The 137,960-nt window shown below is 51.0% G+C and overlaps 12 protein-coding genes and 2 pseudogenes across 14 annotated transcripts; 11 read left to right on the forward strand and 3 right to left on the reverse strand.

The window, feature by feature from the left end:
• The first annotated feature begins 1,815 nt into the window (after window positions 1-1,815).
• On the forward strand, window positions 1,816-4,174 carry LOC138925256 (proline-rich protein 23D1-like). Its single transcript, XM_070275020.1, has 4 exons — window positions 1,816-1,892; window positions 2,883-2,950; window positions 3,192-3,259; window positions 3,521-4,174. The coding sequence occupies exons 1-4, from the start codon at window positions 1,816-1,818 to the stop codon at window positions 4,172-4,174; spliced, it is 867 nt and encodes a 288-aa protein (XP_070131121.1).
• Window positions 4,175-6,500: 2,326 nt separating this feature from the next.
• On the forward strand, window positions 6,501-8,856 carry LOC138925257 (proline-rich protein 23D1-like). The gene is made up of 4 exons (XM_070275021.1): window positions 6,501-6,577; window positions 7,565-7,632; window positions 7,874-7,941; window positions 8,203-8,856. Exons 1-4 carry the CDS (start codon window positions 6,501-6,503, stop codon window positions 8,854-8,856), a joined length of 867 nt encoding a protein of 288 aa, XP_070131122.1.
• Window positions 8,857-11,182: 2,326 nt separating this feature from the next.
• On the forward strand, window positions 11,183-13,538 carry LOC138925258 (proline-rich protein 23D1-like). Its single transcript, XM_070275022.1, has 4 exons — window positions 11,183-11,259; window positions 12,247-12,314; window positions 12,556-12,623; window positions 12,885-13,538. Exons 1-4 carry the CDS (start codon window positions 11,183-11,185, stop codon window positions 13,536-13,538), a joined length of 867 nt encoding a protein of 288 aa, XP_070131123.1.
• Window positions 13,539-15,864: 2,326 nt separating this feature from the next.
• LOC138925259 (proline-rich protein 23D1-like) lies at window positions 15,865-18,223 on the forward strand. Its single transcript, XM_070275023.1, has 4 exons — window positions 15,865-15,941; window positions 16,932-16,999; window positions 17,241-17,308; window positions 17,570-18,223. Exons 1-4 carry the CDS (start codon window positions 15,865-15,867, stop codon window positions 18,221-18,223), a joined length of 867 nt encoding a protein of 288 aa, XP_070131124.1.
• A 2,328-nt stretch (window positions 18,224-20,551) lies between these two features.
• Window positions 20,552-22,904, forward strand: LOC138925260 (proline-rich protein 23D1-like). The gene is made up of 4 exons (XM_070275025.1): window positions 20,552-20,628; window positions 21,613-21,680; window positions 21,922-21,989; window positions 22,251-22,904. Exons 1-4 carry the CDS (start codon window positions 20,552-20,554, stop codon window positions 22,902-22,904), a joined length of 867 nt encoding a protein of 288 aa, XP_070131126.1.
• A 2,326-nt stretch (window positions 22,905-25,230) lies between these two features.
• LOC138925261 (proline-rich protein 23D1-like) lies at window positions 25,231-27,587 on the forward strand. The gene is made up of 4 exons (XM_070275026.1): window positions 25,231-25,307; window positions 26,296-26,363; window positions 26,605-26,672; window positions 26,934-27,587. Exons 1-4 carry the CDS (start codon window positions 25,231-25,233, stop codon window positions 27,585-27,587), a joined length of 867 nt encoding a protein of 288 aa, XP_070131127.1.
• Window positions 27,588-29,913: 2,326 nt separating this feature from the next.
• Window positions 29,914-32,270, forward strand: LOC138925262 (proline-rich protein 23D1-like). The gene is made up of 4 exons (XM_070275027.1): window positions 29,914-29,990; window positions 30,979-31,046; window positions 31,288-31,355; window positions 31,617-32,270. Exons 1-4 carry the CDS (start codon window positions 29,914-29,916, stop codon window positions 32,268-32,270), a joined length of 867 nt encoding a protein of 288 aa, XP_070131128.1.
• Window positions 32,271-34,596: 2,326 nt separating this feature from the next.
• LOC138925263 (proline-rich protein 23D1-like) lies at window positions 34,597-36,949 on the forward strand. Its single transcript, XM_070275028.1, has 4 exons — window positions 34,597-34,673; window positions 35,658-35,725; window positions 35,967-36,034; window positions 36,296-36,949. Exons 1-4 carry the CDS (start codon window positions 34,597-34,599, stop codon window positions 36,947-36,949), a joined length of 867 nt encoding a protein of 288 aa, XP_070131129.1.
• On the reverse strand, window positions 42,404-43,342 carry OR7D28P (olfactory receptor family 7 subfamily D member 28, pseudogene; annotated as a pseudogene).
• On the reverse strand, window positions 47,806-53,668 carry OR2Z14P (olfactory receptor family 2 subfamily Z member 14, pseudogene; annotated as a pseudogene).
• A 10,730-nt stretch (window positions 53,669-64,398) lies between these two features.
• Window positions 64,399-65,845, forward strand: LOC111774307 (actin-like protein 9). Its single transcript, XM_023645533.2, has one exon. The coding sequence runs from the start codon at window positions 64,543-64,545 to the stop codon at window positions 65,791-65,793; it is 1,251 nt and encodes a 416-aa protein (XP_023501301.2). The 5' UTR covers window positions 64,399-64,542; the 3' UTR covers window positions 65,794-65,845.
• A 20,156-nt stretch (window positions 65,846-86,001) lies between these two features.
• On the forward strand, window positions 86,002-88,382 carry LOC138925264 (proline-rich protein 23D1-like). Its single transcript, XM_070275029.1, has 4 exons — window positions 86,002-86,078; window positions 87,091-87,158; window positions 87,400-87,467; window positions 87,729-88,382. Exons 1-4 carry the CDS (start codon window positions 86,002-86,004, stop codon window positions 88,380-88,382), a joined length of 867 nt encoding a protein of 288 aa, XP_070131130.1.
• A 9,227-nt stretch (window positions 88,383-97,609) lies between these two features.
• On the reverse strand, window positions 97,610-102,101 carry OR2Z1 (olfactory receptor family 2 subfamily Z member 1). Of its 3 annotated transcripts, none has more exons than XM_070272069.1 (2): window positions 101,162-102,101; window positions 97,610-97,863 (listed from the first exon to the last, which is right to left on the reverse strand). In XM_070272069.1, the coding sequence occupies exons 1-2, from the start codon at window positions 102,091-102,093 to the stop codon at window positions 97,803-97,805; spliced, it is 993 nt and encodes a 330-aa protein (XP_070128170.1). In that variant the 5' UTR covers window positions 102,094-102,101; the 3' UTR covers window positions 97,610-97,802.
• Window positions 102,102-117,942: 15,841 nt separating this feature from the next.
• Window positions 117,943-119,370, forward strand: LOC100064595 (actin-like protein 9). The gene is given in 6 exon segments (XM_005614734.3): window positions 117,943-118,294; window positions 118,296-118,429; window positions 118,432-118,455; window positions 118,458-118,626; window positions 118,628-119,055; window positions 119,058-119,370. Coding segments are annotated over 6 exon segments (1,236 nt in total). The 5' UTR covers window positions 117,943-118,073; the 3' UTR covers window positions 119,318-119,370.
• Window positions 119,371-137,960: the final 18,590 nt, after the last annotated feature.

Below are 137,960 nucleotides of genomic sequence, written 5' to 3' on the forward strand. Positions count from 1 at the left end.
ACAGCACGATGGACCTGTCCGAAGGCTGGGCAGGACGCGGAGCCGCTGGAACTCTCCCCCGCCCCCCCCACCCCCCGTTGCTGGCGGGGAGCCCAGAATGGGGCAACTTGCTGAAATGGAGTGTAGTTCCTCGACTCCTTCATCCTAGGCTTCCCGTTCATCCCACCCGGCTCTCCCACTCTGAGAGATCTGCTTGAGAGCCACGAACGGGTCTGTTCAGGGAGACGCCGAAGGCCGGGGTGGCCAGCAGCTGTCTCCACAATACAGCCAAGGGTGGGGTGTGACCTCCCCCGTGCCCTTCGGGGTTGCGTGGAGACTGAGAAGGGGACCCACCCCGGCCAGGGCACTGCCCCTCAGCGATCAAGAGGATGGGCTTTTTCCGCTCGATTCCATGGCCCACCCCGGTCAGTCGCCTCTGAATGCTTCTAGTCCCTCCAGGTGTGGGATGATTTTCAGGGCGGTTTGGGCGACCGGGGCTGTGGGAACCTTACGAGAGGCGATCGAGGACATCTCCCTACAGACCAAGGGTCTCGCATCCAATGGCACTTTCAGACGGGATGCGCCGAAACCGTGAAACCCACACTGGCTTTCCAAGCCTGCCACGAAGAGAAAGGTGACCGTGACTCTTCATTCTGGGGGGAAACGGCAGTGCCCATGATCCTATTGGAACTTGAGTGTAATAAATCGATCTCGAAACGTGCTTGATTTTGGGGTGTGATCATTTCTCACGTCTGTTGGCTCGACAACTTGGAAGCACGTGGGGGCGCTGTTCTGTTTCCATCAGATTTGGCAGAACACACACGAGGAGAGGAAAGCCGGCAAGAGGGGAGGGGGTGGATTTCCAAAGGAGAAGGAAGCTGCGCCAACCCCGCAAAAGGCACACAGATGCGAGCTCCCCGCGCACGCCCTCACGCACGCCTCCCCCCCGCCAACACACACAAACACACACACACACAAACTCCTATGTAACACAGACATTCGCAGAGGCACGTTCACAAATCCCCGTAAAGTCTGCCTGAGCTCAGCCCCAAATTCCCCTCCGAAGTTCTCAAAGGGCAAGCGATTGCCTAGTGAAAGGACTCCTCCCTCGAGGCTCCGGCTCCCAGGAAAGGAACTCAGAGCCCCGCCTGGTCGGCAAGCGGGCTGGGACTCAAGCCAGAGAGTCCCCCCGGGTCCGGCGTGCATGTGGCTCCCCTTTCTTCTTCTCTTCCAAGCTCCCTAGTTTGGCAGAACTCTCGCTGGGACGGCCTTCCCAGAAATCCATTGATTGGTCCCCCGGAAGAATACCCTTCCGGTTGACCCTGAGAAGACCCCAGAAACAGGTCAGGTGAAGCACTTCCTGGCTGCAAGGAAGGGAGAGGGTCGAGCGGACAGGGAAGACGGCTGCCAGGCGACGGCTGGACGATGGGGGCGGAGTCAGGGAGAGGGGCCAGTGGACGGATCTGGAAGGGATTGGGCGGACTCTGAAGCCAGCCCTCCTCGGGAGTCCTCCTCACACGTCCCCCCTGGCCGGCCCCTCCTCTTCTGGAGCCCAGGGCCAACCAATCCCATCCGACCTGGACGACGACGAGCCCCCTGGCTCCGCCCCCGCTGACCCCAGCTGCGGGCATTTCCCCCGGATCTCCAGCAGTCCCTGCCCTCCTCCAACCGCCTCAGGCCACGGGAACGCTTCCTCCAGAACTGAGTGCCCAGCTTTGGGACGGACACTGCTCGCGCAGGAGAGAGAGGGGATCCGTGAGCCGCCAGCTCCGATTTCCAGGTCGTAGCACCGGGACGAGGGTTTGCTTGGACAAAGGAGGCAGGAGCACCTTCCCGATGGATGGTTCCCGGCGCCCGAGGAGACCGCGGGAGTCCCGGACAGAATCGAAGGGCCGCAGAGTTGGAGACACCTGGTACGTTGGGGCGTGTGTGAGGGAGGACGAGGCGGGCTCCTCTGTGTGCCTAGGGGTGTGTGTGTGTGTGTGTGTGTGTGTGTGTGTGTGTGTGTCCGTGTGTGTGTTTGTGTGTGTTTGTGTGTGTGTGTGTGCGCGTGCGTGTTTCAGTGGATGGCACCAGGGGAGAGGAGAAGGGAGAAGCCGGGCCTCCCAGGAGGCTGGGCATTTGGAAGCTGAGGAAAGGGAGAATCGCTATGTCCAGAGGAATCCCTTCGGGGTGGGGAGGTTGGGAGGAGCCCTCAGGAGACGCGTCTCGGGTTTGCTCCCTCCTTGCTCTCTTCCTGTGCTCCGGCCTTACAATTCCCCATGCCGACACACTCTCTGTGGGGTCGTCTCCCTCCTCTGCGGGAAGGGAGAGGGGAGCAGAGGATCCGAGGGTTCCACCACCGTCTCACCCGGACGGGGGAGGGTTCCCTCCGTGTCCGCTGTTTTTCTTCTGGCCCTCAGCACCGCGCGTGGAATCCGGGGGCAGACAGGACTGTCCCCTGTGGAGCGCGGGCACCTCTTTCTGCAAAGTGCTCAGGCCCGAGGAGATGTCTCTCCTTCTCCTGTGGAGGAGCCCCGTCCAGAGGGCACTCTTTCCCGTGGGCACCGTCCCTGGTTCCCTCCCTATCGGCGGTGCAGGGGGGCTGGCGGTGGTGGGGGGGGTGAGGAGTGGGGGGGGTTGGGGCTGGGGGTGGTTGGGGGGGTGGGGCCTGGGGGTTTGGGGGGGGTGGGGTGGGGCTTTCCCCAGCGAGGGGGTGAGGGAGGACGCGGAGAGGCGGGTGTCGGGAGGCAAGCAGCACCCGGGGAGGAGCAGCTCTCCTTGGAAGGGAAGGACGCGTGCCTTGGCCCTGGGGCTCAGGGTGGGCGCGTGAGCGGGATGAGAAGGCGGGCTTTCAGGCGTGTGGGAAGTGGACCCCGGGTTCCTGCGTGCGAGGTCTGACCGTGTCCCTCCCTGTCCTGCAGCTCGGCCACCCCCGCCCCGCGGAAGGCGGCGAAACGGAGGCGGCAGGCGGAGCAGGATCCCCGCACAGGTAAGGCGCTTTCCTGCTTTCTCGAAGGAGTGGGCTGCTGGGGAGAAGGCGTGCCAGGGCTTCCGGAAAGGAACAGCTGCCTCCTCTGGAATGTCCCGGGCGGCTTCCTCGGTTCTTCCGGCCACCCGTCCCGCGGCCGGTCTGGGCCGAGTCCCGGGGCTCTCCGGGCTCACGCCCTCTGCTCTCAAGAACACCCTGCGGGAGCAGAGCATTCACCTCGCACCCTCCGCTCTCTCCGCAGGGGCAGAGCCAGCCGCAGTGCCAGGAGCTCCCTGCCCGGCTCCAGCGCGGGCCCCGGAAGCAGCCCAGGTGAGTGGGCGGGAGGGACTCTGGAGGCTGGCCAGAGGGCCGCTGCTGCCCGGGCTCCAGGCCCCCAGCCAAGCCCCGCAGATGACCCTCCAGCTGGCGCTCAGCCTGAGCAGGACCTCCACCGCCTGGGGGGTGGGGGGAGGTGGCCAGGCAGAGTTTCCCTCGGGGACGGGGCGGGGGCTGGCGGCTGGCAGCTCCCTCCCCAAGAGGCCTCTCGGAGGGCCCCTGGGTGCTGGAGAACTCAGAGCTTTCCTCCCGCAGGGGCCGCGGACGCCCAGCACGCAGAGGATGCAGATGGTCGTGGTGGTCCTGGAGCCGGGAACAGCCCTTGAGCTGCGCCTGGGTGCGGAAGTCCTGGTCCTGGCCCCCCACGCAGCCCTGCAGCTCACGCTCGGCAACCTGGCGCTCGTCGTCGTCCCTGCGCGCGTCCTGAGCTCTTCCGAGGCTCTGTGGTTCCCTGCCCACGCGCGCTGGCTCTGGCCCGGCCCGACCCAGGCCGCCTGGGCCATCAACGTGCAAGACGGATCCCTTTGCGCCCAGAGAGCGGAGCCCAGCGGAGCGCCCCCCGCGCCAGAGGACGGGGAGGCTAGGCGAGGCTGCCGGCCCCCCGCGGGACCCTGGGCCGGCGGAGTCCCGGGCCTCAGCCCCTCCTCCCCGCACACCCTCCTCCTCCAAGCTCTCCGCGGGGCCCCTGCCCGCCAGGGCTGCGGGCTCCCGCCCGAGCCCAGGGCCGGGCTGCGCCCTCTGCCGGCCGAGTTCAGCCTGGACCTCCGCGGCCTGGGGCCCCCGCCCAGCTCGGAGCTCAGACCTCTGCCTCCCTCCCCGAGTCCCAGTCCGCCGCCCAGAAGCTGCCGCGCGCCGCCCCGTCGCAGGCCCCCCGCCAAGGCCCGCAGGCGTCTCTTCCGAGGGGATTGACCGGCCGCGAGCGCCCACCCCACGCGCAAGAATTGGCGCCCGCCGTTCGGGAGCCGCGGACGCCTGCTCCTTCTAGGGTGTCTCCCTGAGGCGGGATCACTCTCTGCCGGGAACACCGCGCGGGCGGCTGGCGCTCCAGGCGGGAGCGGAGGCCGCCAGGGACCTCTCCCCCAGACCCGGGCTCTGCCACAGGGGCTCCGGACAGGCGGAAGAGAGCACCGGGAGGGTGGGGAGAAAAGAGCTGCCAATCCCTCCTGCCGCGAAGGACTCCGACATCCAGAAGAGGGCACATCTGGTCAGGGTCCTCTGCGAGGAACCACACCCAAGACCCTAGAAGAAAGCACGCCAAAGCCTGGAGCGCGCGCCTCCCCAGAGAGGGTCTCCCAAAGCACCTGAAAGCGTGCTCCGCCCGCATCACGCCCTGGAGCGGGAGCGGAAGGCGCAGGAGCTCTCCGGGTAGGGGGAGGGGGGCGTTAGCACACCTTGCCGCCATGAGAACGGCTCCAGGAGAACAGCACGATGGACCTGTCCGAAGGCTGGGCAGGACGCGGAGCCGCTGGAACTCTCCCCCGCCCCCCCCACCCCCCGTTGCTGGCGGGGAGCCCAGAATGGGGCAACTTGCTGAAATGGAGTGTAGTTCCTCGACTCCTTCATCCTAGGCTTCCCGTTCATCCCACCCGGCTCTCCCACTCTGAGAGATCTGCTTGAGAGCCACGAACGGGTCTGTTCAGGGAGACGCCGAAGGCCGGAGTGGCCAGCAGCTGTCTCCACAATACAGCCAAGGGTGGGGTGTGACCTCCCCCGTGCCCTTCGGGGTTGCGTGGAGACTGAGAAGGGGACCCACCCCGGCCAGGGCACTGCCCCTCAGCGATCAAGAGGATGGGCTTTTTCCGCTCGATTCCATGGCCCACCCCGGTCAGTCGCCTCTGAATGCTTCTAGTCCCTCCAGGTGTGGGATGATTTTCAGGGCGGTTTGGGCGACCGGGGCTGTGGGAACCTTACGAGAGGCGATCGAGGACATCTCCCTACAGACCAAGGGTCTCGCATCCAATGGCACTTTCAGACGGGATGCGCCGAAACCGTGAAACCCACACTGGCTTTCCAAGCCTGCCACGAAGAGAAAGGTGACCGTGACTCTTCATTCTGGGGGGAAACGGCAGTGCCCATGATCCTATTGGAACTTGAGTGTAATAAATCGATCTCGAAACGTGCTTGATTTTGGGGTGTGATCATTTCTCACGTCTGTTGGCTCGACAACTTGGAAGCACGTGGGGGCGCTGTTCTGTTTCCATCAGATTTGGCAGAACACACACGAGGAGAGGAAAGCCGGCAAGAGGGGAGGGGGTGGATTTCCAAAGGAGAAGGAAGCTGCGCCAACCCCGCAAAAGGCACACAGATGCGAGCTCCCCGCGCACGCCCTCACGCACGCCTCCCCCCCGCCAACACACACAAACACACACACACACAAACTCCTATGTAACACAGACATTCGCAGAGGCACGTTCACAAATCCCCGTAAAGTCTGCCTGAGCTCAGCCCCAAATTCCCCTCCGAAGTTCTCAAAGGGCAAGCGATTGCCTAGTGAAAGGACTCCTCCCTCGAGGCTCCGGCTCCCAGGAAAGGAACTCAGAGCCCCGCCTGGTCGGCAAGCGGGCTGGGACTCAAGCCAGAGAGTCCCCCCGGGTCCGGCGTGCATGTGGCTCCCCTTTCTTCTTCTCTTCCAAGCTCCCTAGTTTGGCAGAACTCTCGCTGGGACGGCCTTCCCAGAAATCCATTGATTGGTCCCCCGGAAGAATACCCTTCCGGTTGACCCTGAGAAGACCCCAGAAACAGGTCAGGTGAAGCACTTCCTGGCTGCAAGGAAGGGAGAGGGTCGAGCGGACAGGGAAGACGGCTGCCAGGCGAAGGCTGGACGATGGGGGCGGAGTCAGGGAGAGGGGCCAGTGGACGGATCTGGAAGGGATTGGGCGGACTCTGAAGCCAGCCCTCCTCGGGAGTCCTCCTCACACGTCCCCCCTGGCCGGCCCCTCCTCTTCTGGAGCCCAGGGCCAACCAATCCCATCCGACCTGGACGACGACGAGCCCCCTGGCTCCGCCCCCGCTGACCCCAGCTGCGGGCATTTCCCCCGGATCTCCAGCAGTCCCTGCCCTCCTCCAACCGCCTCAGGCCACGGGAACGCTTCCTCCAGAACTGAGTGCCCAGCTTTGGGACGGACACTGCTCGCGCAGGAGAGAGAGGGGATCCGTGAGCCGCCAGCTCCGATTTCCAGGTCGTAGCACCGGGACGAGGGTTTGCTTGGACAAAGGAGGCAGGAGCACCTTCCCGATGGATGGTTCCCGGCGCCCGAGGAGACCGCGGGAGTCCCGGACAGAATCGAAGGGCCGCAGAGTTGGAGACACCTGGTACGTTGGGGCGTGTGTGAGGGAGGACGAGGCGGGCTCCTCTGTGTGCCTAGGGGTGTGTGTGTGTGTGTGTGTGTGTGTGTGTGTGTGTGTCCGTGTGTGTGTTTGTGTGTGTTTGTGTGTGTGTGTGTGCGCGTGCGTGTTTCAGTGGATGGCACCAGGGGAGAGGAGAAGGGAGAAGCCGGGCCTCCCAGGAGGCTGGGCATTTGGAAGCTGAGGAAAGGGAGAATCGCTATGTCCAGAGGAATCCCTTCGGGGTGGGGAGGTTGGGAGGAGCCCTCAGGAGACGCGTCTCGGGTTTGCTCCCTCCTTGCTCTCTTCCTGTGCTCCGGCCTTACAATTCCCCATGCCGACACACTCTCTGTGGGGTCGTCTCCCTCCTCTGCGGGAAGGGAGAGGGGAGCAGAGGATCCGAGGGTTCCACCACCGTCTCACCCGGACGGGGGAGGGTTCCCTCCGTGTCCGCTGTTTTTCTTCTGGCCCTCAGCACCGCGCGTGGAATCCGGGGGCAGACAGGACTGTCCCCTGTGGAGCGCGGGCACCTCTTTCTGCAAAGTGCTCAGGCCCGAGGAGATGTCTCTCCTTCTCCTGTGGAGGAGCCCCGTCCAGAGGGCACTCTTTCCCGTGGGCACCGTCCCTGGTTCCCTCCCTATCGGCGGTGCAGGGGGGCTGGCGGTGGTGGGGGGGGTGAGGAGTGGGGGGGGTTGGGGCTGGGGGTGGTTGGGGGGGTGGGGCCTGGGGGTTTGGGGGGGTGGGGTGGGGCTTTCCCCAGCGAGGGGGTGAGGGAGGACGCGGAGAGGCGGGTGTCGGGAGGCAAGCAGCACCCGGGGAGGAGCAGCTCTCCTTGGAAGGGAAGGACGCGTGCCTTGGCCCTGGGGCTCAGGGTGGGCGCGTGAGCGGGATGAGAAGGCGGGCTTTCAGGCGTGTGGGAAGTGGACCCCGGGTTCCTGCGTGCGAGGTCTGACCGTGTCCCTCCCTGTCCTGCAGCTCGGCCACCCCCGCCCCGCGGAAGGCGGCGAAACGGAGGCGGCAGGCGGAGCAGGATCCCCGCACAGGTAAGGCGCTTTCCTGCTTTCTCGAAGGAGTGGGCTGCTGGGGAGAAGGCGTGCCAGGGCTTCCGGAAAGGAACAGCTGCCTCCTCTGGAATGTCCCGGGCGGCTTCCTCGGTTCTTCCGGCCACCCGTCCCGCGGCCGGTCTGGGCCGAGTCCCGGGGCTCTCCGGGCTCACGCCCTCTGCTCTCAAGAACACCCTGCGGGAGCAGAGCATTCACCTCGCACCCTCCGCTCTCTCCGCAGGGGCAGAGCCAGCCGCAGTGCCAGGAGCTCCCTGCCCGGCTCCAGCGCGGGCCCCGGAAGCAGCCCAGGTGAGTGGGCGGGAGGGACTCTGGAGGCTGGCCAGAGGGCCGCTGCTGCCCGGGCTCCAGGCCCCCAGCCAAGCCCCGCAGATGACCCTCCAGCTGGCGCTCAGCCTGAGCAGGACCTCCACCGCCTGGGGGGTGGGGGGAGGTGGCCAGGCAGAGTTTCCCTCGGGGACGGGGCGGGGGCTGGCGGCTGGCAGCTCCCTCCCCAAGAGGCCTCTCGGAGGGCCCCTGGGTGCTGGAGAACTCAGAGCTTTCCTCCCGCAGGGGCCGCGGACGCCCAGCACGCAGAGGATGCAGATGGTCGTGGTGGTCCTGGAGCCGGGAACAGCCCTTGAGCTGCGCCTGGGTGCGGAAGTCCTGGTCCTGGCCCCCCACGCAGCCCTGCAGCTCACGCTCGGCAACCTGGCGCTCGTCGTCGTCCCTGCGCGCGTCCTGAGCTCTTCCGAGGCTCTGTGGTTCCCTGCCCACGCGCGCTGGCTCTGGCCCGGCCCGACCCAGGCCGCCTGGGCCATCAACGTGCAAGACGGATCCCTTTGCGCCCAGAGAGCGGAGCCCAGCGGAGCGCCCCCCGCGCCAGAGGACGGGGAGGCTAGGCGAGGCTGCCGGCCCCCCGCGGGACCCTGGGCCGGCGGAGTCCCGGGCCTCAGCCCCTCCTCCCCGCACACCCTCCTCCTCCAAGCTCTCCGCGGGGCCCCTGCCCGCCAGGGCTGCGGGCTCCCGCCCGAGCCCAGGGCCGGGCTGCGCCCTCTGCCGGCCGAGTTCAGCCTGGACCTCCGCGGCCTGGGGCCCCCGCCCAGCTCGGAGCTCAGACCTCTGCCTCCCTCCCCGAGTCCCAGTCCGCCGCCCAGAAGCTGCCGCGCGCCGCCCCGTCGCAGGCCCCCCGCCAAGGCCCGCAGGCGTCTCTTCCGAGGGGATTGACCGGCCGCGAGCGCCCACCCCACGCGCAAGAATTGGCGCCCGCCGTTCGGGAGCCGCGGACGCCTGCTCCTTCTAGGGTGTCTCCCTGAGGCGGGATCACTCTCTGCCGGGAACACCGCGCGGGCGGCTGGCGCTCCAGGCGGGAGCGGAGGCCGCCAGGGACCTCTCCCCCAGACCCGGGCTCTGCCACAGGGGCTCCGGACAGGCGGAAGAGAGCACCGGGAGGGTGGGGAGAAAAGAGCTGCCAATCCCTCCTGCCGCGAAGGACTCCGACATCCAGAAGAGGGCACATCTGGTCAGGGTCCTCTGCGAGGAACCACACCCAAGACCCTAGAAGAAAGCACGCCAAAGCCTGGAGCGCGCGCCTCCCCAGAGAGGGTCTCCCAAAGCACCTGAAAGCGTGCTCCGCCCGCATCACGCCCTGGAGCGGGAGCGGAAGGCGCAGGAGCTCTCCGGGTAGGGGGAGGGGGGCGTTAGCACACCTTGCCGCCATGAGAACGGCTCCAGGAGAACAGCACGATGGACCTGTCCGAAGGCTGGGCAGGACGCGGAGCCGCTGGAACTCTCCCCCGCCCCCCCCACCCCCCGTTGCTGGCGGGGAGCCCAGAATGGGGCAACTTGCTGAAATGGAGTGTAGTTCCTCGACTCCTTCATCCTAGGCTTCCCGTTCATCCCACCCGGCTCTCCCACTCTGAGAGATCTGCTTGAGAGCCACGAACGGGTCTGTTCAGGGAGACGCCGAAGGCCGGGGTGGCCAGCAGCTGTCTCCACAATACAGCCAAGGGTGGGGTGTGACCTCCCCCGTGCCCTTCGGGGTTGCGTGGAGACTGAGAAGGGGACCCACCCCGGCCAGGGCACTGCCCCTCAGCGATCAAGAGGATGGGCTTTTTCCGCTCGATTCCATGGCCCACCCCGGTCAGTCGCCTCTGAATGCTTCTAGTCCCTCCAGGTGTGGGATGATTTTCAGGGCGGTTTGGGCGACCGGGGCTGTGGGAACCTTACGAGAGGCGATCGAGGACATCTCCCTACAGACCAAGGGTCTCGCATCCAATGGCACTTTCAGACGGGATGCGCCGAAACCGTGAAACCCACACTGGCTTTCCAAGCCTGCCACGAAGAGAAAGGTGACCGTGACTCTTCATTCTGGGGGGAAACGGCAGTGCCCATGATCCTATTGGAACTTGAGTGTAATAAATCGATCTCGAAACGTGCTTGATTTTGGGGTGTGATCATTTCTCACGTCTGTTGGCTCGACAACTTGGAAGCACGTGGGGGCGCTGTTCTGTTTCCATCAGATTTGGCAGAACACACACGAGGAGAGGAAAGCCGGCAAGAGGGGAGGGGGTGGATTTCCAAAGGAGAAGGAAGCTGCGCCAACCCCGCAAAAGGCACACAGATGCGAGCTCCCCGCGCACGCCCTCACGCACGCCTCCCCCCCGCCAACACACACAAACACACACACACACAAACTCCTATGTAACACAGACATTCGCAGAGGCACGTTCACAAATCCCCGTAAAGTCTGCCTGAGCTCAGCCCCAAATTCCCCTCCGAAGTTCTCAAAGGGCAAGCGATTGCCTAGTGAAAGGACTCCTCCCTCGAGGCTCCGGCTCCCAGGAAAGGAACTCAGAGCCCCGCCTGGTCGGCAAGCGGGCTGGGACTCAAGCCAGAGAGTCCCCCCGGGTCCGGCGTGCATGTGGCTCCCCTTTCTTCTTCTCTTCCAAGCTCCCTAGTTTGGCAGAACTCTCGCTGGGACGGCCTTCCCAGAAATCCATTGATTGGTCCCCCGGAAGAATACCCTTCCGGTTGACCCTGAGAAGACCCCAGAAACAGGTCAGGTGAAGCACTTCCTGGCTGCAAGGAAGGGAGAGGGTCGAGCGGACAGGGAAGACGGCTGCCAGGCGAAGGCTGGACGATGGGGGCGGAGTCAGGGAGAGGGGCCAGTGGACGGATCTGGAAGGGATTGGGCGGACTCTGAAGCCAGCCCTCCTCGGGAGTCCTCCTCACACGTCCCCCCTGGCCGGCCCCTCCTCTTCTGGAGCCCAGGGCCAACCAATCCCATCCGACCTGGACGACGACGAGCCCCCTGGCTCCGCCCCCGCTGACCCCAGCTGCGGGCATTTCCCCCGGATCTCCAGCAGTCCCTGCCCTCCTCCAACCGCCTCAGGCCACGGGAACGCTTCCTCCAGAACTGAGTGCCCAGCTTTGGGACGGACACTGCTCGCGCAGGAGAGAGAGGGGATCCGTGAGCCGCCAGCTCCGATTTCCAGGTCGTAGCACCGGGACGAGGGTTTGCTTGGACAAAGGAGGCAGGAGCACCTTCCCGATGGATGGTTCCCGGCGCCCGAGGAGACCGCGGGAGTCCCGGACAGAATCGAAGGGCCGCAGAGTTGGAGACACCTGGTACGTTGGGGCGTGTGTGAGGGAGGACGAGGCGGGCTCCTCTGTGTGCCTAGGGGTGTGTGTGTGTGTGTGTGTGTGTGTGTGTGTGTGTGTCCGTGTGTGTGTTTGTGTGTGTTTGTGTGTGTGTGTGTGCGCGTGCGTGTTTCAGTGGATGGCACCAGGGGAGAGGAGAAGGGAGAAGCCGGGCCTCCCAGGAGGCTGGGCATTTGGAAGCTGAGGAAAGGGAGAATCGCTATGTCCAGAGGAATCCCTTCGGGGTGGGGAGGTTGGGAGGAGCCCTCAGGAGACGCGTCTCGGGTTTGCTCCCTCCTTGCTCTCTTCCTGTGCTCCGGCCTTACAATTCCCCATGCCGACACACTCTCTGTGGGGTCGTCTCCCTCCTCTGCGGGAAGGGAGAGGGGAGCAGAGGATCCGAGGGTTCCACCACCGTCTCACCCGGACGGGGGAGGGTTCCCTCCGTGTCCGCTGTTTTTCTTCTGGCCCTCAGCACCGCGCGTGGAATCCGGGGGCAGACAGGACTGTCCCCTGTGGAGCGCGGGCACCTCTTTCTGCAAAGTGCTCAGGCCCGAGGAGATGTCTCTCCTTCTCCTGTGGAGGAGCCCCGTCCAGAGGGCACTCTTTCCCGTGGGCACCGTCCCTGGTTCCCTCCCTATCGGCGGTGCAGGGGGGCTGGCGGTGGTGGGGGGGGTGAGGAGTGGGGGGGGTTGGGGCTGGGGGTGGTTGGGGGGGTGGGGCCTGGGGGTTTGGGGGGGTGGGGTGGGGCTTTCCCCAGCGAGGGGGTGAGGGAGGACGCGGAGAGGCGGGTGTCGGGAGGCAAGCAGCACCCGGGGAGGAGCAGCTCTCCTTGGAAGGGAAGGACGCGTGCCTTGGCCCTGGGGCTCAGGGTGGGCGCGTGAGCGGGATGAGAAGGCGGGCTTTCAGGCGTGTGGGAAGTGGACCCCGGGTTCCTGCGTGCGAGGTCTGACCGTGTCCCTCCCTGTCCTGCAGCTCGGCCACCCCCGCCCCGCGGAAGGCGGCGAAACGGAGGCGGCAGGCGGAGCAGGATCCCCGCACAGGTAAGGCGCTTTCCTGCTTTCTCGAAGGAGTGGGCTGCTGGGGAGAAGGCGTGCCAGGGCTTCCGGAAAGGAACAGCTGCCTCCTCTGGAATGTCCCGGGCGGCTTCCTCGGTTCTTCCGGCCACCCGTCCCGCGGCCGGTCTGGGCCGAGTCCCGGGGCTCTCCGGGCTCACGCCCTCTGCTCTCAAGAACACCCTGCGGGAGCAGAGCATTCACCTCGCACCCTCCGCTCTCTCCGCAGGGGCAGAGCCAGCCGCAGTGCCAGGAGCTCCCTGCCCGGCTCCAGCGCGGGCCCCGGAAGCAGCCCAGGTGAGTGGGCGGGAGGGACTCTGGAGGCTGGCCAGAGGGCCGCTGCTGCCCGGGCTCCAGGCCCCCAGCCAAGCCCCGCAGATGACCCTCCAGCTGGCGCTCAGCCTGAGCAGGACCTCCACCGCCTGGGGGGTGGGGGGAGGTGGCCAGGCAGAGTTTCCCTCGGGGACGGGGCGGGGGCTGGCGGCTGGCAGCTCCCTCCCCAAGAGGCCTCTCGGAGGGCCCCTGGGTGCTGGAGAACTCAGAGCTTTCCTCCCGCAGGGGCCGCGGACGCCCAGCACGCAGAGGATGCAGATGGTCGTGGTGGTCCTGGAGCCGGGAACAGCCCTTGAGCTGCGCCTGGGTGCGGAAGTCCTGGTCCTGGCCCCCCACGCAGCCCTGCAGCTCACGCTCGGCAACCTGGCGCTCGTCGTCGTCCCTGCGCGCGTCCTGAGCTCTTCCGAGGCTCTGTGGTTCCCTGCCCACGCGCGCTGGCTCTGGCCCGGCCCGACCCAGGCCGCCTGGGCCATCAACGTGCAAGACGGATCCCTTTGCGCCCAGAGAGCGGAGCCCAGCGGAGCGCCCCCCGCGCCAGAGGACGGGGAGGCTAGGCGAGGCTGCCGGCCCCCCGCGGGACCCTGGGCCGGCGGAGTCCCGGGCCTCAGCCCCTCCTCCCCGCACACCCTCCTCCTCCAAGCTCTCCGCGGGGCCCCTGCCCGCCAGGGCTGCGGGCTCCCGCCCGAGCCCAGGGCCGGGCTGCGCCCTCTGCCGGCCGAGTTCAGCCTGGACCTCCGCGGCCTGGGGCCCCCGCCCAGCTCGGAGCTCAGACCTCTGCCTCCCTCCCCGAGTCCCAGTCCGCCGCCCAGAAGCTGCCGCGCGCCGCCCCGTCGCAGGCCCCCCGCCAAGGCCCGCAGGCGTCTCTTCCGAGGGGATTGACCGGCCGCGAGCGCCCACCCCACGCGCAAGAATTGGCGCCCGCCGTTCGGGAGCCGCGGACGCCTGCTCCTTCTAGGGTGTCTCCCTGAGGCGGGATCACTCTCTGCCGGGAACACCGCGCGGGCGGCTGGCGCTCCAGGCGGGAGCGGAGGCCGCCAGGGACCTCTCCCCCAGACCCGGGCTCTGCCACAGGGGCTCCGGACAGGCGGAAGAGAGCACCGGGAGGGTGGGGAGAAAAGAGCTGCCAATCCCTCCTGCCGCGAAGGACTCCGACATCCAGAAGAGGGCACATCTGGTCAGGGTCCTCTGCGAGGAACCACACCCAAGACCCTAGAAGAAAGCACGCCAAAGCCTGGAGCGCGCGCCTCCCCAGAGAGGGTCTCCCAAAGCACCTGAAAGCGTGCTCCGCCCGCATCACGCCCTGGAGCGGGAGCGGAAGGCGCAGGAGCTCTCCGGGTAGGGGGAGGGGGGCGTTAGCACACCTTGCCGCCATGAGAACGGCTCCAGGAGAACAGCACGATGGACCTGTCCGAAGGCTGGGCAGGACGCGGAGCCGCTGGAACTCTCCCCCGCCCCCCCCACCCCCCGTTGCTGGCGGGGAGCCCAGAATGGGGCAACTTGCTGAAATGGAGTGTAGTTCCTCGACTCCTTCATCCTAGGCTTCCCGTTCATCCCACCCGGCTCTCCCACTCTGAGAGATCTGCTTGAGAGCCACGAACGGGTCTGTTCAGGGAGACGCCGAAGGCCGGGGTGGCCAGCAGCTGTCTCCACAATACAGCCAAGGGTGGGGTGTGACCTCCCCCGTGCCCTTCGGGGTTGCGTGGAGACTGAGAAGGGGACCCACCCCGGCCAGGGCACTGCCCCTCAGCGATCAAGAGGATGGGCTTTTTCCGCTCGATTCCATGGCCCACCCCGGTCAGTCGCCTCTGAATGCTTCTAGTCCCTCCAGGTGTGGGATGATTTTCAGGGCGGTTTGGGCGACCGGGGCTGTGGGAACCTTACGAGAGGCGATCGAGGACATCTCCCTACAGACCAAGGGTCTCGCATCCAATGGCACTTTCAGACGGGATGCGCCGAAACCGTGAAACCCACACTGGCTTTCCAAGCCTGCCACGAAGAGAAAGGTGACCGTGACTCTTCATTCTGGGGGGAAACGGCAGTGCCCATGATCCTATTGGAACTTGAGTGTAATAAATCGATCTCGAAACGTGCTTGATTTTGGGGTGTGATCATTTCTCACGTCTGTTGGCTCGACAACTTGGAAGCACGTGGGGGCGCTGTTCTGTTTCCATCAGATTTGGCAGAACACACACGAGGAGAGGAAAGCCGGCAAGAGGGGAGGGGGTGGATTTCCAAAGGAGAAGGAAGCTGCGCCAACCCCGCAAAAGGCACACAGATGCGAGCTCCCCGCGCACGCCCTCACGCACGCCTCCCCCCCGCCAACACACACAAACACACACACACACAAACTCCTATGTAACACAGACATTCGCAGAGGCACGTTCACAAATCCCCGTAAAGTCTGCCTGAGCTCAGCCCCAAATTCCCCTCCGAAGTTCTCAAAGGGCAAGCGATTGCCTAGTGAAAGGACTCCTCCCTCGAGGCTCCGGCTCCCAGGAAAGGAACTCAGAGCCCCGCCTGGTCGGCAAGCGGGCTGGGACTCAAGCCAGAGAGTCCCCCCGGGTCCGGCGTGCATGTGGCTCCCCTTTCTTCTTCTCTTCCAAGCTCCCTAGTTTGGCAGAACTCTCGCTGGGACGGCCTTCCCAGAAATCCATTGATTGGTCCCCCGGAAGAATACCCTTCCGGTTGACCCTGAGAAGACCCCAGAAACAGGTCAGGTGAAGCACTTCCTGGCTGCAAGGAAGGGAGAGGGTCGAGCGGACAGGGAAGACGGCTGCCAGGCGACGGCTGGACGATGGGGGCGGAGTCAGGGAGAGGGGCCGGTGGACGGATCTGGAAGGGATTGGGCGGACTCTGAAGCAAGCCCTCCTCGGGAGTCCTCCTCACACGTCCCCCCTGGCCGGCCCCTCCTCTTCTGGAGCCCAGGGCCAACCAATCCCATCCGACCTGGACGACGACGAGCCCCCTGGCTCCGCCCCCGCTGACCCCAGCTGCGGGCATTTCCCCCGGATCTCCAGCAGTCCCTGCCCTCCTCCAACCGCCTCAGGCCACGGGAACGCTTCCTCCAGAACTGAGTGCCCAGCTTTGGGACAGACACTGCTCGCGCAGGAGAGAGAGGGGATCCGTGAGCCGCCAGCTCCGATTTCCAGGTCGTAGCACCGGGACGAGGGTTTGCTTGGACAAAGGAGGCAGGAGCACCTTCCCGATGGATGGTTCCCGGCGCCCGAGGAGACCGCGGGAGTCCCGGACAGAATCGAAGGGCCGCAGAGTTGGAGACACCTGGTACGTTGGGGCGTGTGTGAGGGAGGACGAGGCGGGCTCCTCTGTGTGCCTAGGGGTGTGTGTGTGTGTGTGTGTGTGTGTGTGTGTGTGTGTCCGTGTGTGTGTGTGTGTGTGTGTTTGTGTGTGTGTGTGTGCGCGTGCGTGTTTCAGTGGATGGCACCAGGGGAGAGGAGAAGGGAGAAGCCGGGCCTCCCAGGAGGCTGGGCATTTGGAAGCTGAGGAAAGGGAGAATCGCTATGTCCAGAGGAATCCCTTCGGGGTGGGGAGGTTGGGAGGAGCCCTCAGGAGACGCGTCTCGGGTTTGCTCCCTCCTTGCTCTCTTCCTGTGCTCCGGCCTTACAATTCCCCATGCCGACACACTCTCTGTGGGGTCGTCTCCCTCCTCTGCGGGAAGGGAGAGGGGAGCAGAGGATCCGAGGGTTCCACCACCGTCTCACCCGGACGGGGGAGGGTTCCCTCCGTGTCCGCTGTTTTTCTTCTGGCCCTCAGCACCGCGCGTGGAATCCGGGGGCAGACAGGACTGTCCCCTGTGGAGCGCGGGCACCTCTTTCTGCAAAGTGCTCAGGCCCGAGGAGATGTCTCTCCTTCTCCTGTGGAGGAGCCCCGTCCAGAGGGCACTCTTTCCCGTGGGCACCGTCCCTGGTTCCCTCCCTATCGGCGGTGCAGGGGGGCTGGCGGTGGTGGGGGGGGTGAGGAGTGGGGGGGGTTGGGGCTGGGGGTGGTTGGGGGGGTGGGGCCTGGGGGTTTGGGGGGGGTGGGGTGGGGCTTTCCCCAGCGAGGGGGTGAGGGAGGACGCGGAGAGGCGGGTGTCGGGAGGCAAGCAGCACCCGGGGAGGAGCAGCTCTCCTTGGAAGGGAAGGACGCGTGCCTTGGCCCTGGGGCTCAGGGTGGGCGCGTGAGCGGGATGAGAAGGCGGGCTTTCAGGCGTGTGGGAAGTGGACCCCGGGTTCCTGCGTGCGAGGTCTGACCGTGTCCCTCCCTGTCCTGCAGCTCGGCCACCCCCGCCCCGCGGAAGGCGGCGAAACGGAGGCGGCAGGCGGAGCAGGATCCCCGCACAGGTAAGGCGCTTTCCTGCTTTCTCGAAGGAGTGGGCTGCTGGGGAGAAGGCGTGCCAGGGCTTCCGGAAAGGAACAGCTGCCTCCTCTGGAATGTCCCGGGCGGCTTCCTCGGTTCTTCCGGCCACCCGTCCCGCGGCCGGTCTGGGCCGAGTCCCGGGGCTCTCCGGGCTCACGCCCTCTGCTCTCAAGAACACCCTGCGGGAGCAGAGCATTCACCTCGCACCCTCCGCTCTCTCCGCAGGGGCAGAGCCAGCCGCAGTGCCAGGAGCTCCCTGCCCGGCTCCAGCGCGGGCCCCGGAAGCAGCCCAGGTGAGTGGGCGGGAGGGACTCTGGAGGCTGGCCAGAGGGCCGCTGCTGCCCGGGCTCCAGGCCCCCAGCCAAGCCCCGCAGATGACCCTCCAGCTGGCGCTCAGCCTGAGCAGGACCTCCACCGCCTGGGGGGTGGGGGGAGGTGGCCAGGCAGAGTTTCCCTCGGGGACGGGGCGGGGGCTGGCGGCTGGCAGCTCCCTCCCCAAGAGGCCTCTCGGAGGGCCCCTGGGTGCTGGAGAACTCAGAGCTTTCCTCCCGCAGGGGCCGCGGACGCCCAGCACGCAGAGGATGCAGATGGTCGTGGTGGTCCTGGAGCCGGGAACAGCCCTTGAGCTGCGCCTGGGTGCGGAAGTCCTGGTCCTGGCCCCCCACGCAGCCCTGCAGCTCACGCTCGGCAACCTGGCGCTCGTCGTCGTCCCTGCGCGCGTCCTGAGCTCTTCCGAGGCTCTGTGGTTCCCTGCCCACGCGCGCTGGCTCTGGCCCGGCCCGACCCAGGCCGCCTGGGCCATCAACGTGCAAGACGGATCCCTTTGCGCCCAGAGAGCGGAGCCCAGCGGAGCGCCCCCCGCGCCAGAGGACGGGGAGGCTAGGCGAGGCTGCCGGCCCCCCGCGGGACCCTGGGCCGGCGGAGTCCCGGGCCTCAGCCCCTCCTCCCCGCACACCCTCCTCCTCCAAGCTCTCCGCGGGGCCCCTGCCCGCCAGGGCTGCGGGCTCCCGCCCGAGCCCAGGGCCGGGCTGCGCCCTCTGCCGGCCGAGTTCAGCCTGGACCTCCGCGGCCTGGGGCCCCCGCCCAGCTCGGAGCTCAGACCTCTGCCTCCCTCCCCGAGTCCCAGTCCGCCGCCCAGAAGCTGCCGCGCGCCGCCCCGTCGCAGGCCCCCCGCCAAGGCCCGCAGGCGTCTCTTCCGAGGGGATTGACCGGCCGCGAGCGCCCACCCCACGCGCAAGAATTGGCGCCCGCCGTTCGGGAGCCGCGGACGCCTGCTCCTTCTAGGGTGTCTCCCTGAGGCGGGATCACTCTCTGCCGGGAACACCGCGCGGGCGGCTGGCGCTCCAGGCGGGAGCGGAGGCCGCCAGGGACCTCTCCCCCAGACCCGGGCTCTGCCACAGGGGCTCCGGACAGGCGGAAGAGAGCACCGGGAGGGTGGGGAGAAAAGAGCTGCCAATCCCTCCTGCCGCGAAGGACTCCGACATCCAGAAGAGGGCACATCTGGTCAGGGTCCTCTGCGAGGAACCACACCCAAGACCCTAGAAGAAAGCACGCCAAAGCCTGGAGCGCGCGCCTCCCCAGAGAGGGTCTCCCAAAGCACCTGAAAGCGTGCTCCGCCCGCATCACGCCCTGGAGCGGGAGCGGAAGGCGCAGGAGCTCTCCGGGTAGGGGGAGGGGGGCGTTAGCACACCTTGCCGCCATGAGAACGGCTCCAGGAGAACAGCACGATGGACCTGTCCGAAGGCTGGGCAGGACGCGGAGCCGCTGGAACTCTCCCCCGCCCCCCCCACCCCCCGTTGCTGGCGGGGAGCCCAGAATGGGGCAACTTGCTGAAATGGAGTGTAGTTCCTCGACTCCTTCATCCTAGGCTTCCCGTTCATCCCACCCGGCTCTCCCACTCTGAGAGATCTGCTTGAGAGCCACGAACGGGTCTGTTCAGGGAGACGCCGAAGGCCGGAGTGGCCAGCAGCTGTCTCCACAATACAGCCAAGGGTGGGGTGTGACCTCCCCCGTGCCCTTCGGGGTTGCGTGGAGACTGAGAAGGGGACCCACCCCGGCCAGGGCACTGCCCCTCAGCGATCAAGAGGATGGGCTTTTTCCGCTCGATTCCATGGCCCACCCCGGTCAGTCGCCTCTGAATGCTTCTAGTCCCTCCAGGTGTGGGATGATTTTCAGGGCGGTTTGGGCGACCGGGGCTGTGGGAACCTTACGAGAGGCGATCGAGGACATCTCCCTACAGACCAAGGGTCTCGCATCCAATGGCACTTTCAGACGGGATGCGCCGAAACCGTGAAACCCACACTGGCTTTCCAAGCCTGCCACGAAGAGAAAGGTGACCGTGACTCTTCATTCTGGGGGGAAACGGCAGTGCCCATGATCCTATTGGAACTTGAGTGTAATAAATCGATCTCGAAACGTGCTTGATTTTGGGGTGTGATCATTTCTCACGTCTGTTGGCTCGACAACTTGGAAGCACGTGGGGGCGCTGTTCTGTTTCCATCAGATTTGGCAGAACACACACGAGGAGAGGAAAGCCGGCAAGAGGGGAGGGGGTGGATTTCCAAAGGAGAAGGAAGCTGCGCCAACCCCGCAAAAGGCACACAGATGCGAGCTCCCCGCGCACGCCCTCACGCACGCCTCCCCCCCGCCAACACACACAAACACACACACACACAAACTCCTATGTAACACAGACATTCGCAGAGGCACGTTCACAAATCCCCGTAAAGTCTGCCTGAGCTCAGCCCCAAATTCCCCTCCGAAGTTCTCAAAGGGCAAGCGATTGCCTAGTGAAAGGACTCCTCCCTCGAGGCTCCGGCTCCCAGGAAAGGAACTCAGAGCCCCGCCTGGTCGGCAAGCGGGCTGGGACTCAAGCCAGAGAGTCCCCCCGGGTCCGGCGTGCATGTGGCTCCCCTTTCTTCTTCTCTTCCAAGCTCCCTAGTTTGGCAGAACTCTCGCTGGGACGGCCTTCCCAGAAATCCATTGATTGGTCCCCCGGAAGAATACCCTTCCGGTTGACCCTGAGAAGACCCCAGAAACAGGTCAGGTGAAGCACTTCCTGGGGCTGCAAGGAAGGGAGAGGGTCGAGCGGACAGGGAAGACGGCTGCCAGGCGACGGCTGGACGATGGGGGCGGAGTCAGGGAGAGGGGCCGGTGGACGGATCTGGAAGGGATTGGGCGGACTCTGAAGCAAGCCCTCCTCGGGAGTCCTCCTCACACGTCCCCCCTGGCCGGCCCCTCCTCTTCTGGAGCCCAGGGCCAACCAATCCCATCCGACCTGGACGACGACGAGCCCCCTGGCTCCGCCCCCGCTGACCCCAGCTGCGGGCATTTCCCCCGGATCTCCAGCAGTCCCTGCCCTCCTCCAACCGCCTCAGGCCACGGGAACGCTTCCTCCAGAACTGAGTGCCCAGCTTTGGGACAGACACTGCTCGCGCAGGAGAGAGAGGGGATCCGTGAGCCGCCAGCTCCGATTTCCAGGTCGTAGCACCGGGACGAGGGTTTGCTTGGACAAAGGAGGCAGGAGCACCTTCCCGATGGATGGTTCCCGGCGCCCGAGGAGACCGCGGGAGTCCCGGACAGAATCGAAGGGCCGCAGAGTTGGAGACACCTGGTACGTTGGGGCGTGTGTGAGGGAGGACGAGGCGGGCTCCTCTGTGTGCCTAGGGGTGTGTGTGTGTGTGTGTGTGTGTGTGTGTGTGTCCGTGTGTGTGTGTGTGTGTGTTTGTGTGTGTGTGTGTGCGCGTGCGTGTTTCAGTGGATGGCACCAGGGGAGAGGAGAAGGGAGAAGCCGGGCCTCCCAGGAGGCTGGGCATTTGGAAGCTGAGGAAAGGGAGAATCGCTATGTCCAGAGGAATCCCTTCGGGGTGGGGAGGTTGGGAGGAGCCCTCAGGAGACGCGTCTCGGGTTTGCTCCCTCCTTGCTCTCTTCCTGTGCTCCGGCCTTACAATTCCCCATGCCGACACACTCTCTGTGGGGTCGTCTCCCTCCTCTGCGGGAAGGGAGAGGGGAGCAGAGGATCCGAGGGTTCCACCACCGTCTCACCCGGACGGGGGAGGGTTCCCTCCGTGTCCGCTGTTTTTCTTCTGGCCCTCAGCACCGCGCGTGGAATCCGGGGGCAGACAGGACTGTCCCCTGTGGAGCGCGGGCACCTCTTTCTGCAAAGTGCTCAGGCCCGAGGAGATGTCTCTCCTTCTCCTGTGGAGGAGCCCCGTCCAGAGGGCACTCTTTCCCGTGGGCACCGTCCCTGGTTCCCTCCCTATCGGCGGTGCAGGGGGGCTGGCGGTGGTGGGGGGGGTGAGGAGTGGGGGGGGTTGGGGCTGGGGGTGGTTGGGGGGGTGGGGCCTGGGGGTTTGGGGGGGGTGGGGTGGGGCTTTCCCCAGCGAGGGGGTGAGGGAGGACGCGGAGAGGCGGGTGTCGGGAGGCAAGCAGCACCCGGGGAGGAGCAGCTCTCCTTGGAAGGGAAGGACGCGTGCCTTGGCCCTGGGGCTCAGGGTGGGCGCGTGAGCGGGATGAGAAGGCGGGCTTTCAGGCGTGTGGGAAGTGGACCCCGGGTTCCTGCGTGCGAGGTCTGACCGTGTCCCTCCCTGTCCTGCAGCTCGGCCACCCCCGCCCCGCGGAAGGCGGCGAAACGGAGGCGGCAGGCGGAGCAGGATCCCCGCACAGGTAAGGCGCTTTCCTGCTTTCTCGAAGGAGTGGGCTGCTGGGGAGAAGGCGTGCCAGGGCTTCCGGAAAGGAACAGCTGCCTCCTCTGGAATGTCCCGGGCGGCTTCCTCGGTTCTTCCGGCCACCCGTCCCGCGGCCGGTCTGGGCCGAGTCCCGGGGCTCTCCCGGCTCACGCCCTCTGCTCTCAAGAACACCCTGCGGGAGCAGAGCATTCACCTCGCACCCTCCGCTCTCTCCGCAGGGGCAGAGCCAGCCGCAGTGCCAGGAGCTCCCTGCCCGGCTCCAGCGCGGGCCCCGGAAGCAGCCCAGGTGAGTGGGCGGGAGGGACTCTGGAGGCTGGCCAGAGGGCCGCTGCTGCCCGGGCTCCAGGCCCCCAGCCAAGCCCCGCAGATGACCCTCCAGCTGGCGCTCAGCCTGAGCAGGACCTCCACCGCCTGGGGGGTGGGGGGAGGTGGCCAGGCAGAGTTTCCCTCGGGGACGGGGCGGGGGCTGGCGGCTGGCAGCTCCCTCCCCAAGAGGCCTCTCGGAGGGCCCCTGGGTGCTGGAGAACTCAGAGCTTTCCTCCCGCAGGGGCCGCGGACGCCCAGCACGCAGAGGATGCAGATGGTCGTGGTGGTCCTGGAGCCGGGAACAGCCCTTGAGCTGCGCCTGGGTGCGGAAGTCCTGGTCCTGGCCCCCCACGCAGCCCTGCAGCTCACGCTCGGCAACCTGGCGCTCGTCGTCGTCCCTGCGCGCGTCCTGAGCTCTTCCGAGGCTCTGTGGTTCCCTGCCCACGCGCGCTGGCTCTGGCCCGGCCCGACCCAGGCCGCCTGGGCCATCAACGTGCAAGACGGATCCCTTTGCGCCCAGAGAGCGGAGCCCAGCGGAGCGCCCCCCGCGCCAGAGGACGGGGAGGCTAGGCGAGGCTGCCGGCCCCCCGCGGGACCCTGGGCCGGCGGAGTCCCGGGCCTCAGCCCCTCCTCCCCGCACACCCTCCTCCTCCAAGCTCTCCGCGGGGCCCCTGCCCGCCAGGGCTGCGGGCTCCCGCCCGAGCCCAGGGCCGGGCTGCGCCCTCTGCCGGCCGAGTTCAGCCTGGACCTCCGCGGCCTGGGGCCCCCGCCCAGCTCGGAGCTCAGACCTCTGCCTCCCTCCCCGAGTCCCAGTCCGCCGCCCAGAAGCTGCCGCGCGCCGCCCCGTCGCAGGCCCCCCGCCAAGGCCCGCAGGCGTCTCTTCCGAGGGGATTGACCGGCCGCGAGCGCCCACCCCACGCGCAAGAATTGGCGCCCGCCGTTCGGGAGCCGCGGACGCCTGCTCCTTCTAGGGTGTCTCCCTGAGGCGGGATCACTCTCTGCCGGGAACACCGCGCGGGCGGCTGGCGCTCCAGGCGGGAGCGGAGGCCGCCAGGGACCTCTCCCCCAGACCCGGGCTCTGCCACAGGGGCTCCGGACAGGCGGAAGAGAGCACCGGGAGGGTGGGGAGAAAAGAGCTGCCAATCCCTCCTGCCGCGAAGGACTCCGACATCCAGAAGAGGGCACATCTGGTCAGGGTCCTCTGCGAGGAACCACACCCAAGACCCTAGAAGAAAGCACGCCAAAGCCTGGAGCGCGCGCCTCCCCAGAGAGGGTCTCCCAAAGCACCTGAAAGCGTGCTCCGCCCGCATCACGCCCTGGAGCGGGAGCGGAAGGCGCAGGAGCTCTCCGGGTAGGGGGAGGGGGGCGTTAGCACACCTTGCCGCCATGAGAACGGCTCCAGGAGAACAGCACGATGGACCTGTCCGAAGGCTGGGCAGGACGCGGAGCCGCTGGAACTCTCCCCCGCCCCCCCCACCCCCCGTTGCTGGCGGGGAGCCCAGAATGGGGCAACTTGCTGAAATGGAGTGTAGTTCCTCGACTCCTTCATCCTAGGCTTCCCGTTCATCCCACCCGGCTCTCCCACTCTGAGAGATCTGCTTGAGAGCCACGAACGGGTCTGTTCAGGGAGACGCCGAAGGCCGGAGTGGCCAGCAGCTGTCTCCACAATACAGCCAAGGGTGGGGTGTGACCTCCCCCGTGCCCTTCGGGGTTGCGTGGAGACTGAGAAGGGGACCCACCCCGGCCAGGGCACTGCCCCTCAGCGATCAAGAGGATGGGCTTTTTCCGCTCGATTCCATGGCCCACCCCGGTCAGTCGCCTCTGAATGCTTCTAGTCCCTCCAGGTGTGGGATGATTTTCAGGGCGGTTTGGGCGACCGGGGCTGTGGGAACCTTACGAGAGGCGATCGAGGACATCTCCCTACAGACCAAGGGTCTCGCATCCAATGGCACTTTCAGACGGGATGCGCCGAAACCGTGAAACCCACACTGGCTTTCCAAGCCTGCCACGAAGAGAAAGGTGACCGTGACTCTTCATTCTGGGGGGAAACGGCAGTGCCCATGATCCTATTGGAACTTGAGTGTAATAAATCGATCTCGAAACGTGCTTGATTTTGGGGTGTGATCATTTCTCACGTCTGTTGGCTCGACAACTTGGAAGCACGTGGGGGCGCTGTTCTGTTTCCATCAGATTTGGCAGAACACACACGAGGAGAGGAAAGCCGGCAAGAGGGGAGGGGGTGGATTTCCAAAGGAGAAGGAAGCTGCGCCAACCCCGCAAAAGGCACACAGATGCGAGCTCCCCGCGCACGCCCTCACGCACGCCTCCCCCCCGCCAACACACACAAACACACACACACACAAACTCCTATGTAACACAGACATTCGCAGAGGCACGTTCACAAATCCCCGTAAAGTCTGCCTGAGCTCAGCCCCAAATTCCCCTCCGAAGTTCTCAAAGGGCAAGCGATTGCCTAGTGAAAGGACTCCTCCCTCGAGGCTCCGGCTCCCAGGAAAGGAACTCAGAGCCCCGCCTGGTCGGCAAGCGGGCTGGGACTCAAGCCAGAGAGTCCCCCCGGGTCCGGCGTGCATGTGGCTCCCCTTTCTTCTTCTCTTCCAAGCTCCCTAGTTTGGCAGAACTCTCGCTGGGACGGCCTTCCCAGAAATCCATTGATTGGTCCCCCGGAAGAATACCCTTCCGGTTGACCCTGAGAAGACCCCAGAAACAGGTCAGGTGAAGCACTTCCTGGCTGCAAGGAAGGGAGAGGGTCGAGCGGACAGGGAAGACGGCTGCCAGGCGAAGGCTGGACGATGGGGGCGGAGTCAGGGAGAGGGGCCAGTGGACGGATCTGGAAGGGATTGGGCGGACTCTGAAGCCAGCCCTCCTCGGGAGTCCTCCTCACACGTCCCCCCTGGCCGGCCCCTCCTCTTCTGGAGCCCAGGGCCAACCAATCCCATCCGACCTGGACGACGACGAGCCCCCTGGCTCCGCCCCCGCTGACCCCAGCTGCGGGCATTTCCCCCGGATCTCCAGCAGTCCCTGCCCTCCTCCAACCGCCTCAGGCCACGGGAACGCTTCCTCCAGAACTGAGTGCCCAGCTTTGGGACGGACACTGCTCGCGCAGGAGAGAGAGGGGATCCGTGAGCCGCCAGCTCCGATTTCCAGGTCGTAGCACCGGGACGAGGGTTTGCTTGGACAAAGGAGGCAGGAGCACCTTCCCGATGGATGGTTCCCGGCGCCCGAGGAGACCGCGGGAGTCCCGGACAGAATCGAAGGGCCGCAGAGTTGGAGACACCTGGTACGTTGGGGCGTGTGTGAGGGAGGACGAGGCGGGCTCCTCTGTGTGCCTAGGGGTGTGTGTGTGTGTGTGTGTGTGTGTGTGTGTGTGTGTCCGTGTGTGTGTTTGTGTGTGTTTGTGTGTGTGTGTGTGCGCGTGCGTGTTTCAGTGGATGGCACCAGGGGAGAGGAGAAGGGAGAAGCCGGGCCTCCCAGGAGGCTGGGCATTTGGAAGCTGAGGAAAGGGAGAATCGCTATGTCCAGAGGAATCCCTTCGGGGTGGGGAGGTTGGGAGGAGCCCTCAGGAGACGCGTCTCGGGTTTGCTCCCTCCTTGCTCTCTTCCTGTGCTCCGGCCTTACAATTCCCCATGCCGACACACTCTCTGTGGGGTCGTCTCCCTCCTCTGCGGGAAGGGAGAGGGGAGCAGAGGATCCGAGGGTTCCACCACCGTCTCACCCGGACGGGGGAGGGTTCCCTCCGTGTCCGCTGTTTTTCTTCTGGCCCTCAGCACCGCGCGTGGAATCCGGGGGCAGACAGGACTGTCCCCTGTGGAGCGCGGGCACCTCTTTCTGCAAAGTGCTCAGGCCCGAGGAGATGTCTCTCCTTCTCCTGTGGAGGAGCCCCGTCCAGAGGGCACTCTTTCCCGTGGGCACCGTCCCTGGTTCCCTCCCTATCGGCGGTGCAGGGGGGCTGGCGGTGGTGGGGGGGGTGAGGAGTGGGGGGGGTTGGGGCTGGGGGTGGTTGGGGGGGTGGGGCCTGGGGGTTTGGGGGGGGTGGGGTGGGGCTTTCCCCAGCGAGGGGGTGAGGGAGGACGCGGAGAGGCGGGTGTCGGGAGGCAAGCAGCACCCGGGGAGGAGCAGCTCTCCTTGGAAGGGAAGGACGCGTGCCTTGGCCCTGGGGCTCAGGGTGGGCGCGTGAGCGGGATGAGAAGGCGGGCTTTCAGGCGTGTGGGAAGTGGACCCCGGGTTCCTGCGTGCGAGGTCTGACCGTGTCCCTCCCTGTCCTGCAGCTCGGCCACCCCCGCCCCGCGGAAGGCGGCGAAACGGAGGCGGCAGGCGGAGCAGGATCCCCGCACAGGTAAGGCGCTTTCCTGCTTTCTCGAAGGAGTGGGCTGCTGGGGAGAAGGCGTGCCAGGGCTTCCGGAAAGGAACAGCTGCCTCCTCTGGAATGTCCCGGGCGGCTTCCTCGGTTCTTCCGGCCACCCGTCCCGCGGCCGGTCTGGGCCGAGTCCCGGGGCTCTCCCGGCTCACGCCCTCTGCTCTCAAGAACACCCTGCGGGAGCAGAGCATTCACCTCGCACCCTCCGCTCTCTCCGCAGGGGCAGAGCCAGCCGCAGTGCCAGGAGCTCCCTGCCCGGCTCCAGCGCGGGCCCCGGAAGCAGCCCAGGTGAGTGGGCGGGAGGGACTCTGGAGGCTGGCCAGAGGGCCGCTGCTGCCCGGGCTCCAGGCCCCCAGCCAAGCCCCGCAGATGACCCTCCAGCTGGCGCTCAGCCTGAGCAGGACCTCCACCGCCTGGGGGGTGGGGGGAGGTGGCCAGGCAGAGTTTCCCTCGGGGACGGGGCGGGGGCTGGCGGCTGGCAGCTCCCTCCCCAAGAGGCCTCTCGGAGGGCCCCTGGGTGCTGGAGAACTCAGAGCTTTCCTCCCGCAGGGGCCGCGGACGCCCAGCACGCAGAGGATGCAGATGGTCGTGGTGGTCCTGGAGCCGGGAACAGCCCTTGAGCTGCGCCTGGGTGCGGAAGTCCTGGTCCTGGCCCCCCACGCAGCCCTGCAGCTCACGCTCGGCAACCTGGCGCTCGTCGTCGTCCCTGCGCGCGTCCTGAGCTCTTCCGAGGCTCTGTGGTTCCCTGCCCACGCGCGCTGGCTCTGGCCCGGCCCGACCCAGGCCGCCTGGGCCATCAACGTGCAAGACGGATCCCTTTGCGCCCAGAGAGCGGAGCCCAGCGGAGCGCCCCCCGCGCCAGAGGACGGGGAGGCTAGGCGAGGCTGCCGGCCCCCCGCGGGACCCTGGGCCGGCGGAGTCCCGGGCCTCAGCCCCTCCTCCCCGCACACCCTCCTCCTCCAAGCTCTCCGCGGGGCCCCTGCCCGCCAGGGCTGCGGGCTCCCGCCCGAGCCCAGGGCCGGGCTGCGCCCTCTGCCGGCCGAGTTCAGCCTGGACCTCCGCGGCCTGGGGCCCCCGCCCAGCTCGGAGCTCAGACCTCTGCCTCCCTCCCCGAGTCCCAGTCCGCCGCCCAGAAGCTGCCGCGCGCCGCCCCGTCGCAGGCCCCCCGCCAAGGCCCGCAGGCGTCTCTTCCGAGGGGATTGACCGGCCGCGAGCGCCCACCCCACGCGCAAGAATTGGCGCCCGCCGTTCGGGAGCCGCGGACGCCTGCTCCTTCTAGGGTGTCTCCCTGAGGCGGGATCACTCTCTGCCGGGAACACCGCGCGGGCGGCTGGCGCTCCAGGCGGGAGCGGAGGCCGCCAGGGACCTCTCCCCCAGACCCGGGCTCTGCCACAGGGGCTCCGGACAGGCGGAAGAGAGCACCGGGAGGGTGGGGAGAAAAGAGCTGCCAATCCCTCCTGCCGCGAAGGACTCCGACATCCAGAAGAGGGCACATCTGGTCAGGGTCCTCTGCGAGGAACCACACCCAAGACCCTAGAAGAAAGCACGCCAAAGCCTGGAGCGCGCGCCTCCCCAGAGAGGGTCTCCCAAAGCACCTGAAAGCGTGCTCCGCCCGCATCACGCCCTGGAGCGGGAGCGGAAGGCGCAGGAGCTCTCCGGGTAGGGGGAGGGGGGCGTTAGCACACCTTGCCGCCATGAGAACGGCTCCAGGAGAACAGCACGATGGACCTGTCCGAAGGCTGGGCAGGACGCGGAGCCGCTGGAACTCTCCCCCGCCCCCCCCACCCCCCGTTGCTGGCGGGGAGCCCAGAATGGGGCAACTTGCTGAAATGGAGTGTAGTTCCTCGACTCCTTCATCCTAGGCTTCCCGTTCATCCCACCCGGCTCTCCCACTCTGAGAGATCTGCTTGAGAGCCACGAACGGGTCTGTTCAGGGAGACGCCGAAGGCCGGAGTGGCCAGCAGCTGTCTCCACAATACAGCCAAGGGTGGGGTGTGACCTCCCCCGTGCCCTTCGGGGTTGCGTGGAGACTGAGAAGGGGACCCACCCCGGCCAGGGCACTGCCCCTCAGCGATCAAGAGGATGGGCTTTTTCCGCTCGATTCCATGGCCCACCCCGGTCAGTCGCCTCTGAATGCTTCTAGTCCCTCCAGGTGTGGGATGATTTTCAGGGCGGTTTGGGCGACCGGGGCTGTGGGAACCTTACGAGAGGCGATCGAGGACATCTCCCTACAGACCAAGGGTCTCGCATCCAATGGCACTTTCAGACGGGATGCGCCGAAACCGTGAAACCCACACTGGCTTTCCAAGCCTGCCACGAAGAGAAAGGTGACCGTGACTCTTCATTCTGGGGGGAAACGGCAGTGCCCATGATCCTATTGGAACTTGAGTGTAATAAATCGATCTCGAAACGTGCTTGATTTTGGGGTGTGATCATTTCTCACGTCTGTTGGCTCGACAACTTGGAAGCACGTGGGGGCGCTGTTCTGTTTCCATCAGATTTGGCAGAACACACACGAGGAGAGGAAAGCCGGCAAGAGGGGAGGGGGTGGATTTCCAAAGGAGAAGGAAGCTGCGCCAACCCCGCAAAAGGCACACAGATGCGAGCTCCCCGCGCACGCCCTCACGCACGCCTCCCCCCCGCCAACACACACAAACACACACACACACAAACTCCTATGTAACACAGACATTCGCAGAGGCACGTTCACAAATCCCCGTAAAGTCTGCCTGAGCTCAGCCCCAAATTCCCCTCCGAAGTTCTCAAAGGGCAAGCGATTGCCTAGTGAAAGGACTCCTCCCTCGAGGCTCCGGCTCCCAGGAAAGGAACTCAGAGCCCCGCCTGGTCGGCAAGCGGGCTGGGACTCAAGCCAGAGAGTCCCCCCGGGTCCGGCGTGCATGTGGCTCCCCTTTCTTCTTCTCTTCCAAGCTCCCTAGTTTGGCAGAACTCTCGCTGGGACGGCCTTCCCAGAAATCCATTGATTGGTCCCCCGGAAGAATACCCTTCCGGTTGACCCTGAGAAGACCCCAGAAACAGGTCAGGTGAAGCACTTCCTGGCTGCAAGGAAGGGAGAGGGTCGAGCGGACAGGGAAGACGGCTGCCAGGCGAAGGCTGGACGATGGGGGCGGAGTCAGGGAGAGGGGCCAGTGGACGGATCTGGAAGGGATTGGGCGGACTCTGAAGCCAGCCCTCCTCGGGAGTCCTCCTCACACGTCCCCCCTGGCCGGCCCCTCCTCTTCTGGAGCCCAGGGCCAACCAATCCCATCCGACCTGGACGACGACGAGCCCCCTGGCTCCGCCCCCGCTGACCCCAGCTGCGGGCATTTCCCCCGGATCTCCAGCAGTCCCTGCCCTCCTCCAACCGCCTCAGGCCACGGGAACGCTTCCTCCAGAACTGAGTGCCCAGCTTTGGGACGGACACTGCTCGCGCAGGAGAGAGAGGGGATCCGTGAGCCGCCAGCTCCGATTTCCAGGTCGTAGCACCGGGACGAGGGTTTGCTTGGACAAAGGAGGCAGGAGCACCTTCCCGATGGATGGTTCCCGGCGCCCGAGGAGACCGCGGGAGTCCCGGACAGAATCGAAGGGCCGCAGAGTTGGAGACACCTGGTACGTTGGGGCGTGTGTGAGGGAGGACGAGGCGGGCTCCTCTGTGTGCCTAGGGGTGTGTGTGTGTGTGTGTGTGTGTGTGTGTGTGTGTGTCCGTGTGTGTGTTTGTGTGTGTTTGTGTGTGTGTGTGTGCGCGTGCGTGTTTCAGTGGATGGCACCAGGGGAGAGGAGAAGGGAGAAGCCGGGCCTCCCAGGAGGCTGGGCATTTGGAAGCTGAGGAAAGGGAGAATCGCTATGTCCAGAGGAATCCCTTCGGGGTGGGGAGGTTGGGAGGAGCCCTCAGGAGACGCGTCTCGGGTTTGCTCCCTCCTTGCTCTCTTCCTGTGCTCCGGCCTTACAATTCCCCATGCCGACACACTCTCTGTGGGGTCGTCTCCCTCCTCTGCGGGAAGGGAGAGGGGAGCAGAGGATCCGAGGGTTCCACCACCGTCTCACCCGGACGGGGGAGGGTTCCCTCCGTGTCCGCTGTTTTTCTTCTGGCCCTCAGCACCGCGCGTGGAATCCGGGGGCAGACAGGACTGTCCCCTGTGGAGCGCGGGCACCTCTTTCTGCAAAGTGCTCAGGCCCGAGGAGATGTCTCTCCTTCTCCTGTGGAGGAGCCCCGTCCAGAGGGCACTCTTTCCCGTGGGCACCGTCCCTGGTTCCCTCCCTATCGGCGGTGCAGGGGGGCTGGCGGTGGTGGGGGGGGTGAGGAGTGGGGGGGGTTGGGGCTGGGGGTGGTTGGGGGGGTGGGGCCTGGGGGTTTGGGGGGGGTGGGGTGGGGCTTTCCCCAGCGAGGGGGTGAGGGAGGACGCGGAGAGGCGGGTGTCGGGAGGCAAGCAGCACCCGGGGAGGAGCAGCTCTCCTTGGAAGGGAAGGACGCGTGCCTTGGCCCTGGGGCTCAGGGTGGGCGCGTGAGCGGGATGAGAAGGCGGGCTTTCAGGCGTGTGGGAAGTGGACCCCGGGTTCCTGCGTGCGAGGTCTGACCGTGTCCCTCCCTGTCCTGCAGCTCGGCCACCCCCGCCCCGCGGAAGGCGGCGAAACGGAGGCGGCAGGCGGAGCAGGATCCCCGCACAGGTAAGGCGCTTTCCTGCTTTCTCGAAGGAGTGGGCTGCTGGGGAGAAGGCGTGCCAGGGCTTCCGGAAAGGAACAGCTGCCTCCTCTGGAATGTCCCGGGCGGCTTCCTCGGTTCTTCCGGCCACCCGTCCCGCGGCCGGTCTGGGCCGAGTCCCGGGGCTCTCCCGGCTCACGCCCTCTGCTCTCAAGAACACCCTGCGGGAGCAGAGCATTCACCTCGCACCCTCCGCTCTCTCCGCAGGGGCAGAGCCAGCCGCAGTGCCAGGAGCTCCCTGCCCGGCTCCAGCGCGGGCCCCGGAAGCAGCCCAGGTGAGTGGGCGGGAGGGACTCTGGAGGCTGGCCAGAGGGCCGCTGCTGCCCGGGCTCCAGGCCCCCAGCCAAGCCCCGCAGATGACCCTCCAGCTGGCGCTCAGCCTGAGCAGGACCTCCACCGCCTGGGGGGTGGGGGGAGGTGGCCAGGCAGAGTTTCCCTCGGGGACGGGGCGGGGGCTGGCGGCTGGCAGCTCCCTCCCCAAGAGGCCTCTCGGAGGGCCCCTGGGTGCTGGAGAACTCAGAGCTTTCCTCCCGCAGGGGCCGCGGACGCCCAGCACGCAGAGGATGCAGATGGTCGTGGTGGTCCTGGAGCCGGGAACAGCCCTTGAGCTGCGCCTGGGTGCGGAAGTCCTGGTCCTGGCCCCCCACGCAGCCCTGCAGCTCACGCTCGGCAACCTGGCGCTCGTCGTCGTCCCTGCGCGCGTCCTGAGCTCTTCCGAGGCTCTGTGGTTCCCTGCCCACGCGCGCTGGCTCTGGCCCGGCCCGACCCAGGCCGCCTGGGCCATCAACGTGCAAGACGGATCCCTTTGCGCCCAGAGAGCGGAGCCCAGCGGAGCGCCCCCCGCGCCAGAGGACGGGGAGGCTAGGCGAGGCTGCCGGCCCCCCGCGGGACCCTGGGCCGGCGGAGTCCCGGGCCTCAGCCCCTCCTCCCCGCACACCCTCCTCCTCCAAGCTCTCCGCGGGGCCCCTGCCCGCCAGGGCTGCGGGCTCCCGCCCGAGCCCAGGGCCGGGCTGCGCCCTCTGCCGGCCGAGTTCAGCCTGGACCTCCGCGGCCTGGGGCCCCCGCCCAGCTCGGAGCTCAGACCTCTGCCTCCCTCCCCGAGTCCCAGTCCGCCGCCCAGAAGCTGCCGCGCGCCGCCCCGTCGCAGGCCCCCCGCCAAGGCCCGCAGGCGTCTCTTCCGAGGGGATTGACCGGCCGCGAGCGCCCACCCCACGCGCAAGAATTGGCGCCCGCCGTTCGGGAGCCGCGGACGCCTGCTCCTTCTAGGGTGTCTCCCTGAGGCGGGATCACTCTCTGCCGGGAACACCGCGCGGGCGGCTGGCGCTCCAGGCGGGAGCGGAGGCCGCCAGGGACCTCTCCCCCAGACCCGGGCTCTGCCACAGGGGCTCCGGACAGGCGGAAGAGAGCACCGGGAGGGTGGGGAGAAAAGAGCTGCCAATCCCTCCTGCCGCGAAGGACTCCGACATCCAGAAGAGGGCACATCTGGTCAGGGTCCTCTGCGAGGAACCACACCCAAGACCCTAGAAGAAAGCACGCCAAAGCCTGGAGCGCGCGCCTCCCCAGAGAGGGTCTCCCAAAGCACCTGAAAGCGTGCTCCGCCCGCATCACGCCCTGGAGCGGGAGCGGAAGGCGCAGGAGCTCTCCGGGTAGGGGGAGGGGGGCGTTAGCACACCTTGCCGCCATGAGAACGGCTCCAGGAGAACAGCACGATGGACCTGTCCGAAGGCTGGGCAGGACGCGGAGCCGCTGGAACTCTCCCCCGCCCCCCCCACCCCCCGTTGCTGGCGGGGAGCCCAGAATGGGGCAACTTGCTGAAATGGAGTGTAGTTCCTCGACTCCTTCATCCTAGGCTTCCCGTTCATCCCACCCGGCTCTCCCACTCTGAGAGATCTGCTTGAGAGCCACGAACGGGTCTGTTCAGGGAGACGCCGAAGGCCGGAGTGGCCAGCAGCTGTCTCCACAATACAGCCAAGGGTGGGGTGTGACCTCCCCCGTGCCCTTCGGGGTTGCGTGGAGACTGAGAAGGGGACCCACCCCGGCCAGGGCACTGCCCCTCAGCGATCAAGAGGATGGGCTTTTTCCGCTCGATTCCATGGCCCACCCCGGTCAGTCGCCTCTGAATGCTTCTAGTCCCTCCAGGTGTGGGATGATTTTCAGGGCGGTTTGGGCGACCGGGGCTGTGGGAACCTTACGAGAGGCGATCGAGGACATCTCCCTACAGACCAAGGGTCTCGCATCCAATGGCACTTTCAGACGGGATGCGCCGAAACCGTGAAACCCACACTGGCTTTCCAAGCCTGCCACGAAGAGAAAGGTGACCGTGACTCTTCATTCTGGGGGGAAACGGCAGTGCCCATGATCCTATTGGAACTTGAGTGTAATAAATCGATCTCGAAACGTGCTTGATTTTGGGGTGTGATCATTTCTCACGTCTGTTGGCTCGACAACTTGGAAGCACGTGGGGGCGCTGTTCTGTTTCCATCAGATTTGGCAGAACACACACGAGGAGAGGAAAGCCGGCAAGAGGGGAGGGGGTGGATTTCCAAAGGAGAAGGAAGCTGCGCCAACCCCGCAAAAGGCACACAGATGCGAGCTCCCCGCGCACGCCCTCACGCACGCCTCCCCCCCGCCAACACACACAAACACACACACACACAAACTCCTATGTAACACAGACATTCGCAGAGGCACGTTCACAAATCCCCGTAAAGTCTGCCTGAGCTCAGCCCCAAATTCCCCTCCGAAGTTCTCAAAGGGCAAGCGATTGCCTAGTGAAAGGACTCCTCCCTCGAGGCTCCGGCTCCCAGGAAAGGAACTCAGAGCCCCGCCTGGTCGGCAAGCGGGCTGGGACTCAAGCCAGAGAGTCCCCCCGGGTCCGGCGTGCATGTGGCTCCCCTTTCTTCTTCTCTTCCAAGCTCCCTAGTTTGGCAGAACTCTCGCTGGGACGGCCTTCCCAGAAATCCATTGATTGGTCCCCCGGAAGAATACCCTTCCGGTTGACCCTGAGAAGACCCCAGAAACAGGTCAGGTGAAGCACTTCCTGGCTGCAAGGAAGGGAGAGGGTCGAGCGGACAGGGAAGACGGCTGCCAGGCGACGGCTGGACGATGGGGGCGGAGTCAGGGAGAGGGGCCGGTGGACGGATCTGGAAGGGATTGGGCGGACTCTGAAGCAAGCCCTCCTCGGGAGTCCTCCTCACACGTCCCCCCTGGCCGGCCCCTCCTCTTCTGGAGCCCAGGGCCAACCAATCCCATCCGACCTGGACGACGACGAGCCCCCTGGCTCCGCCCCCGCTGACCCCAGCTGCGGGCATTTCCCCCGGATCTCCAGCAGTCCCTGCCCTCCTCCAACCGCCTCAGGCCACGGGAACGCTTCCTCCAGAACTGAGTGCCCAGCTTTGGGACGGACACTGCTCGCGCAGGAGAGAGAGGGGATCCGTGAGCCGCCAGCTCCGATTTCCAGGTCGTAGCACCGGGACGAGGGTTTGCTTGGACAAAGGAGGCAGGAGCACCTTCCCGATGGATGGTTCCCGGCGCCCGAGGAGACCGCGGGAGTCCCGGACAGAATCGAAGGGCCGCAGAGTTGGAGACACCTGGTACGTTGGGGCGTGTGTGAGGGAGGACGAGGCGGGCTCCTCTGTGTGCCTAGGGGTGTGTGTGTGTGTGTGTGTGTGTGTGTGTGTGTCCGTGTGTGTGTGTGTGTGTGTTTGTGTGTGTGTGTGTGCGCGTGCGTGTTTCAGTGGATGGCACCAGGGGAGAGGAGAAGGGAGAAGCCGGGCCTCCCAGGAGGCTGGGCATTTGGAAGCTGAGGAAAGGGAGAATCGCTATGTCCAGAGGAATCCCTTCGGGGTGGGGAGGTTGGGAGGAGCCCTCAGGAGACGCGTCTCGGGTTTGCTCCCTCCTTGCTCTCTTCCTGTGCTCCGGCCTTACAATTCCCCATGCCGACACACTCTCTGTGGGGTCGTCTCCCTCCTCTGCGGGAAGGGAGAGGGGAGCAGAGGATCCGAGGGTTCCACCACCGTCTCACCCGGACGGGGGAGGGTTCCCTCCGTGTCCGCTGTTTTTCTTCTGGCCCTCAGCACCGCGCGTGGAATCCGGGGGCAGACAGGACTGTCCCCTGTGGAGCGCGGGCACCTCTTTCTGCAAAGTGCTCAGGCCCGAGGAGATGTCTCTCCTTCTCCTGTGGAGGAGCCCCGTCCAGAGGGCACTCTTTCCCGTGGGCACCGTCCCTGGTTCCCTCCCTATCGGCGGTGCAGGGGGGCTGGCGGTGGTGGGGGGGGTGAGGAGTGGGGGGGGTTGGGGCTGGGGGTGGTTGGGGGGGTGGGGCCTGGGGGTTTGGGGGGGGTGGGGTGGGGCTTTCCCCAGCGAGGGGGTGAGGGAGGACGCGGAGAGGCGGGTGTCGGGAGGCAAGCAGCACCCGGGGAGGAGCAGCTCTCCTTGGAAGGGAAGGACGCGTGCCTTGGCCCTGGGGCTCAGGGTGGGCGCGTGAGCGGGATGAGAAGGCGGGCTTTCAGGCGTGTGGGAAGTGGACCCCGGGTTCCTGCGTGCGAGGTCTGACCGTGTCCCTCCCTGTCCTGCAGCTCGGCCACCCCCGCCCCGCGGAAGGCGGCGAAACGGAGGCGGCAGGCGGAGCAGGATCCCCGCACAGGTAAGGCGCTTTCCTGCTTTCTCGAAGGAGTGGGCTGCTGGGGAGAAGGCGTGCCAGGGCTTCCGGAAAGGAACAGCTGCCTCCTCTGGAATGTCCCGGGCGGCTTCCTCGGTTCTTCCGGCCACCCGTCCCGCGGCCGGTCTGGGCCGAGTCCCGGGGCTCTCCGGGCTCACGCCCTCTGCTCTCAAGAACACCCTGCGGGAGCAGAGCATTCACCTCGCACCCTCCGCTCTCTCCGCAGGGGCAGAGCCAGCCGCAGTGCCAGGAGCTCCCTGCCCGGCTCCAGCGCGGGCCCCGGAAGCAGCCCAGGTGAGTGGGCGGGAGGGACTCTGGAGGCTGGCCAGAGGGCCGCTGCTGCCCGGGCTCCAGGCCCCCAGCCAAGCCCCGCAGATGACCCTCCAGCTGGCGCTCAGCCTGAGCAGGACCTCCACCGCCTGGGGGGTGGGGGGAGGTGGCCAGGCAGAGTTTCCCTCGGGGACGGGGCGGGGGCTGGCGGCTGGCAGCTCCCTCCCCAAGAGGCCTCTCGGAGGGCCCCTGGGTGCTGGAGAACTCAGAGCTTTCCTCCCGCAGGGGCCGCGGACGCCCAGCACGCAGAGGATGCAGATGGTCGTGGTGGTCCTGGAGCCGGGAACAGCCCTTGAGCTGCGCCTGGGTGCGGAAGTCCTGGTCCTGGCCCCCCACGCAGCCCTGCAGCTCACGCTCGGCAACCTGGCGCTCGTCGTCGTCCCTGCGCGCGTCCTGAGCTCTTCCGAGGCTCTGTGGTTCCCTGCCCACGCGCGCTGGCTCTGGCCCGGCCCGACCCAGGCCGCCTGGGCCATCAACGTGCAAGACGGATCCCTTTGCGCCCAGAGAGCGGAGCCCAGCGGAGCGCCCCCCGCGCCAGAGGACGGGGAGGCTAGGCGAGGCTGCCGGCCCCCCGCGGGACCCTGGGCCGGCGGAGTCCCGGGCCTCAGCCCCTCCTCCCCGCACACCCTCCTCCTCCAAGCTCTCCGCGGGGCCCCTGCCCGCCAGGGCTGCGGGCTCCCGCCCGAGCCCAGGGCCGGGCTGCGCCCTCTGCCGGCCGAGTTCAGCCTGGACCTCCGCGGCCTGGGGCCCCCGCCCAGCTCGGAGCTCAGACCTCTGCCTCCCTCCCCGAGTCCCAGTCCGCCGCCCAGAAGCTGCCGCGCGCCGCCCCGTCGCAGGCCCCCCGCCAAGGCCCGCAGGCGTCTCTTCCGAGGGGATTGACCGGCCGCGAGCGCCCACCCCACGCGCAAGAATTGGCGCCCGCCGTTCGGGAGCCGCGGACGCCTGCTCCTTCTAGGGTGTCTCCCTGAGGCGGGATCACTCTCTGCCGGGAACACCGCGCGGGCGGCTGGCGCTCCAGGCGGGAGCGGAGGCCGCCAGGGACCTCTCCCCCAGACCCGGGCTCTGCCACAGGGGCTCCGGACAGGCGGAAGAGAGCACCGGGAGGGTGGGGAGAAAAGAGCTGCCAATCCCTCCTGCCGCGAAGGACTCCGACATCCAGAAGAGGGCACATCTGGTCAGGGTCCTCTGCGAGGAACCACACCCAAGACCCTAGAAGAAAGCACGCCAAAGCCTGGAGCGCGCGCCTCCCCAGAGAGGGTCTCCCAAAGCACCTGAAAGCGTGCTCCGCCCGCATCACGCCCTGGAGCGGGAGCGGAAGGCGCAGGAGCTCTCCGGGTAGGGGGAGGGGGGCGTTAGCACACCTTGCCGCCATGAGAACGGCTCCAGGAGAACAGCACGATGGACCTGTCCGAAGGCTGGGCAGGACGCGGAGCCGCTGGAACTCTCCCCCGCCCCCCCCACCCCCCGTTGCTGGCGGGGAGCCCAGAATGGGGCAACTTGCTGAAATGGAGTGTAGTTCCTCGACTCCTTCATCCTAGGCTTCCCGTTCATCCCACCCGGCTCTCCCACTCTGAGAGATCTGCTTGAGAGCCACGAACGGGTCTGTTCAGGGAGACGCCGAAGGCCGGAGTGGCCAGCAGCTGTCTCCACAATACAGCCAAGGGTGGGGTGTGACCTCCCCCGTGCCCTTCGGGGTTGCGTGGAGACTGAGAAGGGGACCCACCCCGGCCAGGGCACTGCCCCTCAGCGATCAAGAGGATGGGCTTTTTCCGCTCGATTCCATGGCCCACCCCGGTCAGTCGCCTCTGAATGCTTCTAGTCCCTCCAGGTGTGGGATGATTTTCAGGGCGGTTTGGGCGACCGGGGCTGTGGGACTCGCTCTCTATGCTGCAACCATATTCCCCCCAGGCCACCTCCCACCTCAAGGTGTTTGTATTAGCCTTGCCCTCTGCCTGGGGCACTCTTTCCCAGGATGTGCACTCACCTGAGTCATTCACTGTCTTCACAAATGCAATGAGGTTTATTAAGACCAGACTTTGTATAATGACAACCTTTCCTCTCCACACTCCTGATGCTCTTTGCCCTGTGGCATTGAACCTAAAATAATGACTGGCACATAGTAAATACTCAGTAAAAATAGGTTTGATAAATTGAGTAAACAAATGTGGCTCTGAAGGGGGTTCCAGTATAGTGTCCCCTGACCACAGTTGATTGGTTCAAGGTGGAAAGAGCACACAATTGTGTCAAACATCATCCTTTTCTGAGATCTTTTTTTCACATGAGAAGCTAAAACAAATCCAGTTTCCTTCTAGTAGTGAAGCTACTAAAGAAGTGCTTCACACTAACATGAGGTGTGAGTTGTGAGAGCTGCTGGTTTCTGCATCTCTTTCCATTTGCAAGTAGTCAGGCTGAGAAAATAAAGCTGACAATCTGAAAGGAAATCCTTGCAGTACTTGAACCCCTGTGTCCAGCTGTGCCGGCATCCACCTCAGCCTCGGTTCAGCTATGATCAGATGAATCGGGAAATTCTTTGCTATCACTTGCCAGCAAAACAAACCTGAATAGTGCAGCCCTATATCTACATGAGCCAGGGCCATGAGAAGATCACACCCCATGAAAATCAGCAAGCAGTGCCATGACAAAGGCTCCAGCTTCTCAGCTCAAGGCCTTACTGATCACTTGGCAAATTCTAACTCATACACATCTCCTATGGAAAGCTGAACAATAGCTTCCCAAAGACGTCCATGTACCAATCTCCAGAATTTGTGAATGTGTTACCTTAGATAATGAAAGATACTTTGAAGATGTAATTAAGTTAAACATCTTGAGATGGGAAATTTATCCTGAATTATCTAGGTGTCTTCAGTGTAATCACAGGGGCCCTTATTATAGGAAGCCAGGAGTACTAGAGACAGATTTGAAGATGCTATATTGTTGACTTTGAAGATAGAGGAAGAAACCATGAGCGAAAGAATGGAGGGGGGCCTCTAGATTTTGGAAAAGGCTAATAAACAGATGTTCCTCTCGAGCCTCCAGAAGGAGAGTACCCTGCTGATACATTGTAGACTTCTGATTTCCAAAACTGTAAGATGATAAATTTTTGTTGTTTTAAGCCATTCAACATAGAGTAATTTGTTATAGCAGAATAGGAAAACTAATACAACTCTCTTCCAAAATCTGCTTCTCTTGTCACCACTGGCTTAGATTTCTCCCCATTATCCCTCCCCTGGACAACTTCCACAGTCTCCTAACAGTTCCTTCTGCTTCCAGTTTCTCCCACTCAGAGCAATACTAAATTCCTCACATTATATGCATGATTACAGCACGGCCCTGGTGCTCAATTTCCTTTAAAATCCTTAATATGTCAAATTAGAATCTCAATAGTCTGTCCTCTATCTACAGATTTAGGCTTATTTCTAATAATTCAGTCCTAAGTTCTGTATATCTTCCTGAAATGCCTTACTCTTGAATTTCTCCATGCTTATGTGTACGTGCTTCCTTCTCCCTCTAGATCCCACTGTCTTATCCTCTCTCCTTCCAACCCAAACCCATTTTCCAGTTAAATTTCTATTGATTATTTGTTACTCAATGCTCCAGTAAATTCTTCCATTAGATGTTTTCCCTGAATCCCAAGTGTTGTCAAAGATGTGGAAAAACTGGGAGCTTCCTTCAGTGCTGATGAAAATGTAAAATGGCGAAGCCACTTTGAAAAACATTTTGGCATTTTTCTTAAACAATAAACATAAATTTACAATATTGCCCAGTAATTACACTCCACCTTATCTACCCAAGAGAAATAAAAACACTTGTCAACACGGAGACATGATGAAAATGTTCATAAGAACCCAAACTGGAAATATCCAAATAGCTGTCAAGTGATAAGTGGATAAACAAACTGTGGTACATCCATACATTTGAATACTATTCTGCAATTTTAAGGAACAAAACACTGACACGTGACTCACAGGGATTATTCTTAAAATAATTGTGCTAAATGAAAGAAGCCAGATACAAAAATCACATATTGTATGATTCTATTTATATAAAATATCTAGAAAAGCCAAATTTTTAGAGAACGAAAGGAGAGAAGTGGTTGCCTAGGATGGAGGTGGGAGTGGGAATTAACTGCAAATGGGCACAAGGGGACTTTTGGGGATGATACAAATGTTCTAAAGCTGAATTATGGTGTAGGTTGCATAACCACAAATTTATTAAAATTATTCAATTTACCTTTTCAATGGGTGAATTTCATAGTACATAAATTATACATCAATAAATCTGTAAAATCAATTGTTTAAAGTTTTCTCTGGAATAACACAAGGCGATTGAACACTTTTACCTTTGTTTTCAACAGACTCTATTGCACCCCAGTGTTGTTATGTTCACCACTCTGTGTTGTGATCATGTTTGCCTCTTTCATCCCCTCTTCAACTTGTATACAGCAGACAAAAAATACACACTGGATTAAACGTAATGAAATCAAAATAAATTGAAGCCACACCAAATGTGTTTTTCCTCACTAACAAATTATGATTTTTCAGGAATATTAAGATCTTACTAGATACACAATTCTAGGTTTCTTTTCTTTTTTTTGGCCCCAAAAGTCCAAAATTCTATTCAAGATATTGTTTTGATATCCTTCACTGTCTGTATCAATGGTGTTTTTCCCCCTCAGAAGCAGACACTGAGCCAAGGATTCACGTGCAAGCACTTCAGTGGAATGAGTAGAAAACATGGAACATGGGTTAGAGAGAGGGGAAGTGATGTAGGGAGGAAAATATTTCCAATAAAGCTTGCCTTAGGTCAGCTTCCACAACAACTGAGCAGAGTTTTCATCCCATAGGGAAATTGGCACAAAATCCAAACTTCAAAATTATCCCAGCTACAGGGTGAAGGAGTCGGCATATGCCACACCTCTCCATCAAAAACTGTTTCTGGTGGGGCATAATTCCCTGTCGCTTCTGCCTTTATGCATTGGGAAAAGTAGATTCCACCTGTTGTGGACAATTGACAGTCATGCAATCGTGCAATGAGATGGTGAAAGGATCCTAGGGAACATGGGAGAAATGCTGACAGCTTCTAATACCCAACCCTTCACTGCAGACTTGATTCTATCAATGCTCTTCTCAAAAAGTGAACTAAGCCCTGAATGCATTCCACAAGTGTGTAACTACCATTCCTGATGGCACCTCCAGAGAATATCCTCCCTCCAAAATAAACCGTATGAGAATAACTTTATTATACTCAGTATTATGAGTTTTTGGATCTTTAGATGTATTCTAAAACTGCAATAATGGGAAATAAAGGTCTTATAACACAGGAAAGAACAGGAAGAAGGGAAAGAAGGAGGAAGGCAGGCAAAGAGTGAAGCAATTTCTCAGAGTTATCCTACACAATATATTACTATGAATCACCTAGAGAAATTAGCTTTCAAATCTAGATTCCTACTCTTGAAGTTGAAAATCACATCACTGTTTTCATGGAAATTATGATAGCAAAGTTAGGAGTGTAGGTTCAGTGGCAGATGTCCAGATTAGAGAGTCCATCCCTATTTCAATCTCTTTCTCTAAAAAGTGGGGTAAATGAGAAAAAACATCTCAAAGAAATGTTGTCAGGATAACATAAGAGTACATATGTAAAGCAACAAGAAGTGTCTTGAGGGGCTGGCCCCATGGCCGAGTGGTCAAGTTCGTGCGCTCCGCTGCAGGCGGCCCAGTGTTTCATTGGTTTGAATCCTGGGCGAGAACATGGCACTGCTCATCAAACCACGCTGAGGCAGTGCCCCACATGCCACAACTAGAAGGACCCACAATGAAGAATATACAACTATGTATTGGGGGGCTTTGGGGAGAAAAAGGAAAAAATAGAATCTTTAAAAAAAAAAAAAAGAAGAAGTGTCTTGACATGGCAAGCACTTTAGTACTCACTAGTGTATGATTTTCCTTCCATTTCTTCCAGGGGAAAACAAACACACAACCAAATTCAAGTGAAGATATCAACATTTGAGAAGATAATTTTGGGGGGAAATGATGCAATTACTTAATATAAGTGCTTCAGATCTAATGTTGGAAATCTCAGGAATGGCTGTAAGAAAGCTGACCAAAGATAGAGCTTCATGGGCCACAAATAGGGAAGAAAAGTCAAAAAAGATTGACTGAGGAGGTTGTTAGGGACAAACTAATACAAAAATGAATCAAAGCAAAGTCATAGCTGCCTTGGGAATAGAAAAAATGAAGCATGTTCTTTTGGGGAGAAAACGAACCAGGAGATTAAATTCATAATATTTGCTTTTGGAACCCACAATGTCCACTTAGTTCTGAGGCCAGTGACCCATCACAGACAAGAGGCTGCTCGACTGAGGAGCTTTCTCAGGGCCCCCTTCACATCCTTGTTCCTCAGGCTATAGATGAAGGGGTTCAGCATGGGGGTGACCACGGTGTACATCACTGAGGCGATCGAGCTTCTGTGGGAAGAATGGGTCAGAGCAGAACTGAAGTAGACGCCCAGGCCTGTCCCATAGTACAAGGAAACTGCAGAGAGGTGAGAGCCACAGGTGGAAAATGCTCTATATTTTCCTCCTGCAGAGGAAATTCTCATTATAGAGGAGACAATTTGAGAGTAAGAGAAGAGGATTCCAATGAGGGGAAACACGCCCAGTAGGGCAGTAGCCACATACATGCTGATGTTATTAATAAGGGTGTCAGAGCAGGCTACTTTGAGAACCTGAGCCAGTTCACAGAAGAAGTGTGGAATTTTAGTACCTATACAGAAGGTCAGCCACCTTAACAGTAGAATATGAAACAGGGAGACCCAGAAAATGATGAACCAGCACATCAGAACCAGGAGGCCACAGAGGCGTGGGTTCATGATGACCATGTAGTGCAAGGGGTGGCAGATGGCCACAAACCTGTCATACGCCATTACAGTCAGGAGGAATCCATCCAGTAAAGCAAAAATCATAAAAAAATACACCTGTGTGAGGCATCCTATGTAGGAGATGTCTTTTCTCTGTGCCTGAATGTTCACCAGCATCTTCGGGACAGTGGTGGAAGTGAAGCAGATGTCGACAAAGGAAAGGTTGGAGAGGAAGTAATACATGGGAGTGTGGAATTGGGAGTCGGAAATGATGGTCAAGATGATAAGAAGGTTCCCGAGCAAGGTGACCAGGTACATGGACAGCAACAACGCAAACAGAAGGGGTTGCAGTTCAGGATCCTCTGAGAGGCCCAGGAGGAGGAACTCTGATATTTCTGTGTGGTTTCCTGCTTCCATGTAGCTGGTGTCTGCTGGAGAAGGAGGAAAAAGTAATGTTCAGTGACAGCCGACTGGCAGCTCACTTAATCAGCACCTCGTGATTCAACCTTTAGGTGGAGAAACTTCACCCTCTGTTAAGTCTTTCCAAGGACAGTGATTCACTCAGTCAAGTGGTAGCCCATTTCCTTTTTAAATGTAATTATTTAGCCTTTTTAAAATTTACCAGTAATTTCTTTTTATCTCCTACTCACTGGTTCTAATACCATTTGAGGCTATCAACATAAAACCGATTGCTTCTATAATATGACTCTTAAATAGTTCAAGACCTTTAATATATGTTCTTTGATAACGTCCATGCTTTCTTCATTGAAATAGCTCTGATACTTATTAAGATGTGGATTCCCAACTCAGAAAACTTTAATTCTGACTGGATGCTTCCTATCCATGTCCTAGTTAACACTCAAGTGCCTTATTTATTTTATTTCTAAAAACGTGGTTACTGTTATTACCTTCTTTTGGAGGTTTAGAAATGCCTTTATGCACAGTATGATCTCAATAAATGATAACTATTATCATTATTAATACGTTCCTTTTACAATAACTCTATTTGATATGTAACTCTCCTAAAGTACAGGATAGAAATGTGATTTAGAAAATGGGATCTGAAATAAGACTTCCTAGAATCGAATTTTGCTGTACCAACCTACTGTTGATGTGACCTTGACAAAGTTATTTAACATTTCCTAGCTGAAGATACCTCACTTCTACAATGGGAGTAGCAAACATTCCCTACATTGTAAGACTGATGAGTGAATTAAATGAGAAGATGTGTTAATTTTTCTTGTGATCTCTGTGCCATACACTGGACACTTGATAAATGTGAGCTTCTGTTCTTAACATCACAATAACTCAGTCCTCTGTGGTATCATTGTCAAAATTCCTCTTAAACTGTGGCATTCATGAAAGATAGAATTCTGATTGTTATACACACAGCAGATCTGTTACCTCTTTTCACTGACATGCAGCACTTCTAATTAATGAAGATCCCTATGGATCTCTGTTTCAGAAACTGCCTGCCAGTTAGATTCTTCCAAGAGGAGAGAAAAGTATGTGGACTACAAAGATAAGAAAAGGGAACAAAATCACAAAACCATCATAATAAAACACAAAGTGTCTGTGCTCATATATACATCCTCAGAAGTGGAGATATATTGTGTTCAAAACCAGTAGAGTTAATTGCAAAAATAGATGATTGACAGATTTGATTGAAAAATATTCAAAGCTTGGGGGCTGGCCCCCTGACCGAGTGGTTAAGTTCGCACGCTCTGCTATGGCGGCCCAGGGTTTTGCCGGTTTGGATCCTGGGCGCAGACATGGCACCACTCATGAGGCCATGTTGAGGCGGCATCCCACGTGCCACAACTGGAAGGACCCACAACTATAATATTCAACTACATGGGGGGCGGATTTGGGGAGAAAAAGCAGAAAAAAAATTCAAAGCTTGTATAAATCAAATCATCCTAAAATTTCAAAGAAAAATTTAAGATGTGATTATAAATGTCTGCATTCTCCATGATAGAAAAAGGTCCATGTTATTAATGCCTAGAGAATCCTAATTAAATCAAGAGAGAAAAATCATCCAGGACTCATTTAGTTTGGGGAGGTGAGTGGAAAAGGATTTTCTGAAATATGAATATTTGAACTGTGAAAGGAAGGATGGGTAATTGTTAACCAGGGGAAAGAAGGAAAGCACAAGTATTTTGGGGTGAGAGAACAGAATTCATGGTTGCCCTGTGGGTCAGAGAGCTTGAGAATGAAGGAGCTTGAGAGTCCAGTGAGAAGGAGAACAGAGAGTGAGGGTCAGGAGGACAGAGTGGATGAGGCTCGCATGTTCAGCATCCTGTGCAATTCCTTGGTGTGCCTCTCATGTTGGTAATTTTATGTTTGTGATCAGAGAAGGCGATTTCCTTTCCTTACCATTGTCTTTCCAGGAAATTACATGGTGCCTGGCACATAGTAGGTGCTCAAAACATGCAAATGTTAAATGGGTAATAAAGAATTCTCACTCAAAAAAGACATCTTTGGGCTCACATAAGCCTGAATATAGATACAAAATTCAATAAAAAGTTAAATCAAATTTACTCATACCTATTTTTACAGAATAATATGTCATGAATAAGTAACACCTCCTAGAGGTGGGAATGTGGTTTAATACTAGGGGGTTTGATAACATAATTCATCAAAAAATAGGTCAATGAAGAGAAACCATAACCATAATGACAGGAGAAAATGCATTTGAGAAAATGTAACGGTCATTACTATCGTTAGCAGCCAGGACAGAGCTTTTGCTAAATAAGGAAACCAAGGACAATTTCTAAACCCAATAAAGAATGATAGTTTTAAAGCTACAGCAAACAGGGTATTTTACATTAAACACTAACATCTTTGTATTAAATTCGTGAACAGATCAAGGCAGTCTACTCCAATTTCAGTCACTAGATATTCTCCAGAACATTTAAGGGAGATCAGTAAGATGAGAAAAGGAAATCGGGCTGAGTACCGAACATCAGAAATAATTATTGTAGACGATATTGTGAACACTAAAATTAAACAACAACAATCAACACAGGACTCTTAAGTGCTATCAGTAAGGCAAACATGATGCAAAAATTGTTAGGAAATAGAAAAGTCTAGTCACTTTAAGAATAAAGTAGACAACCTCATGCATAATAGATCTCCAGTGAGTAGTTAGTGAATAGATTTTTGGGCACAGGAAATCCAACAGGAGCCTACAATTATGGGAAAGAATAGACAAGAGGTGGAGACTCTCCAGAAAATACCTTTTATCACAGATAGCCCCTAGATTCCAAAAAGAGAGAGAAGGAAACAGAAAATGCACTGGAAAAGACTGCATTCAATAGAAACTAAAGCGCCTTCAAAGTACAGAGACTTCGCCATTACAGACTAAATAAATATGAGACTGTCGCAGTCTCGTTATTCTCGATGTAAACCCCAGTGCTCACTTTCCCTCCTCTTTTTTTCTTACTCCTCCAGCTCTCACTGGATACACTGACCCTCTCTGATGGGTATCACTGAAGCTTTCGGTTCTCTGAGGTCTGCCCCTGGGAAGCCCAGTTGGGTTGCATTTGGCTGGGATCAGAGAATTATTGGCAAGGGGCATAAGAAACATGTTTAAAGTTTCCGGTGTCTCCAGGGTTGAATTCTCAGAGCTCCTCATTACAGAAATTGTTCTATTGACTTACGTCATTCCTAATAATTCAGCTCTCTAGGGGTACAAAGATAAGAGAGTGGGCAATTTTCAGCCAACATTGTGTCTGCAAGCAGTAAAAGTGGGAAATTAATTTTTTTAATTCAAGGAGAAACTCTTCTTTCTTTGATTTCACTTAAAGCTACAAATAGTCCCCTAAGGAAAGTACAATTTCTACAAGAATCAAACCCTGGAACCAACTTTCTGTGAAGTTCCCTTGAAGAATCTTTGGAGATTTTGTGAATCACTTGGTGTCCGCAATGCCATGGGGGCCACAAGATCTTTCTAAAGAAAAGTAGTGCGGCAAATAGTTTTGGTTTTATTGGAAGGACTAACCAAATAAGGATGGAAAATATCCCCTGACATTTGCTGGTGATATGGAGGTCTTCATCGATATTAGAGAGGGCTCCATTTGTTATCTCTAATTAGAAGGGCAGGGGCAGAAATAATCCAGGTAAAGTGGGTTGAAGAGTGAGTATTGAGACAACTTAGGTGAAAATAAAAATCACATATAAAGTTTATTGCAGAAGGGGAGGACATGGTTAAAACGTAGTCTAAAGGGAGTAACTCTCTCTCTGGAGAGAGTCCAGAAATTTTTATAATGGAAAATATGGGAATGTGGGAAGACATTTAATTTCAAAGAGAATGATCATATTTTGTGCAGGCATTTGAATACACAGGAAATGCTGTGTCCTTAATCCACAGTATGCAGTACGTACTCTAAATCAAAGACAATCATAATGTGCTGTATCTCCAATTTAGAGAATCTATTAAGCCATAAACAAAGGGTTGGAAGTAGAAGCAGCCCCGTGTGCCATCACTCCATGAGCCGCTTGGGGAGTTTTTGCTTCAGGCCTCCACAAATCTGGCCTCTGCATGTTTAGAAATTTGACTTCTAAAGGGTAACACTTTCGGAAACATGGCAAAAGTCCCACTAAACTTCAAGCTGTGCTGCTGCCTGGAACTTCAGGTCCTTCTCGACAAGAAGAGGAGTCACCATCCTGGTAGTGTAATTGACCGTGGTCATCAATGTGATTGTGTGACTACGGCAATGGGCATGCGCTGGTTCCATGCTGTGCTCAGTCACTGGCTGGGAGCAGCCCAGGAGCAACCTCAGTGCAAACACAGTGGAGGATGCAGACGACTGTTGGTTCGTTTATGCTCCCACAGCAAGAGATCTGAGTGGTGTTGAGCTTTAGTGAAGCAGCTTCCTTTAGCTGAGGGCAATTCTCAAAGTGGGCTGAGGGCTGAGGACTGTCAGAAGGCTGTACCCCCCATACCTGGAAGAATAAACCCGTAATCCTGAGGTAGGACCTGGGCGATACAGCACAGCATTCACTAGAGTCCATCCCTAGGGACATTTGCGTCAACTTTTTTTAATTGAAACATAATTGATATATAACATTATGTTATTTTCTGTTGTACGACATAATGGTGCAATATTTGTACATGTTGGGAAATTACACCACAGTCAGTCTATTTAACATCCATCACCACATGTAGTCACAAGTTTTTTTCTTGTGATGAGAACTTTTTTATTTTTACTTTTTAAAGATTGGCACCTGAGCTAACATCTGTTGCCAATCTTCCTTTTTCCTTCTGCTTTTTCTCTCCAAATCCCCCCAGTGCATAGCTGTATATTCTAGTTGTGGGTGCTTCCAGTTGTGGCACATGGGACGCTGCCTCAACGTGGCCTGACGAGCGGTGCCGTGTCTGCGCCCAGGATCCGAACCAGCGAAACCCTGGGCTGCCGCAGCAGAGCCCATGAACTCAACCACTCGGCCACAAGGCTGGCCCCAGTGATGCAAACTTTTAAAATCTACTCTCTTCGCAAATTTCAAATAAACAATACAGTATTGTTAACTCTAGTTACTATTCTGTACATTTCGTGACTTATTTTGTAATAGGAATTTGTATCTTTTGCCCACCTTCACCCATTCTCTTCCCCCTTTGTGACCACCAATCTGTTCTCTGTACCCATAAGTTTATTTTTTGCTAGTTTGTTTGCTTGTTTTTAAGGCTGTCTTGATCAGTATGTTAAATAACAATACACCATGGGTTAATACTGCTCATCTCAGGAATTCACATATGCTTCCACATTAGGAAATCTATTTACATTCATGTATTGCATCAATATATCAGTACAAAAGCTGGATTTTTAAAAGAAGTCAAAATGGATTTGATAATTTTAACAGCCATTGCTGCAAATGGTGGGGTACGTGTATGTGTGGAGGAAGGTTCTCAAAAATGGAAAATAAGGATGTATCTTTCAAATGATAAATAATGTGTACTTTTCAATGGGAAATAATGTTCTTTGGAACTTGGACGCATTCAGAAATGACAATTAATGAACAGGAAAAGATTGCTGCTACAAACCATAAGTGTTTAATATTATTTAATAATTTAAATGAATGCATAAGATGAAAAAAGAAAGGGACATAAGCATTGTAAAGTAAAAGACAAATCTATGATTATTCGTAGATAAGATTTTGGAGGTGGAGAGCCCTCAGATCTCTGAACACGCGGGCCCATGTGGGTCCTTCATCATCCCTCAACAAATCTTCTCGGGCAGTTGTTTTCAGATTTTAGCCATACATGAGATCCAATGGATGAATTACTAAACACAAATGGCTGGGCCTGTCCCTGGAGTTTGGTAGATCTGAGATAAAGAACAAGAATTTGCATGCCTGTCAAGCTCCTAAGTGATGTTAATGCTTCCAATCTGGAGACATTTTGAGGCACACTTGTTTGTGTCCCTTGTACTCTGATCTAATAAGAGATTTCCTCCACTGTTTATATCTTCCCTCCTGCACGCCACCCCCAGGCTTGACTAGGATACACTAGCTCTTTCAGATGTCACCATGAAACCCTGGTTGCCCTGGTTCTTTCTGCTACGCTGACTTTTGCCCATAAAGTACAGGGAGTTGTTCCAGGCAGGGAATTTACAACCCATATCTCTAGGAGACCCAAGATGGTTTGCCTCGGGGACAGTGGAAACTTGTTTAAAGTTTTCAGAGCCTTGGGAGATGAATTCTCAGACTTCCTCATTAAATAAATTGTTCTATTTTCATTCACTCTTTAAACAATTTAGCTCCCTTGGTGTGGAAAGAGAGTGATAGGAAGAAAACTTTATGCCACTTCCCTTTCCCTGAAGATAGCTGTGGAGAGAGATGAATTCCTTTATTCCAGTTATTCCTTGTTATCTGGTACATTCAAAACTTTGCAGTCAACAAGACCATTCTTCTGGAGATTAAAAAAGATCCTTCATCTTCCTTCAAAGAAGTCTCCCAGTGTTCCTTAAGACACTACTCCAATTCTGGCCTCCTTTTCAAGAGACTTAATTTCAAAGTTAGGAGTTTCTCCCTGAGGAATGTATTAATGTTACAAGGAGCCCAACAGACATGACCCACAGAATCCCATTATCACGAAAATGAAATAACGTGAGAAAGGTCCCTATATCCAGAAGAAAAACACAACCATTAATGATGTTGCTACTGAAAAATCAAGCATTTTGAAGAATGTAAATATTCCTGAGAATTTATAAGAAATATCACATGAGGTTATCGCAGACCTCAGATAGTGCAAATGTGATGGATGTAGAAAGACTCCAGATGAATTGGTTGAAGGAAGAGTGAGCAGAGTGGAAATGGAAGTAACAAGTAGAAAAAATTCTCCAAAAGTTTGGAGCAATAACCGAAGGGGAGTATGGCTCTATATGTGAGTTTCATTTTAATTGAAAGACATGAGAGTGTGGAACATTCCCATGACATTGGAAAGTATAACGTTGCACACAGACATTGGAAAATACAGGATAAAGAAAGGATAAGGAATAGCATAATTTCCCCCAGAAATTAGGAATCGATGGGATTCAAAGCTCAGATGGAGCTTTGTAAGAAGCAGTCATTGATCAAATCATTATTTATATAATTATTTGATTACAATGGTGGCTAATGTTGGGATGGATGCATTGTGTCCAGTGAGAGCATATACCCAGTGGGTCCCTATAACTGAGAACTGAAGGATCCTGGGTAGGATTCAGCCAAGCATTAGCTTATGTTTCCAGCTCCTGACTCTCTCAACAGGAACTTCTCCCTCTTTCTGTACAATTACTTGATTTATGCTGCCACCCGTGGAGACTGATGATCACCAGACCAACACATTTGACCTCTGAGGTAATAGGACCAATGGGATGTTCTGCTCGCCCCTCACCTCAACCTTTCCAAGATTCAACTGATGTTTTATTCTTCCTAACATATTGCCCTTCCTGTTATTCCCATACTGTGAACACTACCACCATCAACTCTGGCACCCATGGAGTTGTTCTACTCCAGTGGTTCTCAGTCAGGCTGATTTTGTCCCCTACAGGACAGCTGACAATGTCTGGAGACTTTTCTGGTTATCACAACTCAGTGCTGCCATCTAGTGGGTAGATCACAGGGATCTGTTAAAAATCTTACTATTTTCAAGACAGCCAGCCCCTCACAACAAATAATTATGTAGACCAAAATGTCAATATTGTCGTGGGTTAGAAATCTTCGTGAAGACTGTTGAGGACTAATGTTAAAATTTTTATCTAACCAATCCTAGCCACAGCTAATTATTTTATAATGATAGTGAAAATATCATATGAAAGATTTCACAATCTTTTTCCTTTTTTTTTTTTTGTGCTACTTCATCTTTTTTATTGTGGTTAAATTTATATAACATAAAATGTACCATTTCAAACATTTTTAAGTATACAGTTCTGTACACTTGGCCTTAAGCACATTCACATTGATGGGCAATCATTGCCACCATCTGTTTCAACCAATTTTTCATTTTCCAAAGCTGAAAGTCTATCCCCATTAAAAACTAAGTTCCCATTCTCCTACCCCAACTCCTGACACCCATTATTCTACTTTCTCTCTCTATGAATTTGACTACTCTTGGCACTTCATATGAGTGGAATCATATGACATGTATAAATATCCATGTAAAACATTTCCATTTTTACATTTCAAAACATGAACTTCTGATGTCCCCTGTCCTTCGCAAATTTGCTCCACCCACAGTCCACCTGGTACCATGTACATTAACATGGCTGCTCCATAAAAGAGGTCCACTACTGTGATGTATGAGGAGAAGGTGGTGAAGGCCTCTTTTGGGGCCTTCTCTGAGTGTACACGTAGAACAGCCCCCAACATGTCACCATAGGAGGTGGCAATGAGGGAAAGGGGAAGCACAAGGATCAGCACCCCCGAGGTGGACAGCGCCAACTCATAGGCAGAGGTGTCTGTGCAGGAGAGCTTCAGCAGGGCTGGCACCTCACAGAAGAAGTGGTCCACGATGTGGGAGGTACAGTCGGGGAAGTGCAGAGTAATGGAGGTCTGGCTGGAGGCATTGAGCATACCCGCCAGCCAGGAGGAGCCCACCATGAGCAGGCACACCTGGCGCTTCATGAGCAAAGGATACTGCAGGGTATAGAACAGAGCAACATAATGGTTATAGGACATTAGGGCCAACAAGATGCCCTCAGCCACACTCATCAACGTCAGGAAGAATATTTGAGCTGCACAATCCCTGAGGGAGGTGGAACCTTCTCCCTGCAGGAAGTCTGACGCCATCTTGGCGATGGTGACCAGAGGGAAGCCAACATCTAACAGAGAGGGCTGACTGAGCAGAAAGTACATGGGTGTGTGGAGCCAGGAGTCCATGTGGATCAGGAATAGCAGAACGGTGTTGGCTAGAAGGCCCATGATAAACATGGCAGCCACCAGGGAGAACCGAAGCTGAGGTGACCCTGAATGACTACAGAGGCCCACCAGAATGAAGTCACAGGCCACTGATTGATTTCCATCCCCTCTCTTTTACATGATGTACCTTTGCTGCAGGAAGAACAGGAGACCTACATCAAGAATCCTGAGTAGGGCTGGCAAATCCCACCAGGCAATGGCCGTCGATAGGTACTGGCTGCCTAGAGTGCTGTCTTGAGAAGAGTTATGAGGTCACCGCTAGAATCAATAGGAGAAGAGCCACAATAGATTAGTGGTGCCTGTCATGGGCATGGGATGGGAGAGCAGAAACTTGCATCTCTTAATAAGATACTGGGCCACACCTCATGCAAGAGCTACACACTGACTCTGGCAGTCTAAATTTCAAAGTCCAAGTCAAAGAAAGTAGCATAGACCCAGTAGAATGTTTCAGTACCCCTCTTCCTGATGGTCCTGGGGCTAAAACAGAGGTGAGATTCCAAAAAGATTGGGAGGTGAAATAGGTAATGACGGAGCTGAAACAAGAAAACTAAGCAAGAGAACAGAGAGGAGTGGCTGAGTCCAAATGCAAAGATGAGTATCTGGAGCAAAAAGAAATCTATGCTGAGCCAGCACTGGGGCCAATCTGAATTCTAACTGTGAATCTAAGGAGTGTGAGCCATAGAAGCACTTTGGTGACAGCAGGTTGCAGGTCAAATGGACTGGGATTAGGTGGGGGGACAGTTGTCAATGAGCTCAGCTATTATTGGTGACTTTGTGGCATTGGATGGGAGAGTAGTGACGTCTGGGTAGTCTGACTTAATTTCAAGGACTAGGGTAAGACACTAGGTCTAGAGTCTCTGATAAATATTGCCTGAGTGAATGAGGTGGACAAGAAAGATGACCACAGACCAGAAGGAGCTGCACACTTAAATCTGGAATACTCAATTCCCTTGGCAACCTCCAAGCCCCCTGGCAAACACAGATTGCCCTGGAATACCACGCACCACCCACAACTCCAACAATGAACAATGCAGGACAGAAAGGATGTCCATTCCCAACTATGGGTAGTTAGGGAAGCAGCAATACTGGCCATATAAGGGCACGTGGATTCTTTTGAGGGTCTCACTGGAACTCTTTGTCCTAAGGCTGCCATCTTCATTCAGATGGTCTTTAAAGCTGTCTTTAACTATTCACCATCCTGACTTTCCTCTCACATCCAAGCGCCCAACCAACCATTCAGCCATCCATTCAACAAAATTAGTCACGTGCTGGGCTGGGCATAAGACATTCCGGGGTGAATCACCCAGGCAAGGTCCTCACTTCCCTGGACCCCACAGTCTCCATCACGATACCAATGACAAACAAGGACATAAAGAGACGAGATCTATGAGACATAGGGAAGTACCATGAAGGAAGTGAGTAGGACATCATGTAGTAAATTGCTGGGGACACCACAGGACAGGGTCAGGAATGCTTGGGACAGGTGACAGGTGCCCTCAGTACTGAGAGAGATGTGGAAGAACCAACTTCTTCCTCCTACTTGGAGGTGGATGTTAGTGAGGCTGGCTGTGTGGTTCACCCTGACAAAAACTTTCTAACAGTGAAATCAACCCATTGGTGGCATTTTCCAAAGTCAGTCAATGACATAAGGGAGTAAGATAACTGAGGTCTGTGATTACAGAATTTAGAGTTTGAAAGGGAAAACCAGCATTGTTCACATCATTTCAGGATATTCTGATCAGAAACATAAGAGAGACACATGCATGATATTTTGGGTACCCAGGGGATGAAACTCTGCCTGAGTTGGAGTCAGGGAAGGCTTCACAGAGGAGGAGGCATTGGAGTGGAATTCTGAAGATCAGGTAGGCAGCTAGAGGAGGGAAAATTGTTCTAGGAAGAAGTAAGCATATGAGCTATATGGGTTGGTGGTTATGAGAGTGTACACAGGAGCATGGATCCCAGCTTAACTACTTTGTGGCAGCATGACCTTGGGTAGCTACTCAATATCGGTGACTTCATCCAGAAAATGGATGGCAGTAATCTGGATCACAGGCATTGTTGTGAAGATTAAATCAAAGGATAAATGTTAAGAGCTTAGTGCCTGCCACTTGGCAAGTGCTCAACAAATTGTAGATATTACTAATTCCCTAGAGGGAAAAACCATTGAAGATTGCTGTTTAGATGATCTGTGCTTAGCACATTGCCAGGCACATAGGACATTCTCACCAATGTTGACTCCTGTTGTTACAATTATTCAACATTATGACCCCTTCCATGGTCAAGCGTGACCCTGTCCAGCTCATCCTCATTAGTGCTGCTCTGCGATGCCCTTGTCCTTCTTGGGTAAAAACCTACCTGCACCTTCGCTGGCTTCTGAGATCCCTTAGCAGAGTCTTTAAAAATCCATTCATCCCCAAATCCATTGACTTACAACAGGGTTCTCCCACCTTGGCATTATTTGGGGACAGATAATTCTTCGTTGTGGGCAGCTTTCCTGTGCATTGAATGAAGTTTAACAGCATCCCTGGCCTCCACCTACTAGATGCCAGCAGCACTTCCCCCACCCCTAGTCAAAAAAAATGAAAATAGCTCACACATGGCCAAACGTCCCCAGGAGGTAGAATCACTCCTGATCGAGAACCTCTGGCTTAGAGACGGGAGAACTGTAACCTGCATAGACTTTGGTCCACAATTCTGCTTCCAGACATTTACTCCAAAATTGCTTTAAGCTCAGACCCAGCATAAATCCTATGAATAGCTCACTATTTCCGTGTCTCCATATAGAAAAAAACCCCACAAAAACCAATCCTTGCAATGTTTTGCCAACTAATAGCTAATCAATCCCACCAATCACCAAGTATCCCAGCTGGTAAAATAGCTTTTATTGCAGACTCTTGTCCAGGTGTATTTAAGTGTCCAGAAGAACTTGGTCTTGCTCTGCCCACTCACATATCCTCACCCTGAAAGGAGCTGACATCAATTAAGTGCTGACTGTGTAGTAGTCATCTGGCAAAGTGTTTTACATGCATGATGCTTTAATCCTTAATTCCTTGAGATGGATGGTGACAATGGTTGCACAACAATGTGAATATACTCAATGCCATGAATAGTAGAAATGGTTAAAATGGTAAATTTTGTGTATATTTTATCCCATTAAAAAAAACAGTGCCTGTAGGCATTATTATTTACATGCATTTTTTGGATGAGAAGATAGAGGGTCACAGAAGCATGGCGACTTGTCCACCATCACCCAGCAAGGAAGGAATAGAGCCAAGATTTGAACAAAATAAGGATCTGATTCCAAAGTCCCCCTTTTTCTCTTCCTATCCTACACAGTCCCCCAAAACATTGCAATAGATATTCCACTATTTGTTACATAGACACACACACTCAGTCTTGTGTGCCCTCAAATTCACTTTTCCTTCCAAGGTGTCCAGGTGGTCCCGCTGATATTGATGCATCTTTTAAAAATGCAAACCCTGGTGTTTTTGGAATCTCTAACCAGCAGTTCCTCGGTGGCTTGTGTCTTGTGTCTTGAGGTTTTGACAAACTCTTCCCCCCGACAAGACCTCTTTTGAAAAAGATGCTTCTACCCATCCAACCTCCCCATCACCTGCCCTCCCAGTCAGACAGGCAGAACTGGGCAGAGCTAGCCATGACGTACTCGAGTCTAGGCTGATCATCTCACTGTGACTCCTAAATCAATATTTCTCATTTGGGTCGAAGAGGAGCCCCTTCAGCAAGTTTCCAAAGTGGTTTTACCTCTTCCTCTCCCCATTTTCATCAATCATACCAAAATTTGGCCCTGGGGATCCCTTCACTGACACTGAATGGCCAGGGGAAAGACATCAGCATTATTTACCTTCTTGTTTCCAAGAAAACTCTCACATCTCTCCACAATGGCAAGGCATGAGCTGGACTCCTGTTCACCTTAATAATCAAATGACAGTTCGCAGGATACTGTCGTTTATATTGTTTATTTAATCCTCGCAACCAGTTAGCACAGCTCAAGGATCCACTGCAGAGCTCTTTCAATAAATAGTTGTTGAATGAATAAATTCTGTGAGGCAAACAATATTTTAGTTGGTGCTAATGTTATTGACAAATGGGCTGAGATAAGGTGACTTACATAAAGTCACACAGCTACTAAGAGGGCTAGGATTTGAACCCTCATCTGTCTGATTCCAAATCCTAAGCACTCTCAATTCTGGATGATGCTTCTTTCTTGGAGTTAATGCTCAACTCTTCTTCCCAGGAGGTCAGAAAGGAGAACTCTTCCGGGGGATCACTGTTGTGGATGGCCAGTCCTCGGAGGGTGAGCTGGAGGTGCCCCCAACCCATGCCACACAAGTTGTTCTGGTACCAGCCCCATGACCAAGGTCAGGTACCCGTGCCTGGCTGCTTCAACTGCTTTTATGGAAGGTCAGCATGGACTGAACTTTAGTATGGATTGAGTATCAACATAGATGACTTCCTGTTTTCTAGAGGCCTGGCCTTCTTGGGTTCATAGCGATGAAGACAGAGGGAAAGAATAAGCATTCAATCTAACAAGACATCTGCCTTCAGGTTGGCAAATATCAAGGAGGTAGACAAGAATCCTTCCTTCTATCTAAATACCTCTATGGACTCAACCCAATGTGCTCATGGAAAACAATGTCAGCAGTTCCTAGTGTTCTTCCTGACACTAACACCTAGTCTCTAAATCACGCCTGGACCCCCAAGATCCCCACAAGGATGGGTTCCAAGTTCTTGCCCCTACTTTCCAGGGGCTGTGTTTGGAATGAGGGACCTTTCTCAACACCTCACGAGCATGTCAAACCCCCTTATTCCAAGGCAGTCTCAGATAAAACCTCCCTGGATTCCAGCACCCTCGGCTTAACCAGTGTCGCCTCTCTCTATGCACAGATAGATGCCATCATGTGGGAATGGAGGCTCCAAGGAGAGCAGTTGCATCAGAAACCCCTCTGCATCTCCCCTTCTGCTGGAGAAAAAATTGGTTGCAACGGGAGCCTAGAGACCTTGATATTTGGATTGTCCCTGGAGGATTGCGGTATAAAATTTACTCATCTTTCAACCACAGGAAGGATGGGAAGCACTGATATGGATAATTAAACGTGACGGAATCCATGTCTTTTTGTTTGGACCTAATGGGGAAGAGGAGATGAGGGAATCCTTTACTGCAAATGGATACCAAGCTCAAAAACAAAAACAATTCCACAGTCCAGGAGACTTCTTCTGAGTTAAATAATGAGGCAGTGATTGTGGTGGAACCCCTGGGAGGCAGCTTCCCTGGGTTGAGATATTTCTTCCTCTAAATTCCATTCTTGAGTGGCCTCTGAGGCTCAGGATATGCCATGGTCTAGAGACAGATGATTCTAGGGCCCATGAGCTTATTGTGTGCCCATGACCAGAGCCAGGGGAAAGGGCAGAGACCAGAAAGCCAGATTACCCTCAACAGGGATGCCCACTTCAGGGCATCACAGGCAAGGCCAAGGCAGACTGAATTACCAGAAGAGCTCTGCTCAAACCAAAGCTGAGTCAGACAGGCAGCAACAAGGTGTAACCCACATAGAAGAAGGAATAAGTGACATATTCTAAGGACGCGATATATAGTAGTAATCATCAGCAAGTTCTTTGTACCATGCCACCACTCTCTACTCCCAAGCCCAAAGCAGACATTGGTAATTGATCTCACGGCTTTCTACCTCTGAGCCTGGACAGAGCTTCTCAAAAGCACACCATGCAGCCAGACCTTACAAATTGGATTTGACACGCATCATGAAATCTTCCTTCCAATCAGATTCTAGACTAGTCCTCATAGTAGTTGGGACAGATTGCATAGAGATAAGGAGCTTGCACCAGAAAAGTTATATGTAGGGCACCTGACTCCCACTGCAATTAATTTTCTCTTCAGACCTCCATCCCTTGACAATTAGCTCATCACTGCTTGGGTGAAGAAGGCGCTGGTGGGCTAACCAAGGAGGGACACAATCCTGGGAGGTGTTATCTTTTCTTTCATGGATACCATCTTTGTAGTTATATCTCTGAGTTCTACTCAGTCACATCTCTAATATTACTGTGGGATTCTCTTTAACTTCTTCTTCCCTCAGAGTCTGTTTCCTCCAATGTGCTATTATCTTCAAAATGACAGTTTTGGTCTCTGCCCCTTGTATGAGACATTTTTTGGTTAATTGAGTAAAAAGTTGATTGGAAGCTCTGTGCACATGTGTCAGCCTGTTTACTTTGTTTTCTATCTAGGGTGACCTAGATGGGCTCTTTCCTTGAGGATTCCTTAGTGGTACTTTTTTTTGTTTTGTTTTTGGACTGGTAGATTCCCAGAGAAGAATCTCTCATCCAGAAGCCAGTACCAAGGGTAACCCGCTGAAAGGCTGGAATGTTGGACAGATGCTCCAATCCTTACCCTCCTCAAGCAGAAGGCACGAGTTGTGGTTCTTTACTCATTTGCTCTGTGCTTAGATGGAGAAAGGTCTATGGACCACAGAGTGCGCACTAGTCCAAACCATCATCTTTGTTCTCAATCACTCCCCACCTGGGCCACCTTCCCATCAGTGCTCAGAGTCAGGCAAAATAGAAACAATTCCGTCAGGCAGCCCCTCAAAATGCTAGAATATTGGATGTGGTGTCCAGTGCTCTCCTTCCTTCCTCAGGGAGAAGCCAGAAGCTGGGGTCTTACTCTTGATGGTGTGGTGCTGTGGTGGGGGAGGGATTATGGCAAGAGGGTGCCATGTATTTTCCTACTGGGTGCAATACAGCCTGTCTTATGCACTGGAAGAGCATGACAAAACAATTATGGTCAGTTCTTAATTGACTGCAGGAATGGAGGAGGGGGCATTTTCATGGATGACTGAAAAGAGCTGGGCCATTGAAAAGCACAGAGAGTTCAGAGTGAGGAGAATGAGACGAGTCTTTTTTAAAATGTAGGTTTGTTATTATTCAGGGATGGTGAGGCCAACAGGTCAGGAGATGATTGCCATGGAAAAGAGAGTTTGTTTCTCACTGTTTCCAAGAGGAGGGGACACACCACACATCGCACTAGACCATGAAGATGACATGTTTATGGTATCAGAGCTGAAACGAGAAGGCAGAGTATTGCCTGTTTGACATCAGCTGGGAAGGAGCGTGCAGGTAACTAAGATTTTCTTGTTGCTTTGTTCATGCCTGCGAATGACCTAGAAAGTCCCACCAGTATTGATGTTGAGATTGCAAATAAATTTTTTCAAGCGGATGAATTCTCAAATATGGACTCTGTAAGTGAGGATTGATTGTACACACACACACACACACACACACACAGAATCTCAAGTGCCTGTGTGTATCCACCATACAACATAAGCCACAAATACATGATGGACACGTGGGAAACCCTCTGTGGATCCCTGCCCAGAGAGGATCGTGATGCTGCAATTGGGGTGTTTTTACACAGGGACATCCCAGTTTTTCTTGGGCACGGTATCTCATTCTAGCTCTGCTGAAATGAGCAGCTCCATCCATTCTTTTTGTTTTTTTTTTTTAAAGATTGGCCCCTGCACTAACATCCACACACTTTTTGTGCTGTCCGTTATTTCCCTGTTTAACTTGGCCCCCAGGCAAAGTGCTGAAGTGCTTTCTAATGCTCTTAAGCTCAAGGAGGCTGTGATGTGACTTAGGGAGAAAATGTGTGTGTAAGATGTTTCCTTCAGGCATGAGTTGTAGCACTGGAGGCTCTGAGTTCACTGTTAATGGATCAGTACTATATATTAAATGAGGTGTTCTTAAACAGAAACATACATAACACAAAGTTACTTATTGATCAGTTCACAAAAATGTTGTAACTAGAGGCTTGCAGGAACCTAAGCCAGTGTTTCCCCTAGAAGCAATAGTTCGGTGCTCATGGTGACTTTATAGAACACAATTACTGCAGTAAACTAAGAAAATTGAGGGGCCGGCCCGGTGGCATATTGGTTAAGTTCACGCAGTAAACTTAGGCGGCCCTGGTTTCACAGGTTCAGATCCTGGGTGCGGACCTAGCACCACTCTTCAAACCTCACTGTTTTGGCTTCCCACATAAAAAATACAGGAAGACTGGCACAGATGTTAGCTCAGGGCCAATTTGGCTCACAAAAAAAAAAGAAAAAAAAGAAAATCAACCATGGTTACTTGAGCATTCTTGCCTTAAACACTGGAGAACAAATAGAAATGCTGTATTAATCATGTCTTTTTATTTTGTATTTTTCCAGCTTTATTGAGATATAATTGAGATAATGTATTATGTAAATTTAAGGTGTACAACATGTTGATTCGATACCCTTTTATGTTGCAAAATGATTACTACCGTGGTGTCAGCTAACACCTCCTTCACGTCACACATTTCTTTTTTCTGGCGAGAACATTTAAGATTTACTCTCTTAGCAACTTTCAATTACACAATACAGTATTAACTATAATCACCATACTGTGTCTGAGATCCTCAGAACTTACTGATCTTCTAACTGGAAGTTTGTTGACCCTTCGACCAACATCTTCCCATTTCTCCCATCCCCAGCCCCTAGAAACCACCATTCTACTCCCTGTGTCTACAAGTTTGCCTCTTTTAGATTCAACATATAAGTGATACCATACAGTACTTGTCCTTGTCTGACTTATTTCACCTGGCATAATGCCATCAAGGTTCATCTATGTTCTTGCAAATGGCAGGATCTCCTTTTTCATGGCTGAGTAATATTCCATTCCCTGTGTGTGCATCTGTGTGTGTGTGTGTGTGTGTGTGTGTGTGTGTGTCTGTGTATACCACATCTTCTTTATCCATTCATCCATTGACAGACACTTAGGTTGCTTTCATATCTTGGCTATTGTAATTTATACTGCACTTTTGATGCTGTGTGTGTTTGTGTGTGTATAATTTTTGTAAGCCTGAAATCTTTTGAAATTAAAAAATAGTAATTTAGAAATAAAATGGTTCAACCCTGTAGTTCCAGCTTTATTGTGAGTTTTCCTTTCATCTCCCAGAGATCTGCAAGGCCAGAAAGCTTCTCAAAGTGGAGATGCATCAGTATCAGCCTCACCTAAAAGCTTGTTGGAAATGCAGATTCTCAGGCCCCACCTGGACCTGCTGAATCAGAAGATCTGGGTGGGACGAGGACTCTGTGTTTTAACAAGATCTCCTGCAGATTCTCATATGCTTTAAGCACGAGAACCGGCTGGTCAGAGACAAGTGCCTCACAACCCCAGACTCACTCTGCATCTTTCTGATGATCAGAGGGGATTAAGAATTTAAGAATTTTGAAGACCCAGTTCAGTACATCTCCACTTGCTGCATGTTCAGTTCACCTTCGAGCTTTTAAAAGTCATCGATGCTTAGTCTCCATCCACAGGGAGGCTGATTCAATTGGTCTGGGGTGCAGCCAGGACATGGGGGATTTTTTTAAGTTCCCCTGGTGATTCTAATTTGCAACAAAGGTTGAGGACTCCTGACCAAGAGAACAAAGGATTTCGCTGAAGGAAAGGAAAAGAAGCTGGTGGTCCTGGGTGCCCCCTGCTGGCGGGAGCCTGTGCATCTCATCTCCCAGTTACCTCAGATGCCTGTGGAAAGAGATGCTGGCCCACGTGGGCTTTGGATGAGTTCACTGCACATCTCTGAAGTCTGGTTGATTTGTGCATAAGAATTGCCCTTTCAATAGAAATGCCTATTTAAATCCCTAATTCCATTTCAAAGCTGTTGCTTGGATGTTTCGAGTTATCATTTGCACACACACATACCCCCACAGACGGCACAACCTGTAATTTGTGCAACAAACTCCACACAGCACTTACTATGTGCCATATACAGACTTAAAAGCTTCACAAATAACTCATCCATCCTCATAGCTACCCTTTGAAGTCAGTACTATGACTACTTACAATTTGCTAACAGGGAAACTGAGTCACAGAGGGACTGGTAGTTTGTCTTGGCTATTAAGTGGAGGACCTGGGGTTTAAGCCACAGCACCTGGCTCCAGTTCTGTGGTCTTAACGACATCCTTGCATTTCTGCCTCTAATCATGATGGTCTCTGCACTGTTCTCTGTGGTATCCCAGAATCTAGCATCTCTCATGTGCGAGACACAATATCCCCTCTATACCCAAGAGGGAAGTGAGGCTCAGAGAGTCCCAGCCTCCTCTTCCACTGTTTGGGATGGATCTTAGACCTCACAGTTTCCCGAACACAGTCAATAACTGAAGTACTCAGGGATCTGGGTTCAAATCCTGCTCCTGCCCCATTCCAGCTGTGTGACTTTGGATAAGGCACTTCACCTCTCTGAGCCTCTATTTCCCCATTGGAAAAAATGGACACAGTCCCATTTCTAAGTCATAAAAATGACCCATTCCAAGCTGTCATCTAGCACCCCTTTCACTTGGAATGAGGATTCTTTAAAGGGAAAAAGAGAACTTATTATTATCTTAATCTAAATTCATCAAATTATTCCTTCATAGGGTCAAGGGTCCACCCTGCAGATGTGTTCAATAAGGTGGAGTGATGGGAGAACCTCCCCATCCACACACAGCTGTATCACTATCGGCACCAGATGCCAGACCCTGAACACAGTCTCTTCAGTCCTTGATGGAATAGCCCAGCTGAGCTAAACGTGTCCTTTTAACATGCTGAGGCTCAAAGCTCTATCGCAACCTCACACTCATAGGGCAGCTATAACTTTTTCAAAAACCAGAAAATAACAAGGGTTGATGAAGATGTGGAGTAAGCGAAACCCTCTACATGACTAGTGGGAATGTAAAATGATGTTGCCACTATGGAAAGCACTATGATGGTCCCCCCAAAAGTAGAAATAGAACTACCATATGATCCAGCAATCCCGCCTATGGTTATATAGCCAAGAAAACTGAGAGCAGGGTCCCAAAGAGAGATTTTTACACCCATGTTTGCAGCAGCATTATTCACAATAGCCAGGAGGTGGAAACAACACTAGTTTCCATTGATGGATGAATGGATAGACAAAATGTGGTATAAACGTATAGTGGAATATTAATCAGCCTTAAAAAGGAAGGAAATTCTGACGCACACTACAACATGGATGATCCTGGAGGACATCATGCTCAGTGAAATAAGCCAGTCACTAAAAGACAAATACTGTGTGATTCCACTTACGTGAGGCCCCCAGAGGAGTCAAATTCATAGAGACAGAAAGTAGGGTGCTGAGTGCCAGGGCTGGGAGAAGTCCTTGTTTAATAGGTCTGGACTTTCAGTTTTGCGAGACGAAACTTTTCAGAGATTGGGTGCACAGCAACACGAACGTACCAAGGCCACTGGACTGTACACTTAAAAATGGCCAAGATGGTAAATTTTATGTTATGTTTATTTGACCATAATTAAACTTCCCTTTAATTCTTTTTAAAAAGTGTTATTTCAACAAACCCTCTAAAGGATAAAGAAAAAAATTCTGATTGCATCATCACTATGCCTCTTTTCATAAACATGAGGCAGAAACCCTTCCAGCCAAAATGCTTATTCTTGTTCTTTAGGCAAAAGCATTTGAAAACACAAAGGCTGTTCACCAAAGCGTCAGTCAGGTCTCCTCTGAGCGGGGGCATCAGAAGGTCAGAGGCAGAGTCCTTTCTTCTTTGCTTTATGTAAATTTTAAGAGGTGAGATTATGGGTGACTTCACTTCCTCATGTATATTTCAGCCTTTCTAGAATTAAAAAGTAGAATCGAAAACCAAGTTTGAAAATGATGGATAAGATGCTGTTATTTAGTACATTTCTAAAGCTGCACTAACTGATGACCTTCTGATGAATATTCTAAGGATTAATATTTTAACATTGTAAGGAGGCCTGTGGCCAGCTCTCCCATACCACGCTGTAAATAACTTCAAGACAAGGGCTCCTGGGTCTTACTGGGCTCTGGACCAGGCAGCTGGGTCAGAGGTCTCTGCTCAGGAACACTCCATCCTCCTCCTTCTCAAAATTAGGCGCTTTGGGGAAAATCAAGAATAGATGAGTATCCTGGGGGCTTTGTGGACAGGGAGGGGCCCCACCTCTATCCCTGCATTGTGATGTCTTCTAAAGGTGGCAGCGGGGAAAAGTGATGTCATAGGTCACTGGCCGGCCCCCTCTCCCTCTCTGCCTGTGCCGGCCACTGGCCCAGTCTCACCTTTTCTCCTCACAACGCTGCACCCCAGAGGAAAGTAGTCAGCCTTGCCAAGCCACCCACCCAGCCACTTGCAGCCATGGATGCAAATCACTCCAACCCCTTGGAGCCCCAGTCTTCTCCAGAGGCCCCCAGGCCTGGCCTGAACCCTAGCTCAATCCCAGGGCGCAAGAACCTGCAGCAGGACCCGCCCAACATGGTGGGAGACAAGTGGCCACCAAAGACTGGAGCAGTGGTCATCGACATGGGCACAGGCACCTGTAAGATGGGTTTCGCAGGGCAGACTCGGCCCATCTACACTGTGGCCACCATCGTGGGCTGCCAGCCCCAGAAGCTGGCCACCACCGGGCAGCAAGTGCTGGAGACGTTCATCGGCGAGGCCGCCCGCATGCGCCCGGAGCTGACGCTGGTGCAGCCCGTTCGGAACGGCATCTTGGTGGACTGGAACGCAGCTGAGCTCATCTGGCGCCACGTGCTTGAGCACGACCTCCGCGTGGCCACCCAGGACCACCCACTGCTGTTCTCTGACCCGCCCTTCAGCCCCAGCACCAACCGTGAGAAGCTGGTGGAGGTGGTCTTCGAGTCTCTGCGCTCCCCCGCCATGTACGTGGCTTCCCAGTCGGTGCTGTCCGTCTACGCACACGGGCAGGTCAGTGGGCTGGTGGTGGACACGGGCCACGGGGTCACCTACACGGTACCCGTCTTCCAGGGCTACAACCTGCCCCACGCCGCACAGCGCCTGGACCTGGCGGGCACCCACCTGACCGCCTTCCTGGCGGAGATGCTGCTGGGCTCTGGCTTGCCGCTCGGGCAGCAGGACCTGGACACGGTGGAGAACATTAAGCATCGCTACTGCTACGTGGCTGCCGACTTGCTCAAGGAGCAGGCCCGGCCGGAGCAGGAATACCAGCAGACCCTGAAGCTGCCCGATGGGTGGACGGTAACGCTGGGCAAAGAGCTGTTCCAGTGCCCGGAGCTGCTGTTCAGCCCCCCCGCGATCCCAGGGCTGTCGCCTGTGGGGGTCCCTACCATGGCCACACAGAGTCTTCTCAAGGTGCCCCTGGAGGTGCAGGCAGATGTGGCCCAGAACGTGCTGCTCTGCGGGGGCTCCTCACTCTTCCAGGGGTTCGAGGGCCGCTTCCGCGCTGAGCTGTTGCACAGTCTGCCCCGTGAGGCCCACGTGGTGGTGAAGGCCCAGCCCAGCAGGAACTTCTCGGTGTGGATCGGGGGCTCCATCCTGGCCTCATTGCGTGCCTTCCAGTCCTGCTGGGTCCTGCGGGAGGAGTACGAGGAGCAGGGGCCCCACATCGTGTACCGCAAATGCTACTGATGCTGAGCAGCGGTTGGGGCAGTGTTGTGGGCAGTAAAGCTTGCGGTACCCAGCCGGCTCTGTCCTGCCTTCCCTCAGCGCTGGAGTGGTCCACTCCTGGACCCACCCAGACTCACCTTATTCTGACCCCACAGACCCACCCCAAGGAGATCTGCCTCCCAGGGCATCCCTGGTTCTGCCCTAACTCACCTCCTGTGATCCGTCCCCAGAGACACCCCAGTTCTGATTCTCTAAACCCACCTCCTCCATCATCAAGGCCCAACACACCACCACGTCCTCACCCTGTCAAACCATCTCCCATGATGTGTGTCCCCCAGGGCACTCTCAGAATGGGGCTTCACCCATGCCCACCCCCAAGACATCCCCAGATTCTGACCTCTCAGCCTACTTCCATGATCTATTGCTCTTGATACAGCCCCCCCATCCCCTGGGCTCTAAACCCCCCAATTCACCCCCTTGCTATATCCCTCAAGGACCCTCAACCAACTCAATGACCCCCATAACTCATCCCTCTCCAAAGAAACTGCACCGGGCACTCCAACCACCCCCTACCCCTGAGAATCTTTCCATGAGTGTTCCAACACCTAAGTTCACTCTTATAATCTGCCCCAAACAACTAATCCCCCCAAACACACCCCCAAGATCTACTTACCAAGACATCCCTGGTTCTGAGCCCCCAAAATCCACCCCTTCATTGATTTTCCCTCATCTGATTATCCAAAGTTCTCCTGAACCCTGATGTGCTGAGCACTCCAGAATCCTCCCCACAAGTGCCCAACTCCAACATCCACCACAAAGATCCAAGTTCTGACCCTCAAGTGTCTGCCCAAAGGTGGCCTGCTAAAGGACCCCGTAGTGTCCAAAGCCCATGCCCCAAGTTCCTCCCCTCCCCCAAACTCTATTGTCCCCACATAATTTCTCCCCCAGACTCCTTCCTTCCATCCAGGGGCTCCCACAACCCATCCCGCATCTGTACCCCCAAAAAACAATAGGTTCTGAAACCCCAAACCCCATGATGGCCCCCACTACTCTCAGCTCACCGCCTTGCTCTTCATCCCCCCAGAAATACTCCTGCATGGTCTCTCTCACAGTGTACCTCCTGACTCCATTCCTCAGGTCCTGGAGTCCTCCTAGGAAGGCTCTGGGCCCAAGGATGATCCTATGATGACCCCATTGATTCCCTAGGTCCCTCCTCTATGTTCTGATCCCCCAACTCCCTTCCCCAAAGATGCTCTCCGGGGGTCTCCCCATGATGAACCCCCAGGATGCTCTACTTTAGTTTTCAGACTCCCAGGAACCCACCCCCAGGCCCCATCCCTTTAGTTGAGACACCAATGAGCAGTGACGTTCCCAAGGGCTGCCCAGCACATGGTGACCCTGGGGAAGACATCCTAGGTGGGGGCTTCACCTGAACACTGGGTCTCTCCTGCGACCCACCACAAAGGTCCCCAGAGGCCAACTTCTTGGGCTGTCCATCAAATATCCCTCTATTATGCTAGTTGTTCATTGCATCTCCCCAGACCTCTCTCAGCCTATTCCTGCAACGCTACCCCGGGGCTCGCCCTGGGACCTGCCCTGAGGATGCCCTATGAGGTGTCTCCTGCCCCACCCTGTCCCTGCAGGGGCCTGGAATGGGAGCCCAGCCTCTCAACACAGGGAACTTTGTTCTCCTCCCCACAGGCACCCTGGGTCCCCTCTCCTCCCGCTATTGTCATCCTCACCTACCCTGGGTCCTTGATGGAGGCAGGACCTCTGCATTCATGCTGTCATCCAGCCCAATGAACATCAAGACCCCCAGCAATCCTCCCAGGACATGTCCTCCCAGCTTATCAACAAAATAAGCACAAGCTGCCAGAGCTTATCCGTGTGAACGCTGGGTCCTCTCCTCTTTCGGTCCAGGAATCATTCATTCCTTCAATCAGTCTATGTTTATTAAGTATCTCTCACAGGCTCTCTCCATCTCTACCTCTCCCTGAGTCTTTCTGTGTGTCTCTGAGTCACCTGTCAGCATCATTCTTATGCAGGAATTTTCCAGAGTGGAAACTCACTTATTTGCAGAGCATTGAGCCCACCGCAACCATCCCTTCATCTGCCATCAGACAATGAGGGTGAGTGAAGGCCTTGGCTACCCCCACCCACCCTGTCCCACTGCGTCCTGGGGACTGGGCAGTGGCTCCCGCCTCATCCTGGACCAGCCAGTGGTCCTCAGCTGATGGGACAGCCCTTCAGACAGGCCAAGATCCCCAGATCACAAACATGCAGGTTGGATCCCCTTTGCTTCACCACCCTCACTTACCCAACTTGTACAATCAGCAAGACCCCCTCAAGAGATTACCAAGTGGTGAAGGGGAACTCCTTATTTTTCCCACTAGGGGGCAGCAACTCCAAGACCGAGGTGCTGATGGCTGCCTGGAATTTAAACCTTAATGACTGTGTCCCAGACCTCAAGTGAGGCCCACCCTACACTGCAGTGTCAGGGCACTGCCAGTCACACATACACAGAGAAGGGATGTGGGATAGGGTGAGTCTCAGATGCCACAGGAAGCGAGGAGGATGCAGAAACCTCTACCAACCTTGGGTTGCTGGGAAACCCAAAGGGCTTTCACCTTAGACCAGACTAAGCCTTCCCCATCTCCAAACCTTCCCTGGGACAGAAATTTCCTCTACAACCCTCCAAAAATGCACCCCTCCCATTTGCACACTCTCAGGGATGGGGAGTTCACTACCTCCAGTCTGTTATTAGAAATCTCACCTCCTCCCAGGAGTCATAGGTAAACTTCTGTCTACACTCTCTGCCAGCCACCCCCGACGTGGAGCACTGAGAGCAGCAGAGACCCTGATATCCCCAGTCATTTCCGAACACACCCCCGGAGTCTACTATCTCGTAAGCCCACCGCGCCCAATTTCTTCCACTTCTGGTTTTAAGTCATTCATGCATTCATTCCACAAACATTCATTGACCAACCACTATGTGCCTGACACTGTGCTGAAGTCTAAGGAAATCGCAGTGAGTAGCAATTGGGTCTCTGCCTACCAGACCCTCCTTGAAAGCTCTGATGGAGAATGTGGGTTGCTCAGTCCCTTTTCTAGAAACATTTCTTCCATCGACTTCCAAGTGGCTGGTATCTGTTTCACACACTGACCCACAAGTCCTTTCCTTCTAATGCCTCCAAAAACCCATCCAGCTCGCTCCATCCTTCCTACCCCAGCCCAGGCCCCTTCATTGCTCACCTGGAAGATTGTGGGGGCTCTTCCTTGGTGTCTCAGTCACCCATCTTACCCTCCAGAAGACTCCTGCAGAGGATTTTTGCAAAACATAGTTTAGAACACTCTAGTGGCTTTCCCTTGTGTGTAAAAGAAAACCCAAATTCTCACCACAGCCCTGAATCCTCTGCCAATCTCTCCAGACTTCTCCTTGGCTTTCCTGCCCACCCTCTTCACCCCAGCCATACCACTCACCTTTCTGGTCCTCACATGTGTTTTACAGGCTACATTGGGTCCCTCCAAAATTCATGTGTTGGAGTCCTAACCCCCAGGACCTCAGAATGTGACTGTATCTGGAAATCGAGTCTTGACAGATGTGATGAAGTTAAGATGAAGTCATTAGGGTGGGCCTTAATCCAGTATGACTGATTTCCTTATAAAAGGGGCACGTTATGGCAGAGACAACACAGACAGAGGGAAGACTGTGTGAGGACACAATGAGAAGACAGCCGTCTGCAAGCCAAGAAGAGAGGCCTCGGAAGAAACCAACCCTGCCAACACCTTGATCATGGACAACTAGCCTCTAGAATTGTGAGAAAATACTTGTCGGGTGTTTAAGCCACTCAGTCTGTGGTATTTTGTTGTGGCAGCCCTAGCACACGGAGAGAGATTTTGGTGCCAAGTGTGGTTTGGAAGGTAGTTGTAATTACCAGCTATGACCACGTGACCAGTTACAGAAGTGAAGACTGTGATTACCACGAGTATTTCTTCCTTGTTTCATTATGAATACGTTTGTGTCCATGCATACATAGTACATACGTATACATTCATATATGCATGTATGTATATAGAGTAAGCAAATATCTTAGTTTTCTTTCCTGTCTTATACTCATATCTTGCTACATAAGAGGTATTGACAATAGGTCTTAGAATTTAACTTATAAAATGTGAAGAACTGTAAACATCACTCAAGGACTTTATCTCCTCTTCCAGGAAAAAGGTTAGTGCATTCTCAGTTGCATGAAGGATAGCTGTATCACGTTAGGTGGAAATATTATCTTGTTATTGCCTTTATTTGCAAATTAAGTATGTTTTAACATATATGTATGCCAAGGTGACAACGGGTGGACTTGTGATGATTCATTTTGTGTGTCAACTATGGGGCTGTGGCACCCAGATGCTTGTCAAACACTAGTCTAGATGTTACTGTGAAGGTATCTTTTAGATAAGACTAATGTTTAACTCTGTAAGCTTTGAGGAAAACAGATAACACCCCACATCATGGGTGGGCCTCATCTAATCAATCAAAGGCCTTAAGAGACCACAGACTGACCTCTCTCAAGGAAGGAGGAATTCTGCCAGCAGGCTGCCTTCAGACTCGAACTGTAACTCTTCCTGAGTCTCCAGCTGTGGGACCACCCTGCAGATTTTGGGCTTGTCAGGCTCCTCAATTGTGTGAGCCAATTCCTTAAAATAAATCTCTCTTTCTCTCTACATATATGTCCTATAGGTTCTGTTTCTCTGGAGAACCCTGACTAATATACATTCCTAGCCTCCTTCTTACCTCAAGACCTTTGCACCTGCTAGTCCCTCTACTCAGAATGCTCCTTCTCACCTCCCATCGTATCAAAGGTAGCCCCCTTCACAGTATGATGCGAAGCTCAGATGACAGAAAAGAAATGATTAAAACAATTGACTTCACCTAAGTATGAAAAAAAAAATCTGCAAGGTAAAAAAATCACCCTGAACAAAATCAAGACAAATGATACTTTAGAAAATAAATTAAGTAATAAATAATGCTTTTTTCATTGTTTTAAATTGAGGTAACATTGATTTATAACATTATATAAATTTCAGGTGTACATCATTATATTTTGATTTCTGTGTAGACTACATCAAGTTCAACATCCAAAGACTAATTGCCGTCCATCACCAAACACATGTGCCCAGTTACCCCTTTTGCCCTCATCTCTCCCCCATTCCAATGTGGTAACCACCAACCCAATCTCTGTATCTATATGTCGTTTGTTGTTGTTGATGTTTTTATCTTCTATTTATGAGTGAGATCATATGGTATTTGGCTTTCTCTGTCTGACTTATTTCACTTAGCAGAATACCCTTAAGGTCCATCCATGTTGTCACCAGTGGCAAGATTGCATCTTTTTTATAGCTGAGTAGTATTCCATTGCCTACATATACCACCACATCTTTGGTGATTGATCCCTTGATGGGCACTTAGGTTGTTTCCAAGTCTTTATTATTGTGAATAATGTTGTGATGAAGGTAGGAGCGCATATGTCTTTATGCATTAGTTTTTCGCATGTTCTGTGGATAAATACCCAGCAGTGGAATAGCTGGATCATATGGTAGCCCTATTCTTATTTTTTTGTGGAATCTCCATACGATTTTCCATAGTGGCTGCACCAATTTACATTCCCACCAGCAGCATATGAGAGTTCCGTTTTCTACACATTCTCTCTAGTGCTTGTTATTTTTTGTCTTGTTAATTATAGTCATTCTGATTGGCATGAGGTGATATCTCATTGTAGTTTTGATTTGCATTTCCCTAATTAGTGATGTTGAACATCGGTTCATCTGTCTGTTGGCCACCTGTATATATTCTTTGGAAAGATGTCCATTCAGATCCTTTGCCCATTTCTTAATTGAATTGTTTGGTTTTTTGTTGTTGAGATACACAAGTTCTGTACACATTTTAAATGTTAAACCATTATCAGATATATGGTTTGCAAATATCTTCTCCCAATTATTAGGTTGTCTTTTATTCTTGTTAATGGTTTCCTTTGCTGCGCAGGAGCTTTTTAGTTTGATGTAGTCCCATTTGTTTACTTTTTTCTTTTGTTTCCCTTGTCTGGTCAGACATGGCGTTTGAAAATACGCTGCTAAGACTTAATGTCAAGGAGTGTACTGCCTATGTTTTCTTCTAGGAGTTTTATGATTTCAGGTCTTACATTCAAGTCTGTAATCCATTTTGAGTTAATTTTTTGTGTATGGTGTAAGATAATGGTCTACTTTTATTCTTTTGCATGTGGCTGTCTAATTTTCCCAGGAAAATTCATGGAAGAGGCTTTCTTTCCTCCATTGTATGTTCTTGGCTCCCTTGTCGAAAATTACCTGTCCAGAGAATGTGGGTTTATTTCTGGGCTCTTGACTGTGTTCCATTGATCTGTCTGTCTGTTTTGGTGCCAGTACCATACTGTTTTGATTACTATAGCTTTGTAGTATATTTTGAAATCAGGGAGCATAATATCTCCAGCTTTGTTCTTTTTTCTCAGGATTGCTTTGGCTATTTGGGTTCTTTGTTGTCCCATATAAATTTTAGGATTCTTTGCTCTATTTCAATGAAAAATGTCATTGGAACTTTGACATGGATTGCAGTGAATCGATAGATTTCTTTAGGAAGTATAGACATTTTAACTATGTTAATTCTTCCAATTCATGAGCATGGAATGTCTTTCCATTTATTTGTGTCTTCATTTTCTTTCAACAAAGTTTCATAGTTTTCGGTGTACAATTATTTCACCTCTTTGGTTAAGTTTATTCCTAGGTATTTACTTCTTTTTGGTGCAATTGTAAATGGGATTGTATTCTTCATTTCTCCTTCTGATACTTTGTTGTAAGTGTATAGAAATGCAGCTGACGTTGATTTTGCATCCTGCAACTTTATTCTACTCATTTATTATTTCTAATAGTTTTTTTGGTGGATTCTTTAGGATTTTCTATATATAAAATAGTGCCATCTGCAAATAATCACAGTTTTATTTCTTCCTTTCCAATTTGCATCTGATTTTTTCTTTTTTTGCCTGATTGTTCTGACTAGGACTTCCAATACTATGTTAAGTAATAGTGGTGAAAGTGGGCATCCTTGTCTTGTTCCTGTTTTTAAGCAGTAGCTTTCAGGTTTTCTCTGTTGAGTATGAAATTAGCTGTGGGTTTGTCATATATGGCCTTTATTATGTTGAGGTGCTTTCCTTCTATGATCACTTTATTGAGTTTTTATTGTAAATGGATGCTGTATCTTGTCAAATGGTTTCTCTGCATCTATTGAGATGATCGTGTGATTTTTATTCTTCATTTTGTTAATGTGGGTTATCACCTTCATTGATCTGAAGATGGTGAACCATTGCTGCATCACTGAAATATATCGCATTTGATCATGGTGTGTGATTTTTCCTGTATTGTTGCATTTGATTTGCTAGTATTTTGTGGAGGATTTTTGCATTGATGTTCATCAGCAATATTAGCCTGGAATTTTCTTTCCTTGTTGCCCTTGTCTGGTTTTGGTAGCTGGGTAATGTTGGCCTTGTGGAATGAGTTAGGAAGCTTCCCCTCCTCTTCAAATTTTGGAAGACCTTGAGAAGGATAGGTTTTAAGCCTTCTTTGAATGTTTGGTGGAATTCACCAGGGAAGCCATAGGGTCCTGGAGTTTTATTTTTTGGGAGGTTCTTGATTACTGTTTTGATTTCCTTACTGGTGCTTGGCCTCTTCAAATTCTCTATTTCTTCTTGATTCAGTTTTGGAAGTTTGTACGATTCTAAGAACTTATCCATTTCTTCTAGATATCCAATTTGTTGGTGTATAGCTTTTAATAGTATTCTCTTATAATTTTTTCTATTTCTGAAGTTTCTGTTATAAATTCTCCTCTTACATTTCTGATTTTATTATTTGAGCATTCTCTCCTTTTTCTTGGTGAGTCTAGCTAAAGTTTGTCAATTTTTTTTATCTTTCATAGAACTAGCTCTTACTCTCATTGATGTATCCCTTTTTTTCTAGTCTTTCATTTATTTCTGGTCTGATTTTTATTATTTCCTTTCTTCTACTGATTTTGGGCTTTATTTGTTCTTCTTTTTCTAGTTCTTTTAGGTGCACCATTAGCTTCTTTAGTTGAGATTTTTCTTATTTGTTGAGATAAGCCTATATTGCTATAAACTTCCCTCTTGGTACCACTTTTACTGTATCCTATAAAATTTGGCATGTCACATTTTCATTTTCTTTTATGTACAGATTTTCTTATTTCTTCCTTGACTCAGTAGTTGTTTGGTAGCATTTGGTTTAATCTCTGCAAATTTCTGACTTTTCCAGTTTTCTTCTTGTAGTTGATTTCTAATTTATACCTATGTGCTCAGAAGAGATGGTTTGTATTATATTAATCTCCTTAAATTTGTTGAGACTTGCTTTGTGGCCTAATATATGATCTATTTTGGAGAGCACTCCATGTACATTCAAAAAGAATGTGTATTCTGCAATTTGGGGATGGAATGTTCTGTGTTCATATACTAAGTACATCTGGTCTAATGTATCATTTAAGGCCAATGTTTCTTTATTGATCTTCTGCTAAGATGATCTTTCCAATGATGTGAGTAGAGTGTTAAAGTTTCCTACTATTACTGTGCCACTGTGAGTTTCTCCTTTCATGTCTGTTAATAATTACATTATATATTTAGGTGCTCCTATGTTGAGTGCATAGATGTTACAAGTGTTGTGTCCTCTTGTTGGATTGTTCCCTTGATCATTATGTAGTATCGTTCTTTGTCTATTGTTTCAGATTAATTTTAAAGTTTATTTTGTCTGATAGAAGCAAAGGTGCTCCAGCTTTCTTTTCATTTCCATTTGCATGGAGTATCTTTTTCCATCCCTTCACTTCCAGTTTGTGAGTTTTGTTAGGTCTTAATTATGTCTCTTGTGTGCAGTATATATATGGGTCCTGCTTTCTTACCCATTCAGCCACCCTGTGCCTTTTGATTAGAACATTTAGTCCATCGACATTTAAAGTAGCTATTGATAAGTATGCATTTATTGCCATTTTGTTCCTTTTATTCTGGATGTTTTAGTGGTTCTTCTTTGTTCTTTTCTTCTCTTGCTCTCTTCGCTTCTGATTTGATGTTTTTGGTATTTGTTTGGGTTTCTTTCTCTTCACTTTTTGTGTGTGTATTGTAGGTTTCTTATTTGTGATTACCATGAGGTTCATATATAATAACCTATGTAAATAGTAATCTATATTAAGTTGATTATCTAAGTTTGAACTATTACTAAGAGTGTTACCCTTTTACTCCCCTGCCCCCACATTTTATATTTTTGAAATCATGTTTTAAAATCTCTTTTTTGTCTGTATATCACTTAACCTCTTATCATGGAGATAGATACTTTTAGTATTTTTTCTTTTGACCTTCAATACTACCTTTATAGGTTGTCGATCCACTACCTTTCTGTATATTTGCCTTTACCAGTGATTTTTTTTCTTAGATAATTTTCTTATTCCTATTTGTGTTCTTTTCTTTTCCCACTTAAATAAATCCCTTTAACAATTCTTGTAAGGTCAGCTCAGTGGCGATAAACTCCTATAGCTTTTGCTTGTTTGGAAAACATCCATTCTGAATGATAACCTTGCCAGTTAGAGTATTCTTGGCTGTTTTTTTTTTTCTTTTCCTCTCAGCACTTTGAATATATCATGTCACGCCCTTCTGTCCCGCAAAGTTTCTGCTGAGAAGTCAGCTGATAGCCTTATGGGGTTTCCTTTGAATGTAACTTGTCTTTCTCTTGCAGCTTTTAAGATTCTCTCTTTATCTTTAATTCTTGATATTTGACTTATAATATGTCTTGGTGTGGGCATCTTTAGATTCATCTTATTTGGTGCTGTCTGTGCTTTCTTTACCTGAATGCCCGTTTCCCTCCTCAGTTTAGGGAAGTTTTCAGCTATTATTTCCTCAAATATCTTTCTGCCTATTTGTCTCTTCTCTTTCTGGGACACCTATAATAAAGATGTTAGTACACTTCATGTTGTCCCAGAGGTCCCTTAGACTGTCCTCATTAATTTAATTTTTTTCTTTTTTCTGTTCAGCTTGGGTGATTTCCTGTACTCTGTCATCCAGATCACTGATCTGTTCTTTGTGTCATCTACTTTGCTGTTGATTTCCTCTAGTTAATTTTTCATTTCCACTATTGTATTCTTCAGTTCTGATTGGTTCTTTTCTTTGTTTTCCAATTCTTTGTTGAAGGTCTCACTGTTCACATGTATTCTTCTCCCGAGATCAATGAGTATCCTATTAGTTTGTACTCTTTATCAGGTAGGTTGTGTATCTGTGTTTCATTTAGTTGTTTTTCTGAGGATTTCTCCTCTTCCCTTATTTGAAGCATATTCCTTTGTCTCCTCATTTTGCCGACTTCTCTGTGCTTATATCTATGTATTAAGTGGGTCAGCTACATCTCCTGATGTTTGAAATGTGACCTTATGAAAGAGATGCCTTAAGGGACCCAGAAATGTCCTTCCTTCTTATCACCTGTTCCAAATTCTCCAGGGATGTCCCCTGTGTGGGCTGTGTGTTCCCTTCTGTTGTGACAGGTTTGCTCTTGCTGCAGGTGCATGGTTAGTCTATGCTGACCCCCAGGCTGGCTCGTTGTAAAGCTCAGCCATGTGTGACTTAAATGGTCACTTTATTGAGTGGGACAAGCCCCAGCACAGCTGGCTTCAAGGTGTAATACCTTAAAACTAATGCTAAGTGAATCAGGCCCCCAGTGTGGCTGGTTGCTATCCTCAGGGTCTCACAGTTTCTGTAGGCTTCCATTGCTGCTCCTTGCAGCACATCACCATCGTCAGGTCTCTCAGGAGCACAGATGGCGTGTGCTTCCCCCAGGGACAACAGCACACAATCATTTCAGACATTGGATGATGGGGCAGATCCCCTGTATGGCTGTTTGAGATGGCCAGTGGCGTGAGTCTTCTGCAGCTGACACACTCCACTGCCCGTGGTCCCACACACTCTTCCAACACAGGCCCACCCCCTAAACACTCGCCACCAAGGCAGACCCACTTGTTCCACTGCTGAGGTCCCACACACCACACCCATGCAGGGCCACAAGTTCACCACAGGCTTGCAGGTAGGCAGGGCCAGTCTCTTTGGGGGTTATGTGCTCTGGCTGCACTTGACTAAATCTGTGTTTTTGTGGGCAGGGTAAACCTCTGCACTAACAGGCAATAGGAAGTAATAGAATGGCGGCTGCTAGTGTCCAGGTCAGCATGACTGGACTAGATCCCAATAACGGTTGTGGACAGTGTCTCAGGCCCTGGAGGGTTGAGCCAAGCCACCTACTGCCTCTCTGAGATGCACTTAGAGCTTAGTGAGTCTCTTTTACCAATGGACTATGAACTTTTCTTTTTGGTGTTTTTGCATTTTTTTTCCAGAATGGGTCAATCTCTGCATGGCTTCTTTAAGAGCAGGTTTCTCTTTCTCTGAAGTTTGATAGTTTTCCTGAGGGTATCTCCCACTGGTTTTGAAAGCCAGCTAATCTGGCTATTATGGGATCTCATCTCAGTTGTGCTGAATCTAAAGGCTGAGATGCCTACTGTGCCATAGATCCCCCCACTCAGATCACGCCTGCTCCTCTGGGAAGAGCTTCATACCTTTAAGATTGCTCCCAACCATGAAGCACTGTGACTAGGATGTGATTTTCTCCTCAGCAGAGGTTTATTTCTGCCTCTTCCACCCCTGTCAGTGCTGTCCCTTGTTGTGGGGGTTCTTTTTATTGAATTTCCAGATCTATCAGAGGTAATTGTTTCACAGGTAGCTGTGCCTTTGTTGTGTCCTTGGGAGGAGGTGAGTTCAGTCCTTTGACATGACCATCTTCCCATCATCCTTGTGATTACTCTGGAAATAGAAAATGTAGGGAGATTCACATGGTTTCAAAATGCATGCCACCAGAATGATTTTTTATATCATGCAATTTCAAATTTGTTTCAATAAAACTTGCAGAGAATGCAACCTGTTTCAGGAGAACAATTTGGCCCTCACTACCCAAACTTAATATGTACCTCATCCTTTCATTTAAAAATTCCATTGCTAGGAATTTAGCCTAAGGATATTGTAAGTGTAATTTATAAATACAAGATGATATGATACATAAATTCAAAGTGATGTAATATATTGTATCACCCTGAATTATTTGCTGTGATGCGTTGGATGGAGAAAAAAGGAGCACTTAGTGTGTAAACATGTTACCCTAAACCTGTAAATACATTTACAGGTCCAATAGGCTACCACACTCAAAGATATGACAGGCTAACCTGGCTTATCCCTGCCAGCCACCAAACACTGGAAAACTGCAGCATTAATCTCCTTGAGTCTCTGTGGAGTGTGTTGGGCCATTTCATATATGGCACAAGGTCACTGTGAGCCCCTTACACTGCTTAATCTATGACCAAAGCTTTGCCTTGATGCAGCAGCAGGGACAAAACAGTAGCTAAAGGACAAAAAGGACTGATAAAATCCTGGGAATAAGGCAGCACAGGGCTTTCATTATCTCTCATTGTGTTATCAAAAGTTCAGTCTCTGAACTCGGTGCCAATTCAAATAATGAGAACAGAGGTTTGGGTGAAAAGGGAAAAAACAGTTTTCTTAATTTCTTTGGCAGGTGAAGGGAATGCCAGCTAGCTAATGCCTTAGGGACAGCTGGTTCCCTGTTAAGAAGCAGGTAAGGGGTTTTAAAAGTTAGCAAGGAATGTGGCTGCTTGTAGGGAGGGGGTGGCCTGTGACCTTACTGGTCAGCACTTTCCCACTGGCCTGTGTTTGGCCTTGTGAGGCTGTTTGCAAGGAGAGGGGATGGTGAGATAAAGGAATCCACAGATGGCTGTCCTTGGTTGTCGGCTTCCATGGTTGATGGTAGATTACGGTGCCAGGAAGTCGAGGAGTTGGGCTCTGGGAAGCTTCAGTTTCTTGATATACTCTGGACATCAGTTTCCCTGTAATAAACTTCAAGGACTTGTGATTAGAAAAAACTTTAGTGGGAACCAAGCATGAGGCCTTTAACAATTTGGAACTTCTATGTGGTTGTAAAACTCAGGAAGTCAAAGGTTAAAGAAACAGATATTTACATATGAGTGTAACTAAAGAAGCAGGAAAAGGGTTTGGTCTTTCTTTAGGTTTAACCCCATATATGCTGGCTTTAATGTAGGGGAACTGAAATCAGGGCCTGTATTAATTAAAAGTCTATAACAGTTGTCCCTTAATTGATCAATTTGCTGATTGTTTACTAATTTGTTGAATGAGAATAAATGGAAAGAAACAAGTGGATCATGATTTTCTTAGTTGTCTCTTCAGATTGGCATTTTGAACTTGTTCTTTGCTGTAACCAAAGACAACAATCTAAATTAAAGGGCACTCTCACATATGATAATTGGCATTAGATTTGAATAGAACAGACACATTCACAAAAATTCATCAAGTATGTTTACTGCAGCACTGTTTGTAATGAAAACAAGGTTTCAATCAATCAGGACTGTTTACACAATTTCTGATAGGTCCATATAATCTAATAAATAATATGCAGTCATGTTTTTAAAATGACATATTTCCATGTGCTCTTATAAAAAGACCTCCAAGATGTATATGCCGTGAGAGAAAAAGCAGTGTGCAGTACAGTAACTATAGTAGAATTCCTTTCTGTTAAAAAAAAAATAAGTAGACAAATTTTATCAGGTCATTTTCCAACAGAAGGATTGAGTGAATTCAAAGGAAAATCCTCTCTTCACTCCAGAAGGGTACAATGACAGGTAATATATTCTAAATATATTTTAAAAAGACAATTATGTTAAAAACAAAAACTAAAATTAGCATCTCCTTGAACTGGAACTGGAAATATGATGGCTGGGGGCTGAAACCACAGGGTAAGAAATAGCAACTTATGGGAACTAGCTCCTGAAAAGAAAACACAGCCTTCATGGGAAGTTAACAAATCTTTGTGTTTAAGTTCCACTAATGTTTCTGTTATTCTCCGATATGAGACAGTTGCAAAAAGACAGAATAAACAAACCAAATATTCTAAACGCGGCAGACTTGGACCTCTCTATTCAACGCTTTTTCTTCCTCCCAACATGAAGGCTACCTTCTTTCTTTTTTTTTCTGCCTAACTTACACCTTTGCAATCTTCAAGAATCAGCTCCTTCATTTGTCAAGAACCCCCTTTTTATTCGAACCATCAATGCATCCCATCTCCTTTACTGACTTTATCATGGTCTGCATGACATGAGTTATCATACCTTTTGTGTGCTGTTTCACAAATGATGTGTGTGTTTGTAAATCATGCCTCCATGAATTATAAGCTTCTTGAAGGTAAGAATGACAGAAATGATAACTCAAATGTTCCATGCCTCCACCTACAGCCTTATTTCCCAAGCTCTGCAATATCGAACTTTTGAGCTGGATTATTTTTGGTCACTGTCAGGGCATATTTTTCACTGTAGGATGTTGAGTAGTGATCCTGGCCTCTATCCACTAGCTGCCAGTAACATCCCTCCCATCAATCATGACAACCAAAAATGTCTTTAGACATTGCCTCCTGGGAACAAAAATGATCCCAATTGAGGATTACTGTTCTAGGCATTTCTTCACAGTTGATTTCATAGTGGCGGTAATAACTATAGATTGATGAGATGATTTAGAATAATGTAATGGGGAAAATCAATAGCATTGCAATGTGCATTTGACAGCAGGACCAGAGCCAATTCCAATTTTCAGGGATTAAAATGTTATAAGGTAACCATAAGTTGCTAAAATTTAACCATGCCATTCAGTTACAAAGACCCAGGTAGTGACAGAATTCTACCTTCAGTTTTTCTGAACTGCTCTGGGACTAGGCATCCTAAAACATCAGTGGAGGTAAGAAAACCCAATGAAAACAACATAGTAAAGATATAGATAAAACTTGATTGATTAACTAATATTATTGGCTGTTGAATGTTTAATAAATAAAATGTATTCTAAGCAATCTCCATCTTCTGTGTTTCTTTTAATACATTATGCCCAGTGTTACTGAGCAAGGTTCACTGCCTGATGTGGATAGAAGCCAACACTACGGCACTGGCTTTTACTGTTTGTTTTTTTTTAGAAAGATAGGCCCTGAGCTAACGTCTTTTGCCAATCTTCATGTTTCTTTTCTCCCTAAAGTTCCCCAGTACATAGTTGTATATCATGGTCGTAGGTTCTAGTTCTTCTATGTGGGATGCCTCCTCAGCATGGCTTGATGAGCAGTGCTAGGTCCACATGCGGGATCCAAACAGGTGAACCCTGGGCCACTGAAGCAAAGCACGTGAACTTAACCACATGGCCATGGGGCTGGCCCTGGCGTTAGCTTTAGAGAGAAGAAAGAGCATTATTGCTAGGTCGAGTGGCAAGGAGAAGGCAAAGCTCGCAAATCTGACTCTCTGATCCAAGGTTCAGGGTGAAATTTAAGGAGTTAGGGGCGACTAAGCTGCCGCTGGGACCATGTAAGCTGATTGGCTAGTCTCAAACAAGTCCCTATAAGGTAGTCAACCTACTTGGGAGGTTGGAAGACACATTTTCCTTATGGAAGGACTTCTAACTTTGTAAAGGGCCCAATGGTAAGATTTTTGAAGATTCTTTGTTCCAGAGTAGTCTTGGATCTATGGGTTCCCACCTGGCACATGCATGCTCTCATCTCTATTATTGAGCAAAGTTGGATTAATCAGTAACGTGTTTAAAGCTAGCAAAACTAGTTTCTGCTGGAAATGATTTGTGTACTGTTTCAATTGCCTCTTTCCCTTGTACATTCCTTAATCTTGAGGGAACTAGGGTGATGGAAACTCTAGCTACTTCCTGCTGATTAGGGGGAAGATCAAAGTTTCTTTCTGAGTCTTTTGTTCTTAAAAATAATCAAGCCAAAGAGACACATTTTGGGGTGGCACATTCTGATCTCCCAAATTCGTGCCTTTGAAAATTCAAGAAGTTTCACAGTCCAGAAGCTGAGTTGGTAGATTGTTATACCTCAGGAAACACTAGTTTCTTATTCCTGACAATAGGTCAGTCTAGTTAAATTGATTTCAGGAGGTGGTGATGCAGGTAGGCTTCCAAAGTTAAGCCTATAAGCAGGTAAAAATGTATCTAATTAGGGTTATTTGTATTGAAATGACATAAAAGCAAAGTTTAATTGTTGAAACCAGTTTCTGAGCCGAGAGTACAGCCAGTCAAGAAAATTTCCAGGTGTCACAGTCAAAGCATCTTTTGCAGTTTGAAATGTCTCTGATGATGTCATCGGGTGTTGAAGTTCTTTTCAAGAGGCTCATACAGCAACAGGCATGAAGATTGTCTAAACATGGGCTATCATAGAGACTTCTCTTAAGTTTATATCACACTGTTCACTTTCAGTTTACAGAGCTTCAGGAAAGAGAATGATTTCAGTTCTCAATGATTCCAAATGAAAAGGATAGATAAAATTGAAAACATTAACTTGCATATTTGTAGCCAGATATTTGAGGAAACTGACAGAATTAAGGACACAGTCCAGCTTACAGATAGAAAATAAAAACCTCAGAGACAGTTTATAGAACTAGAATGTCTATTACAGTTTCTACTGGAAAATAATTTTTATCTATAAAATCAGCTTCATTTTTACTGAATATAGGCAAATTAAGACTAATTCGTTTGCAAAATAACTCTTTTCAATAAGTATAGCCTACTTATTTACAAAAGTATACTAAGAATAGCAGTAGATTGTACAGGCTCTTTTATTTTATTTAATTTTCTGAGTATTCTCTCCTTTTTTACTTTTTCTTAAAGGTTGGAAGCTGTGTACAGACTATTGTAAATCTTCTTTGCTCGAACCTTGAATAAGAAATCTCAGATTGAACTTTAAAGGGTTCTAGAAGCCAGAAAGGCCAAGCAAATGCCTTGTCATCAGACTCTGCCTGAAATACATATAAATTTTATTGAATTCTTCTTTTCTTGAGGTTTCTCAAAATATCCTGAGGCTCTTGCACCTACCAGGAAGAGACAATACTTACTCACCTGGTAAGGGTGCTAGGAACCCTGTAAACAAGGTATCAGGCCAATTTACAAGGGGCTTTATTTGTTCCATAAAGTTAACATTTGTTTCTTAAAGTTGTATGATAGAATCTGAGTTTATGAAGGTCTATCTCAAACATGATACTAGAGTTAAAGCATTGGTAATATAACCAATATTTCCAATTCTTTCCTGTTATAAGAAAGGACAAATATTTGCAGAACTTATGAAAAGGACAGCATTGCCATCAAACTAAGACTATTCACTCATTCAAAATTATAGAGGGATCAAGTAAGGGGGAAAACATAAATGTATTAATTTTGCACAAATACATAATTTAAATACAGAAAAGAGGTTTCTCAAGTCTGGGGAAAGAAAAGATGAAAAAAATCAGCAATATTTCAAACAAAATTCTCTGGTTACCTGCCAATGTGCAGTGAATCTGGCCCAGCCAAAACAAGACTGCCTGGGCAATCAACGGGGAAGACTGATCCCTTTGCACCAACACAGCGGAGCACACGGGAGCGCCACCACCACCATAGCACCAGGAAAGCCAGGAGGACACCACCCCAATCAGGACCCTGGGGCAATATAGTCCCGGGCTTCAGCACCTACTGAGAGGATCTCCCTTCTCGTCCAAGCTCTCCCCTGGGCCCCTGAACCCAGGGCTGCGGGCTCCCGCCCGAGCCCAGGGCGGGGCTGCGCCCTCTGCCGGCCGAGTTCAGCCTGGACCTCCGCGGCCTGGGGCTCCCGCCCAGCTCGGAGCTCAGACCTCTGCCTCCCTCCCCGAGTCCCAACCCGCGGCCCAGAAGCTGCCGCGCGGCGCCCCGTCGCAGGCCACCCGCCAAGGCCCCCAGGCGTCTCTTCCGAGGGGATTGATCGGCCGCGAGCGCCCACCCCACGCGCAAGAATTGGCGCACGCCGTTCGGGAGCCGCGGACGCCTGCTCCTTCTAGGGTGTCTCCCTGAGGCGGGATCACTCTCTGCGGGGAACATCGCCCTGGCGGCTGGCACTGCAGGCGGGGGCGGAGGCCGCCAGGGACCTCTCCCCCAGACCCGGGCTCTGCCACAGGGGCTCCGGACAGGCGGAAGAGAGCACCGGGAGGGTGGGGAGAAAAGAGCTGCCAATCACCCCTGCCGCGAAGGACTCCGACGTCAAGAACAGGGCACATCTGGTCAGGGTCCTCTGCGAGGAACCACACCCAAGACCCTAGAAGAAAGCACACCAAAGCCTGGAGCGCGCGCCTCCCCAGAGAGGGTCTCCCAAAGCACCTGAAAGCGTGCTCTGCCCGCATCACACCCGGGAGCGGGAGCGGAAGGCGCAGGAGCTCTCCGGGTGGGGGGAGGGGGGCGTTGGCACACCTTGCCGCCATGAGAACGGCTCCGGGAGAACAGCACGATGGACCTGTCCGAAGGCCGGGCAGGACGTGGAGCCGCTGGAACACTCCCCCGTTGCTGGCGGGGAGCCCAGAATGGGACAACTTGCTGAAATGGAGTGTAGTTCCTCCACTCCTTCACCCTAGGCTTCCCATTCATCCGACCCGGCTCTCCCACTCTGAGAGATCTGCTTGAGAGCCACGAACGGGTCTGTTCAGGGAGACGCCGAAGGCCGGAGTGGCCAGCAGCTGTCTCCACAATACAGCCAAGGGTGGGGTGTGACCTCCCCCGTGCCCTTCGGGGTTGCGTGGAGACTGAGAAGGGGACCCACCCCAGCCAGGGCACAGACCCTCAGTGATCCAGAGGATGGGCTTTTTCCGCTCGATTCCATGGCCCAGCCCGGTCAGTCGACTCTGAATGCTTCTAGACCCTCCAGGTGTTGGATGATTTTCAGGGCGGTTTGGGCGACCGGGGCTGTGGGAACCTTACGAGAGGCGATCGAGGACGTCTCCCTACAGACCAAGGGTCTCGCATCCAATGGCGCTTTCAGACGGGATGCGCCGAGTCCGTGAAACCCACACTGGCTTTCCAAACCTGCCACGAAGAGAAAGATGACCGTGACTCTTCATTCCAGGGGGGAAACGGCAGTGCCCATGATCCTATTGGAACTTGAGTGTAATAAATCGATCTCGAAACGTGCTTGATTTTGGGGTGTGATCATTTCTTACGTCTGTTGGCTCGACAACTTGGAAGCATGTGGGGGCGCTGTTCTGTTTCCATCAGGTTTGGCAGAACACACACGAGGAGAGGAAAGCCGGCAAGAGGGGAGGGGGTGGATTTCCAGAGGAGAAGGAAGCTGCGCCAACCCCGCAAAAGGCACACAGATGCGAGCGCCCGCGCACGCCCTCACGCACGCCCCCCCCCCCCGCCGGCCCACACACACAGACACACACACACACAAACTCCTATGTAACACAGACATTCGCAGAGGCACGTTCACAAATCCCCGTAAAGTCTGCCTGAGCTCACCCCCAAACTCCCCTCCGAAGTTCTCAAAGGGCAAGCGATTGCCTAGTGAAAGGACTCCTCCCTCGAGGCTCCGGCTCCGAGGAAAGGAACTCAGAGCCCCGCCTGGTCGGCAAGCGGGCTGGGACTCAAGCCAGAGAGTCCCTCCCGGGTCCGGCGTGCATGTGGCTCCCCTTTCTTCTTCTCTTCCAAGCTCCCTAGTTGGGGAGAACTCTCGCTGGGATGGCCTTCCCAGAAATCCATTGATTGGTCCCCCGGAAGAATACCCTTCCGGTTGACCCTGAGAAGACCCCAGAAACAAGCCAGGTGAAGCACTTCCTGGGGCTGCAAGGAAGGGAGAGGGTCGAGCGGACAGGGAAGACGGCTGCCAGGCGACGGCTGGACGATGGGGGCGGAGTCAGGGAGAGGGGCCGGTGGACGGATCTGGAAGGGATTGGGCAGAATCTGAAGCAAGCCCTCCTCCGGAGTCCTCATCACACGTCCCCCCTGGCCGGACCCTCCTCTTCTGGAGCCCAGGGCCAACCAATCCCATCCGACCTGGACGACGACGAGCCCCCTGGCTCCGCCCCCGCTGACCCCAGCTGCGGGCATTTCCCCCGGATCTCCAGCAGTCCCTGCCCTCCTCCAACCGCCTCAGGCCACGGGAACGCTTCCTCCAGAACTGAGTGCCCAGCTTTGGGACAGACACTGCTGGCGCAGGAGAGAGAGGGGATCCGTGAGCCGCCAGCTCCGATTTCCAGGTCGTAGCACCGGGACGAGGGTTTGCTTGGACAAAGGAGGCAGGAGCACCTTCCCGATGGATGGTTCCCGGCGCCCGAGGAGACCGCGGGAGTCCCGGACAGAATCGAAGGGCCGCAGAGCTGGAGACACCTGGTACGTTGGGGCGTGTGTGACGGAGGACGAGGCGGGCTCCTCTGCGTGCGTAGTGGGGGTGGATGGGTGTGTGTCCGTGTGTGTGTGTGTGTGTGTCCGTGTGTGTGTCCGTGTGTGTGTGTGTGTGTGTGTGTGTGTGTGTGTGTGTGTGCGTGCGTGTTTCAGTGGATGGCACCAGGGCAGAGGAGAAGGGAGAAGCCGGGCCTCCCAGGAGGCTGGGCATTTGGAAGCTGAGGAAAGGGAGAATCGCTAGGCCCAGAGGAATCCCTTCGGGGTGGGGAGGTCGGGAGGAGCCCTCGGGAGACGCGTCTCGGGTTTGCTCCCTCCTTGCTCTCTTCCTGTGCTCCGGCCTTACAATTCCCCCTGCCGACACACTGTCTGTGGGGTCGTCTCCCTCCTCTGCGGGAAGGGAGAGGGGAGCAGAGGATCTGAGGGTTCCACCACCGTCTCACCCAGACGGGGGAGGGTTCCCTCCGTGTCCGCTGTTTTTCTTCTGGCCCTCGGCACCGCGCGTGGAATCCGGGGGCAGACAGGACTGTCCCCTGTGGAGCGCGGGCACCTCTTTCTGCAAAGTGCTCAGGCCCGAGGAGATGTCTCTCCTTCTCCTGTGGAGGAGCCCCGTCCAGAGGGCACTCTTTCCCGTGGGCGCCGTCCCTGGTTCCCTCCCTATCGGCGGTGCAGCGGGGCTGGGGGGGTGGGGGGTGGGGGGGTGAGGAGTCCGGGGTGGGTTGGGGCTGGGGCTGGTTGGGGGGGTGGGGGCTGGGGGTTTGGGGGGGTGGGGGTGGGGCTTTCCCCAGCGAGGGGGTGAGGGAGGACGCGGAGAGGCGGGTGTCGGGACGCAAGCAGCACCCGGGGAGGAGCAGCTCTCCTTGGAAGGGAAGGACGCGTGCCTTGGCCCTGGGGCTCAGGGTGGGCGCGTGAGCGGGGTGAGAAGGCGGGCTTTCAGGCGTGTGGGAAGTGGACCCCGGGTTCCTGCGTGCGAGGTCTGACCGTGTCCCTCCCTGTCCTGCAGCTCGGCCACCCCCGCCCCGCGGAAGGCGGCGAAACGGAGGCGGCAGGCGGAGCAGGATCCCCGCACAGGTAAGGCGCTTTCCTGCTTTCTCGAAGGAGTGGGCTGCTGGGGAGAAGGCGTGCCAGGGCTTCCGGAAAGGAACAGCTGCCTCCTCTGGAATGTCCCGGGCGGCTTCCTCGGTTCTTCCGGCCACCCGTCCCGCGGCCGGTCTGGGCCGAGTCCCGGGGCTCTCCGGGCTCACGCCCTCTGCTCTCAAGAACACCCTGCGGGAGCAGAGCATTCACCTCGCACCCTCCGCTCTCTCCGCAGGGGCAGAGCCAGCCGCAGTGCCAGGAGCTCCCTGCCCGGCTCCAGCGCGGGCCCCGGAAGCAGCCCAGGTGAGTGGGCGGGAGGGACTCTGGAGGCTGGCCAGAGGGCCGCTGCTGCCCGGGCTCCAGGCCCCCAGCCAAGCCCCGCAGATGACCCTCCAGCTGGCGCTCAGCCTGAGCAGGACCTCCACCGCCTGGGGGGTGGGGGGAGGTGGCCAGGCAGAGTTTCCCTCGGGGACGGGGCGGGGGCTGGCGGCTGGCAGCTCCCTCCCCAAGAGGCCTCTCGGAGGGCCCCTGGGTGCTGGAGAACTCAGAGCTTTCCTCCCGCAGGGGCCGCGGACGCCCAGCACGCAATGTATGCAGATGGTCGTGGTGGCCCTGGAGCCGGGAACAGCCCTTGAGCTGCGCCTGGGTGCGGAAGTCCTGGTCCTGGCCCCCCACGCAGCCCTGCAGCTCACGCTCGGCAACCTGGCGCTCGTCGTCGTCCCTGCGCGCGTCCTGAGCTCTTCCGAGGCTCTCTGGTTCCCTGCCCACGCGCGCTGGCTCTGGCCCGGCCCGACCCAGGCCGCCTGGGCCATCAACGTGCAAGACGGATCCCTTTGCGCCCAGAGAGCGGAGCCCAGCGGAGCGCCCCCCGCGCCAGAGGACGGGGAGGCTAGGCGAGGCTGCCGGCCCCCCGCGGGACCCTGGGCCGGCGGAGTCCCGGGCCTCAGCCCCTCCTCCCCGCACACCCTCCTCCTCCAAGCTCTCCGCGGGGCCCCTGCCCGCCAGGGCTGCGGGCTCCCGCCCGAGCCCAGGGCGGGGCTGCGCCCTCTGCCGGCCGAGTTCAGCCTGGACCTCCGCGGCCTGGGGCCCCCGCCCAGCTCGGAGCTCAGACCTCTGCCTCCCTCCCCGAGTCCCAGTCCGCGGCCCAGAAGCTGCCGCGCGCCGCCCCGTCGCAGGCCCCCCGCCAAGGCCCGCAGGCGTCTCTTCCGAGGGGATTGATCGGCCGCGAGCGCCCACCCCACGCGCAAGAATTGGCGCACGCCGTTCGGGAGCCGCGGACGCCTGCTCCTTCTAGGGTGTCTCCCTGAGGCGGGATCACTCTCTGCCGGGAACACCGCGCGGGCGGCTGGCGCTCCAGGCGGGAGCGGAGGCCGCCAGGGACCTCTCCCCCAGGCCCGGGCTCTGCCACAGGGGCTCCGGACAGGCGGAAGAGAGCACCGGGAGGGTGGGGAGAAAAGAGCTGCCGATCCCTCCTGCCGCCAACGACTCCGACGTCAAGAAGAGGGCACATCTGGTCAGGGTCCTCTGCGAGGAACCACACCCAAGACCCTAGAAGAAAGCACGCCAAAGCCTGGAGCGCGCGCCTCCCCAGAGAGGGTCTCCCAAAGCACCTGAAAGCGTGCTCCGCCCGCATCACGCCCGGGAGCGGGAGCGGAAGGCGCAGGAGCTCTCCGGGTGGGGGGAGGGGGGCGTTGGCACACCTTGCCGCCATGAGAACGGCTCCGGGAGAACAGCACGATGGACCTGTCCGAAGGCCGGGCAGGACGTGGAGCCGCTGGAACACTCCCCCGTTGCTGGCGGGGAGCCCAGAATGGGACAACTTGCTGAAATGGAGTGTAGTTCCTCGACTCCTTCATCCTAGGCTTCCCGTTCATCCCACCCGGCTCTCGCACTCTGAGAGATCTGCTTGAGAGCCACGAACGGGTCTGTCCAGGAAGACGCCGAAGGCCAGAGTGGCCAGCAGCTGTCTCCACGATACAGCCAAGGGTGGGGTGTGACCTCCCCCGTGCCCTTCGGGGTTGCGTGGAGACTGAGAGGGGGACCCACCCCGGCCAGGGCACTGCCCCTCAGCGATCAAGAGGATGGGCTTTTTCCGCTCGATTCCATGGCCCAGCCCGGTCAGTCGACTCTGAATGCTTCCAGTCCCTCCAGGTGTTGGATGATTTTCAGGGCGGTTTGGGCGACCGGGGCTGTGGGAACCTTACGAGAGGCGATCGAGGACATCTCCCTACAGACCAAGGGTCTCGCATCCAATGGCACTTTCAGACGGGATGCGCCGAGTCCGTGAAACCCACACTGGCTTTCCAAGCCTGCCACGAAGAGAAAGATGACCGTGACTCTTCATTCCAGGGGGGAAACGGCAGTGCCCATGATCCTATTGGAACTTGAGTGTAATAAATCGATCTCGAAACGTGCTTGATTTTGGGGTGTGATCATTTCTCACGTCTGTTGGCTCCACAACTTGGAAGCACGTGGGGGCGCTGTTCTGTTTCCATCAGATTTGGCAGAACACACACGAGGAGAGGAAAGCCGGCAAGAGGGGAGGGGGTGGATTTCCAAAGGAGAAGGAAGCTGCGCCAACCCCGCAAAAGGCACAGAGATGCGAGCGCCCGCGCACGCCCTCACGCACGCCCTCCCCCCCCCTCCCCCACCCACCGGCCCACACACACAAACACACACACACACAAACTCCTATGTAACACAGACATTCGCAGAGGCACGTTCACAAATCCCCGTAAAGTCTGCCTGAGCTCACCCCCAAACTCCCCTCCGAAGTTCTCAAAGGGCAAGCGATTGCCTAGTGAAAGGACTCCTCCCTCGAGGCTCCGGCTCCGAGGAAAGGAACTCAGAGCCCCGCCTGGTCGGCAAGCGGGCTGGGACTCAAGCCAGAGAGTCCCCCCGGGTCCGGCGTGCATGTGGCTCCCCTTTCTTCTTCTCTTCGAAGCTCCCTAGTTGGGGAGAACTCTCGCTGGGATGGCCTTCCCAGAAATCCATTGATTGGTCCCCCGGAAGAATACCCTTCCGGTTGACCCTGAGAAGACCCCAGAAACAAGCCAGGTGAAGCACTTCCTGGGGCTGCAAGGAAGGGAGAGGGTCGAGCGGACAGGGAAGACGGCTGCCAGGCGACGGCTGGACGATGGGGGCGGAGTCAGGGAGAGGGGCCGGTGGACGGATCTGGAAGGGATTGGGCGGACTCTGAAGCAAGCCCTCCTCGGGAGTCCTCCTCACACGTCCCCCCTGACTGTCCCCTCCTATTATTGAGACTTGAACACACACTTCGCTAAAGAGTAGAAGAGGACTTGAAACCACGCTCAACATCTCTACCCCTCAGTGAGATTCACAGGAACTCTCCTGGGTCAGACACCACACATAGCCATGACAATGGCTACAATGAGCAAGACGAACTCCTGAGGGCTGGGGAGGATGCAGAGCAGCTGGAACTCTCACCCGTTTCTGCCACAAATCCTAAAATGGTTCAAATTGCTTAAATGGTGTGTAATTGTTTGAATCATTCATCATAGATTCATGATTCAACTCAGCTTTCCAACTCTGTTACATTTTCTTGAAAGTAATAAAAATTCATGTCCATTAAAATACAGAGTAAAAAGGGTTATCCAGCTGTATTCACAATGGTCAAAATCTGGACAAGATTCCAACGTCCTTCAATACTCAACTGATAATCAGAATGTCACCCACTCCATTAGGGGATACTCCTCAACAATCAAGAGGATGCAATTTTTTTTTTTTTTTTGAGGACGATCAGCCCTGAGCTAACTACTGCCAATCCTCCTCTTTTTGCTGAGGAAGACTAGCTCTGAGCTAACATCTGTGCCCATCTTCCTCTACTTTATGTGTGGGATGCCTACCACAGCATGGCTTGCTAAGCCATGCCATGTCCACAGCCGGGATCTGAACCAGAGAACCCCGGGCCGCCAAAGCAGAATGTGCAAACTTAACCACTGCACCACTGAGCCAGCCCCAAGGATGTGATTTTTAAATCTCATTTCAAGTTCAACTACGGTAAATTTACTCCCTATCCTAGTATTTAATTTGGTCATTGTGTGATTTTACGGGATGTTTAGGCAGCTTTTGTGAGAACCTTACAATGGTCTATCTACTGACATTTAGATACAGACTAAGTGTATCTCATCCTATTTAACTTTCAAATGGAATGTGCTGTAACTGTGAAACACACACTAGGTTTCAAAGCGCGGAATGGAGAAAAAGATTTATGTTCTCATCGTTCTGGTGTGAATTACAATGCAAATGATAATACAGGATCCTGAATTTAACAACCTTTTAGAAAAATTCACTGATTATTCGGTGATAATTTTTAATGTATTTGATTGAAAATCTGAAATGATGTATGTCGTGTTCTATTTCTATGAGATTTGGCTGGACATGCTCAAAGATACCAAAGCTCACAAGAGTGTATGGGGTGGATTTCCCAAGGGAAAGAAAACTCTGCCACCCTCTAAAATGGAGCAATTCCCCCAACCCTGACAGCACGCGCAGACACACACACACACACACACACACACACTCACAGAGTCCTAACTAATGCACACAGTCTCAAAGGCACATTCACAAATCCAATCAAAATTGGCCTGAGATCTATTCCAAATTCCTTTCAGAATTTCCAAAATGACAAGAGGTTGCATATCTCAAAAGTCCTTCCTTTGGCTCTCAGCAAAGGAGTTGAGAAGCTGGTCTATTTGGATAATTGGATGGGAATAAAAGCCAGAATGTCTATCAAGATGACTTGTGCATTTCTCTCTGCCTCTCTTCTCTCTACTGTTCTTAGATATCAGTTACATTCCCTGAGATATTCTTTTCATAAGTCAACTTCTTTGTCCTCCCTAGAGTTCCATTTATATTTACAGGGGAAACATACAAGAAAAAAGCAAGATTAACTATTTAATGGAATTAGTGAATGTGGTAGATCAGACAGTGAAGATCACTTTCATCCAATATCTAGACAATGGGTGTTGCATCATGGACTCGTTTGTGTGGTTTAATTTTCATGGGATTAAGCGGATTCTGATGCTCCTATGGATTTATCCTCACACTACTCCCTCCTTGTTGGCCTCTCCTATCATTTAGGATCAGGTCCAGTGAATCACATCATATCTCAATGACCAATCCTCTCACTCCACCCCTCTGACAACACCTGCAGGATTTCCCCAAGATCTCCTTCTGTCCCTACCCTCTTCCACCTGCCTCAGGCCATGGGAACATTTTCTCCAAAACTCAACCTCTGTGAGTGTCCAGCTTCAATACTCATGGTGTTTGCATGCTTGGGTCCAAGGGATCTCCAGTGTTGGCTCTCAGCAAGGGTTTGAAGAGAACTTGGGCGTGCAGCCTGGGACATCCACCTGCATGAACTATTGGTCTCTCATGATGCAGGATGGAGACACAGGTAGGAAGAAAAGGATCTGGCTGTGGGTCAAGCCTCCTTGTGCCAGCACATTCTGGGGCAGTTCCTGCAGAACCTACAATTCCACATCCAAACCTTGTCTTGGGGGCCATTATAAAGATATATTTGTCCAGTAGGACAATGGGATACACTTTATTTGGGAATTTGTGAGCTTGAATATTTAGGTATATGAGGGTGGCGTTGTTGCCATTTGTGATTTTGCAAGAACAAGGGATTCTGCTTCTCCTATAAGCCTTGTAGAGTAATATTTTTAAACACTATGTACATGTATACTTTCAAAAAATAAAGGTTGATTTTCTAATATCAAATCAATCCTTCAAAGATCTGAGCCAGAGTCTTCTAAGAAGGAGGACCAGTTAGTGAAATGGACAGCCAAGTTTCTCCTCTTTGCTCTGACTGTTCTGTCTGAGCCTCTTGGCTGTGTCTCCTCTGCTTCTCGTCTTCCAAGTCTTGGGCTCCTGCAGGATTCTGTCCCCAGCTTAGTGCTCCTTGCCTTCCTCTCAAAAAGGCTCAGCTGACCCTGACAACCATCTGCACCTTCACCCCAAGGAGTCCCAACCCTCCCCCAGAAGATTCTACATATACATATACATTATACATATATATATGTATATGTATACTACATATACATTATAGCCTCAAACCACTGAAAAGTTTCCTGCCAATCTAAATTAATTGGTCTAACCCAGCTCCTCATCTCAGAGACGCATGGTTAGTGCAGATTAGCATAATTGCAACGCATTCAACGATGGAGTTCATTCAATTACTTACTGTTGCTATGGAGTCATTTCTACATGTGCACTTAATGTAGAGGGCTAGTCATCATGCTCAGGAACTTCCAATGTAGAAAGGGTATTTTTCAATTTATTCATCATGGATGGATATAAACCTTGTAATATGCCATGCGTCCCAAGCATTTTCAAATATTAACTCCCTTAATACTCTGAATAATCTCACACTCCAGCTACTCCTAACATTACCAATAGACAGATGGAAAAACTGAGGCAAAAACAGGATAAGTAACATACCCAGGGTCCCCTATCTAGTAAGTGATGGAGGTAGAATTTGAACATAAGCCATTTAGTTCTTTATTCCATGCTCTTAACTATGAACTGTTCTCTCCATACACTTCACACTATGAAAAACTTTCATGTTAATCAGTCATATTTCCTCAAGTTATTCATTTTCATGGTATATCCAATAATCTTATGTATAACAAAGAAAAATACCCAGATAGTAAAAATTATCAGACATACACACCTGAGTTTAATTCTATTAAAATCTTCTGTTCCTCGTATGTATTGAACACAGAGATCTTTCCAAAGTATTTCTTTCCAGCCTGAGAAGACCCCAGGAAATCCCACTGGCACCTTCTTATAAGTCAAGGGCAGGGTGGGAATTGGGTCTCAGGGAAAAAGGTGACGTCAGGAGTTACCACTGAATCACAATATTGGTGTGAGGGTCTCAACATAAAGGGGATTTAGGATCTGTGGTGTTTCGACTCTGGTGATAATTTTCTGCATGTGGTTTGGATGCTGGTGTCGAAGTACAGAGAAGGAGGATGAGGCACATGAAAGAGAAAGAGGAAATGATTTCCCTCCATAGTGTTCAGGATGGAGAAATCTAGCCTAGAAGACAAAATATTGTGCCTGGTGCTGCTGCAAGGGGTTCCGCCTCTTTGAACAGGGCATACAGCCCACCTTCCTGGACCAGCTTTACCTAAAAAGGATAAAGGAAGGAGGGAATTTTTTTAATGCTCTCGCCAGATAGTGAGATCTGTGAGGGTAGTGACTGTGCCGAGCTCCTCTTCGCAGCCCCAGGACTAAAGAGAGACTCTGGAACAAAACAGACTTTGCATGGTATTGGCAGATTTAAGTCAAAGGGAAAACGAAGTGGTTGGATTATTAAAGTCTGGAATAAAGTGCAGAAAGTGGAGGAGACCTGCAGGGGACCACTGGTGGTCATTCTCAGGGTCAGCTGTCCCCCTCATGTCCTTATATACTCATCTTGGGTCCATATAGAATCCAAGGTGAACTCTGTCCCTTTGGATAAGGAGAATTTCAGAGTGCCAGGTGCAGGATCCTAGCAAAGCTGGGACATAGTAATAAATACCTTCCGGGGGTGGCACAAGCCATCACCAATGACTTAAAGCATCGGGTAGAATTATTGAATGGAATGAGTGTGGATTCAAAGACTGACCCTTTCTAACCCTGCCAAAGCCCTCAGAGCTGTCTTACGCCACAACAACTCCCAGCTACTTGCAGGGACATGCACAGGATTGTGGACCCACCTATCTCAGGACGGGGTGGTCCCTGGAGCCCTGTTGGGCACAGAACTTGAGGAAGTCATAGATGCCAGGGGAGATGGAGAATCCAAAACATGTTTTTCCAAAGCACTTTCTACCAGGGTGGAAACAGAGAGGCCCCAGGGCAGAGGGATTCCCGGAGCTCCTAGTGGGACTGGAGTGAAGCAGTAGAAACAAGCGGAAGTAGAAAGCTGCTTTGATCACATTGTCCCAGAAGGTGAGGTCTCAGCACTGCGACTCCCACATAAGTACATCCTTTCTACTTACAGCTGCTCCTAACTGTTTCCTTGTCTTAGAGATAAGCCTGGCCCATGGCCCACTGATTCCACAGGCTGGAGGCAGAATGACAGTGTGTATGCTGTGCCCCACATAAAGAGAAATTTTCCCTGCTGAGAACTGAGCCTGCAGTCCCTCTCATCTCCTTTATCTTCTCAGCTCACCATAGACGCAGGAATTAGTTGCTGTTTGGACAGACCCTGCAGTGTTGTTCTGTCTGATTTATGTGACTCTGACCCTATGGCTTTTACCCATTCTGTGCAATATTAAATTTTTTAATTGTTCTAAATTCCCGAAGCCCCAGGTCTACAGGATGGAGATCTGGTACTGACTGGGTTTTTCTCCTTCTATGTCTTGTTCAGGGTACCAGAAATAAACTGGCTATATTTTCTGCTCAACACAAACCAAGAAGCAACACATCATGTATAAGTTCTCTGTTGGGTGTGTGAGTGCATGTGAGTGTGCATCAGTGTGTGGCTGTGTTTGCATCAAATACCCCTGAGAGTTCTCAAAGGTGTGCACCGAAGCTGCAATAACAGACCAATGAATTTGGAACGTTTTGTCCCTTCTTTAGCTTTCTACTATCTTCCATTTTCTTCAAGGGAGAAGAAAGAAGTCAACATCTTTCATGGTCCACTGTCCCTCTCATGCCCTCCCTTTGATCTGATCCCATGGTCATTTCCTACTGGGCTCAGACTGAGTGAGGCAAAGACACCCCTCCAAGCCCTACTGGTGGGACCCCAACCTCCTCTTAGTGCCCAGAGTGTGTGCCATACAAGCATCCTGAGATGCTGATTCTCTTGGCCTGAGGTCAAGTCAGGAGAAAAAAGTTCAGTCTAGGTTCCCACTACTCAGTAGGGCATGATTGAAATGTGCTCCGATGAATATAGATGGGTTTCTGAGACCCACCAACCTAAACAGAATATGATCCATGCATTATCAGTACATGTTTGCTTAACAGCTTTATCAGGGCATAATTGACATAAAGTAAGCTGTGCATAATTAAAGATTGCGATTTACCAGTTTTGATGTCCTTACACAGCCATGAAGCCAAAACCACAATTCAGACAGTGATCATTTCCATCACTCCTAACTGTTTCCTGCGCCCCTTTTGATGGCCTGCCTTACCCACGCAACCACCCCTCAGCTTCCTGACACTATAGATTAGTTTGAACTTCTGGAATCATATAGTGTGTACTCATTTTTGACTGGCTTCCTTCATTTGACACGTTACTCTAAGATATATCCATATTGTTGCGTATCTTAAAAGTTAATATTTTCTTTTGGTGAAGAAGATTGGCCCTGAGCTAACATCTGTTTCCTATCTTCCCCTTTTTGCTTGGGAATGATTGTCACTGAGCTAGAATCTGTGTCAATCTTCCTCTGTTTTGTATGTAGGACGCTACCACAGCATGGCTTGATGAGCAGTGTGTAGGTCCATGACCAAAAGCCAAGGTCGTGGACCCCCAGGCTGCCAACATGGAGCATGTGAAGTTAACTCTATGCCACTGGGCTGGCCCCAAAAGTTAATTCATTTCTTTACTGATCAGTATTCCATTTTATGGATATTCTGCAGTCTGTTTACCCAATTCATCTGTTGATGGATATTCCGATACTTTCCATTTTTTGATTATTACAAATAAAGCTACTATGAAAATTTACCTGTGTATATTTATGTGCTTTCATTCCTCTTGGATAAATACCCAGTAATGCAATGTTTAGATCGTATGGTAGGCGTATATTTAACTTTTAAGAAATTGCCAAAATATTTTCCCTCATGGATGTTCCTTAGCAACGTATAAGAGTTCTAGTTCCCCCATATCTTTGAAAATACCTGACATGACCAGTCTTTTTAAATTTTGTTCATTCTAATAGGTGTGTAGTGGTATTCCACTCTTAAGTTGCCTTTCCATTGTGGAAAGATGTTGAACATCTTTTCATATACTAATTGAAAGCCATATATCTTCTTTGGTGAAGCTTCAGTCCAAATATTTTGCCCATTTTTTAAAATTGGTTGTTGACTTTCTTATTAAGTTTTTGAGTGTTCTTTACGTATTCTAGGGAGGAAGAGTCCTTTATCAGATATATGAGCTGCAAATGTTTACACCCGCTATGTGACTTGTTTTTCATTCTTTTAAGAGTGTCTTTCAAAAAGCAGAAATTCTTAACTTGGGGGAAGTCCAAATTATCACTCTTTTTTTAATTTTTGAATTCCTGAGGCCTGTTAGATATTTTGAGTTAATATTTGTATACACTGCAAGTTATGAATTAAAGTTATTTTTTTACACATCAATATCAAACATCCCAGCCTATTGTTGAAAAGACTTTTCTTTCTCCATAGATTTGCATTTGCACCTTTGTCCAGGTGTGTGTATCTATTTCTGGACTCTAGTCTCTTTCATTGATCTACTTGCTTATCTCTATGAAAATGGTATACTATCTTTATTGCTCTAATTTTATCAAACGACTTGAAATCACTTAAGATTCTTCTGCCAGATTTGTTGTTCTTTTTCAGCAGTTTTCTATTCCAGGTCCTTTGCATTCCTACATGAATTTTTGAATGAGCTATTCAATTTAAACAAAAAAAAAAACCACAAAGAAATGCTTACTGTGACTGTGATTAGAATTGCACTGAATTAATAACATCCTTAGGAAGAAGTGACATCTTAACAATGTTGAACCTGCAAAAACATGAACAAAATATATGTCTCCACTTTTGTCTTCCTTAATTACTCTAAGCATCATTTTGTACTTTTCAGTGTGCAAGAGTTGTTCATCTTTTATCAGTTTATCTCTAAGTATATCATATTTTATTCAATTCTAAGGAGAATAATTTAATTTTCATTTAATAATTTCATAGGTTAAGTAATTAATATGTAATTGTGTAATTGAATAATTAAACTAAATATATAGTTACATTTTAGACTAACAATTTATCATTTAACTTTATTTCATTTACATTTATTTCATATCACAGTGATTATTTCCCAGGATGTAGAAATACCAGTGGTTATTCTATGTGGCTCTTGGATCATGCAACTTTGCTAAACTCACTCATAAGTTTAGCTTTTCTTTTTCTTAATTTTCCACCAGATTTTCTATATAGATGATCTTGTTGTCTGTGAATAAACACAGTTTACTTTTTCTATTCAATCTGAGTTATATTCGCTTATTTTTCCTCTTTTATTTCACTTTATGGAGCTCACAGTACAGGTGGAAGAGAAGTGCCGAGAATGGATATTCTCATTTTGTTTGATCTTAGGGGAAATCATTTCCTCTTTGTCCACAAAGTATGATGCAAGCAGTAGTTTTTTTGCAGATGGACTTTATCAAGTTAAAGAAGTTCCCTTCTGTCTTACTGTGGTAAGAATTTTAACAGTACAGTATTTTGGACTTTCTAAAAAGCTTTTTACACATCTATTGAGATGATCATACAGTTTTTCTTATTTAGTTTGCTAATAGAGTGAGTTACATTGATTGATATTTGAATGTTATGTGAAACTTGAATTCCTTATACTCTCACTGGGTCATAACGGATGATTCTTAGTAGATATCATGGGATCTAATTTACTAAAATGCTGTTAAGAATTATTGTGTCTATGTTTATTAGGGATTTTGCTTTGTAGTTTTCTTTTCTCGTAATGTCTTTATCAGGTACGGCGTTGAGTAATAATGCTAGCTTCACGAAACAAATTGGGAAGTAACAGTTTTTAGGGAACTACTAATTTCTCTAACTTAAACGTTTGGAATAATTCACCCAAGAAGCAATCATAGAATTTCTACTTTTCTTTCAGCATTTGGATCCAGGAATAAATCTTAAAGTTCTTCTTTTTAGTACCCAATTGGATTCCATTAGCTACCATGATACGACAATGATTTCATCTGGACATGTAAGTGGAATGGGACAAAAATCATTTTTTCACTTGTCTTTTCCTAATGGTTGGCAAGATTCTTCTAGCCTTAATGAAATTGGTTAGATAGGCCTCCATTTTATTTATTGGTACAAATTTTATAAATTGCCTTTGCCTCTATCATATAGCTTTATTAAAGACCACTTGAAAAACAATCTTTATCCGGGGCTTTGAGCGGCGTGTGGACACACCTAACTTCTTTGATGTTTGTGATTGCTTCAGGTTTTCTACTAAACCTCTGCTGGATCAGGCAGTTATCATCCAACAGGCCTGGATTCATGATAAAAAGAATTAAACTAGTTAACTTTAAAGATGCCACAAAATGTTGTGAATCTCAGAGGAAAATAAACATTCCTCCTCATAAAAGAAAACCAGTATGAAATAAGGGAAATTTTTAAGTGTAACTAAAAACCTTGATTCACTTTTCACAGACTATAGCAATTCAAGTAGATAAAATTATTCATAAGGATATTCCACATGACATTATGCGTGTAGTGGATCTGTTTGATAGATATCCAATCTATCGTCTGCATAAACTGTGTACATATTTTACAGTTTATGGTCTGTAATAAAATTTGACCATATGTTTAGATGAAGGAAGAAAAACTTAACTCCTAGAAATAAAAATACTCCAAACAAAAATATCTAAGCATGATGAGATAATGTAAATTTTAATTAATTACAAAATGGATCAAAACAGGAAACTTTAGAAATACCTCTTAAATATTTTATTAAAAATAGTATAAACGATACAGGATTACCATACTAGAAACACTGAGAAATACATACTGTATTGATTGGGTAGAAATACTTCATCCAAAATATTTTGTTAATTAATGAAAAAAGTTTAACTTAATCTTGAAATTAAAGAAGTTATAAAAAGAAGAAAAGGATCTCAAGAAAAGCAAGAGGGGATGAAGCAAAAAAGCAGACATTATATTTTGGGAAATATATAATTTTAAATGTCTTTTTAAAAATCTAAGAACTTGTTTTTAGCTGCTGAAGGAAGGACAAAATACAGAAGGCTCAAATATACAGTGGCACATGGTGCAGACAAATGATTGATTTATGTTCGATGCGTACACTTTGGATATTTTGTATCAGATGCTCTGGTTTCAAACTGCTTTCAAAGCTGGACTTAAAAGGAAACATAGAGAATTTTTTTATTTTTTTAAGATTGGCCCTGAGCTAACATCTGTTGCCAATTTTTCCTCGTTTTTTCCTTCTCCCCATAGCCCCCCAGTACATAGTTGTATATTCTAGTTGTAGGTCCTTCTAGTTCTTCTATGCGGGATGCCACCAGCATTGACGAGTGGTGCTAGGTCCATGTCCAGGATCTGAACCGATGAAACCATGGGCCATTGAGGCAGAGCATGTGAACTTTAACCACTCGTCCGTGGGGCCAGCTCCTAGAGCCTTTGTTTTTAATCTTCTAAATGAAGAACTCCATATTTAATTAAAGAAAGAGATATGCGTGATTTTCCATCTTTATACACCACATGCTCTAATCTATGGCAGTCAGCAAGTCTCTGCTTGTCAGTCAAATAGCACGGTGGTTGGGAGACTATCTTTGGCATCATAAGATCATGGATTCAAGGCCCAGCTCTACCACTTTCTGGAAGTATGACTGCTGTTGAGCTGTCTTCCCTTTTTGAGTCATTTTTTTCTTACACATAAAATATGATAGTCCCTACACCTCAAAAGCCATCTTGAGGACGAAATAACTTCATTTAGCAGATTAATTGGTGAACAAATGTTAATCATTACTAGTTTAACTATCAATTCATTAACAGGGAGATCTCAACTTTACAAAGTTGGGCCTTCCATTTATGTAAATTGTACTAAAGAATTTACTAAAAGTGATTGGGACCTCTACAGTTGATTTTTACAAATCCATGGGAGAAAACATGAACCCAACTAGTCATGGGATGGGAAGAGGCTGGGAAGACACCTAGCTTTCAACACAAGGCCTTAGCAGCTGCACCACAAATTGGTGCTTTGGAGAGATGGGTGGGACGGAGGATCACTGGAATCAGCCAGTAGCCCGCTGTGTGGTCATCACTTTTACCTGAGTCCAGCACTGCTGAGCACTTTGACCAAAGCCATCCTCACTTCCCGATTCCTCAGACTGTAGATGAGCGGGTTGAGTGTGGGAGTGACAAGGCTGTAGAAAAGGGAGAGCACATTGTCTTGGTGTGGGTTGTGGTAGGCACCCGGTACCATGTACATGAACACGGCTGCTCCATAAAAGAGTCCCACTACTGTGATGTGTGAGGAGCAGGTAGTGAAGGCCTTGTTTGGGGCCTCCTCTGAGCGCATGCGTAGAACGGCCCCCAACACGTAGCCGTAGGGAGTGGCAATGAGCGAAAGAGGGAGCACAAGGATCAGCACCCCCGAGGTGGACAGCGCCAACTCATAGGCAGAGGTGTCTGCGCAGGAGAGCTTCAGCAGGGCTGGCACCTCACAGAAAAAGTGGTCCACGATGCGGGAGGCACAGTAGGGGCAGTGCAGAGTAATGGAGGTCTGGATGGAGGCATTGAGCAAACCCGCCAGCCAGGAGGAGCCCACCATGAGCAGGCACACCTGGCGCCTCATGGGCAAAGGATACTGCAGGGGGTGGCACACAGCGACATAACGGTCATAGGACATTAGGGTCAACAAGATGCCCTCAGCCACACCCATGAGCGTCAGGAAGAATACTTGAGCTGCACAACCCTCGAAAGAGGTGAAACTTTCTCCCTGCAGGAAGTCTGATGCCATCTTGGGGATGGTGACCAGAGGGAAGCCAATATCAAACAGTGAGAGCTGACTGAGCAGAAAGTACATGGGTGTGTGGAGCCGGTAGTCCACGTGGATGAGGAAGAGCAGAACAGTGTTGCCCAGAAGCCCCATGATAAACATGGCAGCCACCAGGGAGAAGAGAAGCTGATGTGACCCTGAGTGACTGAAGAGGCCCACCAGAATGAAGTCAGAGACTACTGAGTGATTCACATGCCCCATGCTTTACATAACATACCTTCGCTACAGGAAGAACAGGAGATCTATATCAAGAAGTCTTAGTGGGGATGGTAGATAAGTTTCACCCCACATGGCAATGGCCATTGATTGGTACTGGCTGCCTAGAGTGCTGTCTTGGGAAGAATTGTGAGGTCACAGCTAGAATCAGTAGGGAAAAAGCCACAATCAGTTAGCGATGCCTGCCATGGGCATGAGATGGGAGAGCAGAAACTTGCATCTCTGAACAAGATGCTTGGCCACACCCCAGTCAACACATAGCCACTGACTCTTGTAGTCCGAATTTTGAAGTCCAAGTCAAAGACAGGAGCACAGCCCCAGTAGAACGTTTCAATATCTATCATCCCAATGGTCTAGGTCCAAAGCAGAGGTGAGACTCCAAACAGACTGGGAGGAGAAATAGGTGATGACGGAGCTGAAGCAACAAACCAATTAAGGGAAGAGAGAGGAGGGCCTGAGTCCAAATGCCTGGAGGAAAATCTGGAGCAAAGAGAGATTTATGATGTGCCAGAACTGGAGTCAATCTGTCAATTCAGACTGTGAGTCTAGGGAGTGTGAGCCATAGGCACCTGGGTGGCAGCAGGTTTGGAATCAAATGGACTAGAGTTAGTTGGGGGGACAGCTGTCAAAGAGTTCAGCTATTACTGGTGACTTTGTTGCATTGGATGGGAAGGTAGTGGCGTGGGTAGTTTGACTCAGTTTCAAGGACTAAGGTAAGACGCTAGGCCTAGAAGAATGTCTCTGTAAATACTGCCTGAGTGAATGAGGTGGAGAAGAAAGATGGCCACAGTGGTCAGCCCCATGGCTGAGTGGTTAAGCTCACGCGCTCTTCTTCAGTGGCCCAGGGTTTCACCAGTTTGGACCTTGTGCGCGGACCTAGCACCACTCATCAAGCCATGCTGAGGCAGTGTCCCATGTAGCAGAGCCAGAAGGCCCTACAACTAGAATATACAACTATGTACTGGGGGGCTTTGGGGAGAAGAGAAACGAAAGAAGATTACCAACAGATGTTAGCTCAGGTGCCAATCTTCAAAAAAAGAAAGAAAGAAAGATGATCACAGACTAAAGGAGCTGCAAACTTAAATCAGGAATATTTAACTCCCTTGGCAAACTCTAAGCCCCCAGACAAACCCAGATTGCCCTGAAATACCGTGAACCACCCACTACTCCAACAATGGACTACGCAGGACAGAAATAATGTCCATTCCCAACTGTGAGTAGTTAGTGAAGCAGTAAGACTGGACATTTAAAGAAGATTCTATTGAGGGTGTCACTGGAAATTTTTGCCCTAAGACTGCCATTCTCACTCAGATGGCCCTTAAACCTATCTTTAATTATTCACCATCCTGATTTTTCTATCACATTCAAGACCTCAACCAACCACTCACCCACATATTCAACAAAATGAGTCACACACTGGGCTGGGCATAAGACATTCAGAGGAGACTCACCCAGGGAATGTCCCAGCTTCCGTGGACCCCATAGTCTCCATCATGATACCAATGACAAATAAGGAGTTAAAGGGAAAAGCTCTTTGTGTTTAGAGGGAAGAGAGTAGGAAGTTCTATAGGAAATGGCTGGGGACAACACAGGACATGATCAGGGACGCCCCTTGGGACAGGTGACAGGTGTCCTTAGCATCTGAAGAGCTTCTATGAGAGGAAGATGGTAGAACCAACTGCTTCCTCCTCCCAGGAGGTGGATGTTGGTGAGGCCGGCTGTGTGGTTCACCCTAACAAAGAACTTTCTAACAGTGAAATCCAAGCAAAAATGGAATGGGCCGCTTCATTGGCAGCATTTTCCAGTGTCAGTCAATGATGTAAGGGAGTAAGAAAACTTAACTCTGTGATAATAGAATTTAGAGTTTGAGGGGGAAAATGAGCACTGTTCATATCATTTCAGAATAGATTGATGAGCAATGTAGTAAAGACATATGCATGATGCTCTGGGTACCAAGCAGATGAAACTGTCTGGAGTGGGATCAGAGAAGGCTTCACAGAGGAGGAGGCATTGGACCTGAGTTTTGAAGGTCAGGTAGGAGTTTTCCAGGCAGCTAAAGGAGAGAAAGTTGTTCCAGCCAGAAGAAATAGAACAGATGAGTTGTATGGATTGGTGGTTAGAAGAGTATAACCAGGAGCTTGGATCCCAGCTCAAATACACTGTAGCAGCATGGCCTTGGGCATCCACTCAACCATAGTTTCTTCATCCATAAAATGGGTGGCAGTAATCTGGGTCACAGGCATTGCTCTGAAGATTAAATCAAAGGATGAATGTTAAGAGCTTAGTGTCCGCCATGTGGCAAGTTCTCAATAAATTGTAAATATTTCTAATTCTCTAGAGGCGAAAATGACTAAAGATTTCTGGCTGGATAATCTGTGCTTAGCACATTGCCAGGCACCTAGGACATTCTCACCAGTGTTTAACCTTGTTGTTATTATTCTTCACCATTGTGACTCCTTCTATGGTCAAGCCTGGCACATCCGGCCCATCCTCATTAGTGCTGCTCTGTGATGCCCTTGTCCTTATTGGGTAGAAACCCACCCTCCCCTTCTCTGGGCTCTGAGATCCCTTAGCAGAGTCCTTAAAAATCCATTCATCCCCAACTCCATTGACTTACAGCAGGGTTTTTCACCTTGGCATTATTTGGGGACAGATAATTCTTTGTTGTGGGGAGCTGTCCTATATATTGTATGAAGTTTAGCAGCATCCCTGGCCTCTACCTACTATATGCCAGTAGCAATCCCCCATTCCTAGTCATGAAAAGCAAAAATAGCTGCACACATGGCCAAAGGTCCTGACGAGGCAGAATCACCCCTCTCTGAGAACCTCTGGCTTAGAGACAGGATAACTGTGACCTGCATAGACTTTGCCCAGCAATTCCTCTTACAGATGTTTACTCTGAAATTGCTTTAAGCTCAGACCCAGCATAAATTCTACGCATATCTCACTATTTCCACTTTTCCATACAGAAAACAGTGAATATTTACAACTTTCTGCCAACCTATAGGCAAGCAATCCCCCCAATCACCAAGTATCCCAGCTGGTAGAACAGCTTTTACTGCAGATTCCTGTCCAGGGCTATTTAAGGGGCCAAATGAACCCAGTCTTGCTCTGTCCCCTCACATATCCTCACCCTGAAAGGAGCTGACGCCAACTGAGGGCTGACTGTGGAGCAGGCATCTGGCTAAGTGCCTTACATGCTTAACTCTAATCTTCAAGCTCTGGAGCTGGATGGTGGATATCGTTGCACAACAATGTGAATACACTTAATGCCAAGAATAGCATCCTTGGGAAGCTTAAAATGGTAAATTTTATTATGCGTATTTTATCACAATAGAAAAAAACAGTGCCTGTAGGTATTTTATTTCCATGGGTTTTTTTGATGAGAAGACAGAGGTTCAGAGCAGCATAGTGACTTATCCAGCATTACCCAGCAAGGAAATAACAGAGCCAAGATTTGAACAAAATAAGGATGTAAGTCCAAAGTACCTGTTTTGCACTTTGCATTCTACACTTTCCCCTCAAACACTGTAATAGACATTTCAGGGTGTGTTATACACACACACACACACACACACACACACACACACACTCAATCTTGCCCCCAAACTCATCTTTCCTTCCAAGATGCCCTGATGGTCCCACTGTTATTGACATGTCTTTTAAAATATGCAAATCCCTGGGTTTTTGGAATCTCTAACCAGGAGTTCCTTGGTGGCTAGAGATTCTGGTTGTGGTCCCCTTGTATCATGAGCTTTTGACAAACTCTTTACCCCTAAGACCTCTTTTGGAAAAGATATGTCCACCCACCCAAGCTCCCCAGCCCCTGCCCTGCCAGTCAGACAGGCAGAGCTTGGGGGAGCTAGCCATGACTCACTCAAGTATGGGAGACACTGAGTGACCAGGGGAAAGATGCCAGCATTATTTGCCTTTTTGCTTCCAATAAAACTCTATATATCTTCACAATGACCAGGCATGATCTGGACCCTTGTTCGCCTTAATAATCAAATGAGAGTTTGCAGGACACTGTCATTTATATTATTTAATTTTCACAACCAGTTAGCACAGCTCAAGGAGCCAGAACAGAGCTCATTCAATAAATAGTTGTTGAATGAATACATTTTGCAAAGGAAACAATATTTGAGTTGAAACTAATGTTATTGACAAATGGGCTGAGAGAGGGTAAGTGGCTTACCTAAAGTCATACAGCTACAAAGAGGGAAGGCTAGAATTTGAATTCCTATCTTCCTGATTCCAAATCCTAAGAGCTCTCAAAACTGGATGCTCCTTGTTTCTTGAAGTTAATGCTCAGCTCTTCTGCCCAGGAGTTCATAACGGAGAACTCCCCCGTTCACTGTTGTGGATGGCCAGGCCTCAGAAGGTGAGCTGAAGGTGCCCGCAACCCATGCCAGATGGGTTGTTCTGGTACCAGCCCCATGACCAAGGTCAGATGCCCATGCCTGGCTGCTTCCAACAGCTTTTATGGAAGGTCAGTATGGGTTGACCTTCAATATGGATTGAACATCAATATAGTTGACTTCCTGCTGTCTAGAGGCCTAACTTTCTTGGGTTCATAGAAATGAAGGCAAAGGGAAAGAATAAGCATTCAGTCTAACAAGACATCTGCCTGCATGTCAGCAAATATCAAGGAGGTAGACAAGAGTCCATATTTCCATCTAAATACCAGTATAGACTCAACCCAGAGTGTTTGTGGAAAACAAAATCAGCAGTTATTTGGATCCATCCTGCCACTAATGTCTAGTCTCCAAATTATGCGTGGACCCCCAAGATCCATACAAGGCTGGGTTCCAAGTTCTTGACCCCACTTACCAGGCTCTGTGTATAGAATGAGGGACCCTTCTCAACACCCCATGAGCGTGTCAACACACCTGACTCCAAGACAGCCTCCCATAAAACCTCCCTGGATTCCAGCAGCCTGGGCTTAACTGGTACTGCCTCTGTCTATGCAGAGATAGACGTCTTCATCTGGGGATGGAAGCTCCAGGGAGAGCCATTGCCTCAGAAACCCCTCCAGGACTCCCTTTCTGCTGGAGAAAAAATTGGTTGCAGTGAGAGCCCAGATCCCTTGATATTTGGATTGTCCCTAAAGGATTGTGGAACAATATTTACTCATTTCTCAACCACAGGAAGGCAGCATTGATGAGGATAATTGAATGTGACAAATATCCAAGTCTTTTGTTTGAATCTCATTTGGAGGAGGAGATAAAGGAACCCATTACTGAAAATGCACATCCTTGCTCAAAAACAAAAACAGTTCTGATATCCAGGAGATTTCTTCTGAGTTAAATAATGAGGCAATGACGGTGATGGAGCAGCTAGGAGGCAGCTTCCCTGGGTTGAGATGTGTCTTCCTCTAAACTCTATTCTTGAGGGCCCTCTAAGACTCAGGAGATGCAGTGGTCTAGAGACAGATGGTTGTAGTACCCATGAGATTATTGTGTGCCCATGACCAGAGCCAGGGGAAAGAGCAGAGACAAGAAAGCCAAGCTACCCTCAACAGGGATGCCCATGTCAGGAAGCAATAGGCAAGGCCAAGGCAGAGTGAATTACCAAGAGTGCTGCTCAAACCAAAGCTGAGTCAGACAGCTGGCAGCAAGGTGTAACCAAGAGAGAAGCAGGAATAAGTGACGTGTTAAGGACGTGATATATAGTGGTAACTATCAGCAAATTCCTTGTACCATGCTACTACTCTTCACTCCCAAGCCCATGGCGGACATTAGGAATTGATTTCATTGCTTTCTCCCTCTGAGCTTGGATGGAGCTTCGCAGCTCAGCACACCATACAGCCAGACCTGACAAATTGGCATTGAAATTTGTCACAAGATCTTCTTTCCAAGAAGATTCTAGACCAGTACTCAAATCAGCTGTGACAATCTGCATGGAGATAAGGAGCTTGCACCAGAAAGTTATTCCACACATGGCTTCCTTCATTGAGAAAGTCTTGTTCTGGAGGAAATGTCAGTTAAACTAAAGCTTAGTGATGCTGGTGCTTTACAGTCTGTTTCAAGGTCCTTTTCTCATCAATGGCCAATAAGAGTTCATGGACCACATTTTGAGTAAGACTACTATAGACCATGAGTTCCTGGACAGCAACGGTCCTGCTATTATTCATTTCTATAAAACTGGTACCCAAGGCACATGGACACATCGATGTTTATTGAACAGGGAGGGCTGGAACATACAGGAATTTGTAAGGAGAAATCAAGATATTTAGAAGAGGGCAATGAGTCTTGGATCTTCAACACCTAGCATGTTGACTTGTATCACTTGTATCGGGTGGATGTGTGGATGGATGGATGGATGGATGGATGGGTGGGTGGGTGGATGGATGTATGAATGGGTGGGCGAATGGGTAGATGGAAGAGTGTATAAATGCATTGGAACAAGCCATGATTAAAATTATTTGTGGTTGAGCCATGTTGTTCTAAAGAACAGGGGAAGCGAAAAAGATGGCAAAGAAATTGTTAGTAGTCTAGATGAGTTCCTCAACTATTAATCCTTTGCATACAACCTTCATATTTTTGGCCATTTCCATGTGCCATCCACACTAACATTTTCTCAAGATGTATCTCCTGCTGAATGTCAGTTGTCCATTCCCGAAAAGGGGATGCACACAAAACTGTCAGTTGGAGTCCAATATCCCGTTATTTTACATGGGAAGAGTTGTATGTTACATCACCTCTAAACTCTCAACCAGTTTCCTGAAATATAGCTAAAACCAGTGAAAGGCTTATGTATCAGTAACAAACTATCATATTAGGATCTAAATCCTTAAAATATTGCTTCCTGTTAACTGTAAAATGACCAGAATTGTTAACAGTTTGCTTGGTATGAAGTCATATTTCTCTTCCATTGCTTCCTTTTCTAAGATATTCTTCACTCTCTCAACTTTGGGGGGACTCATTGCACAACATTAACCTTTGCTTTTGGCCAAGATGTAGAAAGTTCCTGAGGAAACAAGTTCAGGACCAGCATGCGACAGCAGAGAATGACTCACATCCAGTGTGACGTTGGGATCACTTCTCAGCACCAGCAATATTTGAGACACACTCTCCTTTGTTATCACTTGGGACACTTTGGATAGACTGTTTTGCTTAAAATCTTGTATTTCCCTTGATGTCAATATCAACTTTTCCTGTGTAACCATGGGCCAGAAAACATTGAGAAACACACACATTTATGAAGTTTGGGTATTAATACCAAGAGACTTTGCATTCTACTGGGAAAAGTTTAAACAGGGAGATAGAGATACTCTGTGGAATAAACATGTTTTTCTTTAATCACTCACTTTAAGTTGTTTTTTTTAGAATTGACTTAATTTCCTCTCTTATACTGACAGGTTATCACTTCATGCCTTTGGAAGACACAAGCCTAAAACAATGGAACTGCTGAAAAAAATAACACCAAGTCTTTTCTCAGGTTTTCTAACTTTTTACTTGAAAATTTTTTAACCTGCAGAAAAGTTGAAGGAACAACTGTGTACCCTGAACTAATTGTTATTCTTTTGCCACATGGGCTTTACTGCTTTATGTGCACATACACATGCAAATACACACACTTTCACACAACATCAAATTCACAAATTCTTGTGACACGTGAAATTCACATAACATAAAATTAACCACTGTAAAGTGTACAATTCCATGGCATTTAGTATATTCACAAAGTTGTGCAATTGTCACCTTTATCTAGTTCCAGAACATTTCCATCACCCCAAAGGAGAATTCACACTCATTGAGCAGCAACACCCCCCCCCCCAATTACCCATCCCCCAGCCTCTGGCAGCCACCAATCTGCTGTCTGTATCCACAGATTTACCTATTCTGGATACTTCATATAAATAGAATCATACAATATGTGACCTCTTGTGTCTGGATTCTTTTACTTATCCTAATGTTTTAGAGGTTCACCCATGTTGTAGCATTGTTGTAGACTGAATTACATTCCCTCAAAATTCATATGTTGAAATCCTAAGCCCCCAGCACCTCAGAACATGACTCTATTTAGAGATAGGGTCTTTAAAGAGGTCATTAAGTTAAAATGAGGTCCTTAGAGTGGGTTAATCCAATATGACTTATGACCTTATAGGAAGAGATTAATGTCAACAAAATGGTAGAATGGGAAGCTCTAGACTATTTCCCCACATGGACATAGTGATTCAACAATACATGGATCAACTGCCTTTGTGAAATCCAGAGACCAGTTGAGAGGCTCCTGCAGCCCCATTGAGCATGAGACCAGCTGCATCAAAGCCAGTAGGAAAATACACGGCACCATCTCGCCATAATCCCTCCCCCACCACAGCACCGCACAGTGAGGAGGAAGATCCCAGCTCTCGGCTTCTTCTTGTGGAAGGAAGGAGAGCACTGGACCCCACACCCAATATTCTAGCATTTTGAGGGGCTGCCTGAGGGACTGGCTTCCGTATGAGAGATTCTTCTTTGGGAATCAACTAGTCCAAAAAAAGAAAAAAAATTCTACCACTAAGGAAACCCAAGGAAACAGCCCAGCCAGGTCACCCTAGGTGGAAACCAAAGTAAACAGGCGAACACATGTGCACAGAGTTTACAATCAATTTTTTACCCAATTAACCACAAAATGTCTCATACAAGGGACAGAGACCACAACAGTCATTTTGAAAATAAAAGCATTTTGGAGGAAACAGACTCTGAGTGAAGAAGAAATTTAAAAGAAACTCTTAGTAATATCAGAGATAGAACTGAACAGAACTCAGAGATATAACTACAATGATGAAATCCATGACACAAAACATTTTTTCTTTCATTTAAATCACAAAAAGATATGTTAGACTTTTTTAATGATAGGAGAAATGAAAAACTCACCAGAAGGGTTGAAATATAAATTTTAGGAAAACATCACAAAAGAGCAAAGAGAAAAATAGGAGAGGTGGTAAATAGATCAGAGAATCAACCCAGATGGCCCAACACAAAAACAGTAGGCATTTTGGAAGTATAGAAATAAGAGAGAAAAAAACAGAAAACTTCAAAGAAATAGTGCAAGGAAGTTTTCCAGAATGGAAGCTGTGAATTTCAAGGTTGAATATTGCTCAGCAGAATAAAGAAAAAGAATCCTATAAGCTTCCAGAGAGATAAAAAAGTTTTCCTACAATACTCAAAAATGAGAATGCCCTTGATCTTTTCACCAAGAATGCCAAATACTGGAAGGAATGGAGTGCTCTCTTCAAACTGCTCAGGGAAAATTAATTCCAACCTAGGATTCTACAGCTGGTCAAATAACCATTTAAGTATGAGACTAGAATAAAGACATTTTTAGACCTGATGGAATTTTCAAAAAGTCAGCCTCCGTCAACTCTTTCCCTGGGAGCATGAGTGCCACCTAAATGGGGTGTACACCTAAAGAGAAAATATAGATCCTGGGAAGCACAGGACTCAAACACAAATGGAATCCCTGGGATGATGGCGAAGGGAGATCCTAGGATCATGGCTGTCAGCTCGTTCAGCCGGAAGCAGATCAGAAGGCTCCCATAGAGATTTCCTCAAGAAAACTAAACTGATAGAAAATTTGGTGCATTTGAAAGTTTTGAGAGGAGATTTACATAAATATGGAGAGTCTGGGATTCCAAAAAGAAAAGAGATAGTCTCTCACCAATACACCTGCCCAAAGCTCACCTGCTGATACCATCAACACTTGCATACATGTCTGTGCGAGGACACACGCGGGTGTGGAACTGGTTCCATCATATCTGAAGAGCCTGCCTCACCAAAAACACACACTGCTGTGAACTGAAAGTGGAAAGATGATGCAAAATATCCAGATATCTGCTATGCAGGCTGGAAAAACAGGCCCTAACGTTGCACAGTGCTATGCGTCCTGTTCGCACAAGACAAAGGTGAGAGACACATGTCTTCTGCTGGTTCTTTCCCCACCTCGCTCTGAAGGCCACTGAGCCAGGGCTGTGACCAGACCCATCAGCTCTCCCCATCTCACAGTGACTCCTGATGATGCCTCCCTGGAGTGTGTCATTCTCTGGTGAGCCCACCAGCACTCTTGATCCAAGAATTGATGAGTTAATTGTCAAGAGACAGAGCCTCTTTCAGCTTTCCCTTTCAACTGCAGAGAAAATTAATTGCAGCGGGAATCATGTGCCCTACATCTAAAATTTGTCCCAGCAGAGCAGGAGAAAACAATTATGCTCAGTTCTTCATTAACCACCAGAATGGAGAAGGGAGTATTTGCACGGATGACTGAAAAATGCCAGACCATGGAACAGCACTGAGAGTTCCCACTGAGAAGAATGAGAGGAGAGGTCGGTTTTAAAATATAGGGTCATTATTATCCAGGGATGGTGAGGCCAACAGGTCAGGAGAAGATGGCCATCAAAAAGATAGTTTGTTTCTCACAGTTCCCGAGAGGAGGGGCCACACCATGTCACGGGGGCCACATGAGGACACACCAGGGTCCATCAGAGGCAGAGAGAGAGAGGAGAAAATGTGGGCAACAGCCTTTATTGTGGTCCCCTCAGGAAACAGTGGGAGAGGCAGGGTAAGCAGGCTTAGGATTGCTAGTTTGAACAATTTCCGCAGGCTCTGGGGCACAGGGGCTGTCCCTGGTTGTCTGGTACCCGGCCCGGGGGTGACTGAGGAGGTGGACATTGGCCCTGAGGATAAGAGCTCGGTGAAGGAGATGGTTGGGCTGTGGGCTCTGGATTGGTTGGTTTGCACATGAAAGGCGCACTCACAGGCAAACTGCTTGCTGTCTCTAGGAATTAGCTAGCCCTGGGAGGGGCAGTCTCCCTAAGCAAGTCCCCAAGATGTCAAAGCATCGAAAAGACAGAATAAAAAGACGTGGTTAATACAACATTCCTGTGTGTTCTCCAGGGCTTAGAGCAAGACTGCTCAAGGAATCTGCGGTTCTCAGCATCAAATACACAGTAGACTGACCTGTAAGCTTTTAAACATAGGGTGCTCAAGCCACACCCCAGATCAAGTGGATCAGCATCTCTGGGGAGTGGGAGCCTCCAAACTAAAGAATGGATGGAGCTGCTCATTTCAACAGGGCTTGGAGGTGCCGTGTCCCAGAAAACCTGGCATGGCCCCGTGTAAAAACAGCCCAAACTAAGCGGCACAGTTCTCTCTGGGAGGGATCCACAGAGGGCTCTCAGATGTCCATGATGTTTTTGTCACTCATGTTGGGTTGTGGATACACACAGGCGGTTGAGAGTCCCTCTGTGTGTGTGTGTGTGTCTGTGTATGTGTGTGTGTGTGTGTGTGTGCGTGCGTGTGTACAGTTGATCGTCACTATTCGCAAAGCCTATATGGGAGAATTCATCGTCTTGCTAAAATTTACTTGCAGTCCCAAAACCAATTCTGGTGGGACTTCCTAGGTCATTCACAGACATGCACAGAGCCACAAACAATTTGAATTACCCGCATGCTGCTTCCCGGCTGATGTCACACTAGGCAACTTTCCACCTCCTGGTTTCAGCTCTCACACCATGAACGTGCCATCTTCACGGTCTATTTAGTGCTGTGTGTTTCACACTTTTGTGCTTTCTGTTGGTGGTTTCACTGTTTGAATTGGCTCCCAGGCATAGCGCTCAAATGCCGTCTAATGCTCTTAAGCTCAAGGAGGCTATGATGTGACTTACAGAGAAAATGCACGTGTTAGATAAGCTTCATTCTGGAATGAGCTGTAGGCTCTGATTTCAACGTTAAAGGATCAGTAAAACATATTAAATGAGGTGTTTTTAAGCAGAAACACACATAACACAAAGTTATATATTGATTGGTTGATGAAAACATTGTAACTGAAGGCTTACAGCTTCCTAACCCTGCGTTGCCCCGAGAAGCAATAATTCAGCGCTCATGGTGACATTACAGAACATAACTACCGCAGTAAATTAAGAGAATCGACCCCTGATTACTTGAGTGTTCTTGCCTTAAACCTTCAAGGACGAATAGCAATGCTGTATTACTCATGGCTTTTTATTCTGCGTTTTTCCAGCTTTATTGAGATATAATTGACATAAAATGCTATGTAAGTTTAAGGTGTACAATGTGTTGAACTGATGCACTGATATATTGCAAAATGATGACCACCATAGCGCCAGCCAATGCCTCCTCCATGTCACAGGTTTCTTTTCTGTGGTGAGAAAATTTAAGATTTACCCTCTTAGCAACTTTCAAGTATACAATACAGGAGTGTTAACTATAGTCACCATGCTGTGCCTGAGGTCCCCAGAACTTGTTCACCTTCTAACTGGAAGTTTGTACCCTTTGACCAACATCTCCCCATTTCTCCCACCCCCAATCCCTGGTAACCACCATTCTACTCTCGGTGTCTAGGAGTTCAGCTTTTTTAGATTCCACATATAAGTGAGATACCACAGGATTTGTCTTCTCTGACTTATTTCACTTAGCATAATTCCCTAAAGTTTCATCCATGTTGTTGCAAATGCCCCTTATTTTTCATGGCTGAGTAATATTCCACTGCATACATGCCACATCTTCTTAATCCATCCATCGACAGATGCTTAGGTTGCTTCCATATCTTGTCTGCTGTGATTTATTCTGTATTTTTGATGCTCTGTGTGTGTGTGTAATCTTTGTAAGCCTGAAATACTTTGTCATTTAAAATTTTTGAAGTTAAAAATAGTATTTTAGAAATAAAATAACTCAACCCTGTAGTTCCAGCTTACTGTGAGTTTTCCTTTCATCGCCCAGATTTCTGCAAGGCTGCAAAGCTTCTCAAAGAGGAACAGGATCAGCATCACCTGGAAGCTTGTTAAAAATGCAGATTCTCAGGCCCTACCTGGACCTGCTGAATCAGAATATCTGGGCGGGACCAGAACTCTGTGTTTTAACAAGTCCTCCTGCAGATTCTCATACGCTTTAAGCACAAGAACCTGCTGGTCGGAGACAAGTGCCTCACAACCCCAGACTCACTGTGCATCTTTCTGATGATCAGAGGGGATTAAGAATTTAGGAATTTTGAAGACCCAGATGAGTGTATCTCCATTCACTGCACCCTAAGTTCTCCTGGGAGCTTTTAAAATTCATCGATGCTTGGTCTGCAGCTGCAGAGATTCTGACTCAATCGGTCTGGGGTGCAGCCATGACATGGAGATTTTTTTAAGTTCGCCTGGTGATGCTAATTTGCAGCCAAGGTTGAGGACTCCTGGACCAACAGAATAAAGGATTTAGCAGAAGGAAAGGAAAAGAAGCTGGTGGTCTTGGGTGCCCTCTGCTGGTGGGAAGCTGTACATATGGTCTTCTGGAGACCTCAGAAGTTGGTGGAAATGCCAGCCCACGTGGGCTTCGGACCAGTCCACTGCACATCTCTGAATCCGGTTGATGTGTGCCCAAGAAATACCCTCTCAACAGAAATGCCTATTTAAATCCCTAATTCCAGTTTAAAGCTATTACTTGGATGTTTCCAGTTATCATTAGCTCACACACATACCCCCCACCCCACAACGCACAGACCACACTACTTGTAAGTTATGTAACAAACTCTCATATTACACTTACTATGTGCCATCCATGGACCGACCCCTTCATAAATAACTGCCCTTTGAAGTCAGTACTATTATTATTTACTGTTTGCTAATGGGGAAACTGAGGCACAGAGAAGGTAGTCGTTTGTCTCAACTATTAAGTGGAGGAGCCGGGGTTTAAGCCACAGCAGCTGGCTCCAAGTCTGTGGTCTTAACCACATCGTCACATTGCTGTCTCTAGTCATGATGCTCTCCGCCCTGTGCACTGTGATATCACATAATCTAGCGTCTGTTACATGCCAGACACAATATCCCCTTTCTACCCAAGAGGAAACTGAGGCTCAGGGGGCCCCAGCCTGAACTTCCACTGTTTGGGATGGATCTTAGACCTCACAGTTTCCCAGACTCACAGTCAGGCACTGCAGTATCTCAGAGATCTGGGTTCAAATCCCGCTCCTGCCCCATTCCAGCTGTGTGACTTTGGGCAAGTCACTTCCCCTCTCTGAGCCTCTACTTCCCCATCAGAAAAAATGGACGTGGTACCCATTTCTAAGTCATAAAGATGCCACATTCCACGCTGTCATCTAACACACCTTTCACTTGCCATGAGGATTCTTTAAAGGGGAAAAAAATGTTTATTATTATCTTAAGTGGCTGTAATCTAAATTCACAAAAATACTCCTTTAAGGAGTCAAGGGTCCATCCTGCAGATGTGTTCAGTAAGGCGGAGTGATGGGAGACACTTCCCCACCCACACACAGCTGTATCACTATCGGCACCAGCGGCTGGGAACTGAACTCAGACTATTCAGTTCTTTCTGGAATAGTCCATATGAGCTAAACCTCTCCTTCTGATGTGCTGATGCTCAAAGCTCTATTACAACCTCATAATCACTAGGATAGCTATAACATTTTTAAAAACCAGAAAATAGCAAGGGTTGATGAAGATGTGGAGTAAGTGAAACCCTCTACATGGCTAGTGGGAATGTAAAATGATGTTGCCACTATGGAAAGCAGTATGATGGCCCCCCCAAAAGTAGAAATAGAACTACCGTATGATCCAGCAATCCCGCCTCTGGTTATATAGCTGAGAGAACTAAGAGCAGAGTCCCAAAGAGAGATTTTTACACCCATGTTCGCAGCAGCATTATTCACAATATCCAGGAGGTGGAAACAACACTAGTTTCTATTGATGGATGAATGGATAGACAAAATGTGGTATAAACTTATAGTGGAATATTAATCAGCCTTAAAAAGGAAGGAAATTCTGACGCACACTACAACATGGATGAACCTGGAGGACATCATGCTCAGTGAAATAAGCCAGTCACTAAAAGACAAATACTGTGTGATTCCACTTACGTGAGGCCCCCAGAGGAGTCAAATTCATAGAGACAGAAAGTAGGGAGCTGAGTGCTAGGGCTGGGAGGAATCCTTGTTTAATAGCTTTTTCAGTTTCGTGAAATGAAATGTTTCAGAGCTTGGGTGCACAGCAATGTGAATGTGCTTAACATTACTGGACAGTACACTTATAAGTGGCTAAGATGGTAAATTTCATGTTTATTTTACCACAATTAAGCTTTTCTTTAATTTTTTTTTAAAAGTGTGATTTCAGTAAGCCCTCCAAAAGATAATTTAAAAAAATATCTGATTACATTGTCACCATAGCTATTTTTTTTAAACATGAGGGAGAAAACCATTGCAGGCAAAATGCTTATTCTTGTTCTCTAGGCAAAAATATTGGAAAACAGAAAGGCTGTGCACCAAAGCATTAATCAGGTCTCCTCTGAGCAGGGGCCTCAGAAGGTCAGAGGCAGAGTCCTTACTTCTTTGCTTTATGTAAGTTTTAAGAGGTGAGATTATGGGTGGCTTCACTTTCTCATGTTGTGTATTTCAGCCTTTCTAGAATTAAAAAGGAAAATTGAAAACCGACTTTGAAAGTGATGGATAAGATGCTCTTACTTAGTATATTTCTAAGCCACACCAGCTGATCACCTTCTGATGAATATTCTAAGGATTAATATTTTAATGTTCTAAGGAGGCCTGTAGCCAGCTCTCCCATCCCACACTGTACATAACTTTAAGACAAGGCACCAAGACAAGGACTCCTGGGTCTTACTGGGCTCTGGACCAGGCAGCTGGGTCAGAGGTCCCTCCTCGGGAACATGTTATCCTCCTCCTTCCCCAACTTTGGCACTTGGGGGCGATTCAGAATATGTGAATAACCCGGAAGCCTTCTGGGCCAGAGAGGGACTGGGAGGGGCTGGGAGGGGCCCCACCCCCACCCTTGATTGTGATGTCTTCTAAAGGGGGCATAGGGCAGGGTGATGTCATAGACCACCGGTCTGCCCCCCTCCCTCTCTGCCTGTGCCGGCCACTGGCCCAGCCTCACCTTTTCTCCCCACAACCCTGCACCCCAGAGGAAAGTGGTCAGCTTTGCCAAGCCGCCCACCTGGTGACCTAGAGCCATGGATGCAAATCACTCCAACCCCTTGGAGCCCCAGTCTTCCCCAGAGGCGACCAGGCCTGGCCTGAACCTTGGCTCAATCTTGGAGAACAGACCCTGAGGCAGGACCCCCCCAAGCATGGTGAGTGACAGGTTGCCACCAAAGATTAGAGCAGTGGTCACCAACATGGGAACAGGCACTTGTAGGGTGGGTTTTGTGGGGCAGGCCCAGCCCACCTAGACTGGTCACCACTATGGGTTGCCAGTCCCAGAAGCTGACCCCCACAGGGCAGCTGGTACTAGAGATGTTCATCAGCGAGGCCACCCACATGAGCCCGGAGCTGACACTGGTGCAGCACATGTGGAATGGCATCACCGTGGCTGGAACCTAGCAGAGCTCATCTGGACCACATGCTGGAGTGCGACCTTCGCATGCTCACCCAGGACCAGCCGCTGCTCTTCCCCGACCCGCCCTTCAGCCCCACCACCAATGGTGAGAAGATGGTGGAGGTGGCCTTCGAGTCACTCTACTCCGCCACCATGTACGTGGCTTCCCATTCAGTGCTGTCCATCTATACAAGGGCACGTCAGCGGGCTGGTGGTGGACATGGGCCACGGGGTCACCTACATGGTACCCGTCTTCCAGGACTTCAACCTGCCCCACGCCGCAGAGCGCCTGGACCTGGTGGGCACCCACCTGACCGCCTTCCTGGTGGAGATGCTGCTGGGCTCTGGCTTGCCGCTGGGGCAGCAGGACCTGGACACGGTGGAGAACATTAAGCGTCGCTACTGCTACGTGGCTGCCGACTTGCTCAAGGAGCAGGCCCGGCCGGAGCAGGAACACCAGCAGACCCTGAAGCTGCCCGATGGGCGGACGGTCACGCTGGGCAAGGAGCTGTTCCAGTGCCCGGAGCTGCTGTCCAGCCCCGCTGTGATCCCAGGGCTGTTGCCCATGAGTGTCCCCACCGTGGCCACACAGAATCTTCCCAAGGTGGCTCTGGAGGTTTAAGGGACATGCACAAGAAAGTGCTGCTCTGCAGGGAGTCCTCGCTTTTCGCAGGGTTCGAGGGTCGCTTCCATGCCAAGCTGTTGCACAGTCTGCCCCGTGAGGCCCACGTGGTGGTGAAGGCCCAGCCCAGCAGGAACTTCTCGGTGTGGATCGGGGGCTCCATCCTGGCCTCGTTGCGTGCCTTCCAGTCCTGCTGGGTCCTGCGGGAGGAGTACAAGGAGCAGGGGCCCCACATCGTGTACCACAAATGCTACTGATGCCGAGCAGCGGTTGGGGGAGTGTTGTGGGCAGTAAAGCTTCCGGTACCCAGTGGGCTCTGTCCTGCCTTCCCTCAGCGCTGGAGTGGTCCACTCCTGGACCCACCCAGACTCACCTTTTTCTGACCCCACAGACCCACCCCAAGGAGATCTGCCTCCCAGGGCATCCCTGGTTCTGCCCTAACTCACCTCCTGTGATCCGTCCCCAGAGACACCCCAGTTCTTCTGAATCCCTAAACCCTCGTCCATCATCAACACCCAACACGTCACCACGTCCTCACCCTGTCAAACCATCTCCCATGATGTGTGTTCCCCAGGGCACTCTCAGGGTGGGGACTCAACCATGCCCACCCCCAAGATGTCCCCAGATTCTGACCTCTCAGCCCCACCTCCATGATCTATTGCTCTTGATATAGGCCCCCAAGATTCCCCTGGGTTCTCAGACCCCCCAATTCATCCTCTTGCTATATCCCTCAAGGACCCTCAACCAACCCCACAACGCTCTCCTCTCCAAAGAAACTGCACCGGGCACTCCATCCCCACCCCAGAATCTTTCCATGAGTGTTCCGACCCCTAGGTGCACCCTCATAATCTGCCCCAATTTCTAATCCCTGCAAAGATACCCCCAAGATCCAATTGCCAAGACATCCCTGGTTCTGAGCCCCCCAAATCCACCACCTCACTGGTTTTCCCATCTGTTTATCCAAAGTTCTCCTGCACCCTGATGTGCTGAGCACCCCAGAATCCTCCCCACAAGCTCCGAGCCCCCACATCCACCACAAAGATCCAAGTTCTGACCCTCAGGGGTTTCCCCAACAATGGCCCTCTAATGGACCCCCCAGTGTCCAAAGCCCATGCCCCAAGTTGCCCCTCCTCCCCTGAACTCTGCCCTCCCCACATGATTTGCTCCCCAGACTCCTTCCTTCTATCCAAGTGCTCCCACAACCCATCCCCCATCCGTACCCCAAAAGAACACCATGCTTTGAAACCCCAAACCCCCAGGATGGCCCCCACCACTCTCAGCCCACCCCCTTACTCTGCATCCCCCTGGAAATACTCTCGCACGGTCTCTCTCACACTGCACCTCCTGACCCCAGTCCTCAGCCCCTGGAGTCCTCCCAGGAAGGCTCTGGGTTCGAGGACCATTCCATGATGACCCCACTGATGCCCTAGGTCCCTCCCCTGTGTTCTGACCCCCTAACTCCCTCCCCAAAGGCACTCTCCCAGAGTTGCCCCATGATGAACCCCCGGGACACCCCAACCCAACCTTGGGTTTTCAGACTCCTGGGAACTCACCCCCAGGCCCCATCCCACTGGTTGAGACATGAATGGGCAGTGACGTTCCCAAGGGCTGCCCAGCGCACCGTGACCCAGCTGTCCATCCCCATCTCCCTCCGTTCCACTAGTCGTTCATGCCGTCTCCCCAGACCTCTCTCAGTGTACTCCTGTAACACCATCCCAGGGCCCTCCCTGGGACCTGCCCTGAGGTTGTCCTATGGCGTGTCTCCCGCCCCACCCTGTCTCTGCAGGGGCCTGGAGTAGGAGTCCAGCCTCTCAGCACAGGGAAGTTGGTTCATCTCCCCCCAGGTTACCCTGGGTCCTCCCTCCTCCTTCTGCCCTCATCCTCACCCACCCTGCGCCCCTGCTGGAGGCAGGACCCTCTGCATTCACGCTGTCATCCAGCCCAGTGAACATCAGGACCCCCAGCCGGCAGCCTAGACATGTTTATCCAGGACACGCCCTCCCAGTTTATCAATAAAATAACCACAAGCTGCCAGAGGTTATCCATGTGAACGCTGGGTCCTCTCCTCCTTCAGTCCAGGAAATCATTCATCCTTTCATTGCTTCAACCAGTCAATGTTTATCGAGCATCTCTCACAGGCTTTCTCTGTCTCTACCTCTCCCTGAGTCTTTCTGTGTGTCTCTGACTCACCTGCCAGCTTCGTTCTTAAGCAGGAATATTCCAGAGGAGAAATTCATTTATTTGTGGAGCACTGAGCCCACCCGACCCATCCCGGCATCTGCCATCAGGCAATGGGGGTGGGTGAGGGTCTGGTTATCCCCACCCTCCCTCTCCCACTGTGCCCTGGGGACTGGGCAGTGGCTCCAGCCTCATCCTGGGCCAGTAGATGCTCTGCAGACAGAACAAGACCCCCAGATCACAAACAGGCACGTTGGACCACCCTTGCTTCACCAACCCTACGCCCACACACAGGCAGCCTCAACCTGTAGAATCCACAAGAACCCCCAAGAGATTATGGTGGTGAGGAAGAACTGCTTATTGTTCCCACCAGGGGGCAGCACCTCCAAGCTCATGGGCTGAGGGCTGCCTGGAATTTAGAACCATGAGGACTGCATCCCAGAGCTCGTGAGACCCAACCCACACGGTGTCCTCAGGGCACCGCCAGCCACACACCCACAGAAGGGATGTGGGACAGGCTGCGGAAACCCCTGCCACCCTTGGGCTGCTGGGAAACCCAAAGGAATCTCATTTAGACCAGACTAAGGTTTCCCTAGCTCCAAACCTTTTCTACCAGAGAAATTTCCTCTACAACCCTCCATAAATGCACCCCTCCCATTTGCACACTCTCAGAGATGGGGAGCTCACTGCCTCAAGTCTTTTGTTGGAAATCTCACCTGCACCAAGGAGTCATAGGTAAACTTCTGTCCACACTCTCTGCCTGCCATCCCCCACCTGGAGCAGCCAGAGCACCAGAAATCCTGATACCCCCACCACCACCATTTCCACACACACCCTGGGAATCTAATCTCTCCCAAGCCCACCATCCCCAAATTCTTCCACTTCTGGTTTTAAGTCATTCATGCATTCATTCCATGAACAGTCATTGACCATCCACTATGTGCCCAGCACTGTACTGAAATCTAAGGAAACCGAGAAATGGGGTCTCTGACTACCAGATCCTTCCTAGTGGGTCTGACAGGAGAACGTGGTGGGTCATGTCCCTTTTCTAGACACATTTCTACCATCGACTTCCAACTGGTTGGTGTCTGTTTACACACTGACCCCCAAGTCCTTTTCTTCTAATACTGCCAAACCACCCCCATCACTCCATCCTTCCTGCCCAGCCCAGGACCCTTCACTGCTCACCTGGAAGATTGTGGGGGCCTCCTCCTCGGTGTCCTAGTCACCCCTCTTGCCCTCCATAAGACCCCTTGCAGAGGGTTTTTACAAAACATAGTTCAGAACACTCTGGTGGATTTCCATCACGTGTAAAACAAAACCCAAATTCTTATGACAGCCCTAAATCCTCTGCCAATATCTACAAACTCCTTGGCTTTCCTTCCTACCCCCTTCACCCCAGCCACAGCAGTCAGCCTTCTCTTCCTCAAATGTGCTGTTACAGGCTGCATTGTGTCTCCCCAAAATTCACATGATAGAGTCCAACTGCCCAGGACCTCAGAATGTGGCTGCATCTGGAGATCGCGTCTTTACAGAGGTGACTAATTTAAGATGAAATAATTAGGGCGGGCACTAACCCAATATGACTGGTGTCTTTATAAAAAGGGGAGGTTATGGCAGAGACAACACAGACAGAGGGAAGACCGTGTGAGGACACAGTGAGAGGACAGCCATCTGCAAGCCGAGGAGAGAGGGCTCTGAAGACTCCAACCATGCTGATGCCTTGATCTTGGACTTCCAGCCTCCAGAATTGTGAGAAAATACATGTCTGCTGTTTAAGCCACTTAGTCTGTGGTGTTTTGTTCTGGCAGCCCCAGCAGACGAAGACAGATTTTGGTACCAAGTGTGGTTCTGAAGGTTGTTACAATCACCAGCTACAACCATGTGACCGGTTACAGAAACAAGGACTGTAATTGCCGTGACCATTTCTTCCTTGTTGTGTTATGAATATGTTTGTGCATGTGTGTGCATACATAGCGCATGGATATATACACATATTTGTGTCTACGTAGAGTAAGCAAATATCTTTGGTTTCTTCCCTGTCTTATCCCCATATCATGGAAGGTAAGATGATTGACCTTATATCATAGTATTGAACTTACCAGACATGAAGGAGAAGAGTAAACATCACTCAAGAACTTTATCTCCTCTTCCAGGGAAAAGCATAAGTCCGTTTTTGGTTGCACACAGATGGTTTTATCATATTAGGTGAGAACATGATCTTGTTTTTGTCCTTTTTGAGAGTTTTTTTTTTTTTTTGGCTGGGATAGATTTGTCCTGAGCTAACATCAGTTGCCAATCTTCCTCTCTCTTTTCCTCCCCAGTACCTGATTGTATAGCCTAGTTATAATTCCATCTATTTCTTCTATGTGAGCCACGGCCACAGCACAGCTACTGACAGACGAGAGGTGTGGTTCCACACCCAGGAAACGAACCCAGGCAGCCAAAGTGGAGCATGCACAACTTTAACCACTAGGCTATCAGGGCTGGCTCTTGTTGTTGACTTTATTTGAAGATTAAGTATGGTTTAAGGTATCTGCCAGCCAAGGTGACAATGGGTGGACTGGTGATGGTTAATTTTATGTGTCAACTTGGCTAGGCTGTGGTGCCCAGATGTTTGTCAAACACCAGTCTATATGTTGCTGTGAAAGTATTTTTTAGATAGGACTTAGTTTTAAATCAGTAGACTTTGAGTAAAACAGATTGCCCTCCATTATGTGTGTGGGCCTCATCTAATCAGTTGAAAGCCTTAAGAAACAGAGACTGACTCCCTCCAAGGAAGAAGGAATTCTGCCAGCAGACTGCCTCAGACCCAAACTGCAACTCTTGCTGGGTCTCCAGCATGCAGGACTACCCTGCAAATTTCAGACTTGTCAGCCTCCACGATTGTGTGAGTCAATTCCTTAAAATAAATCTCTCTTTCTCCCTACATCTACCTCCTATTGGTTCTGATTCTCTGCAGAGCTCTGACTAATATGCCTAGCCTCCTTCTTACCTCAGGACCTTTGCACCTCCTAGTCCCTCTACTCAGAATGATTCTCCTTACTTATCAAAGTTAATCCCCCTTCCCAGTATGACATAAAGCTAAGATACCATAAAGAGAATGATTAAAACAGTTGACTTTAAGTAAACATCAAAAAAAATTCTGCAAGGTAAAAATTACTCTGAACAAAGTCAAGACAAATGACAATTTTAAAAATAAATTTAAAAAATAATAAATAATTTTTTAAAGACAAATGGCAGAGTAAATTATAGTTTATAACAAAAGGAATAAAGTCCATAATATATAAAGAGCTCTGGGAAACAATCTACAAGAAAAATACTATAACAGACCATGGAAAGTTAGCAAAAGATACAAACCTTGAGCTCACAAAGAAAGAAAGACAAATGGTTCTTAGTCACTGAGAAGATTCTCAAATGCATAAGAGAAAGGTACATTGAAACTCTACTGTGATACCATTTTGACCCAACAAATTGTCAACAGTCAAACGGTTTGGTAACACCTGCTGGTGGTGAGGCTGTGGGGAACTGGCACTTTCTTACCTTAATGATGAGGAAGAGAGTTGGTACAACCCTTACACAGGACAAGTTGAAAATTACACTTAAATGACAAATGCTTACTGCTTCTGATCCAGCTATCACACTTCCAGGAATCTCTCCTTCAGATAGAATCCTCGTATGCAAAATGATGTAAGTGCAGCTACCCATTGTACACGGCAGCACTTTATGGTGACAAAATGCTGGAAACAATGTTATGTGTTTCCAATGTTATGCGCACATCCATGAGAAAAGGTTAAATAAATTTCACTCAAACACAAAGGAATACTAGGCAGTTATTTAAAAAAAAAAGGAACTAGCAAGCTGTGTTTACTGACATGGAGTGATCAAGATATATTTTAATTTAACAAAAGGAAGGCCCGAGAGAATCTATCTGAAGGAATAATACCTGGAAACTTTCCTAACCTAAGAAAGGAAACAGATATCCAGGTACAGGAAGCACAGAGAGCACCAAATGTGATTATCTCAAAGAGGCCCAAACCAAGACACGTTATAATTAAAATGTGAAGAATTAAAGATAAAGAGAGAATCCTAAAAGCTGCAAGAGAAAGACCGCAAGTATCATACAAAGGAAACCCCATAAGGCTATCAGCTGACTTCTCAGCAGAAACATTACAGGCTAGAAGGGAGTGGCATGATATATTTAAAGTGATAAAAGGAAAAAACCTACAGTGAAGAACACTCTACCCAGCAAGATTATCATTCAGAATGGAAAGAGAGATCAAGAGTTTCCTAGACAAGCAAAAACTAAAGGAGTTAATCATCGATAAACCAGCCTTACAAGAAATGCTAAAGGGACTTATTTAAGTGAAAAAGAAAAGACCACAAATAAGAATAAGAAAATTATCAAAACAAAACAAAACAATAAAACCACTGGTAAAGGCAAATATGCAGTAAATGTAGCAGATCAACCACCTATGAAATTAATATGAAGGTCAAAAGACAAGAAAATAAAAGTACTATTTTATCAATTTCCATGATAAGAGGGTAATGGATACACATAAACAAAAAAGAGGTTAAATATTATATCAAAAACATAAAAGGTGGTGGGGAAGGGAGTAAAAGAGGAGAGCTTTTAGCAAGAGGTCAAACTTAAGAGACTATCAACTGAATATAGATTGCTACATACACAGGATATTATATGTGAACCTCATGGTAATGACAAACCAGAAGCCTACAGTAAGTACACAAAAGATTAAGAGAAAGGATCCCAAATATAATACTAAAGAAAGCCATCAAATCACAAGGGAAGACAGCAAGACAAGAAGAAAGGAACAGAGAAGAACTACTAAAACACTCAGAAAAAAGTAATAAAATTGCAACAAGTATACACTTTTCAATAGCTTCTTTAATGTTAATGGACTAAATGCTCCAATCAAAAGACACAGGGTAGGGGCCAGCCCTGTGGCCAAGTGGTTGAGTTCGCACACTCCACTTCCACAGCCCTAGGTTCTGCCAGTTCAGATCCTGGGCACAGACCTAGCACCACTCTTCAGGCCATGCTGAGGCTGCGTCTCACATAGCACGAATAGAAGGACCTGCAACTAGAATATACAACTATGTATAAAAAAAAAAGATTGGCAACAGATGTTAGCTCAGGTGACAGTCTTAAAAAAAAAGATACAGGATAGCTTATAGGATTTAAAAAACAAGATTCATATACATGCTGCATACAAGGGGCACACTTCAGACCTAAAGACACTTGCAAACTGATAGTGAATGGATGGAAAAAGATACTCCATGTAAATGGCAAAGAAAGAAAGCTGGGGTAGCTTATACTTATATAACACTTATATCAGACAAAGTAGACTTTAAAACAAAAACTGAAATGAGAGACAAAGAAGGGCTCTACGTAATGATAAAGGGAACAATCCAACAGGATATAACACTTGTAAATATCTATGTGCCCAACATAGGAGCACGTAAATGTATAAAGCAATTATTAACAGACATAAAAGGAGAAATAGACAGTAACACAATAATCGTAGGGGACTTTAAAACTCCACTTACATCAATGGATGGATGATCCAAAAGAAGATCAATAAGGAAACATTGGCCTTAAATGACGCATTAGATCACATGGCCTTAGTAGACATATCTAAAACATTCCACCCAAATACTGCAGAATACACATTCTTTTCAAATGCACATGGGACATTCTCCAGGATAGATCACATATGAGGCCACAAAACAAGTCTCAATACCTTTAAGAAGATTGAAATTATACCAAGCATCTTTTCTGACCACAATAGTATGAAACTAGAAATCAACTACAAGAAGAAAATTACAAAACCCACAAATATGTGGATACTAAACAAAATGCTACCAAACAACAATTGGTTCAATGAAGAAATGAAAGGGGAAATCAAAAGATACCTGGAGACATAGGAAAATGAAAATACAACATGCCAAAATTTATGGGATATAGCAAAAGTGGTTCTAAGAGGGAATTTTATAGCAATTCAGGCCTACCTCAACAAACAAGAAAAATGTAAAATAATCTAACAGTGCACCTAAAGGAACTGGAAAAAGAAGAACAAACAAAGCTCCAACTCAGTAGAAGGAAGGAAATAATAAAAATTAAATGGAAATAAATGAAATAGAGACTAAAATAACAATAGAAAAAAAATCAATGAAACTAAGAGCCAGTTCTTTGAAAAGATAAACAAAATTGAGAAACCTTTAGGTAGACTCGCCTCAAAAAGAAGAGAGAATGTTCAAATAAATAAAATCAGAAAAAAAGAGGAGAAATTACAATGGACACCTCAGAAACACAAAAGATTATAAGGGAATACTGCAAAAAGCTATTGCCAAGGGGCTGGTCCCGTGGCCGAGTGGTTAAGTTCGCGCACTCCGCTGCAGGCGGCCCAGTGTTTCGTCGGTTCGAATCCTGGGCGCGGACATGGCACTGCTCGTCAGACCACGCTGAGGCAGCGTCCCACATGCCACAACTAGAGGAACCCACAACGAAGAATACACAACTATGTACCGGGGGGCTTTGGGGAGAAAAAGGAAAAAATAAAATCTTTAAAAAAAAAAAAAAAAAAAAAGCTATTGCCAAAAATATTGGATGATCTAGAAGAAATGGATAAATTCTTAGAATCACACAACATTCCAAAACTGAAACAAGAAGAAACAGAGAATGTAACAGACCGATCACCAGGACGGAGGTGGAAACACTAATCCAAAGCATCCCAAAAAATGAGCCCAAAACCAGAGGCTTCGCTGGGGAATTCTACCAAACATTCAAAGAAGACTTAATACCCGTCCTTCCCAAAAACTTCCAAAACTTTGAAAAGGAGGGGAAGCTTCCTAACTCATTCTATGAGGCCAATGTCACCCTGATACCAAAACCAGACAAGGACAACACAAAAAAAGAAAATTACAGGCCAATATCACTAATGAACATTGATGCAAAAATCCTCGACAAAATATTAGCAAATCAAATACAAGAATACATTAAAAAGATCACACGCTGTGATCAAGTGGGATTTATTCCAGGGATGCAGGGATGGTTTAACATCTGGAAATCAATCAATGAGATACACTACATTAACAAAATGAAGAATGAAAATCACATGGTCACCTCAGCAGATGCAGGGAAAGCATTTGACAAGATGCAGCATCCATTTATGATAAAAATTCTCAATAAAATGGGCATAGAAGGAAAGTATTTCAACATAATAAAGGCCATATCTGACAAATCCACAGTCAATATCATACTCAACACAGAAAAACTGAAAGCTATCCTTCTAAGAACAGGAACCAGACAAGGATGCCCACTGTCACCACTCTTATTTAACATAGTATTGGAAGTCCTAGCCAGAGCAATCAAGCAAGAAAAGAAAGAAACGGGACCCAAATTGGAAAGGAAGAAGTGAAACTGCCTCTATTTGCACATGACATGATTTTATATATAGAAAACCCTAAATAATCCACTAAAAATATTTTAGAAATCACAAATGAATACAGTCAAGTTGCAGTTTACAAAATCAATGGACAAAAATCAATTGCATTTCTATAAACTAACAACAAAGTAGCAGAAAGAGAAATTAACAATACAACCCCATTTACATTTGTAACAAAAAGAATAAAATCCCTAGGAACCCATTTAACCAAAGAGGTGAAAGATCTGTACACTGGAAACTATAAAACATTGTTGAAAGAAATGGAAGATACAAAGAAATGGAAAGATATTCTGTGCTGTTGCATTTGAAGAATTAACATAATTAAAATGTCCATACGTCCTAAAGCAATCTACAGATTCAGTGCAATCCCTATCAAAGTCCCAATGACGTTTTTCACAGAAACAGAACAAAGAATCCTAAAATTTATATGGAACAACAAAAGGCCCCGAATAGCCAAAGGCATCCTGAGAAAAAAGAACAAAGCTGGAGGTGTCACACTCCCTGATTTCAAAATATACTACAAAGCCGTAATAAACAAAACAGCATGGTACTGGCACAAAAATAAACACACAGATGAATGGAACAGAATTGAGAGCCCAGAAATAAAACCACACGTCTATGGACAGCTAATTTTCAACAAGGGAGCCAAGAACATGCAATGGACAAAGGAATGTCTTTTCAATAAGCAGATTGGAAAAACTGGACAGCCGCACACAAAAGAGTGAAAGTAGACGATTATCTTACATCATACACAAAAATTAACTCAAAATGGAATAAAGACTTGAATGTAGGACCTGGAATCATTAAACTTCTAGAAAAAAACATAGGCAGTACGCTCTTCCATATCGGTCTTAGCAGCATATTTTCAAGTACCATGTCTTACCAGGCAAGAGAAACAATAGAGAAAGTAAACAAATGGGACTACATCAAACCAAAAAGCTTCTATACAGCAAAGGAAACCATCCACAAAACAAAAAGACAACCTAACAATTGGGAGAATATCTTTGCAAACCATGTATCTGATAGAAGGTTAATATTAAAAATGTATAAAGAACTCATACATCTCAACAACAAAAAAAGCTAACAACCCAATCAAAAAACTAGGTAGAGGATATGAACAGTCATTTTTCCAAAGAAGGTATGCAGACGGCCAACAGCACATGAAAAGGTGTTCAACATAATTAATCATCAGGAAAATGCGAATCAAAATTACAATGAAGCATCACCTCATGCCTGTCAGAATGGTTATAACTAACAAGACAAGAAATAAGTGTTGGAGAGGATGAGGAGAGAAGGGAACCCTCATACACTGCTGCTGGGAATGCAAACCGGTGCAGCGACTGTGGCAAACAGTATGGAGAGTCCTCAAAAAATTAAGAATAGAACCACCATATGATCCAGCTATTCCACTGCTGTGTATTTATCCAAAGAACATGAAAACATGAAGGCATAAAGTTATATGCACCCTATGATCATTGGTGCATTGGTTCAATGGTTCATTGGTTCATTGCAGCATTATTCACAATAGCCAAGACTCGGAAGCAACCTAGGTGCCCATCGGGAGACGAATGGATAAAGAAGATGTGGTATATATACACAATGGAATACTACTCAGCCATAAAAAAGGAAGAAATCTGGCCATTTGAGAAAACACGAGGGTATTGTGCTAAGGGCAATGAGTCACTCTCCTTGGCCTAGTCCCAGCAGCCCTGGACAAAGACACTGTGAGTCTTCAAGGAGCTGAGCCTGTTTGTGTGAAGCCCGCCCAGGAAGGAGAGACCTGAAGATGAGGCTCGTCAAGACCACGGCCCAGGGGCTTGTCAAGAGGTGAGCCACAGGGCCTGCTCCCACAGAAACCAGGAAATCACTGACACCACCGTCCCCATGTCCCCACCCACAGCAGGGCACTAGCAGCTGCTGTGCCCTCCCCACCCAGGTCACTGCCCCAGGAGCAAAAGGGACATGGCCAAGACCTCACACCAGCACAACAGAATTCAACCCAAGCCCTGGAGGAAACGTTTAATTCCTGACACACAGGGAATTTTGGTTTTAGCAGGATTGTTCACACACACACACGCACCCCTATACCCTCCCCCCAAGCTATCACCTAGGGCCTCCTGAAACTTTCTGCTGGCAGATGTGGTTTCCAGATGTGGGGACAAACAGGGAGGGAGGGCTGGAACAGGGGACAGAGTTCAAGATCGGGGGCTAATCGGTTTTTCCTGAGCCCCACTGATGGCTGACCAAGCCGCTGGGCAGTGTGTGGAAAAGCTGTACCCAGCCCACGTGGTTGGCAGTTACCCCACGGGGTTCAGCTTACCTCCTGGGCCTCTTCTCCCCAGCCCCAGGCCTCCTCCCCAAGCTAGCCGCCACCCTCTTACCCACTATGGGCACCCAGCATCCCCTCCCTCCCCTTCCAGTCTGCCCCCCACCTTGGAACCCCATGGATCTCTTCTGCAAGAAGCAAATCCAACCACATCCCTCTCCTGTTCAATATCCTTTGACGGCTCCCATGGCCCCGGGGCTAAACAATTTTCCCAGAACCACACTGATGGCTGGACCAAAGCCTGCTGACCCCATGTGTCTCCCTATTGCACTCTGCATTCCATTCCCACGTGCCTCTTTCATTCACTAGAACTCAGCACTTTCCCTCCCACCTCAGGGTCTTTGCATGAGCTGTCCCCTCCACTTGGAACGCTTTCTTTCCTCCTATCTCTCCCTAGTTACTGCCTATCCCTCCTTTCACATCTCACCTCCAGAAAGCCCTGTGTGACTTCCCAGGCAGGTCAGTCCCACGGGGCACCAGGCTTGAGTCCAACCTAACATTTATCAAGATCACACATTATATCTGCGTGTGCAATATGACCCATGTCAGCCTCTCCCAGCTGACTGTGACTTCCAGGAGGGCTTGGGCTGTGGGTGACTTGTCACCTTCCTTACTGCAAGGAGCCTCCCTCCCACATGACTTAGATGAGACTCGCAGATGCCACTGTGATGGGTAATTCTATGTGTCAACTTGACTGGGCCACAGGCTGCCCAGATATTTGGTCAAACATTATTCTGGGTGTGTTTTGGGATGAAATTAACGTTTAAATCAGTAGACTGAATAAAGCAGATTGCCCTCCCTGATGTGGGTGGGCCTCATTCAATCAGTTGAAGGCCGGAATAGAACCAAAAAACTGACGCCACCCCCCCCCCCAAGTAAAAGTGAATTCTACCTGCCTGACAGCCCTTGGACTGGCTCATTGGCTTTCTTCTGGCCTTTGGACTTGAACTGAGACATCAGGTCTTCCTGGGTCTTGAGCTTGCTGACTCACCCTCCAGGTCTGGGGACTTGCCAGCCTCCGTAACTGCGTGAACTGATTCCTTATCAAAAATATAGGTGCCAGGCTATAGTTACATGTCCAGATAGACAGGTGGGTCTATAGACAGATAGACATACCTATATGTGGATCTGTATAACTATCTCTATCTATAGATATCTCATAGATAGATAGATAGAGTTAGATATCTATATCTTGGTTTAGCTATATAATATATAGATATTATAGATAAATATGCATAGTGATAGATATCTAGAGAGAGAGATCTATCTATATATATATATACATTTCTATAGACCTATAGATATCTATATCATTATAGATATATAAAGAGAGAGAGAGAGAACTGGAGATACGTTGATAGATCAATGGATAGACTGACAGTTCCATCCATGGTCCTGGTTTGCTCTGGAGCATCCTCATACAGATTTCCTTGTTGACCTACGACAAAACCAGACACAGACTCTCCACATTCCCATCTTTTGCCTCATAAATGATTAGCTGAACTGCTTGTCTCCAAGGATCCATAGGAACAAAATGCTTGTTAACCAAATGCGGGTTCAGCTCCTTCCCTTCCGTCAGGCCTGGGAATGGAGGCCCCCTCCCCCGAGCCAGCAGACAGACCCTCCTGAGAACAGGCAGCCTCAGGGCAAAACTTTCTCTGACCCACTGTCCCCTCTCGCCATCCTTTCTTCCTCATCCCACACCTGGTTCTTTCCTGCCTGTTCACTCCCCTCTGTCACAGGAAACCCTCTCCCCCAGCCTTGCAAGAAGCCTTTTGAATGAAGGCTCTGTTTACGAAATCCAGATTTGTGTTTCCTTGACAGCCCCAGGGAAAACTTCTTTTTTCCTAGGAGCAATGGGAGCCCTGGACGCGTGGGCTGAGAGCAGGGAAGTGGCAGCTGGGGAACCAAGTAGATTCCAGGAACCAGGAGGAGGCACGAGCTGATGGCCAAGCTGGGAAGTGGGCAGATTCAAGCTGCATTTTGGAGGGTGAGCAGGCAGAAGCATGAGAGTTTGAGGGAGGTCTCTGGAGGTCCCCAAGCTTGGGGCACCATAGATTCCACGAGTTTCACAGTTTGTGGCAAGAATAGCCAAGGACAGTCGCTCAGCATCGGGAGGGGAGACTAAACTTGGAGCGAGGGGACCAAGGTGAGGGCCCCCAAAAGGTCGTTCACCTGGGAGGCTTAGAACCACAGAGCATCAGAGCCCAACTGGGGAAACTGAGGCATGGAGCTGTGCAGTGACCCGTCTGAGGACATCCGGCAGGTTTTTAGCAGAGCCAAGATTCAAACCGAGTTTCCCTGCCTCCCAGACCAGGCTGCACTCCTCTGTTTCCTGAGGAACTCGGGTCTGAATGATCCTGGGTTTGAACAGGAGGCAGGAGGGACCAGCAGGGGGGAGCACGTGGAGGCTGGAGTGAGGGACAGCGAGATGCAGGAAGTGGACACCAGGTGCTTCTGACCTGCCAGACGCTGCTCTAACCGCCCAGGGCATCACCTCCTCCGCTTCCCCCTCTGAGGTTGCAACTACTTTATCTCCATTCTACAGAAAGGGAAACTGAGACCCAGAGAGGCAATATGAAGGCCTCAGAAGCAGTACACAGCCCTGTCCCCTCTGCCTGGGGACCGGGGCTGGCAGGGGGGTGGTTCCTAGCCTTTCTCCCCTTCCTGCCCCCAACCCAGGCCCCAAGACAGGAAGACAGTGGCCAGGACAGCCCTGCTAGAGGCGGGGGAGGGGCCTGGCCAAACCACGGACAGGATTTCTCAGAATTTACAGTATGGTGGGGGAGGGGAGCCGGGGGCTCCCGCCAGAGCCAGTGCAGGGAGGGAGGAGGCGGTGGGTGCGGCCCACTCAGGGCTCAGCCACCACACCTGTGGCCTTATGGGAGGGGGCTGCACTCTCCTCCATCCCCCAATGACAGGGCATGGAGGGCCATAAATGGGGAGACTTGAGGGGGCCTCTACACACCCAGGCTCCAGCACATGCATGCATGTGTATGCTTCATGTCCCCACTCAGGCCCCCAGCACACACGTGTGCATGCATGTATCACGTCACACGCACACTCAGGCTGCAGTGTGTGTGTGCGTGTGTGTGTGTGTGTGTGTGTGTGTGTCTGCATGCACATGAGTCATCCCCACCCAGGCAGGTCCAGGCACTTCACTCCCAATCAGCCAAACACACCACAAAGCCAGGCTGGCAGGATTCCCTCAGCCTGTCCCTGTGAGGGCCATGTGTCCAGACTGGGACCTGTCTGGGGTCCACCTCCTTCCTCATCCCTCTCTACACTCTGCACCTGGTTCCCTGATCTCTCTCTCCCTTCTCATCTCTCAGATGCCCATGTGATCTCTGTGCAGGACAGACTCACTGGCATTGTTTGAATTGAGGTGAAATCCACATAACATGAAGTTAACACATGAAAATAAACAATTCAGTGGCATTTAGTGCATTTGCAAGGTTGTGCAACTCCCACCTCTATCTAGTTCCAGAACGTTCCATCAACCCAAAAGGAAATCCCAGACCCAGTCAGCAGTCACTCCTCACTCCCCCAGCCCTCGGCAACCACAAACCTGCTCTCTGTCTCTGTGGATGTATCTGTTCTGAATATTTCGTATAAGTGGAGTCATAGGACATGTGGTCTTTCGTGACTGGCTTCTGTCACTCACTCATGTTTTCCAGGTCTCAGTTCAAATGTCACCTCCTCCAAGGGACCTTCCATGACCTCCCCATCCCTGAAAGCCCCAGCCTCCTGCTCCTCAGCTCACACCCCTCAGCAGCAGCTGACACAGTCCTGACCATCTATTTGTTCGTGACTGGCTTCTGTCACTCACTCATGTTTTCCAGGTCTCAGTTCAAATGTCACCTCCTCCAAGGGACCTTCCATGACCTCCCCATCCCTGAAAGCCCCAGCCTTCTGCTCCTCAGCTCACACCCCTCAGCAGCAGCTGACACAGTCCTGACCATCTATTTGTTCACTCAAAGGTTGTTCCTCTCCTTCTCAGAAGTGCAGGCTCTGAAGGGCAAGGAATTGGTTTCATTCTCTCTGGAAAGTTGTGGATGGAAGTGTGGATGGATGGATGGATGGATGGATAAAGGGATGGATGGATGAAGGGATGGATGAATGGATGGATGGATGGGTGGATGGGTGGATGAAGGGATGGATGGATGGATGGATGGATGGGTGGGTGGATGAAGGGATGGATGGATGGATGGATGGGTGGGTGGGTGGATGAGGAATGAATGAAGGACCCATGTGACACCCCCCTTCCTTGTCTCCCTCTGCCTCATAGTGTGGCCCCTGCTTCCTTGTTGAACCTCGGATTCAATTCAACAGGATTTATCACACATCTACTGTGTAACAGGTCCCATCCCAAATACTGGGGCTCCTGCAGTGGATGTGATGGCCAGGCTCCCCATCCCCATGGTGCCTTCATCCTCAAGGTGGAGGAAGACCTTCAAACCTGGTGAGACAGGATTTCACTGCAGTGGAAGTTGTTGCTAGGAGGATCAAATGTTCCTGTCCAATTCATTTAGTCCTTCAATAAATACTTATTGAATACCTATGCATAGGGTTGACATAAACAACCAGAGTTATTTTAGAGTGGATGTTCAGGGAAAATGTTCCCTGAGGAAGAAGCATTTGAGCCAAGACTTGAAGATGGAGAAGGAGTCATTTAAATACTGAAGGGAAAGCATTGCAGACAGAGGGAACAGCAAGTACAAAGACCTGGGGCAGAAAAGGATCTCAAGGAAGAGAGAGTTGTCCATGACACCGGTGCAAAGAGGAAGGGGGAAATGGCCCACTTGCGACCAGCTGTGTGGTGTTAGGCAGGGTGTGTAACCCCTCTGAGCCTCAGTTTCTTCATCTATTAATGAGGATAATGATAATGAAGGCTTTTGCAGAGAGTGAAACAAGATTCAGAGCCCTGGCCCAGACCAGGCAGCCAGGAAATGAGCCCACTTGTCCTGGGTGACAGACCTTCGGGAGTCACCGTAATCATGGGGCATGTATAAATCTCTGCTCCCCTCCCACTCTTTTGTCTTCCAGGGCCATCCTCCCACCTTCACCTGCTGGAACCTCCTTATCTCCAGCTTACCTCCAGCTCTTCCGGTTTACCTGAGTCCACCACTCCACCTCAGCTATTCCTGGTCACTTCCTCGCTGACCTTCCCCCCACCTTGGCTGACCCTTTACCTTTCCAGCCTCCCCGACACACACCTGACAGCCCGTCCCTCCCCCCATGCTTGTCCAAAATGGTTATTTAGTGGAAGCCAGCTTTATAAGGCATTCCCTTCCATGATTCCGCCTCATGGAGCAGCTTTACCTGCCCCGCCCCTCATATCTCAGAAACAGCCAGAAGCAGAGGTGGCATGAGCACCTTGGCTCTGAAGACAGGGGGCATGTGGCCGCCCATGGGGAGATGAGTCACAGCAACACTGTGGTCAGCCACCCCCTTTCTCAGGCGATGAGCCAGCCCTCCTGCACTTGTGTGGTGGGTTTATTTATTTTCACTCAGCCTCACACACCACAGGATGGGGTGGTGAGGAGGGACAGTTACAGCAGAGACATGCTCAGAAACTCCCCAGTAGACCCAGCTCACTCAGAGAGGAAGCCAGAGTCCTCACCTCGACCCACAGGCCCTGCATGACCTGTCCCTGTCACCTCCCTGTCCCTACCTCTTCCCTCTCTTTGCCTCACTCACTCTGCTTCACCCATATGGGATTCTTCAGTGTTTCTCCAACTGGAAAGGCACAGTCCTGCCCCAGGGCCTTTGCATGGGCTATTCTTTCTGCCTATGGGGTGTTCTTCCTCCAATACAGGCATGGCTCCTTCAAGTCTTTGTTCAAACATCCCCTTCTCGGCAAGGCCCTTCCTGACCTCCCTATTTCAATTCTTAAAACTCATCCACCACTACCTCTTTTTCTCTCCATGACACATCATCCTGGACCCTACTATACCCTTTCCTTGTTTATTTTTTTATCAATCTCCCCTACTAGGCTGCCAGCCCCATGGAGGCAGGAACCACATCTGTTTTGTTCACTGCTCTTTCCCTAGTGCCTGGAGCATGGTATACGATCAATAAATATTTGTTGAGTAAAAGGATGTTTTAAGTGAATGAATGAATGAACAGTTATAGTTGAGTCATAAGTTTAACCCTGAACCCCGTGATGGCCAAAACAAAAAGGGAAATAGGATTAGTTGCATTCTCCATGAGGATAAAAATTCCAGTTCCCAGGAAGAGGCCATGTGCCAAGCCACTTAGGTACTTCTCGTTGAATCTTCACAAGAAGTCTCCTCAGGATGAGCACATTGTGAATCCCCATTTACAGATAAGCAAGGGAGACACAACAATGTGAGTGAGATCACCCAGCCAGGATGAGATGCTGGTCCTGCTGAGCTCCTAAACTCATCTGTTCACCACTAAGCCAGCTTTCCCCAAACTGAACTGACTATAAGAATCATCTGGGTGCTCGTGAAAAGTACAGATTCCAAGGTCTATCTTCTGGAATGTCTGAATTCAGGAGGTCTGTAATCAAACAAGTACCTCCAGGTGATTCTTTTGATAAAGGAAGATTGAGTCATTGCACTTTATGCAACAGAGTAAGAGAAAGACAGAAAGAGACGGGCTAAGCAAAACTTGAAAACACTCAGAGGAACATTTAGGAGACGATCTTTATGACCTTGAGACACGAAAAGATTCTTAAACAAGATGCAAATGTGCAAACAAGAAAAGGAAAGATTGATAGGCTTTCCTACATCTGATTTTATAATTTTCATGCAACCAAACACACCAGGAATAAAATGAAAAAGACAAGTCAGACAAGAAGGCTGTGATGTTTATACATGACACAGGATGTATATCCAGAATATATAAAGAGCTCTGAGAAATCAATAAGAGAAAGATAAATATCCTGACAGAACAGCAATTCAT

Source organism: Equus caballus, chromosome 7 (genome assembly GCF_041296265.1).
Source record: "Equus caballus isolate H_3958 breed thoroughbred chromosome 7, TB-T2T, whole genome shotgun sequence".
NCBI lineage: Eukaryota > Metazoa > Chordata > Mammalia > Perissodactyla > Equidae > Equus > Equus caballus.

Bases quoted from the DNA above. Each gene is read 5' to 3' on its own strand.
- LOC138925261 (XM_070275026.1), top strand. From the start codon at position 25,231: ATGGATGGTTCCCGGCGCCCGAGGAGACCGCGGGAGTCCCGGACAGAA. The intron at 26,364-26,604 runs GTAAGGCGCTTT...CTCTCTCCGCAG, and splicing joins GGAGCAGGATCCCCGCACAG to GGGCAGAGCCAGCCGCAGTG. The intron at 26,673-26,933 runs GTGAGTGGGCGG...TTCCTCCCGCAG, and splicing joins GGGCCCCGGAAGCAGCCCAG to GGGCCGCGGACGCCCAGCAC.
- LOC138925260 (XM_070275025.1), top strand. From the start codon at position 20,552: ATGGATGGTTCCCGGCGCCCGAGGAGACCGCGGGAGTCCCGGACAGAA. The intron at 20,629-21,612 runs GTACGTTGGGGC...CCTGTCCTGCAG, and splicing joins CGCAGAGTTGGAGACACCTG to CTCGGCCACCCCCGCCCCGC. The intron at 21,681-21,921 runs GTAAGGCGCTTT...CTCTCTCCGCAG, and splicing joins GGAGCAGGATCCCCGCACAG to GGGCAGAGCCAGCCGCAGTG.
- LOC138925259 (XM_070275023.1), top strand. From the start codon at position 15,865: ATGGATGGTTCCCGGCGCCCGAGGAGACCGCGGGAGTCCCGGACAGAA. The intron at 17,000-17,240 runs GTAAGGCGCTTT...CTCTCTCCGCAG, and splicing joins GGAGCAGGATCCCCGCACAG to GGGCAGAGCCAGCCGCAGTG. The intron at 17,309-17,569 runs GTGAGTGGGCGG...TTCCTCCCGCAG, and splicing joins GGGCCCCGGAAGCAGCCCAG to GGGCCGCGGACGCCCAGCAC.
- LOC138925263 (XM_070275028.1), top strand. From the start codon at position 34,597: ATGGATGGTTCCCGGCGCCCGAGGAGACCGCGGGAGTCCCGGACAGAA. The intron at 35,726-35,966 runs GTAAGGCGCTTT...CTCTCTCCGCAG, and splicing joins GGAGCAGGATCCCCGCACAG to GGGCAGAGCCAGCCGCAGTG. The intron at 36,035-36,295 runs GTGAGTGGGCGG...TTCCTCCCGCAG, and splicing joins GGGCCCCGGAAGCAGCCCAG to GGGCCGCGGACGCCCAGCAC.
- LOC138925264 (XM_070275029.1), top strand. From the start codon at position 86,002: ATGGATGGTTCCCGGCGCCCGAGGAGACCGCGGGAGTCCCGGACAGAA. The intron at 87,159-87,399 runs GTAAGGCGCTTT...CTCTCTCCGCAG, and splicing joins GGAGCAGGATCCCCGCACAG to GGGCAGAGCCAGCCGCAGTG. The intron at 87,468-87,728 runs GTGAGTGGGCGG...TTCCTCCCGCAG, and splicing joins GGGCCCCGGAAGCAGCCCAG to GGGCCGCGGACGCCCAGCAC.
- LOC138925257 (XM_070275021.1), top strand. From the start codon at position 6,501: ATGGATGGTTCCCGGCGCCCGAGGAGACCGCGGGAGTCCCGGACAGAA. The intron at 6,578-7,564 runs GTACGTTGGGGC...CCTGTCCTGCAG, and splicing joins CGCAGAGTTGGAGACACCTG to CTCGGCCACCCCCGCCCCGC. The intron at 7,633-7,873 runs GTAAGGCGCTTT...CTCTCTCCGCAG, and splicing joins GGAGCAGGATCCCCGCACAG to GGGCAGAGCCAGCCGCAGTG.
- LOC138925258 (XM_070275022.1), top strand. From the start codon at position 11,183: ATGGATGGTTCCCGGCGCCCGAGGAGACCGCGGGAGTCCCGGACAGAA. The intron at 11,260-12,246 runs GTACGTTGGGGC...CCTGTCCTGCAG, and splicing joins CGCAGAGTTGGAGACACCTG to CTCGGCCACCCCCGCCCCGC. The intron at 12,315-12,555 runs GTAAGGCGCTTT...CTCTCTCCGCAG, and splicing joins GGAGCAGGATCCCCGCACAG to GGGCAGAGCCAGCCGCAGTG.
- LOC111774307 (XM_023645533.2), top strand. From the start codon at position 64,543: ATGGATGCAAATCACTCCAACCCCTTGGAGCCCCAGTCTTCTCCAGAG.
- LOC138925262 (XM_070275027.1), top strand. From the start codon at position 29,914: ATGGATGGTTCCCGGCGCCCGAGGAGACCGCGGGAGTCCCGGACAGAA. The intron at 31,047-31,287 runs GTAAGGCGCTTT...CTCTCTCCGCAG, and splicing joins GGAGCAGGATCCCCGCACAG to GGGCAGAGCCAGCCGCAGTG. The intron at 31,356-31,616 runs GTGAGTGGGCGG...TTCCTCCCGCAG, and splicing joins GGGCCCCGGAAGCAGCCCAG to GGGCCGCGGACGCCCAGCAC.
- OR2Z1 (XM_070272069.1), bottom strand. From the start codon at position 102,093: ATGGGGCATGTGAATCACTCAGTAGTCTCTGACTTCATTCTGGTGGGC. The intron at 97,864-101,161 runs GTAAAAGTGATG...ATGTTTTTGCAG, and splicing joins CTCAGCAGTGCTGGACTCAG to GTTCAACATTGTTAAGATGT.
- LOC138925256 (XM_070275020.1), top strand. From the start codon at position 1,816: ATGGATGGTTCCCGGCGCCCGAGGAGACCGCGGGAGTCCCGGACAGAA. The intron at 1,893-2,882 runs GTACGTTGGGGC...CCTGTCCTGCAG, and splicing joins CGCAGAGTTGGAGACACCTG to CTCGGCCACCCCCGCCCCGC. The intron at 2,951-3,191 runs GTAAGGCGCTTT...CTCTCTCCGCAG, and splicing joins GGAGCAGGATCCCCGCACAG to GGGCAGAGCCAGCCGCAGTG.